Source organism: Mustelus asterias, chromosome 6 (assembly GCF_964213995.1).
Source record: "Mustelus asterias chromosome 6, sMusAst1.hap1.1, whole genome shotgun sequence".
In the NCBI taxonomy this organism is placed as follows: domain Eukaryota; kingdom Metazoa; phylum Chordata; class Chondrichthyes; order Carcharhiniformes; family Triakidae; genus Mustelus; species Mustelus asterias.
In genome coordinates, this window is record NC_135806.1 from 93753843 (window position 1) to 93898021 (window position 144179).

Below are 144179 nucleotides of genomic sequence, written 5' to 3' on the forward strand. Positions count from 1 at the left end.
TTTTATATTGATGGCCTCTAGTTTTGCTCTTCCTCCAAAGAAAACATTCTCTCTGTATCCACTTCATAAAAACCTTTCAGAATTTAAAAAATCTATGATTTCTTAATTCCTTGATATGAATAACCACATATTTTTGGCATTATCCTTGTAAATCTTTTCTGCTGCCTCTCCAGTGCCTATACATCCTTTTTATAATATGATGAGCAGAACTACATGCAGTACTCCAAGTGTGTTCTAACCATGTCAGTGGCACCCTTCGCCAGTCTCCCACCCAGTTATGTGCTGGTGTGTACCACCACCCCCCCCCCCCCCCCCCCCCCGCCCCCCTGAGTTATGTTTCTGTCTGCACCCATTCCCAGCTCTCCCTGCCTCCCCTCCCCTGAGTTATGTGTCCATCTGCACCCATCCCCAGTCCCCCCTCCAGTTATGTGTCAATTTGCATGCATCATCGGTCTTCCCCAATCCCCACCATCAAGCCTTTGCATTCTAACACCTTCCACCACACCCTCAAATACTCTGCTTTACTGCTAGACTGGAATAGAGAGTCTTGGCTCTTAACCCCATTGGAGCTCCCACTGGCCTTGCTGTGCAGCCTGGCATTGAGTTGGAGCAGCCGTGAGCACAGCGCTTAGAGCAATTGGTAAACATACCTTGAAGTCACGAGTGAAGTGCAGGTTGCCAGGTGCACCTCACTCATATCCGCTGGTGAAGCCCGCCTGTCTAATTAGATGCTAGAGTGGTCTTTTGATTTGGAATGGGAGCTGATTTTGGCAAGCTGTCTTTTTAAAATGGTTTCTGACGTGGCACGGAGGCCTACCCAACCTCCCATGAAAGTTGGGAGTGAACAATCACAATCTGTTTTTACGTCAGCTGGAAACTGGTTTATGGACAACTTCCCATTCTGCCTACTATGATGCCTGCCACTGAAACCCCCACACTGAGTGTCAGTGAGCAGGTTGTTGTTGTGTAACTGCTGCTTCTTAGCACTGTTGATGATGTCCTCCATCACTTTGCTCAGGATCGAATGTAGACTGAAGGAATGGTAACTGGTCAGATTGGATTTGCCCTGCTTTTTATAATATGATGAGCAGAACTACATGCAGTACTCCAAGTGTGTTCTAACCATGTCAGTGGCACCCTTCGCCAGTCTCCCACCCAGTTATGTGCCGGTGTGTACCCTTCCCCAGTCCTACCCCCCCCCCCAGTTATGTTTCTGTCTGCACCCATCCCCAGCCCTCCCTGCCTCCCCTCCCCTGAGGGGGTAGGGCATATCTGGGCAATTTTACACATTACCAGGTAGAAGCCAGTGTTGTAGCTGTACTGGAACAGCTTGGCTAGGGGCACAGCAAATTCTGGAGCACAATTTTCAGTACTATTGCTGGAATGTTGTCGGGGCTCATAGTCTTTGCAGTGTCCAATGCCTCAAACCGTTTCTTGGTATCACCTGCAGTGAATCAAATTTGCTGAAGACTGACATCTGTGATACTGGGAACCTCTGGAGGAGACTGAGAAAGATCATTGATGCACTATCAATTAGGCAAAAGACTACTTGTGTGCCAATACAACTGTAGGCTTTTATTCATAACAGAATCAGGAGCACATCCCAACAGATAACCGACCCGAACTGAACAAGGGGGAGGAGACAGCCACCTTTATACTAGGTGACAAGGGGAGGAGCCGAGCCGGCAGGGGATGTGCCCAGGCATAACAAACACACAACGGTGGTCCATGTAGGACAAAGGCACAACTGAAGTCCACCACATTCACCCCTCCTTTAAAAAAAACAACACGGGGTGAAGCGGAAACAATATCACAAGTTCAGACGATCTAGTGGCTTGATCCGCCGTCGCGATCGTCGTAGTGCAGGTCGCAGAGTCGTCCGAGCAGGGAGCGATGTCAGCCCAGGCTCCACGCAGTGAGCGTCGAGAGAAGGCGCCAGGTGGTGTGAAGCGGACCGATCCGTCGTCCCGTCCAGTTGTCGGGTACTGCGTGGCGACGGCTCCGGCGACTCAAGCGAGCTGTACATAGGGGTGAGAGGAGTGAGCTGTGGCCCTGGTGGTGTATGGGGAACAGTGGGAACTGGAGCTGGGGGGTGTGGGGCCGCAATGGGCTCTGGGCGCACAATATGGGAGACTGGGACTGAAGGGGGGAGGGGCATAGCGGTCTCTGAGTGGACAACACCAGGGACAGTGGGGCGGAAGGACGTGGTGGCCTCAGGGGCACCCGCGGGTGCCAAGTCACGGACAGAGACCGTGTCCTCCCGCCCATCAGGGTACGCTACATAAGCGTAATGAGGATTAGCGTGGAGCAATTGGACCTCCTCGACCAAGGGATCTGCCTTATGGGTCCGGACATGCTTCCGAAGCAGAACGGGCCCCGGGGTCATCAGCCAATCTGGGAGCGAAGTACCCGAGGAGGACTTTCTGGGAAAAGAAAACATCTGCTCGTGAGGGGTTGTATTGGTCGTTGTACACAAGAGTGACCTAATTGAATGTAATGCGTCCGGGAGGACGTCTTGCCAACGGCTGACTGGAAGGCCCCTAGACCGTAGCGCTAATAGAACGGCCTTCCAGATGGTTGCGTTCTCCCGCTCTACTTGACCATTACCCCTGGGGTTATAGCTAGTGGTGCGGCTGGAGGCAATGCCTTTGGCGAGCAGGTACTGCCGCAGCCCGTCACTCATGAATGAGGACCCACGGTCGCTATGAATATAGGATGGAAAACCGAACAGGGTGAAGAGCGTGTTCAGGGTCCGAATCACCGTGGCCGAGGTCATGTCCGGGCAGGGGAAGGCAAAGGGAAACGTGAGTATTCATCAATGACATTCAGGGAATAAACATTGCGGTTAGAGGAGGGGAGGGGGCCTTTAAAATCAATGCTAAGGCGCTCAAACGCGGGAATGGCCTTTATAAGGTGCGCCCCACCTGGCCGGTAGAACTGCGGTTTGCACTCTGCGCAGACCCTGCATTGCCTGGTAATCATCCGGACTTCCTTGAGGGAGTAGGGCAGGTTACGGGCTTTGGCAAAGTGGAAAATTCTGGTGACACCTGGGTGACAGAGATCGTTATGGAGGGACTGTAGCTGGTCCAGTTGGGCGCTGGCACATGTTCCACGGGACAGGGCGTCTGGGGGCTCATTGAGCTTCCCAGGCCGGTACATGACATCATATCTGTAGGTGAAGAGCTCAATCCTCCACCGCAAGATCTTATCATTCTTAATCTTGCCCTTCTGCCTGGTGTTAAACAGGAAGGCAATGGACCGCTGGTCCGTAATTAAAGTGAACCGTTGGCCCGCAAGATAATGGCGCCAGTGCCGGATGGCTTCCACGATGGCCTGGGCCTCCTTCTCAACCGAGGAGTGTCCAATCTCAGGGCCTTGTAGGGTCCGGGAAAAGAAGGCCACCAGACGGCCCCTTTGGTTAAGGGTGGCGGCTAGGGCAAAGTCAGACGCATCACTTTCCACTTGGAATGGGATGGATTCATCCACAGCATGCATCGCGGCCTTCGCGATGTCTGCTTTGATGTTGTCGAAGGCCCAACGGGCCTCCTCCGCCAGGGGAAAAGAGGTCGATTTTAGGAGCGGACGGGCTTTATCCACGTAACGGGGAACCCACTGGGCATAATAGGAGAAGAAGCCCAGGCACCTCCTCAGTGCTTTGAGAGTAGTAGGGAGGGGAAGCTGCATAAGGGGACGCATACGGGCTGGGTCGGGACCAAGGACACCATTTTCTATCACGTACTCAAGGATGGCGAGGCAGCGTGTCCGAAAGACACACTTCGCCTCATTATATGTCAGGTTCAGGAGAGTGGCAGTACGGAGGAATTTTTGTAGGTTGGCATCATGGTCCTGCAGGTCATGGCCGCAGATGGTGACGTTATCCAGATATGGGAAAGTGGCCCGTAGCCCGTGCTGGTCCACCATTTGATCCATGGCCCGCTGGAAGACTGAGACCCCATTGGTGACACCAAAGGGGACTCGGAGGAACTGGTAGAGGCGACCGTCCACCTCAAAGGTAGTATATGAGCGATCCTCCAAGCGGATAGGGAACTGGTGGTAAGCCGATTTTAAATCAATCGTAGAGAAAACCCTATAGTGCACGATGCGGTTGACTATGTCCACGATGCGGGGAAGAGGATACGCATCTAGTTGCGTATACCTGTTTATGGTCTGGCTGTAGTCAATCACCATGCGGTGTTTCTCCCCTGATTTAACTACGACCACCTGCGCCCTCCAGGAGCTGGTGCTGGCCTGGATAATCCCTTCCTTGAGCAAACGTTGTACTTTGGACCGAATGAAGGCCCGGTCTTCCGCACTATAGCGTCTACTTTTGGTGGCTATAGGCCTGCAATCTGGGGTGAGATTATCGAATAAAGGGGGGGGGGGTAATCTTGAGGGTCGAGAGACTGCAAGTGGTGCGCGAGGGGCGCTGCAGTGATGGCGCCTTGCAGACAGAGAGCGGGGGATAAGGGCCATCATACTGCAGGGTGACGCTCCTATGATGGGTGAGGAAATCTAACCCCAGCAGTACAGCTGCGCAGAGTCGCGGCAGCACAAGGAGCCGAAAACGCTCGTAGACTGTGCCCTGTACCGTCAGCGTCACCCAACAGCACCCGAGGACCTCCACTGAGTGGGAATTCGAAGCCATGGAGATAGTCTGGCTCCAGGGCCGCACGGGAAGGGCATATTGACGCACTGTGCGAGGGTGTATAAAACTTTCTGTGCTCCCGCAGTCGAACAGGCAGTTTTCTGCATGGTCATTTACCTTGATCTCCATTATTGACTTGGAGAGTTGGTGAGGCTGCGACTGGTCCAGGCAAATCTATGCCACCGTCGAATCCAGGAAGAATCCATCTTCGTCCGCGTCTGATGACGTCACGGATAAAGCTTCCTGCTTGGCGCGTCTTGATGACAGCATCAAAGATGGCGACTCCCACACATCCGGTGACCACATCAAAGATGGCGACTCCCGCACTTCCAGTGACCGCATTGAAGATGGTGATTCGCGCGCAGCCGCCGCCTGCATTAAAGATGGCTGCATCCGCGGAACACATGTGGCGCCATGCGACTTCGGGATCGGCTTCGCCCGGCAGACTTTAGCGAAGTGGCCTAGCTTACCGCATCTGGAGCAGATCGCATCCTTCGCCGGGCAGCGACGCCGAGGGTGCTTGGATAGGCCACAAAAGTAACATTTGGGCCCCGCTGGAACAGCCGTCGCGGTGGAACCGTTGATGGAACGGGATGCGGGGTAGGCCCCGAGGTTGCGAGAGGCGCTTCTAGCGTTTCAGCCATCGTGGCCGCTTTCCGGAGATCCAGGCCATCCTGTTCAAGCAGACGCTGCCGAATGTAAGTAGACTCAACGCCCGCAACGTAGGCGTCCCGAATCAGGTCCCCCGTGTTCTGAGCTGCTGAAACAGCCTTACAGTTGCAAGCTCGAGCTAGGACCCGCAGGGCGCGCAGAAATTGGGCGCACGATTCTCCTGGCTGCTGCTTGCGGGTAGCTAGGAGATGTCTGGCGTAGACCACGTTAGGGCTCTTTCAAAACTGCCCTTTTAAGAGTTCTATAGCGTCCGCGTAAGTCGTAGCGTCCTGGAAGATACCGTAGACGGCTTCGCTTACCCGGGCGCGGAGCACTTGGAGCTTAGCGTCATCGGAGTCGACGGCCGCAGCGGCGTTGATGAATGCTTCAAAGCAGTCCAGCCAATGGTCAAACTTATCAGAGACTCCGACCTCTTGAGGGTCTAATGTTAACTTGTCGGGTTTTAGAAGCTGCTCCATGTCGGTCAAATGTTATGAATAAAATTGATGCGCTATCAATTAGGCAAAAGACTACTTGTGTGCCAATACAACTGTAGACTTTTATTCATAACAGAATCAGGAGCACATCCCAACAGGTAACCGACCTGGACTGAACAAGGGGGAGGAGACAGCCACCTTTATACTAGGTGACAAGGGGAGGAGCCGAGCCGGCAGGGGATGTGCCCAGGCATAACAAACACACAACGGTGGTCCATGTAGGACAAAGGCACAACTGAAGTCCACCACATTCACCCCTCCTTTAAAAAAAACAACACGGGGTGAAGCGGAAACAATATCACAAGTTCAGACGATCTAGTGGCTTGATCCGCCGTCGCGATCGTCGTAGTGCAGGTCGCAGAGTCGTCCGAGCAGGGAGCGATGTCAGCCCAGGCTCCACGCAGTGAGCGTCGAGAGAAGGCGCCAGGTGGTGTGAAGCGGACCGATCCGTCGTCCCGTCCAGTTGTCGGGTACTGCGTGGCGACGGCTCCGGCGACTCAAGCGAGCTGTACATAGGGGTGAGAGGAGTGAGCTGTGGCCCTGGTGGTGTATGGGGAACAGTGGGAACTGGAGCTGGGGGGTGTGGGGCCGCAATGGGCTCTGGGCGCACAATATGGGAGACTGGGACTGAAGGGGGGAGGGGCATAGCGGTCTCTGAGTGGACAACACCAGGGACAGTGGGGCGGAAGGACGTGGTGGCCTCAGGGGCACCCGCGGGTGCCAAGTCACGGACAGAGACCGTGTCCTCCCGCCCATCAGGGTACGCTACATAAGCGTAATGAGGATTAGCGTGGAGCAATTGGACCTCCTCGACCAAGGGATCTGCCTTATGGGTCCGGACATGCTTCCGAAGCAGAACGGGCCCCGGGGTCATCAGCCAATCTGGGAGCGAAGTACCCGAGGAGGACTTTCTGGGAAAAGAAAACATCTGCTCGTGAGGGGTTGTATTGGTCGTTGTACACAAGAGTGACCTAATTGAATGTAATGCGTCCGGGAGGACGTCTTGCCAACGGCTGACTGGAAGGCCCCTAGACCGTAGCGCTAATAGAACGGCCTTCCAGATGGTTGCGTTCTCCCGCTCTACTTGACCATTACCCCTGGGGTTATAGCTAGTGGTGCGGCTGGAGGCAATGCCTTTGGCGAGCAGGTACTGCCGCAGCCCGTCACTCATGAATGAGGACCCACGGTCGCTATGAATATAGGATGGAAAACCGAACAGGGTGAAGAGCGTGTTCAGGGTCCGAATCACCGTGGCCGAGGTCATGTCCGGGCAGGGGAAGGCAAAGGGAAACGTGAGTATTCATCAATGACATTCAGGGAATAAACATTGCGGTTAGAGGAGGGGAGGGGGCCTTTAAAATCAATGCTAAGGCGCTCAAACGCGGGAATGGCCTTTATAAGGTGCGCCCCACCTGGCCGGTAGAACTGCGGTTTGCACTCTGCGCAGACCCTGCATTGCCTGGTAATCATCCGGACTTCCTTGAGGGAGTAGGGCAGGTTACGGGCTTTGGCAAAGTGGAAAATTCTGGTGACACCTGGGTGACAGAGATCGTTATGGAGGGACTGTAGCTGGTCCAGTTGGGCGCTGGCACATGTTCCACGGGACAGGGCGTCTGGGGGCTCATTGAGCTTCCCAGGCCGGTACATGACATCATATCTGTAGGTGAAGAGCTCAATCCTCCACCGCAAGATCTTATCATTCTTAATCTTGCCCTTCTGCCTGGTGTTAAACAGGAAGGCAATGGACCGCTGGTCCGTAATTAAAGTGAACCGTTGGCCCGCAAGATAATGGCGCCAGTGCCGGATGGCTTCCACGATGGCCTGGGCCTCCTTCTCAACCGAGGAGTGTCCAATCTCAGGGCCTTGTAGGGTCCGGGAAAAGAAGGCCACCAGACGGCCCCTTTGGTTAAGGGTGGCGGCTAGGGCAAAGTCAGACGCATCACTTTCCACTTGGAATGGGATGGATTCATCCACAGCATGCATCGCGGCCTTCGCGATGTCTGCTTTGATGTTGTCGAAGGCCCAACGGGCCTCCTCCGCCAGGGGAAAAGAGGTCGATTTTAGGAGCGGACGGGCTTTATCCACGTAACGGGGAACCCACTGGGCATAATAGGAGAAGAAGCCCAGGCACCTCCTCAGTGCTTTGAGAGTAGTAGGGAGGGGAAGCTGCATAAGGGGACGCATACGGGCTGGGTCGGGACCAAGGACACCATTTTCTATCACGTACTCAAGGATGGCGAGGCAGCGTGTCCGAAAGACACACTTCGCCTCATTATATGTCAGGTTCAGGAGAGTGGCAGTACGGAGGAATTTTTGTAGGTTGGCATCATGGTCCTGCAGGTCATGGCCGCAGATGGTGACGTTATCCAGATATGGGAAAGTGGCCCGTAGCCCGTGCTGGTCCACCATTTGATCCATGGCCCGCTGGAAGACTGAGACCCCATTGGTGACACCAAAGGGGACTCGGAGGAACTGGTAGAGGCGACCGTCCACCTCAAAGGTAGTATATGAGCGATCCTCCAAGCGGATAGGGAACTGGTGGTAAGCCGATTTTAAATCAATCGTAGAGAAAACCCTATAGTGCACGATGCGGTTGACTATGTCCACGATGCGGGGAAGAGGATACGCATCTAGTTGCGTATACCTGTTTATGGTCTGGCTGTAGTCAATCACCATGCGGTGTTTCTCCCCTGATTTAACTACGACCACCTGCGCCCTCCAGGAGCTGGTGCTGGCCTGGATAATCCCTTCCTTGAGCAAACGTTGTACTTTGGACCGAATGAAGGCCCGGTCTTCCGCACTATAGCGTCTACTTTTGGTGGCTATAGGCCTGCAATCTGGGGTGAGATTATCGAATAAAGGGGGGGGGGGTAATCTTGAGGGTCGAGAGACTGCAAGTGGTGCGCGAGGGGCGCTGCAGTGATGGCGCCTTGCAGACAGAGAGCGGGGGATAAGGGCCATCATACTGCAGGGTGACGCTCCTATGATGGGTGAGGAAATCTAACCCCAGCAGTACAGCTGCGCAGAGTCGCGGCAGCACAAGGAGCCGAAAACGCTCGTAGACTGTGCCCTGTACCGTCAGCGTCACCCAACAGCACCCGAGGACCTCCACTGAGTGGGAATTCGAAGCCATGGAGATAGTCTGGCTCCAGGGCCGCACGGGAAGGGCATATTGACGCACTGTGCGAGGGTGTATAAAACTTTCTGTGCTCCCGCAGTCGAACAGGCAGTTTTCTGCATGGTCATTTACCTTGATCTCCATTATTGACTTGGAGAGTTGGTGAGGCTGCGACTGGTCCAGGCAAATCTATGCCACCGTCGAATCCAGGAAGAATCCATCTTCGTCCGCGTCTGATGACGTCACGGATAAAGCTTCCTGCTTGGCGCGTCTTGATGACAGCATCAAAGATGGCGACTCCCACACATCCGGTGACCACATCAAAGATGGCGACTCCCGCACTTCCAGTGACCGCATTGAAGATGGTGATTCGCGCGCAGCCGCCGCCTGCATTAAAGATGGCTGCATCCGCGGAACACATGTGGCGCCATGCGACTTCGGGATCGGCTTCGCCCGGCAGACTTTAGCGAAGTGGCCTAGCTTACCGCATCTGGAGCAGATCGCATCCTTCGCCGGGCAGCGACGCCGAGGGTGCTTGGATAGGCCACAAAAGTAACATTTGGGCCCCGCTGGAACAGCCGTCGCGGTGGAACCGTTGATGGAACGGGATGCGGGGTAGGCCCCGAGGTTGCGAGAGGCGCTTCTAGCGTTTCAGCCATCGTGGCCGCTTTCCGGAGATCCAGGCCATCCTGTTCAAGCAGACGCTGCCGAATGTAAGTAGACTCAACGCCCGCAACGTAGGCGTCCCGAATCAGGTCCCCCGTGTTCTGAGCTGCTGAAACAGCCTTACAGTTGCAAGCTCGAGCTAGGACCCGCAGGGCGCGCAGAAATTGGGCGCACGATTCTCCTGGCTGCTGCTTGCGGGTAGCTAGGAGATGTCTGGCGTAGACCACGTTAGGGCTCTTTCAAAACTGCCCTTTTAAGAGTTCTATAGCGTCCGCGTAAGTCGTAGCGTCCTGGAAGATACCGTAGACGGCTTCGCTTACCCGGGCGCGGAGCACTTGGAGCTTAGCGTCATCGGAGTCGACGGCCGCAGCGGCGTTGATGAATGCTTCAAAGCAGTCCAGCCAATGGTCAAACTTATCAGAGACTCCGACCTCTTGAGGGTCTAATGTTAACTTGTCGGGTTTTAGAAGCTGCTCCATGTCGGTCAAATGTTATGAATAAAATTGATGCGCTATCAATTAGGCAAAAGACTACTTGTGTGCCAATACAACTGTAGACTTTTATTCATAACAGAATCAGGAGCACATCCCAACAGGTAACCGACCTGGACTGAACAAGGGGGAGGAGACAGCCACCTTTATACTAGGTGACAAGGGAGGAGCCAAGCCGGCAGGGGATGTGTCCAGGCATAACAAACACACAACGGTGGTCCATGTAGGACAAAGGCACAACTGAAGTCCACCACAATCATCCACTCAAAATCTGGCTGACGATGATATCAAATGCTTCAGCCTTGTCTTTTACACTGTGATTGGCTACCCCATCATTGAGGATGGGGAGAATTCTGGAGCCTACTCCGCCATTCATGATTGGATGTGGCAGGACTGCAGGGCTTTGATTATGGGAATACCTAACTTGGTCTGTCACATGGTACTTCTACTGTTTGGCCTGCACGTAATCCCGTGTTGCAGTTTCACTTGATGGACACCTCACTTTAAAGTATGTGACTTCTGGCATGTTCTCCTGCACTCTTCATTGAACCATTTTGGTCCGAATTGGGTCAAGGGCAGGTGGGCTACCCAATGCCAATCTGTGCACTCCTTCCCCCGCTATAAAATTTCAGACAGGTCAAGGTGGGTGGGTAGAGGGTGGGAAGGCCATCTGTTAGATTTTATGTGATCCATGCCTTCAAACAGGCTGACGGGGAGTGTAAAATGCAGCACTTGATGTATTTGTGTTCTGGCCTGAGCTGCAGTTCATTATTACAAAACAGAGTTGTATTTAAGTAAGATATTGTACCAATTTTATAAAGAACCAAATTCTCTTCAGACCCACACTGTGAAAGTCCGTTTTTGTGAGAGAATAATTTACACATAAATTGTAGGATCTACTGAACAGGGGCCTGTCATCCAAGTTTACACCACGTCAAGGGTCAGCTTTCTGTATTTGTTTTATTTCAGACCCACTGAAATTTGAGTTCTGGGCTACCTAAGTGATCGTATATGCAGTAAATAAACCCAACTGCTTTACTGGAACCGAATATTGAAAATGTCACATTCCACTGTTACTGAATTGATGAATAATTCATCACTTCTGAAAAAGCTCAGTGAGATAATATGAGAGGCACTCAAGGACCTTGCATTAGAAAACAGGAGGTTAATTATTTCTACTAATTAAATCACTGGACAGATAGCATGAATAGATTCATTCTGAAGCACGCATAAGGTCTGAATAACTACCATCAAAAAATCTAATACTAACATTTTTGTGATGATATAATGTAGCATCAATAAACTGATGTATAACAGTCAACATCCTGAATAATCTCAGATAATTTGCTATTAAAATGTAAATATTCTGATAAATTATTCCAACTTCCATCCGTTCATCTAACATGAATTTCTAATGCCTGTGTCTGTTTTAATTTGTTCAGAATGCTTTTTTATTCTCCCATTTTCTCCTCTGCTTTTAATGCTCCAGTTCTGGAAACTTGATGCCCATCTTACACCTTCCCCAAGTATACATTTTCTTGAGTGAGTCAGCAAGTGCTGGCAAACTATAGAACTGATGACATTACAGCTGAGTCTGATTTTATCATGCAAACAATAGCCACACATGCACTTCCTATGGGAATTAAAAGTCATTAGTATAGCTAGGAACTGCTCTCTACCTTCCCTAGCTTGGGCACATTCTAGCCGATTGTAGCGCTTCCATCACTGCAATGTCTGACCTCTGCTTAAGGTGGCACAGTGGTTAGCACTGCTGCCTCACAGCGCCAGGGACCTGGGTTCAATTTAGGCCTCGGGTGGCTATCTGTGTGGAGTTTGCACATTCTCCCCATCTCTGCGTTGGTTTCCTCTGGGCGCTCCGGTTTCCTCCCACAGTCCAAAAATGTGCAGATTAGGTCGTTTGGCCATTCTCAATTGCCCCTTAATGCCAGGGGGACTGGCAAGGTAAATACGTGGGGTTACTGGTCTAATCTTCTGACCTTCCACAAATTTTGTGGAACTGTACCTTTTTCTTTCAATTTAATACTTTAACTTCCTTAGTTAGTCAGGGATGGTGAATCCTTCTCCTAGTTTTTCTTTCTAATGGGAATGTATCTTTGTTGAGTGTTGTGAAATATCTCCTTACATGTCTGCCAGTGCTTCTCTATTTAGTTACCCTTAAACCTAATTTCCCAGTTCACTTTAGCCAGCTCTGTCTTCATATCCTTATAATTTCCTTTATTTAAATTTTTTAAAAATGAGCCTAAGATCCACTCTTCTGTCCTTCAAATTGAAAGCAAAATTCGATCTTGTTATGATCCCTGCTGCCTAGGGCACCATTGCTATGAGATCATTGCCTCATAGCATATTAACAGGTCAAGAGTAGCCTGCTCTATAGAATGTGCTGCTCAAAGAAACTGTCATGAGAACGTTCTGTGAATTCATCTTCCAGACTAACTTTGCTGATCTGATTCACCCAATCTACATGTAGATTAAAATCACCCATGATTATTGTCATATTCGTCTCATACGCCACCAGTATTTCTTCCAATGCAAAAGTTTAAAAGTTTATTTATTAGTGTCATAAGTAGGCTTACATTAACACTGCAGTGAAGTTACTGTGAAAATTCCCTAGTCGCCACACTCCGGCGCCTGTTCGGGTACACTGAAGGAGAATTTAGCATGGCCAATCCACCTAACCTGCACATCTTTCAGACTGTGGAAGGAAAGTGGAGCACCAGGAGGAAAGCCACGCAGACGTGGGGAGAACATGCAGACTCCGCACAGACAGTGACCCGAGTCGGGAATCAAACACTGGTTCCTGTGGGGGTGCAGTGCTAACCACTGTGCCGCCCCCTAGTGTTCTAGTGCCCTGTCCTAGTGTAATTGCTATTACTAACTACTCCCACAAGTGACTTCTTACCATTGCTATTTCTTATCTCTAACCAAACTAATTCTACATCTTGATCTTAAGCACTAAGGGGCAGGCAATAAGGGAAAATGTGGAAGGCAGAGAAACCAAAGACAAAAATCAAAAAAGGCCACAGTACAGAGTTTAGAGACTGTGGATAACTCAGTGAATGGTTCCAGTAAGGCTAAAAGAAATAAAACACAGGGAGAGTGTACAAAACATGACGGGACAGATGGCCTGAGAAAACAGGGCAGAGAGCAATGTACCCAAGCTAGGGAGGATAGAGAGCAGTTCCTAGCTATACTAATGACTTTTAATTCCCATAGGAAGTGCATGTGTGGCTATTAAAGTGCATTTATTTCAATGCAAGAGGCCTGATGGGCAAGGCAGATGAACTCAGGACATGGATGGGTTCATGGGACTAGGATATTAAATTTATTACTGAAACATGGTTAAGGGAGGGACAGGGCTGGCAGCTCAATGTTGCAGTGTATAGATGCTATAGGAAAGATAGGACAAAAGGTAAGAGAGGAGGGGGCATTATGTTTTTGATTAGGGAGAACATCACGGCAGTACTAAGAGGGGATATATCCAAGGGTTCGCCCACTGAGTCTATTCTGAGAAGTAAGAAGAGAGAGATCACTTTGATAGGATTGTACTACAGGCCCCCAAATAGTCGGTGGAAAATTGAGGAGCAAATACGTAAGGAGATTACCTATAGCTGCAAGAAAAATAGGATGGTAATAGTAGGGGACTTTAACTTTCCCAACTTTGGGACAACCATAGTATTAGGGGCTTGGATGGAGAGAAATTTGTTGAGTGTATTCAGGAGGAATTTCGCATTCAGTATGTGGATGGCCTGACTAAAGAGGGGGCAAACACATGACCTCCTCTTGGGAAATAAAGAAGGGCAGGTGACAGAAGTGTTAGTGAGGGATCACTTTGGGACCAGTGACCATAGTTCCACTAGTTTTAAGATACTATGGAGAATGATAGGTCAGGCCCAAAAGCTAAAATTCTAAATTGGGGCAAGGCTAATTTTGATGGTATTAGACAGGAACTTTCAAAAGTTGATTGGGGGAGTCTGTTGGCAGGCAAAGGGACGTCTGGTAAGTGGGAAGCTTTCAAAAGTGTGTTAACTAGGGTTAGGGGTAAGCACATTCTTTTTAGAGTGACGAGGAAGGCTGATAGTAGTAGGGAGCCCTGGATGACTCAGGATATTGAGGCTTTGGTCAAAAAGAAGAAGGAGGCATATGACATGTAGAGGCAGCTGGGATCAAGTGGATCCCTTGAAGAATATAGAGGTTGTCAGGGTAGAGTTAAGAGAGAAATCAGAAGGTCAAAAAGGGGACATGAGATTGCTTTGGCAGATAAGGCAAAGGAGAATCCAAAGAGCTTCTACAAATACATAAAGGGCAAAAGAGTAACAAGGGAGAGAGTAGAGCCTCTTAAGGATCAACAAGGTCATCTATGTGCAGATCCACAAGAGATGGGTGCGATCATAAATGAATATTTCTCGTCAGTATTTACTGTTAAGAAAGGCATAGATGTTAGGGAACTTGTGGAAATTAATAGTGATGTTTTGAGGAGTATATGTATTACAGAGAAGGAGATGCTGGAAGTCTTAAAGCACATCAAGATAGATAAATCCCTGGGACCTGATGAAGTGTATCCCAGGGCATTGTGGGAGGCGAGGGAGGAAATTGCAGGTCCCTAGCAGAGATATTTGAATCATCAACAGCCACAGGTGAGGTGCCTGAGGATTGGAGGGTAGCAAATGTTGTGCCTTTGCTTAAGAAGGACTGGAGGGAAAAGCCTAGGAACTACAGACCAGTAAAGTCTGATGTCTGTAGTGGGTAAGTTGTTAGAAGGTGTTCTGAGAGACAGAATCTACAGACATTTAGAGAGGCAAGGACTGATTAGGGGCAGTCAGCATGGCTTGGTGAGTGGAAAATCATGTCTTACGAATTTTGTTGAGCGTTTTGATGGAGTAACCAAGAAGGTAGATGAGGGAAGTGCAGTTGATGTTGTCTACATGGACTTTAGCAAGGCCTTTGACAAAGTACCTCATGGTAGTTTGTTGCATAAGGTTAAATCTCATGGGATCTAGGGTGAGGTAGCCAATTGGACACAAAATTAGCTTGATGACAGAAAACAGAGGGTGGTTATAGAGGGTTGTTTTTCAAACTGGAGGCCTGTGATCAGCGGTGTGCCTCAGGGATCAGTGCTGGATCCACTGTTATTTGTTATTTATATTAATGATTTGGATGAGAATTTATGGGGCATGGTTAGTAAGTTTGCAGATGACGCCAAGATTGGTGGCATAGTGGACAGTGAAAAAGGTTATCTTGGATTGCAATGGGATCTTGATCAATTGAGCCAGTGGGCCGATGAATGGCAGATGGAGTTTAATTCAGATAAATGTGAGGTGATGCATATTGATAGATCAAACCGGGGCAGGACCTACTCAGTTAATGGTAGGGCATTCGGGAGAGTTATAGAACAAAGAGATCTCGGAGTACAGGTTCATAGCTCCTTGAAAGTGGAGTCACAGGTGGACAGAGTGGTGAAGAAGTCATTCGACATGCTTGGTTTCATTGGTCAGACCATTGAATACAGGAGTTGGAGTCTTGTTGAAGTTGTACAAGACAACCCACGTGTAAGATCCCATATGGAATACTGCGTACAGTTCTGGTCACCCTATTTTAGAAAGGATATTATTAAACTAGAAAGAGTGCAGAAAAGATTGACTAGGATGCTGCTGGGACTTGATAGTTTGAGTTATAAGGAGAGGCTGGATAGACTGGGACTTTTTTCCCTGGAGTGTAGGAACTGAGGGGTGATCTAATAGAAGTCTATAAAATAATGAGGGGCATAGATAAGGTAGATAGTCAACATCTTTTCCCAAAGGTCGGAGAGCCTAAAACTAAAGTGCAAAGGTTTAAGGTGAGAGGGGAGAGATACAAAAGGGTCCAGAGGGACAATTTTTTCACTCAGAGGGTGGTGAGTGTTTGGAAAAAGCTGCCAGAGGTAGGAGTAGAGGCGGATACAATTTTGTCTTTTAAAAATCATTTAGACAGTTACTTGGGTAGGATGGGTATAGAGGGATATGGGCCAAATGCGGGCAATTGGGACTATCTTCGTGGTTAAAAAAAAGGTGGCATGGATAACTTAGGTTGTAGGGCCTGTTTCCATGCTGTAAAACTTCTATGACTAAGGTCCATCTCTCACTATTGTACTGATGACATCCTTAATTATCAAAACCACCCCATTCATGCCCCTAATTTCCTGTTTTTCTGAGATGTCATCTATTCTTAAGTATTTAATCAAGTTCCTCGGGGTAGTATCTTCAGTTGCCTCATTAATGACCTTCACTCCATCATAAGATCAGAATGTGAAGTTTGCGGATGATTGCACAAAGCTCCGCACCATTCACAACTCCTCAGATACTGAAGCAGTCCAGGTCCAAATGCAGCTAGACCTGGACAATATCCAAGATTTGGCTGACAACTGGCAAGTAACATCCATGCCACACCAGCGCCAGAAAATGACCATCCCCAACAAGAGAGAATTTAACCTTTGTTCCTTGACATTCAATGGCACCACTATCACTTAATCCCTCACTATTGTTAGGATACCAGAGCAGAAACCCCAAAGTATGTTATGAAGTCTGACCAGATCCCATTATTCTTTCTATTGTGGCATTAGTATGAGGATAAAGTGTTTCACTCCAGGTGTGATTCTATTGACACACTAGGAAGCTTTTATCAAAACAAACTTTATTGAACAATACAGTTTAACACTATTGAATTAATTAGCTTAACTTTTACCAATAGAAGTACTTAAACCTGACAAGATACAATTCTTAACTGCTATCCTACCTCTATTAGTTCCAATTCAAGCAATATTCCTCTTACAGACTTAAACTCCTCTTCCAAATCAGTTCGCAAACCCCCAGGCTTACGTGCTTGTACTTTTAACAGTCCAGAGCCTTTTGAACACCTCTGGAGAGAGAGACAGAGAGACATCTATCTTTGGACAGCCCCAAACAGCAGCCTTCAGAGAAAGAGAGACAGACAGAAAGACACATCTTGCTTCTCTCAGGGCCAGACAGAAACTGACTTTTTTTTAAATAAAAAAGAACTGTGTGTTCTCTCAGCAAGCTTAATTCTACCCATTCACATGACCCTGCCTCTGAAAATCAATCTAATTAAAACCCGACTCTGAAACCCCAGGGGAAAAACCAAAATAAACAAAAATTAAAAGAAGCACATCTCTAGCTAAAATCAACCATCAGCCTGCATTCTCAGCATGTGAGCTGCCTGGTTTGCAGACAAATCGGCACCGTGTAAAACAGAGCTGAATTTTAAACATACGCCTCACATAATACATGATATAAATACATTTCTTAAAGGCACAGTATCATCACATTATCAACATCCTGGCCGTTACCACTGACCAGGATCTGAAGTGGACGAGTCATATAAACACTGTGGCTCAAAGGTCAGAGGCAATGAATCTCGCAGCAAGTAACTCACCTCCTGGCTCTCCAAACCTGTCCACCAACGCAAAGGTACAAGTCAGGATTGCGATGAAATTCTTTCCACTTGCCTGGATGAGTTCATATCTAACAACACTCAAAAACTCAACACCATCAAGGATAAAGCAACATACTTAATTGGAACCTCATTCACAAACATTCACTCTCCCCACCACTAGCACCAACTGGCAGCAGTGCGTACCATCTATGAGATGTACTGTAGAAACGTACTACACCTCCTTAGATAGTACCTTCCAAACCCATGACTCATCTATAAAAACAAAGGCAGCAGACATATGGGAACACCTCCACCTTGAAATTCCCCTCTAGGCCACTCCAAGCCATTCACCATCCCTGACTTGGAATTTTATTATCGTTCCTTCACTGTCGCTAGGTCAAAATCCTGGAATTCCCTCTCTAACAGCACTGTGGGTGTACCTACACCACATGGTCTGCAGCAATTCAAGAAGGCAGCTCACTACCAATCTCTCCACGATAAGAAGGGATGGGCAATAAATGCTGACCTGGCCAACAACTTTCAAATTCCAAGAATTAATTAGAAAAGAAAGAAATCCGTTCCTAGCCTTTCTCAGCTTGCAGTCAGGTCTCTGTAATGGCTGTCAGATCATACATATTTATTTCTATTTGAACTGACAATTCATCTGTTTTTTTCTGAATACCAGACTCATATAGATACTAAGCATTTAGTTCTGTCTTTTTACAATTTATGCAACCTCTACCCTTGTCTTGTAGTGCACTCTTAAGTTTGTATACTCGGTCCCGTCCTGTCATACCCACATTTTCATGATCGTTATTGCTACTTTGCTCCTCTGTCTTCTCCTCTCCCTTTGATTAATCACACTTTTCCTCACTTAGTCCCACACACCCACGAGTGACATTAGAGCCATCTCTACCACTCTAGTTATATGACTCACCAGAACACTGGTTCGAGCATAATTTTAAGTGTAGACCATCCCAACAGGTCCCTAATACTGATGCCAGTGCCCTATGAATCAAAACCCATTTCTCCTACACCAAACTTTGAAACACGCATTCATCTCCCTAAGCTTATTTACCCTGTGTCAATTTGCTCATGGTTCAGGTAATAATAGAGATGATTATGTTTGTGGCTCAGCTTTTTAATTTAGCCCCCAGTTGCTCATACACGCAAAGGTAGAGGATGATCTCAATTCTGTGCTCTGTGGGACCCTGGTTCAGCCAATTACTAACTCAAGGCTGGGCCAGCAGTCCCTATCAAGGACAGCTGCCCACCCCCAGGTGCTGTCAGCTAATGTTTTAAAAAATCATTTATGGGATGCCGGCATCACTGGTTAGACCAGCATTTATTGCTCATCCCTAATTGCCCTTGTAGATGGCAGTAAGCTGCCATCTTGAGCTGCTGCAGTCCAAGGGGTGTAGGTACACCCACAGTGCTGTTCGGGGGGGAGATCTAGGATTTTTGATCCAGTGGCAGTGAAGGAATGATGATATATTTTCAAGTCAGGGCGGTGTGATGTTTGTACCATTAAGCTTTTTTTAATTCATGCTGACAACCTTAGGTGATGTCATTGTTGGGAGGAGAAAAAATCTGTGGGCAGCTCAGGTGACGGATCATTTTCAGTTTCAGTTTTGAGCTGCAGGTTTAAGTTTTTAGTTTTAGAAGGGACAGCAAGCTAAAAGGAAGTTTTCCCTCTCTCCCTGTTGTTTTGAAAATTCTGTTGGTTATTTGAAAATAAGATCTTGTTTTCCTGAAGGGTGAAAACCTGCTGTTGTTGGGGGCTGGACCAGAGTCTGTCTGGTGTTTTGGGAAGCTGTCTTGTCTTCAAATTGTTTTGAGTCTCAAGAACATTTGACTGCAGAATTCAACTAATGGCCTTGGTACCAATATCACGTGAGTATTAGTCTGTGCTCTGTTAAACCTGTGAAAAGGGTTTTTTGTCTATGTGAGGTTTTGGTTTTGATTAGGACAGCTTATATATATTCATTAAGTGTTATACATTATCATGATTGTTTATTTCCTGTTTGTAATTGATAAAAGTTCTTGCTAATTTTCTTACTATACATGTCAACTATATTCTGAAATAAACTTTGTTTGATAAAAGCTCCCTAGTGGGTCACTTGAATCTTACCTGAAGTGAAACATCTCATGCTTATCCTACCCAAATTCAAAATGCAAAACTTATGATACAGGCGGGCTTCATTAAACACTTTGGAATTTCTAACTTGAACCATAACAGTGGTGAGTGACTTGAGGGAGAACTTCCAGGTGGTGTTCTTACCATCACCTGTCACAGACCCTGTCCAGCAGCTGTGTCCTTTAGGACCCAGACAGCTGGGCCTGTGGTAGTGCTACTGAGCCGCACTTGCTGATGGACCTTGAAGTCCCCTACCCAGAGTATATTCTTGCCACCCTCAGTGCTTCCTCCAAGTGGTGTTCGATATCGTGGAGTACTGATTCATCAACTGAGAGATGATGTGACATGATGATCAGCAGGAGGTTTCTTTGCCCATGTTTGACCTGGTACCATCAGACTTCATGTGTTCTCGAGTCAATGTTGAAGACTCTCATGGCATCTCCCTCCTGACTGTATACCACTGTGCTGCCACCTCTGCTGCGTCTGTCTTGCTGGTGGGACAGGACAGACCCAGGGATACTGATGGCTAATTGGGAGAACTGGTAGCTGCAGGAGCCTCAGCTGCAACACTGGAAACAGTGACTACTGTTGGTACAGTGTCTGGAAGAAGAGGACACCATGGGTGGGCAGTGTCTTTACAATCAACTTAGAGAGGTCTGGGTGCGCTACGCTGTGTCAGGCAAGCACTTGTGTGTGGGGGTGATGTTGGTGAGGGCAAGTGGTGTCAGTCACCAGGGGACCCTTGGTGACCAGGAGGCCAATGAGTTCCTAAATAGGAGGTGAGTACCAACACCCCTCCCCCATCGCCCGCTGCCACCAACACCCTCTCAAGCCCGCTAGCTGGCCATTTGGCTGGCAGTTTCACCACATGGCAGAGGGTCCCACACCGCTGGTAAAATGGCTGTGGTGGTGCGAAGAGGTTATAATTTAACCTTAAGTTGCTGAATGAGTTTCTGGGCAGGAAGGCTGTCCACCACCTTCCCTAGCACTGGCAATATGGCATGGCAGCAGGAAGCCAATGGACACCCCATCCATTGCCTTCCCTCACCATTCTATGGATCTCCCACCTCTAGTGTCCCCGATAAAATTTAGATCAAATTGACCTTTCTACATAAATCACAGAGCAACCAGTTGGAAAAGGCTTCGGAGAAGGAAAATTGCTGAAGCACAGAAATAGGAGAAGGATACGATAACTGGGGTGAGGAAAATAAACTAAAATAGGTGGATGAATAAAACAATTCAAAAATGGATGAAATATTTAACAGCATGTAGAGTGTATACACGTCAGTAAAACATGAATATGATGCCAGTTAGGAAAATGTAACTTTTTGTACATATTTGATTATCTGCTTTAGTGCGATTTAATCTGGGACAAGGTCTTGGCTGGAAAAGATTAACACTTAGGCTGGTTGTATCAATCTAAACAAGCCACCATCTATTTCTGTTTGCTTTGGTGAGATAATGTTGAAATTCCCATCTGTTCCTAATACTTCTTGGTATAGTCAGTATGAGAGCACATGATCAGATCAATGCTTTTGTACATATTCCTCTGCTTAAATGTGACAGCTGTAATAATACTTGGTGGAGACTAGGTGGTGTTTTGCGGTAGTTATACTCAACCCTGTACTTCTATTTGACTTCGGGCTCTAATCTGTAATCAGGGTCTCAATTGAACATTTAGCTCCCATGGGTTGTTAACTTTTGAAACTATTTTAATGAATGACGTAACATTGTCTGATTTCAAGAAGATATTAGATATAACTCTTGGGGCTAAAGGGATCAAAGGATATGGGAGGAAGGTGGGATCAGAATATTGAATTTGATGATCAACCATGATCAAGATCAATGACGGAGCAGGCTCGAAGGGCCGAATGGTCTACTCCTGTTTCTAGTTTCTACGTTTCTATGAATAGGATTATGACCTGGAGCAGCTACTTCCAGTTGATGGTTGGTTTGGTTCAAATTCTACATTACATGACACCAATTACATTTATTTTCAGACTATCAAACCTCATCCAGCGGTTGCTGCAGGACCACGGGTCTTAATCCTCATTCATTGTCATCAGCATCCATTCATCTATGAAAAATGATGGACACGCAGAAGACAAACCATTTCAAATGGGGTCGCCTCGTATGGCATATCTTTACTGGTGGCTGAAAAGGCCACTCCTTGAGAGGCAGGTTCTGCCAAAAGTGCCTCACATAAAGCCCCAGATGTTGTTGTGTCGTTGTTTTTTGGCATTGGCACCTGTCACCAAATTGTTGTAGCCACTGACCACTGTGGTGGCTCATGCCAGCCCACTGGAGGGGTTGCCATTTTCCTCTTTTGTCTGTTGGTGACTCCCAGGTGCAACGATTGAGGTTTAGGGCCTTCATGCCACAATTGCAAGCATCCTTGAAGTGGAACTTTGGGATTCCTACTGGTCATCTGGCTTTGGTTACCTCACCATACAAAATGGCCTTGGTGGTGTGACCATCTTCCATGCTTCCGATGTGTCTAAGCCAAGGACGCTGCCTCGTGTTTGATGAGCGCTAACAAACTTGGGATCTCTGTCTTTGAGAGGACTGCCCCTTTCATGATTTTGTCCTGCCAGGATGTACCCACAATGCACTGCATACAGTGAAGATTGTTGAGCTGCTTTTCTTGTTAGCTTTAAGTCGTCCATGTTTCACAGCCATACAGCAAAGTGCTAAGAACACAGGCCTTACAAACCATCAACTTTATAAATCATTGACGACGCTCCTGCTTGCTGCTTCTCCCACTCTTTCGGTGGAATTTTCCCATGCCACTCTCTGCGGGAATCGTAGCGGGTGGGACAGAAATTTCGGTGAACCATGAGGAGACCCATTGAACTTGGGTGGGAATTTCCAGTTTTGGGTGCATATGGCTGGAAAATCCCGCCCATTGTCTTCCTCCTATTTAGTCCTCCTGTTTAGTCTATTGTAGATTTAGTGGAAAAGACTAATTGTGATGATTAATCACCATCTCCATTTTCATTGTTTCATGTAATAAACAATGTGGAATATAGTCTCTGCAGACTCAGAGTAGATGATGTTAATGTAGAGATAATTGCAGTGGCGCATTGTGATAAGAAGAACGAGGAGAGACAATATAAAATAAATATGCTTTAAAAGAGAATGCAGGAACAGTTGGAGGTTAGGAGTTGGGGTGTATGGTGGTTGTACATGTATAAGTCTTTGAAGACAGGAGGACAAATTGAGGAGGTTGACAAAAGGGCATTGTAGAAATCATTCTGACTATGACTATGTCGGTATTCAGTAATGTTTGTAATAATTTATATACACAATTAGAATTGCAAGGGAACAGTTATTGGAAATTGAATATTTGATATAAATGAAATAATTTGGAAGATGAATGATATGCGCTGTGTTTAATCTTTCAATCTATATATTCCTTTCCTGCACTGTCGAACTTGTTTTTCACCTGAATCATTTTATTATAAGTCATCTGTGGTTTCCATGGATACTGCCTCCACAATCTAGATCAAATCCTGTGAGCAAGGCCGTTTAATTGAAAACAGAATGATGCCATCTGCTTTTCTTACTGGTCTAAATGTCTTTAGCACCCTGGCTGGAATATAATTCATTGAGATGAGAGGTATTAAATCAGCTGATATGACACAATCTTTCCGTGCTAAGTTAGCTTTAATATTGTGAATAAATAGTATGAGTTTGTATTTCATGACATGACCTGAAGAGGGCGTGTTATCTATTTTGCCAGCACATGAGGTTCAGCCACACAGTTGCCTGCAGTACCTGATCTATTAATCCTTAAAATACTGATCACAGCATTTGCTGCAATAGACATTCAAGTTTCCCATTTCTTTAGGAGAATATAGATTCAAAAGTAAATCCTAACTATGTTTACAATATTTATTTAAATATTTTTAAAATGTATGCTTACAAATGTAAGAAAACATTTAAAGAAGATAAAGCCTATTTTATACAATGGTCCATATTTTGCTTTCAGATTAACAGTTAGGCTACTTGTGTTCAACTTTATGCACAAATGGTACAGCAACTTTTAGCAAGGATAAAGGCAGAGTTAAACTCAAAAATCCAAAAGATCCTGTCTTAATTCTACCTTGTCTTCTTCTTGGGCACTTGCTTGGGATTGAGGATGACTTGTTTCCACTCTGTTTCTGAGATTGGTGCTAAGTCCAGTGTGTAAGCTGCAGACTCAGCCACATTTGGAGCAGGTGGTGCTGGAAGGGTTGGGTAGAAGGGTTGTTTGGAGATTTGTACATTCTCCCTGTGCCTCGACTGCACGTTCCCAATGAAGTCTCTTGATGTATTAGCTCCCTTTCTGGACGAGCCTTCGCCATTTTCTCGGTTGTAACCCAGGCATTCCCATGAGTCGGTATGGATATTGACCTCTTCAGAGATGCTTTGAGAACATCCCCTGATCTATTTCCATTGTGCTCCTGAGACTTTCCTGCTGTGACCAAGTTATAAGTAGTCCAGTTCTTTCAGGAATCTAGTGTCAGGCAAACAATTACATGTTTGACCGAGCTTGAGTTATTAACACCTCAAAGCTCGGCACATTGACTTGGGAGCGGACACTGCTGTTGAACAAGCTTTTTTGTCACTGGATTTGGATGATCTGTTGAAGACACCACTGGTGGGACTTCTCCAGTGTTTTGAGGTGATCACGGTAGGTTTTCAAGTTTCTGAAGCAAATAGAATTATGGGAATCATTGCTGCCCAGTAAATCCTGACCTTAGTCTCAAGTTTGAAATCCTGGCCCTCAAATACTCTATTCCTCAATCAGCTGAGGCCTGAACTGACACATTGGAGTTGATAATAAATGTTATTTATGTCTGCCTTCATCAAGTGGTGGTTTCCAAGATACAGAAAATAGTTCATCTTTTCCAAGGTCACACTGGTTTTAATCGAAGTGGGGAGGTGTTGGGTTGTAGGAGTGGAAGACTTATTTGGAATTAGATCTTCCTGTCCTATGTATGACAATGGGCAGAAAGACTCCACCACTGGGCCCAGTCCATCGCAATCTCTTTCATTCCAGCCCAGCTGTTGTCCCGCTCCTCTTTAAATGTATTTCATCAGTTCTTCTTTGGCCAGCCCAGCCTTCTTCCTCTGCTGGAGTTGAAATATGTGTCCTGGCAGCCTCAACCATGTCTCCATCATGATGTCTCACAGTTCCCTCTGACCAGTCCTCTGTATCTTCATTTGTGATTCTGCCTCCCCATGTAATGCCCAAAATCTTATGAAGGCAGCATTTGTGAAACATGTGACATTTTTGCTGTTCTCTTCCAAGCCTTGCTGGCTTAGTTTGTAGTTAGCATTACTATGGGCTTGTAGAGTGGCAGCTTCATGGCTGTTTTGATGATGTTGGGTGCCCAGACCTTTGGAACTGCTGAAAGACCCATTCTACTTTGCTGATTCTTGTGTGAATGCCAATCTCTATATCATTTTCTCAGGAGATGTAGCTTCCTAGCAAGGGAAAATGGTCAACGTCCTCAATGTTCTGTTGCCTGATGGTAATGGGACAACCTTGTTGCTGGTTGGAAGATTACCTTAGTTTTAGCAGAAGGCCCATTTTCCCATAGGCTTTGGAGAAGAAGATGGCAATGACTTGAAGTTCAATTTCTGAGTGATCCCATGTCATCTGCACTCTGAAGTTCTATGACTGTGGTTGGAGTGATTTGGATTGAAGGTGGCATAGATTGAATAGTTTTCTGTTCTATAGATTATCTCCATACCTGTGGATGTGCTGGATGTATTCTAGTGAGGAAAATGGAAAAGAGAGTTGGTGTAACAATATAGACGTATTTGACCCCAGTGTCAGCGTTACAAACAGCATTATTACCCTCTGTCTCATCACTGAAATGCATTGGGTGGCATGAAATTGTAAGATTAGTAGTGTAGCCACATTCTAAATTAGCCATAGTTAAGTCAAGTAATTCCAAGACTAATTAGCTTTTTAATGAGCTGATAACTGATAATTACTGCCAATCAACGTCTCTGGAACTGGAAATTAACATTTGCAGATGTGGGACGGAACTCTCTCAAAAAATTCTAAGTGTCAAATTCGCAGGAAAACTGGAGTAAATCACGTTGGTTTTTTCAGTGGGAGCTCAGAGAAGAATCTCCCACACTCTGTACACTGCAAAGGCCACCAGTGTGAATATCATTACATTTCAGGGAGCAGGGCCTATTTCTGCTGGAGAGGCTGAAATCAGCGCGCTGGGCGGGCCACTGTGCATGCGCCGTTCTGTCAGTGCTGAGATCAGTGCATACCCAGTGCCCTGCCCTGATGGCCTACTGATTGCTGGCCAGCCCCGCGACCCCTGCAATGCCTGCTCCCCACCCCCCCAAGGCCCGATCGCTGGCCCCCCCGACCATTCCCAGGCGAGCCCCGACTCCTGGCTCCCAGCCTGCCACAATCTCCAGCCTCACCCCCCACCAACCATTAACCCCTCCGACAATCCCAACAGCCCCCGCACAGTGCTGCCCCCCCCCCCCCCCCGCAGCAAGCTGACCGCCACCTCCCGCCCTCCCGGCTGACCCCCTCAACTGCCCCCACCCCCCAGCTGGTCCTGATCGCTGGCTTCTCTCCTGCCCCCACTGATCCTGATTATAGAGTGATAGTGGGACCCCCCCCAATCCCCACCGATCACCCCCTTGGCTCTGCCCCATCAGGCTCCGCCCCCCAGGCCCTGCCCCCATATGCCCCGCCCACTTGGCACTGCCCTATGCCTGGTGGGAAGTGCCAAGGTGCCCCTTGGGTGTTGGCATTTTACTCCTTGTGCAGTGCCGGGGCCCAGTCTGGCACTGCCAAGGTGACAATGCCCAGCAGGCACCTGCCCCCACCGCCCGACCTCCTGCAGGGCCTGGATTGCCCCCCCTTCACTCCAGCACGTTGGGCTGCTAGCTCCCTGAAAGTGGGAGCTAGCGGCGTCTGCTCCGCATTGATTCCCGGTGCAGAGCAGACGCTGCCGGAAACCTGGCAGTGGGAGATGCAAGGGCAAACCCCGCGAATCATCTGCCATGAGATTCTCCCAGCCCGCTGTGCTGAATAATTAGCGCTCTGGGATGGGAGAATCACGGCCGTGGAGTCTCACTTCAACAAGTTTTAATTGCATTCAAGATTTGAAAACTGTAAGTTAAAGAAAATTAAAATTGTTTTTATTGAAATAATATATTCAGTATGATTTGCAACAAATCTCAGGATTCAGCACAGTCATCATTTCACATGTATACATGGAGAAGACCAGCAAAGATCAATGCAAATAATTCAAAGAATCAGACACCACAATCCCTGCCTTTACAGTCAGCACCTCCTCCAGTACAGATATTGAAAGGATGTCATAGATCATAGAATCATAGAATCCCTACAGCGCAGAAGGAGGCCATTTGGCCCATTGAGTCTGCACTGACCACAATCCCACCAGACCCTATTCCTGGTCCCCCTGACACTACGGGGCAGTTTACCATGGTCAATCTACCTAACCCGCACATTGTTGAACTGTGGGAGGAAATTGGAGCACCCAGAGGAAACCCACGCAGGCACGAGAAGAATGTGCAAACTCCACACAGACAGTGACCCGAGCTGGGAATCGAACCCGGGTCCCTGGCGCTGTGAGGCAGCAGTGCTAACCACTGTGCCACTGTGCTGTCCTTCACCTGGAAGGGGTAATGTGTGCATGACCATTGTGCTAATTAGCAGCAAGAATGAATCCAAGAGATTTCCAATCAGTGCAAGTGAATATATATTACAAGTGCCTAAACTATATATGATAACCCGTGAAACCAGTGCTCATTCAAAACTTCTTAACTTTTCTAACTTTATTGCTTCGTCTGGGTGCATTCCCAAGTTACTTGCATCTGCATCTGAAGTGCTGTAACGTGCAAGGAGAGGGGGCTATACTGGACCTAGTACTGGGGAATGAGCCCGGTCAGGTCTTCAAAGTTTCGGTAGGGGAACATGTGGCAAATAGTGACCACAATTCTGTTAGCTTTAGGATAGTGATAGAAAAGGATGAGTGGTGTCCCAAGGGTAAGGTGTTGGATTGGGGGAAGGCTAACTTTAATGGGATTAGGCAGAAATTGGCAGCTGTTGATTGGGAGAGGCTGTTTGAGGGTAAATCCACATCTGGCATGTGGGAGTCTTTTAAGGAACAGTTGTTAGGGCTACAGGACAGGCATGTGCCTGTAAAAAAGAAGGATAGGAAGGGTAGGATTAGAGAACCGTGGATAACCAGGGAAATTGAGGTATAGGTCAAAAAGAAAAGAGTGGCGTACGTTAGGTCCAGGCAGCTAAAAACGGAGGGAGCTCTGGAGGAGTACAAAGAAAGTAGGAAAGAACTCAAACGAGGAATTAGAAGGGCAAAAAGGGGTCACGAAATGTCCTTGGCAGACAGGATTAAGGAGAATCCCAAGGCATTTTATTCATACGTTAGGAACAAAAGGGTTGTCAGGGAAAAAATCGGACCTCTCAGGGACAAAAGTGGGGAATTATGCTTAGAGCCCAAAGAAGTAGGGGAGATCCTAAATGAATACTTTGTGTCAGTATTCACAAAGGAGAGGGATGTGTTGACTGGGAGTGTCTCGGAGGGGAGTGTTGACCCGTTAGAGAAAATCTCCATTACAAGGGAGGAAGTGTTAGGTTTTTTAGGGAATATAAAGACTGACAAATCCCCAGGGCCTGATGGAATCTATCCTCGGCTACTCAGGGAGACGAGAGATGAAATCGCTGGGCCTCTGACGCAAATCTTTGTCTCATCATTGGACACAGGTGAGGTCAGTAAGAGTTTTAACAACACCAGGTTAAAGTCCAACAGGTTTATTTGGTAGCAAAACTTGGTATTTGCTACCAAATAAACCTGTTGGACTTTAACCTGGTGTTGTTAAAACTCTTACTGTGTTCACCCCAGTCCAACGCCGGCATCTCCACATCACAGGTGAGGTCCCAGAGGACTGGAGGATAGCTAATATGGTCCCGTTATTTAAGAAGGGTAGGAAGGATAACCCTGGAAATTATAGGCCGGTGAGTTTGACGTCCATGGTCGGGAAGTTGTTGGAGAGGATTCTTAGAAATAGGATGTATGCGCATTTAGAAAGGAATAAACTCATTAACGATAGTCAGCATGGTTTTGTGAGAGGGAGGTCATGCCTCACTAACCTGGTGGAGTTTTTTGAAGAAGTGGCTAGAATGGTTGACGAGGGAAGGGCCGTGGATGTCGTCTATATGGACTTTAGTAAAGCGTTTGACAAAGTCCCTCATGGTAGGTTGGTGCAAAAGGTTGGATCCCATGGGAAAAAGGGGGAGGTGGCTAGATGGGTGGAGAACTGGCTTGGTCACAGAAGACAGAGGGTGGTAGTGGAAGGGTCTTTTTCTGGCTGGATGCCTGTGACTAGTGGTGTTCCGCAGGGCTCTGTATTGGGACCTCTGCTGTTCGTGATTTATATAAACGATCTGGAAGAAGGTGTAACTGGGGTGATCAGTAAGTTTGCGGACGACACGAAAATGGCTGGATTTGCAGATAGTGAGGAACATTGTCAGAGGCTACAGAAGGATATAGATAGGCTGGAAATTTGGGCAAAGAAATGGCAGATGGAGTTCAATCCAGATAAATGTGAAGTGATGCATTTTGGTAGAACTAACGTAGGGGGGAGCTATACGATAAATGGCAGAACCATAAAGGGTGTAGATACGCAGAGGGACCTGGGTGTGCAAGTCCACAGATCCTTGAAGGTGACGTCACAGGTGGAGAAGGTAGTGAATAAGGCATATGGCATGCTTGCCTTTATAGGACGGGGCATAGAGTATAAAAGTTGGGGTCTGATGTTGCAGTTGTATAGAACGTTGGTTCGGCCGCATTTGGAATACTGCGCCCAGTTCTGGTCGCCACACTACCAGAAGGACGTGGAGGCTTTAGAGAGAGTGCAGAGGAGGTTTACCAGGATGTTGCCTGGTATGGAAGGGCTTAGTTATGAGGAGAGATTGGGTAAACTGGGGTTGTTCTCACTGGAAAGACGGAGGATGAGGGGTGACCTAATAGAGGTGTATAAAATTATGAAAGGCATAGATAGGGTGAACGGTGGGAAGCTTTTTCCCAGATCGGTGGTGACGTTCACCAGGGGTCATAGGTTCAAGGTGAGGGGGGGGAGGTTTACCACGGATATCAGAAGGACGTATTTTACACAGAGGGTGGTGGGGACCTGGAATGCGCTGCCGGGCAAGGTGGTGGAGGTGGACACACTGGGAACATTTAAGACTTATCTAGATAGCCACATGAACGGAGTGGGAATGGAGGGATACAAAAGAAAGGTCTAGTTTGGACCAGGGAGCGGCGTGGGCTTGGAGGACCGAAGGGCCTGTTCCTGTGCTGTATTGTTCTTTGTTCTTTGTTCTTTGATCAGGTGCTAGAAGATGGGATTAAAGTGAGCGACTAGTTTCTTTAGCTTCAGGAATAGCAGAACCATCCCGCACAGAACTTGCAGAGTGTTGCATCCTCCAAACAAATCTCCCAGCATTGGAGCATTGATTGACAGGTACCAATGTCCATTTCAGATTTCAGGAAGGAAATTTGTCACAATATCTTGCTGTAATGTTTGCCTGGCTGTCGTCTAGCTAAAGATTTATTTTAAAAAAGCAAAGAAACTGAGCTGATTTTGAACTTAGCTGTTTCTGGAATGCAATTGATCTTTCAGGGTCTGCATATGAAAAGCACATGCAAAGAAAGGAAATACATTCGTGAATATATTTCCTATAATTTCTACTTTTGCCATGCTAAATGCAAGGGACACCGATTCAAACACCCTGTTCACTGCCATGGCAACACTAGTCTCCAGTGTTACTATAGCAGCATGCAAGGCCCTTTCAATTCTTATCAGTAGCAATGCCTGTTTAGAGAAAATGATTACACAAACTGAGGAGGTAGGCAATTTTTAAAAAAGTTGATTTTACCGGCAACTCAGAGACTTCTGGCATTCTGCGACAGGTCTTTGAGACCTTCTTGGACTCTATCTGAACTCCCCTCAGAGACTAAATGTTAGGGGCAACCAGATCACCTCAGAGGCAAGAACATGGTCCAATCCTTCTCCTCTATATCACCCTCACAGGCTCCCGTGCATCTTATTCATTTAATATTCACCTCCTCCTTGATTCCTTTTAAACAGTGTATTGATTTCAAACTCTTCACCCTAGCTTACAAACCATTCTATGGCGTCACACCTCTATGATCTTCTCCAGCTTTACATCTCCACTCACAATTTTATTCCTCCAAACTTGGGGAGGCTCTATGGGCCCGATTTTGCCATCACGTTGTGCCTATTTTTGGGCATGAAAATTTGGTAAAGTCAGGCATCAGGTGAGTGGCGCGATCTGCGCCCACCTCCGCGCTGGTTCCCCTTCACTAAGGCCGGAAAATGGCCGTGATCAGGACCGCGCCCGAAACAGGCGCAACAGCCATTTAAATGCATTTGCATGCATTTAAATTACGTTAATGGGCTGCACACTCAACCTTACCGGCACTTCCCCCTTTACCACTGCGTTCGCCCATCCAGAATCGGCGCAAAACAGACATATTCCATAAAAGTCCGATTCGGTTGCTCCAGTTAGTGAAACCCCCTTCCCCCCCACTAATCTCAGGCAGAGTGGCAGCAGACCCACCTTTCCCACCCCCCCCCCACCCCCCCACTACTCTGCCTGAGATCAGTAGGAGGGGGTCCTCAGCCACTCTGCATGAGATCAGTGGAGGGGTAGGGGGGGGGGTCCGCTGCCACTTTGCCTGAGATTGGTGGAGGGGAATGGGAGCTATGATCGGTCTGGGTGATGGGGGATAAGGGGATCAGTAATATTGTGGGGGTGGGTTAGTAAGTGCCGAATGTCTGACGGCTCTCTACTTGAGATCGATGGGGAGGTGGGGGGAGGAGGGGTGGTGGAAGGTGGGTCCGCTGCCACTCTGTCTGAGATCAGTGAGGGGGAAGGTGGGTCCACTGCCACTCTGTCTGTGATCAGTGAGCAGGAGGGGGGTTTGCTGCCACTCTGCCAGAGATCAGTGGAGGGGAAGGGGGGTCCACGGCCACTCTGTCTTAGATCAGTGAGAGGGAGGGGTGGTCCGCTGCCACTCTGCCTGAGATCAGTGGAGAGGTAGGGGGGTCCGCTGCCACTCTGCCAGAGATCAATGGAGGGCAAGGGGGGGGTCCACTGCCACCCTGCCTGAGATTGGTGGGGGGGAAGGGGGAGTCCGCTGCCACTTTGCCTGATTTTGGTGGGGGGGAATGGGGGCTGTGATTGGTCTGGGTGGTGGAGGATAAGGGGATCAGTAATATTGTGGGGGTGGGGCAATGTCTGTGGAGGCCAGGGGGAGGCATTATCCAGCCCAGGAGGGATGTGGCAAGGGAGCGGTATTCTATGATTTGTTTTCTGCGAATGCGCAGTTGGAGGCGCCGATTGGAGCTGCGGGATTTCGGGCGTGTTAAGCCCCACCCACAGGCTTGTGCAGCCCGATTCAGAATCGCTGATATTTTTTCAGGCAGAATGTGTATGGGGGCGCCTCAGAATGGGTCTAAAAGTCGGATCTGAAACACTCCCAGTTTCAAGTCCGCCCAGCATTTAGAATCAAAATGGTAAAATCAGGCTCCATGACTGCCTTCTCTGTGCTTGACCAGTTTCATGTTATAGAACATAGAACAGTACAGCACAGTACAAGCCCTTTGGTCCTCGATGTTGTGCCGAGCTTTGTCCGAAACCAAGATCAAGCTATCCCACTCCCTTTCATTCTGGTGTGCTCCATGTGCCTATCCAATAACTGTTTGAAAGTTCCTAAAGTGTCCAACCCCAAAATCACAGCAGGCAGTCCATTCCACACCCCAGCCACTCTCTGAATAAAGAATCTACCTCGGACATCCCTCCTATATCTCCCACCATGAACCTTATATTTATGCCCCCTAGTAACAGCTACATCCACCCGAGGAAATAGTCTCTGAACATCCACTCTATCTATCCCCCTCATCATCTTATAAACCTCTATTAAGTCTCCCCTCATCCTCCTCCGCTCTAAAGAGAAAAACCTCAGCTCCCTCAACCTTTCCTCATAAGGCCTACCCTCCAAACCAGGCAGCATCCTGGTAAATGTCCTCTGCACTCTCTCCAATGCTTCCACATGCTTCTTATAGTGAGGTGACCAGAACTGCACACAATATTCCAAATGTGGTCTCACCAAGGTCCTGTACAGTTGCAGCATAACCCCACGGCTCTTAAACTCAAACCCCCTGTTAATAAACGCTAACACACTATAGGCCTTCTTCACGGCTCGATCCACTTGAGTGGCAACTTTCAGAGATCTGTGGATATGAACCCCAAGGTCTCTCTGTTCCTCCACATTCCTCAGAACCCTGCCGTTGACCCTGTAATCCGCATTCAAATTTGTCCTACCAAAATGAATCACCTCGCACTTATCAGGGTTAAACTCCATCTGCCATTTTTCGGCCCAGCTCTGCATCCTATCAATGTCTCTTTGCAGCCTACAACTGCCCTCCACCTCATCCACTACTCCACCAATCTTGGTGTCATCAGCAAATTTACTGACCCACCCTTCAGCCCCCTCCTCCAAGTCATTGATAAAAATCACAAATAGCAGAGGACCCAGCACTGATCCCTGTGGTACACTGCTGGTAACTGGTCTCCAGTCTGAAAATTTTCCATCCACCACCACCCTCTGTCTTCTATGAGATAGCCAGTTACGTATCCAATCAGCCAAATTTCCCTCTATCCCACACTTCCTTACTTTCTTCATGAGCCTACCATGGGGAACCTTATCAAACGCCTTACTAAAATCCATGTATATGACATAAACTGCTCTACCTTCATCTACATACTTAGTTACCTCCTCAAAGAATTCAATCAAATTTGTGAGGCAAGACTTACCCTTCACGAATCCGTGTTGACTATCCTGGATTAAGCTGCATCTTTCCAAATGGTCATAAATCCTATCCCTCAGGGCCTTTTCCATTAACTTACTGACCATTGAAGTAAGACTAACCGGCCTATAATTACCAGGGTCATTCCTATTTCCTTTCTTGAACAGAGGAACAACATTCATCACTCTCCAGTCCTCTGGCACAATCCCCGTGGAAAATGAGGACCCAAAGATCAAAGCCAAAGGCTCTGCAATCTCATCCCTTGCCTCCCAAAGAATCCTAGGATATATTCCATCTGGCCCAGGGGACTTATCGACCCTCAGGTGTTTCAAAATTGCTAATACACCTTCCCTCAGAACATCTACCTCCTCCAGCCTATCAGCCTGTATCCCACTCTCATCCTCAAAAACATGGACCCTCTCCTTGGTGAACACTGAAGAAAAGTATTCATTCATCACCTCTCCTATCTCTTCTGACTCCATACACAAGTTCCCACTACTATCCTTGACCGGCCCTAACCTCATTCTTTTATTTCTCACATAAGGGTAAAAAGCCTTGGGGTTTTCCTTGATCCGACCCACCAAGGACTTCTCATGCCCCCTCCTAAGCCCTTTTTTAGCTCATTCCTTGCTACCTTGTACCCCTCAAGCGACCCAACTGAACCTTGTTTTCTCATCCTTAGATACACTTCCTTTTTCCTCTTGACAAGACATTCAACCTCTTTTGTGAACCATGATTCCCTCACTCGGCCATTTCCTCCCTGCCTGACAGGGACATACCTATCAAGGACACGCAGTATTTGTTCCTTGATCAAGCTCCACTTTTCATTTGTGCCTTTCCCTGACAGTTTCTGTTCCCATCTTATGCTCCCTAATTCCTGCCTAATCGCGTCATAATTACCCCTCCCCCAATTATAAACCTTGCCCTGCCGTATGGCCCTATTGCAATAATGAAAGACACCGAATTGTTGTCACTATCTCCAAAGTGCTCTTCCACAAACAAATCTAACACTTGGCCCGGTTCATTACCCAGTACCAAGTCCAATGTAGCCCCACCTCTTGTCAGCCTATCCACATATTGTGTCAGGAAACCCTCCTGCACACACTGTACAAAAACTGCCCCATCCGAACTATTCGACCTATAAAGGTTCCAATCAATATTTGGAAAGTTAAAGTCACCCATGACAACTACCCTGTGACCTCCACACCTATCCATAATCTGCCTTGCAATTTCTTCCTCAACATCTCTATTCCTATTTGGGGACCTATAGAAAACTCCTAACAACGTGACCGCTCCTTTCCTATTTCTAACTTCAGCCCATATTACCTCAGTGTGCAGATTCCCCTCGAACTGCCTTTCTGCAGCCATTAAACTATCCTTGATTAACAATGCTACTCCTCCACCTCTTTTACCACCTTCCCACTCTTACTGAAACATCTATACCCCGGAACTTCCAACAACCATTCCTGTCCCTGTTCTAACCATGTCTCCGTAATGGCCACAACATCGTAGTCCCAAGTACCAATCCACGCTCCAAGTTCACCTACCTTATTCCGGATGCTCCTTGCATTGAAGTAGACATTCCGGATGCTCCTTGCATTGAAGTAGACCCTGTTCATCCTGTAATTCTTTGCTTAAGCACCTCCACCTTTCTGTATGTCTCCCTGCTATCAAATGCTTTTTACCCTGTGTTTCATCACCTCACCTGCATGTTTTCCCTTATAACTACTTATATATGATACCAATTTTCTGAAGCATCTTGGAATATTTCCACTGTCCTAAAGGTTATATATAAATTGAAGTTGTTGTTGTTGAATCTCTCAATCTGAGAGTTCACTGACAGTATAATGAGAAATTGATCATTGCCTCTTTAACATAGAATATATGGCACAGAAAAAGGTCATTAGGCCGGCCAGTCCATGGCAGCTTTGTGCTCCACATGAGCTTCCTCACATCTTTTCTGATCTAATTCTATCATTATAACCCTCCATTCCTTTCTTCCTCATATGGTTGTCTTGTTTCCCTTTAAATTGCATCTGTACTATTTGCTTCAATCACTCCCTGCGGTGGCACATGTTACGTTATGTGCTCAGTGTCTAGGTGGGGGTTTTGAGGATTGTTCCTCAAAGTAAGCTGCTTGAGTCTGGTAGTTTCTCAAAGCAATTACTCTACTTACAGCAAGTATTCACACAGATGCTGAAGCAGTGCATGTCCACATGCAGCAAGACCCGGACAATATCCAGGTTTGGGCTGACAAGTGGCCAACAACATTCAAGACGATTGCTCACCACCACCTTCTCAAGGGCAATTGGGATGGGCAATAAATGCTGGTCTAGCAGCCACCCATATCCCATAACTGAATTTATAAAAAATGGACCTCGACACTAGAGATTCTTCTCCTTCCAGATCTCTCAACCTTATCAGTCATGTGATCTGACATCATTATTTTGTCAGCATCACGTCTGCTTCTGGTGTTAACCCTTCACTCTGCAGCAATTTCCACATTTTCAACACTTTGTGAGTAAAGGAGTTTCTTATGAATTCTATATTGGATTTCTTGATGACCATCTTATTTATTGATGGTTCCTCGTTATGCTCTTCCCTACAAATGAAACATTCCCTCTCTAGCCACTCCACAAAGGGGCACAGGTTCAAGGTGAGAGGGAGAAAGTTTAAGGGATCTATGCGGGGCAGGTTTTTCACGCAGAGAGTGGTGGGAGCCTGAAACGTGCTGCTAGAGGAGGTGGTGGAAGCAGACACATTAGCAACATTTAAGAGACATCTGGATGGTTACATGAATAGGGAGGGAATAGAAGGATACGGACTGAGTAAGGGCAGGTTTTTTTTAGGTTAGTTAGGGCATCATGATTGGCACAGGCTTACAGGGCTGAAGGGCCTGCAGCTGTGCTGTACTTTTCTTTGTTCTATCAGAATAATTTTAGAGACTTCTATTAGGTCACCCTGCTCTGCCTTCATTTTTCAAGTGAATAGAGACACAGACTATCAATCCTTTCCTGTTACGTTGTTATGAAATTTGGAGGGTCTGCTAACTTTTAAAAGGAAACAAATTTCCTAAACAACCAACAGAAAGAACCAAAGGACAAGATTCATGTTCTGAGCCTTTTACTGTAACAAACAAACTAAAATCAACATCAACATAACTCGAACATTACTTAACAGGCAACAAATACATCGACCTAAAGATAAGATACTTTCACATTAACTAATGCAATCAAGATACATCTTACAACCCTTTTCATTGTGCATTGCACCTCTGGCAGATGTATTTGATTTAATTTCTTATTGTCACATGTATTGAGATACAGTGAAAAGTAGTGTTTCTTGCATGCTATACAGGAAAAGCATAATGCATATAGAGTACATGGGGAGAAAGAAAAGGGAGGTGCAGAATATAGTGTTACAGTCATAGCTAGGGTGTGGAGAAAGATCAACTGAATATAAGGTAGGTCCATTCAAAGGTCTGATGGCAGCAGGGAAGAAACTGTTCGAGTTGGTTGATTTAATTTGATTTATTATTGTCACATGTATTGCTATACAAATGAAAAGTATTGTTTCTTGCACGCTATACAGAAAAAGCAGACTATACAGAGGAGCCAGAGGTAGCGGTACATATTGGTACCGCTGATGTGGGAAGGAAGGGGGAAGGGGTCATGAAAAGAGAGTATAGGGAATTGGGGAGACAGCTGAGAAGGAGGAAAGCAAAGGTAGTAATCTCAGGATTGCTGCCTGTGCCACGGGAGGGTGAGGGCAGGAATGGAGTGAGGTGGAGGATGAATGTGTGGCTGAGGGACTGGTGCAGGGGGCAGGGATTCAGGTTCCTGGACCATTGGGACCTCTTTAGGAGTAGGTGTGACCTGTACACAAAAAACGGGTGGCACTTGAATCCCAGGGGGACCAATATTCTGGCGGGAAGGTTGGCTAAGGCTACTGGGGAGAGTTTAAACTAGATAGGTTGGGGGGAGGGGATCGAGACGAGGTGACTGGGAGCAAGGAAGTTAGCTCGCAAACAGAGAAGGGTTATAGACGGTGCAAGAGGGAGGATGGACGGGGGATAGAGAAGGGGAGAACTCAGACCAAAGGATTGAGATGTGTTTACTTTAATGGCAGGAATATAGTAAATAAAGGGGATGAGCTCAGAGTGTGGATCGATGCCTGGAAGTATGATGTGGTGGCCATTACGGAGACTTGGATGTCTCAGGGTCAGGACTGGATACTCCAGGTGCCGGGATTCAGATGTTTCAGGAAGGACAGGGAGGGAGGCAAGAGAGGGGTGGAGTGGCACTGCTGATCAGGAATAGTGTCACAGCTGTAGAGAAGGTGTATGCTGTGGAGGGATTGTCTACAGAGTCTCTGTGGGTGGAAGTTCGGAGTGGGAAGGGGTCGATCACTTTGCTGGGAGTTTTCTATAGGCCGCCCAATAGTGACAGGGAGGTGGAGGAGCAGATAGGGAAACAGATCCTGGAGAGTTGCAATAATAGCAGGGTTGTTGTGATGGGAGACTTTAATTTCCCAAACATAGATTGGAATATCCCTAGAGTAAGGAGATTGGATGGGGAGGAGTTTGTTAGGTGTGTTCAGGAGGGTTTCCTGACACAGCATGTGGACAAGCCTACAAGAGAAGAGGCTGTACTTGATCTGATACTGACCAATGAGCCTGGACAGGTGTCAGGTCTCTCAGTGGGAGAGCATCTTGGGGATAGCGATCATAACTCTATCTCTTTTATGCTTGCATTGGAAAAAGAGACGATCAGGCAAGCTAGAAAAGCGTTTCTATGGAGTAAGGGGAAATATGAAGACATAAGGCAGCAAATTAGAGGAGTAAATTGGAAGGAGGTATTCTCGGGGAAATGTACTGAAGAGAGGTGGCAGTTTTTCAAGGAATGTCTGTCTAGGGTTCTACAGGACAATGTTCCGAGCAGACAGGGAGGAGTTGGTAGGTTAAAGGAACCGTGGTGCATGAAAACTGTGCGGGACCTAGTCGAGAAGAAAAGGAAAGCGTACAAAAGGTTCAGAGAGCTTGGCGAAGATAGGGATCTAGATGAGCATACGGCTTGTAGGAAGGGACTAAAGAAGGAAATTAGGAGAGCCAGAAGGGGTCACGAGAAGGCCTTGGCAAGTAGAATTAAGGAAAACCCTAATGCGTTCTATAAATATGTGAAGAGTAAAAGGATGAGACGTGAAGGAATAGGGCCTATAAAAGGTGAAGGCGGGAAAATCAGTACGGAACCAGTAGAAATGGCAGAGGTGCTTAATGAGTATTTTGCCTCGGTTTTCACAGAGGAGAAGGACATGGGTGGATGTACTGTGGGCTTGCAGTGGACTGAAAAGATTGAGTATGTGGACTTTAACAAAGAGGTTGTGCTGGAAACTTTGAATGGCATCAAGATAGATAAGTCGCCGGGTCTGGATGGGATGTACCCCAGATTGCTGTGGGAGACGAGGGAAGAGATTGCAGAGCCTCTGGCGATGATCGTTGCATCGTCGATGGAGACGGGAGAGGTGCCGGAGGATTGGAGGATTGCGGATGTGGTTCCTATGTTCAAGAAGGGGAATAGGGATAGCCCAGGAAATTACCGACCGGTGAGTCTAACCTCAGTGGTTGGTAAGCTGATCGAGAAGATCCTGAGGGACAAGATTTATGAGCATTTAGAGAAGTTTAGTATGCTCAAGAATACTCAGCATGGCTTTGTCAAAGGCAGATCGTGCCTTACGAGCCTGGTGGAGTTCTTCGAAAATGTGACTAAACACATTGACGAAGGGAAAGTGGTAGATGTGGTTTATATGGATTTTAGCAAGGTGTTCGATAAGGTCCCCCATGCAAGGCTTCTCGAAAAAGTGAGCGGGCATGGGATCCAAGGGGCTGCTGACCTGTGGATCCAGAACTGGCTTGCCCAAAGGAGGCAGAGAGTGTGTATAGATGGGTCTTTTTCGAATTGGTGGTCGGTCACCAGTGGTGTGCCCCAGGGATCTGTTCTGGGACCCTTGCTGTTTCTCATTTTCATAAATGACCTGGATGAGGAAGTGGAGGGAGGGGTTGGTAAGTTTGCAGACGACACGAAGGTTGTAGGGGTTGTGGATAGTCTGGAGGGATGTCAGAAGTTACAGAGGGACATAGATAGGATGCAAGACTGGGCGGAGAAGTGGCAGATGGACTTCAACCCAGATAAATGCGTAGTGGTCCATTTTGGCAGGTCAAATGGGATGAAGGAGTACAATATTAAGGGAAAGACTCTTAGTACTGTCGAGGATCAGAAGGATCTTGGGGTCCAGGTCCATAGGACTCTAAAATTGGCCCTGCAGGTGGAGGAGGTGGTTAAGAAGGCGTATGGTGTGCTGGCCTTCATCAATCGAGGGATTGAGTTTAGGAGTCCGGGAATAATGATGCAGCTATATAAGACCCTCGTCAGACCCCACTTGGAGTACTGTGCTCAGTTCTGGTCGCCTCACTATAGGAAGGATGTGGAAAAGATTGAAAGGGTGCAGAGGAGATTTACAAGAATGTTGCCTGGATTGAGTGGCATGCCTTTTGAGCATAGGCTGAGGGAGCTCGGTCTTTTCTCCTTGCAGAGACGTAGGATGAGAGGGGACCTAATAGAGGTATATAAGATGTTGAGAGGCATAGATTGTGTGGAGTCTCAGAGGCTTTTTCCCAGGGTGGAAATGGCTGCTACGAGAGGACACAGGTTTAAGGTGCTGGGGGGTAGGTACAGGGGAAATGTTAGGGGGAAGTTTTTCACACAGAGGGTGGTGGGCGAGTGGAATCGGCTGCCGTCAGTGGTGGTGGAGGCGAACTCAATAGGGTCTTTTAAGAGACTCCTGGATGAGTACATGGGACTTAATAGAATGGAGGGTTATAGGTAGGCCTAAAAGGTAGGGATATGTTCAGCACAACTTGTGGGGCCGAAGGGCCTGTTTTGTGCTGTAGTTTTCTATGTTTCTATGTTTCTACATAGAGAATGTGGAGATGCCGGCGTTGGACTGGGGTGGGCGCAGTAAGAAGTCTCACAACACCAGGTCAAAGTCCAATAGGATTATTTGGAATCGTGAGCTTTCGGAGCATTGCTCCTTTATCAGGTGAGTGGAGAGGTAGGTTTCACAACACGGCATATATAGACAAAGACACAATTGCAAGATAATGGTTGGAATGTGAGTCTTTTCAGGTAATCAATTCTTTACAGATAAAGTGTTGGACTTTAACCTGGTGTTGTGAGGCTTCTTACTGTGCCCACCCCAGTCAAACACCGGCATCTCCACATCTGTAAAAATTAGTGAGAGTCGTAGCAGACATGCCAAATGTCCTTAACCTCCTGAGAAAATAGAGGCGTTTGTGGGTTTTATTAGCTACAGCATCGGCGTGGAGGGACCAGGACAGGTTGTTGGTGATCTGGACACCTAGAAACTTGAAGCTCTCGACCATTTCCATTTTGTCACTGTTAATGTCCTCCACTACGCTTCTTGAAGTTGGTGACTGGGTCCTTTGTTTTGCTGACATTGAGGGAGAGATTATTGTCATCGCACCAGTCCGCCAGATTCTCTATCTCTTTCCTGTACTCCGTCCTGTCATTGTTTAAGATCCGATCCACTATGGTGGTGTCATCAATAAACTTGAAAACCGTATTGGACAAGGAAAAGTCCAAAGTTACCCCAGCAGGCTCATTCATGCGCTCATCCAAATTTCTGTTCACTGCAGCGGGAACAGAGAATCCCAGCTGGGAGCGAGTTCAGAGAATCTGGTCCATGGTCTCCAGAATTTCATGTAAAGTGTGCCCTAATCAAGTTTCAATATAGGTTTAGCATAAGGTCCCTAGTAAGATAATTGATGCTGTATGTTCATTCCCCCCTTTTTTTAAATCTCCATTCAAATGCGAAATTGTAATTTTGGGCTATATTTAATCTAATCTAATTTAGCAATGTTTCATCAGAATACTTGATCTTTAGACCTAAAAAGGCTTATGACTGGTAAATGTAAAATTTGAAAGTGATGTTGCAGTTCTTTCACTCTGTCACTTACATTCCAACTGGGAGTTGCTCTTACAAAAAATGTATGAACGAGAACAAGCCTGATTAGGAGAAAATTGGTTTCTCCATTCTGCTCAAGTACAACAAATATTATATAAATCAGAGATGTATTTGTTTTATTTTCATATTATTATCATTTTCATGGAAGTATAAAGTTTATCTGAGCATCCTCTTTACTGATGATTAAGGATCCCAGCTTTGATAAGGCTGTTGCTGGCCCTGGATCTAACAATCCCAAACATATGACAATGTTGAACATGATAATCTGTAGAAATATTTCAATATACTTGAGAATTGGGCAGATGGGTGGCAGATGTAATTCAATACAATGAAACGCAAAGTGTTTTTATTTGTTTATTTTTTCACAGGATGTGGGCATCACTAGCTAGGCCAGCATGTATTGCCCATCCTTTGAGAAGGTGGTGGCTGTCTTCTTGAACCTCTGCAATCCATGTGGTGTAGGTACACCCACAGGGCTGTTAGGAAAGGAGTTCCAGGATTTTGTTCAGCAACAATGAAGGAATGGCAATATACTTCAAAATCAGGATGATGGCCGGAATTTTACCGCCACGCCCGCCCCGGAAACGGAGCAGGCGTGGCTTGCAGAACAGAATTCTCCGTTGGCCTTGGGCGGGATTTTATGAGCCTCGCCCGAGCAAGGTCATAAAATACTGGCCGATGTGTGATTTAGAGGGGAACTTCCAGATGGTTGTCTTCCCTTGTGTCTACTGCCATGTTTATCTAGGTGATAGAGGTTGTGAGTTTGGAAGGTGTTGTGGAAGGACCCTTGGTGAGTTCCTGCCATACATGGTACAGACTGCGGGCACTGCATTTGTGGTGGAGGATATGTATGTTTAAGGTGATGGATGTGGTGCCAAACAAATGGGCTGATTTGTCCTAGATGGTGTCAAGCTTCTTGAGTGTTGTTGGAGCTGCACCTAAACAGGCAAGTGGGATGTAATCCATCACACTCCTGACTTGTGCCTTGTGGATACTGGACAGGCTTTGGGGAGACAGAAGGGGAATTATTCTCTGCAGAATCCCTAGCCTCTCACCTGCTCTAGTAACCACAGTATAGAACATAGAAGAGTACAGCACAGAACAGGCCCTTTGGCCCACGATGTTGTGCCGAGCTTTATCTGAAACCAAGATCAAGCTATCCCACTCCCTATCATCCTGGTGTGCTCCATGTGCCTATCCAATAACCGCTTAAATGTTCCCAAAGTGTCTGACTCCACTATCACTGCAGGCAGTCCATTCCACACCCCAGCCACTCTCTGCGTAAAGAACCTACCTCTGATATCCTTCCTATATCTCCCACCATGAACCCTATAGTTATGCCCCCTTGTAATAGCTCCATCCACCCGAGGAAATAGTCTTTGAACGTTCACTCTATCTATCCCCTTCATCATTTTATAAGCCTCTATTAAGTCTCCCCTCAGCCTCCTCCACTCCAGAGAGAACAGCCCTAGCTCCCTCAACCTTTCCTCATAAGACCTACCCTCCAAACCAGGCAGCATCCTGGTAAATCTCCTCTGCACTCTTTCCAGCGCTTCCACATCCTTCTTATAGTGAGGTGACCAGAACTGCACACAATATTCCAAATGTGGTCTCAGCAAGGTCCTGTACAGTTGCAGCATAACCCCACGGCTCTTAAACTCAAACCCCCTGTTAATAAAAGCTAACACACTATAGGCCTTCTTCACAGCTCTATCCACTTAAGTGGCAAACTTTAGAGATCTGTGGATATGGACCCCATGATCTCTCTGTTCCTCCACAGTCTTCAGAACCCTACCTTTGACCCTGTAATCCACATTTAAATTAGTCCTACCAAAATGAATCACCTCACATTTATCCGGGTTAAACTCCATTTGCCATTTTTCAGCCCAGCTTTGCATCCTATCTAGGTCTCTTTGCAGCCTACAACAGCCCTCCACCTCATCCACTACTCCACCAATTTTGGTGTCATCAGCAAATTTACTGATCCACCCTTCAGCCCTCTCCTCTAAGTCATTAATAAAAATCACAAAGAGCAGAGGACCAAGCACTGATCCCTGCGGCACTCCGCTAGCAACCTGCCTCCAATCCGAAAATTTTCCATCCACCACCACCCTCTGTCTTCGATCAGACAGCCAGTTACCTATCCAATCGACCAACTTTCCCTCTATCCCACACCTCCTCACTTTCATCTTATGCCGACCATGGGGGACCTTATCAAACGCCTTACTAAAATCCATGTATATGACATCAACTGCCCTACCTTCATCAACACACTTAGTTACCTCCTCAAAAAATTCAATCAAATTTGTGAGGCACGACTTACCCTTCATGAATCCGTGCTGACTATCCCGGATTAATCCGCATCTTTCTAAATGGTCGTAAATCCCATCTCTAAGGACCTTTTCCATCAATTTACCAACCACCGAAGTAAGACTAACTGGTCTATAATTACCAGGGTCATTTCTATTCCCTATCTTAAACAGAGAAACAACATTCACCATTCTCCAGTCCTCTGGCACCATCCCCGTGGACAGTGAGGACCCAAAGATCAAAGCCAAAGGCTCTGCAATCTCATCCCTTGCCTGCCAAAGAATCCTAGGATATATTTCATCAGGCCCAGGGGACTTATCGACCTTCAGTTTATTCAAAACTGCCAGGACATCCTCCCTCCGAACATCTATTTCCTCCAGCCTATTAGTCTGTAACACCTTCTCTTCCTCAAAAACATGGCCCCTCTCCTTGGTGAACACTGAAGAAAAGTATTTATGTGGTTAGTCCAGCTGACTTTCTGGTCAATAGGAACCCCAAAGCTGTTGATAGTAGGAGATTCAGTGATGATAATGGCATTGAATTTCATGGGGAGATGGTTAGATTTTTTCTTGCTGGAGATGATCACATGTATTGTATGAATGTTATTCGTGACTTATTAGCCCAAGCCTGAATATTATCCAGGTCTGGCTGCACCTGGTGTTGAATATTGTGAAGTCATCAATGAATATCCCCACCTTATAAGGGGGGCGGGGAGGGGAGGGTCATTGATAAGGTAGCTGAAGATGGTTGGGCCGAGGGAACTCCTGCAATGATGCCCCGGGACTGAGGTGATTGACTCCCAGCTTTCTTTATGCTAGGTATGACTCCAACAAGTCATACCCCCCACCACCACAAATTCACATTGACTCCAGTCTTGCTAGGGCTCCTTGATGCCACACCCAGTCAAATGTTGCCTTGATCGTAAGAGCAGTCACTCTCACCTCATTTCTTGTGTTGTCAGGATTCAGAGCTTTTGCAGTATTCAGTGTTTTCAGCCATTTCTCCGGAGCGGAGAAGCTACGACATCTTCTCCAGAGCCTTCAACATGTCATTGATGAAGACGAACATCTTGCCAAGGCCATCCCCACACCCCCATTTCTTGCCTTCAAACAACCGCACAACCTCAAACAGACCATTGTCCGCAGCAAACCACCCCTTCAGGAGAACAGTGACCATGACACCACACAACCCTGTCACAGCAACCTCTGCAAGACGTGCCGGATCATCAACACGGATGCCATCATCCCACGTGAGAACACCATCCACCAGGAACACGGTACGTACTCTTGCAACTCGGCCAACGTTGTCTACCTGATACACTGCAGGAAAGGATGTCCCGAGGCATGGTACATTGGGGAGACCATGCAGACACTACGACAACGGATGAATGAACAGCACTCAACAATCACCAGGCAAGAGTGTTCTCTTCCTGTTGGGGAACACTTCAGCAGTCACGGGCATTCGGCCTCTGATCTTCGGGTAAGCGTTCTCCAAGGCAGCCTTCACGACACACGACAACACAGAGTCGCTGAGCAGAGACTGATAGCCAAGTTCCGCACACATGAGGACGGCCTCAACTGGGATCTTGGGTTCATGTCACACTATCTGTAACTCCCACGACTTGCCTGGGCTTGCAAAATCTCATTAATTGTTCTGTCTGGAGACAATGCACATCTCTTTAACCTGTGCTTAACGCTCTCTCCACTCACATTGTCTGTACCTTTAAGACTTGATTACCTGTATAGACTCGCATTCCAACCATTATTTTGTAAATTGAATTTGTGTCTTTATATGCCCTGTTTGTGGACAGAACTCCCACTTACCTGATGAAGGAGCAGCGCTCCGAAGGCTAGTGGCTTTTGCTACCAAATAAACCTGTTGGACTTTAACCTGGTGTTGTGAGATTTCTTACTGTGTTTACCCCAGTCCAACGCTGGTATCTCCACATCATGACCTCAGGAGGAGCCAGGATGAATCATCCACTTGGCACTTCTGGCTGAAGATGGTTACAAATGCTTCTGCTTTGTCTTTTGAAATGATGTGCTGGGCTTCTCTATCATTGAGAATGATGATATTAGTGGAGCCTCCTCCAGTTTGTTGTTTAATTGTCCACCACCGTTCTTGACTTCAAAAAGATATGGCAGGACAGCCGAGCTGGGTTCTGAACTGCTGGTTGAATGACTTAATTCTGTTTATTGCCTGCTGCTTATACTGTTCGCCATGCAAGTAGTCACCAGGTTTCACAAAATAATTAAGGGATGATTACTTTAATGGAAATAAATTAATATGCCTGGAAAATGACAAAGATCTGGAGGACCTGACTGACAATAAATTAAAGCAATTGCAGTAATGCTTGGCGCTAGTGAGTGAAGTAAGTCAGATGTTGGGCTGTATTCAAGGACATGATTGTGCCAAAGAGAATGGTAATGCTGTCACTTTACACATCATTAGTATGATTGCGTTTAGGATATTGTGCATAGTTCTGGTCTTCACAGCAGAAAAGAAATGTCACAGCAATTGAAAGGAGACAGAAGAGAGCAATGAGAATAGTTGAGAGGACAGAGGAATTGGATTATAAGGATAGACTATTGCTGAAATCCTGCTACCGTTTACACCGGCAGGATCTTACAGCCCCACCGACAGCACATCCCTGCCGCAGGTTCCCTGAGGGGTGCATGGGACAGCACAGTGGCACAGTGGTTAGCACTGCTGCCTCACAGTGCCAGGGACCCGGTTTCAATTCCAGCCTCAAGTGACTGTCTGTGTGCAGTTTGCACATTCTTCCCATGTCTGCATGGGTTTCGTCTGGGTGCTCAGTACAAAGATCTGCGGGTTAGGTTGATTGGCCATGTTAAATTGCCTCTCAGTGTCAGTGGGATTAGCAGGGTAAATATGTAGGTTTACGGGCATAGGGCCTGGGTAGGATTGTTGGTGCAGGCTCAATGAGCCGAATGGCCTCCTTCTACACTGCAGGGATTCTGTGGTTCAACTTGAAACCCCATTGACAATGGTGGGACCATAAGTTTCCATTGCCAGTGAGCGACTTGCCACCTCTTGCCACTGCAAAACATGCAGCAGAGGGGGAGGAAAATCTCACCTATATGAACTGCGCATGAACTAACTGGAAAAGAGTAGGACCATATTTTGCAGTTAGCAGTGAATAAATGGTGCTAACTGTTCTATAAACGTACATTGGCTTCTATAGGCTTTTGCACTGGAATTCACAATGATTAAAAGGTAGAAACTGCACATTGTGCTCTAAAGGGTATCTAAGACCTGTGTGAGGAGGGCAAACAACTATGTAACAGTTTAATCAATCGGGTTGAAGGATCTGTCTGTCTAAACCAGGAAGTAAGTTAGAATACTTTAATTTCTGCCAAATCGATTACAGAAAGCAAAATAAATAAATGTGAAAATAGATCATGAGAGGAAGTTAAAAGAGACATCAGTAAAAAGTTGAAAAAATTATACATATTTTTAATTTTACTAAATCTTCAACAAATTTCAAATCTCAAGGAATGGATACCACACTTCTAAAAGTTAATTTTCAATGTCAGAGAAACTATTTGGAAGTAATTAAGACATATCACAATGTTAAAACTTTACTTGCATTGAAATGGAGAAGCCTTAAATGTTTCTGCCAAATTTACACCGTTACAAACATTTCAGTATTTCAGAAAATCGAGATGCCAAGAATATACTGTCTTGGGAGATGGTATAAGTAGTTAATAAAAAACACTCAAATAGACATTAGACAGATAGTCTTCTCTCAGCAAATAACATTTTGGGATCTGGTAATTTAATAATTTAAGATATAATTTTGGGTAAGTGTAGCATGGAACAGGTGACATTTGATCTGTGATTTCCAAAGATTGTCACCACTGAAGTTTTCCTCAAGCCATGTGTGGGCGAGTTGTCATCTAATTGATGGAGATGGATTGCTATGTTGAATGATTCAACTACTAGAATATTAGAAGGTGAACTAGGTGGCCCTTGGCCTTTTATTTAATGAATAAATTCTTATGAAAAGCACCTGTCTCCCTGTTTAGGACAATGACATGCAGTGACAATAGCTAAAGTTGGAAGCTCTCTAGCCACGGTGATCATGTATGTGAATTTTGTGGTTTTTTTCCTCATTATATTAAGGCCTGGGGAACAGTGCCTTTATATCAGAGTTAGCTTACACTGAGATTAATCTTCAGCCACTGGCTATAAGAGTACCATGAAGTGCTTTTCTCTTCTGATCATCTCATTCTTGATGTTTGCCAGTGTCTTTTAACGCCCTTTTGATGCACTTTCCACTGTCCTGGCTGAATGAGCCAAAGATCTCAGTAAACAATTTGCAGGCTGGTTGCTAGGATAAAAGATTAAAGCTTCTCTTCCAACTGCTTCCTGTTTGCAAATAGTGTACGAAAAATGAATCTAATCCACACAATGCACTTATACTCAATTGCATGTTTTGCTGTAAGTGCATGTTTGCATACATTGCACCTAGATACTAATAGGCTGAGTTTTCTATTTGAAAGGAAGGCAAATTGAAAATACACTATAAAGATGTAAGATGGCGAAGGTAATGCCCGGAAACAACTGAAGAGTATTAGGTAGTGAGAAAATTCTGTGTAATGAGTAATGTTTGCTCTACATTAGCACTGCCCAATAAAACTAATCTACAATAACTCCATTTACGTTTCATTTTATCATATTGCTACGTATTTTATTGCCATTTTCCTCATTTCTGGCCTAGGAGTTAAAGATGTAGACACATATTTTCCATTTTATTTTCTCAATATGAATCTGCGTATATTAAATGGAGGTACTGAAAATTTTAGTTTTAAGTTTTTTTTAAACTTTTATTTATTAGTGTCACAAGTAAGTGTCCCTATCTAATGTGTCACATTAATACTGCAATGAAGTTACTGTGAAAATTCCCTAGCCGCCACACTCCGGCACCTGTTCAGATCTGCTGAGGGAGAATTTAGCACGGCCAATGCATCTAACCAGCACGTCTTTCAGACTGTGGGAGGAAACTGGAGCACCCAGAGAAAACCCATTCCATCATTAGTATATTCTGATGAGACCTAATGAATTTTCAAAAACTGGGCCAATGTATGAAAGTGTGAATACAGATCCATATATTAATATGTGCGTGGAAGAGATAGCAGAAAGTAGGAGCTGCTGTTACCATTTTAAAGAAAAAGTATGTGCAGATTACTGGCAAAAAATCTTCCTGGAGAAGGAAAATTAAATGCTGCTATCTAATCCTGAAGTGAAGAGGAAATGATCAGTCTGCAAATATCAATAAACACAACTGCTGAGTAACTGGGTGGAATATAATACAACTGTCAGTAAGCAAAGAAACCTGATGATTGATATGATAAAGCAGTGGTGTGATAAATATCATTTGGCGTATGTGGTGATCATCTTATTCCTACTTGATGGAAATGCGTGGAATTTACAACAGAAAAAAAAACAAGCCATTTGGTCCATAGTTACTTTCCACATTCAAATAGTTTGAATCATATTTACCCACTGATACAGATGCAGACAGCATTGCGGGAGCTGCAAAACCACAATCAGGGAAATTAGATGGCAGCATTAGATTTATGTGCTGCCACCTCTATTGGGACTGACATAGGCAGAGTGTGGTCTCACACCAGAAAAATGGGACAAACAAATTTTTAAGCCCTGTTTTTTTCAAGTCTTTCTTTAGATTGCATTTTCCCCATACTAGGCAGCATTCTAACTAATCAGCTTTGTGCCAGCTCTGAAATCCACAATATCATTTCTGTAGCGTGGAGCCCCAGGTTGCACATTCTAACTGATGTTTTATTACAATTTTAGAAAGACTCACGGTTACCTCTTGGGCTTTTATACTATACACCTTTTCTGATAAAACTTCAACTTCGAGTAACTTGCTTATCAACCCTGAGGAGCTACCTTTAAATCCTGTACCCTATACCCTGAGAATCTATTTCCATCAAAGTATACTTGCTGCTGCTTTATTTTTACCAATCAGATTATTAACCTGCCTTTACAGCTTCATTATCTTCTAAATGATTTGCTCGACCTTTTATACCAGCTGTTATCAACAAATAGTGATGTCATTCCATCCAAGCTATCATTCAAATCATTAATAAAGGGAACAGAGGTCAGTCATGATTGAACATGTGTACAACTGTGTACAAACAATTTTATAACATACAGACCATAAGTATAAGAGCAGAATTAGGCCATTTTGCCCATCAAGTCTGCTCTACAATTCAATCATGACTGATAAGTTTCCCACAGCCCCTTACATAGTTAGGACATTACAGAAAAAAAAATGATGATGAGTCAGGATTTTGTTTCATCGAAAAAAGATCCTAAGGAGAAGACTAGATGATTGTGGTTCCTAACACTTCAAATGTCAGAAGGCTGGGGAGAAGCCACAACAGGATTAAAGATTGAAGTGCCAGTGAAGGAAGACTCAACTAAGAAAAATCTCTCTGTGGTTTTTAAAAGAGAAAGTGTTTCCAATCAGAGAAGTGAGATTCCAGGCAGTATCCGACATATTTGAAAATTTTGGATGCTTTGCTGTATGGCTGGGATTGTTTGAAAAAAAATACAAGCCAACAGTCTTCAGGGTAAAAAGTGGAGTACAAGGAAGACAGTAAAAAATATATACTGAGCAGTCATGAGTTGTCAGTGCCTGCAGGAGAAATGTCGGGTCTTAGGATCCATTGAGCCTTTCAATTAAGAAAATTAGTTCCTATATAGAACATTTTCAATACTTTGCACAAGCAAACAAACTTGCAGATGAGTTGCTTGTACCGTCATTTCTCAGTACCATAGGAAGTAAAACTTTCAATTTTCTCTGAAGCTTGATTCATCCAGCAAAAACAGGGACTAAAACTTACGATGACTTGACAAACATCCTTGAAGAACATTACTGTCCAAAGCCATTGATCATCGTGGAACGGTGCAGGGTCCGCCGAAGGAATCAGGTGGAATGCAAAAGCATTGCTCCCGAAAGCGGGAGTTGGCCATTCGGTCCTTCGAATCCGCTCCGCCATTCATTTTGATCATGGCTGATCATCGAATTCAATATCCTGATCCTCCCTTTCCCCCCCCATATCCCTTTAGCCCCAAGAGCTATATCTAATTTCTTCTTAAGATCAGGCAATGTTTTGGCCTCAACTACTTTTTGTGGTAGTGAATTTCACACATTCATCACCTGCTGGGTGAAGAAATTTCTCCTCACTTCAGTTCTAAAAGGTTTACCTCTTATCCTCAAACTGTGACCCTTAGTTCTGGATTCCCCACCATTGGGAACATTCTTTCTGAATCTACCCTGTCTAACCCTGTTATAATTTTATAAGTTTCTATGAGATTCCCTCTCACTCTTCTAAACTCCAGTGAATATAATCCGAACTGATTTAGTCTCTCGGTCGACGTGGTGAATTCCTGCCAATGCCAGCGGGATTCTCCGGTCCCGCCAGCAGCGCGCCCCCACCCGCGGATTTCCCGCCGGCGTAGGGTGACGTCAGTGAGAATTCACATTGAGAGCAGCGGCACCAGAGAATCCAACCGCTAGCAAACAACACAGCACCTCCCACCAGCGGGAATCACGCGGCTGGGAGGTCGGAGAATTGGGCCTATGACTACCACCCACATGAAGCCATGGAGAGAAACAGGAAAATTGTGATTAAGTTAAATGCGGACAATGCATTGTGAAAGAGACAGAATGTCAGCCCTTCAGGATGGTGTACATACCTGGCAGAATCAAGCCAAACCCTGCAAGAATCGTGGTGAATCTAGGGTAGAAGCATCAAAAGAGAAGAGAAAGTTGAGAAGTTTCCTTGGCTTGTTTCAATATGTGAGCCCCTTCACACTGCATTTGTCAGAACAAACCAGCAGGAACTGATGAAAGAAAATGTCGAGTGCTCGTGGTCAGAGTCACATGACAGGAGATTCAATAAACTTAAAAAAAGAAATCTGTTAGGACACAAGTCTCTTATTCTACAACAGAAAGAAACCTGTCACTCTGTGAGTGGATGTTCTATAAATGGACCTGGAGCAGCTTTGGTACACGAGGGAAAGCCAATAGATTTTCCATGCAAAGTGTGAATCTTAGCTGAGACAAGATATCCTAACATGGAAGGAGAGTTTTTGGCAGTTATATATGGATGTGTGAAGTTCCATACATATCTCTATGTGAAATTGTTCAGAGTGGAGACAGATCATTGTCCACTTGGATAGCTCTATGAGAAGTGCCAGCAAAATTACAGAGATATTCGTCAGGCATTAAAGTTACAATTTCACTCTGAAATAGAAGCCAGGAAGAGAAATGGTGCTGGCAGATACCCTTTCTCAGTTATTGCCATAGGAGAAACATGAGAAAGAAGATCCAGGTATAAAGATTCATCACCTAGTGAATGTAACACCACCAAAACAGACTCAAATTAGAGATGAGATCAAAAGAGATGAAGAATTACAGATGCTCTCTCAGTAAGTGATCCAGGGATGGCCTGATAAAATATCGTAAACACAGCCAGCAATATGATGCTACTGGTCTATCAGAGATGGCGTTCTCCTAGCTGAATCCAGAAAAATCCAACACAAAATTATGCAAGAAGAACTTCTCCATAAGATACATAAAGGCCACATGGGAATGGAGAAGTGTAAGCTCAGAGCCAGAACAATTGGACACTGGATAGGGGTATACAAGGACCTTGGGGGCAATTCTCCCATCCTGCTGTGCTAAAGAATTAGCGCGGCGGGCCATGAGAATCGCATGTCGGCCAATTCCCGCGAGCGTTCGTACTGCGCTCGCGTCTCCCAGGCCCGGATCTCCAGCGGCGCCTGCGCAGTGTCAGAAATTGGCTGGGAGGCGGGGCTAGCATTTAAACAGCATTTAACATGGTATTTAAATGCTATTAGTGGGCCCGGGACTGAATTCCCCAGGCCCACTAGCATCTCCCACTCCACCAGGAATATTTCACTCCAGCGGGGTTCAGACCAGCTCCCCACTTTTGGGGAACTAGCAGCCTGACCCAGCTGCAGTGGAGGGGGGCAATCGGGGCTCTCCAGGGGGTTGGGCGGCATGGGGGTAGTGCCCCCTGGGCATGGGCACCCTGGCAGTACCAGCCTACGCCCCCTGGCACTGCCCAAAGGGGAAAGTGCCTATGCCCAGGGGGCACCTTGGCACTGCCCACTGGACATCGGGCAGTGCCAAGGGGGTGGCACCTATAGGAGAGGGACCTCATGGGGGTGGGGCTTAGGGGCAATCAGTGGGGGTGGGGATCTGGCAACCACTCTGCATGGGGATCGATGGGGGCAGGAGGGAGGTCAGTGATCAGGGCATGCTGGGAGGGCGGGGCCAGGACTGCTTGGGAGGGTGAATCTGTTTTTGGGGGTCTGGAGATCAGGGCGAGCTGGTGGGGTGCCTGCCTAGGTGGGGGGGGGGGGGATGTGGGGGGGTGGCGAGGTGGAGGGTATTGGTACAGCGGATGTGGGGGGATGCTGGAGACCAGGGTGGTTGAGGCTGGCCTGGGAATGGTCGGGGGGGGGGCACGATCGGGCCGTAGGGGAATTGGGGGGGCAGCACTGCGGGGGTTCTGGGCTGGCCAGCGATCGAGGGAGGCTGACAGTTTGAAGCTACTGTGCATGTGCAGAGTCCCGCTGGTTTCAGTCTCCCGAGCTGGAATAGGCTCCGTCCTCTGAAATTTAATAATATTCATGCTGGTGGCCTTTGCATTGCACAGAGTGTGAGAGATTCTAGTGTGAACTCCCACTGAAAAAAACAGCATGATTTACTTCAGTTGTACCGTGAACTTGGCACTTAGAACTTCTTTTGGAGAATCCTGGCCATGGTGTTTCCATGCAATGTATACCAGAAGTACATAAATACATAGCAGAAAGAGGAGATGACAGCTGCTGAAGTGTCACCCAAGACATTGTCAACTGTGGGAGCCAGTTTATTCACACACAATCAAGAATGGCCTCTCATTGTCACATACTGCTCAAAGTTTCCTTTTATCCAGAAGATGAAAGAATTGAGACTACAACAATGTCCTCTGCAGTACAAGTTTTTTTGATATTGATATTTGACAATGATGTCCAGTTCACATGCAGGGAATTTCAGGAATTTACTGAATAGTACAGGCCCAAAATTATCACCTCATCACCAGCTTCCCCACAAAGACATGGGTTTATAGAAAGATGTGGAGATGCTGGCGTTGGACTACTTTATAGAAAGACACATCCATGCGGTCAAAAGATTTCTTCTGAAATGCTGAGAGACAAAGAAAGATCCAAAGCTTGCTTTAGTGTGACTGTGATTCACACTTCTCAAAACTGACATGAAATCAGCTGAAGAGTTGCTGAATGGAAGGAAATATAAGACAGAGCTGCCAACCAAGATACTGCCTCCAAGTGACCAGGAGGAAGTGAGACAAGAACTCACTGAAGGACAGGAACAAGAAGGTCAGCACTTCAACAAACATCAAACATGCTAAATCTCTACCTGAGCTGTTGAAAGGATAAAATGTATAGGAGCCAATCATGAAAACCTGGAGTCTAGAAAACATGATTGCTGAAGCCAAGACATCAAGGTCAAACATGATTGAGATTAAACCAGTTAACAAACGAGAAGAAACAGTGTCCATGTTCGACCTACACCAGAGCTGGAAAAACTGAAAAGACCAGCAGCCACATCAAAAACATCAAAATCCAGAGAGACAACATTAACAACGTCACCAGAAATGACACAACATTCACAACAACAGACACGACTCCTGCAACACCAAGGACAGCACACACAACATCAGCTGTGCAGGCACACTATTTTACCACCTAAGCAATGCCATGAATAATATTTTAGAAAAGAATATGTACTATAAAATACTCCAAGAAGGGATTCAGTTCATTTCCAAAAGCTGGCCGATAATCTTCTTTAGTTTATAAAAGTTAATGACTGGAACAACTACATTGATGGGGGAATTACTTTCACAGAAAAAGGGATGTTATATATTGTTGCATTATTCACAAAGAGCTAGAGACTACTTCGGTAGAAACTAATCGTTGTGTACCTGTTCCAAGAGGCCACTTTTCACAATTGCCCTAGAGACTACTGTGTTGTGTAACAGTACCGGTTCAAACCAGTCCTTTTTTAGTACAAGGCAGCATGGCAAGTTAAAGATAAAGAGCTCTCATCTTTCTAAGCTTAAAAGTGATTATTAACATCTGGGGACCAGAAGATAAGAACACAGACTGCATCATCTTCCTTAACATTTAATGGCATTACCACTGCTGAGTCACCCACCATCACCATTCTAAGGGTCACCACTGACCAGCCACATAAATGCCATGGCCAATAGATCAGTTCAGAGGTAAGGTATTCTGTAGCGAATGTCTCACCTCTTGAATTCCCAACACCTCCCCACCACCTATAAAGCAGAAATTAGGAGTGTAATGGAATATTCTCCACCTACCTGAATGGGTGCAGATGCAACAACACTCAAAAGTTTGAAACCATCCATGACAAAACAGTTCACTTGATGGGCATTTCACCTAATATCCTAAACAATCAGCACTTACCAGTGGCAAACTGTGGTGGCATTACTGTACTATCAGAATGATGCACCAAGTGGTGAGAATGCTTAGCTTCCTGTTCCACTTTGCACCCTCATATATGAGACAGATAAATAACTTAGGATATTGAGTATGAGGTAAGACAGTGGCATAGCATAGGATACGTTTAACAATGCTCCAGCATTGGAGACCATTTTGTTCTCTGGCCATGATCCTTACCTTAGAAAGTAAAGAAACTGGGGATAAACATTTGAAAAGCAAAATAAAATTCAAGCTTTCAAATAAATTAAATTAAAGTTGCATTATATTTATGTGGCTGATGTTGTGTTCAGCAGATTGCCTGAAGTAAATGAGGTAAATCTCACAAGATCTTTATGCATGTGGCAATCAAAGAACAGCTTTACTCCTTTGTGTACTGAATTTTGTTTTTTGCAGCTTGTTAAAATGTGCGTATTTGTTGTTGCATAACAAAAATAATTTCCTTGCACTAGTTTCACAGTTATAGTCCATCAAGAGAGGGGGTGCCTCAGCCTCTGTATTAGTCAATGCTACATAATTCCCTCCAGGGAGTGAAAGCAGAGGCTTGAGGAAACTCAAAGGAAGTCAGTGCTGATCAGTGTTGCTCATCTCTTTCTAACTTCCAATTTGATTTGAGAACATATCTCCCACCACCAAATGATTCATGAGGTAAAGAAACCTAGAGGAGGTGAGAATTAATTTAAAATGGGAATAGATTCATAGATGTTTACAGCATGGAAACAGGCCCTTCGGCCCAACTTGTCCATGCCGCCCCTTTTTTTAACCCCTAAGCTAGTCCCAATTGCCTGCGTTTGGCCCATATCCCGCAATACCCATCTTATCCATGTAATGCAAAGAAAAAGCACATATCTAAGATAATACATATCTCTAAATGTTTTCTTCAACGATTGTTTTTCGATTTAAAACTAAAGCTCCTTGATATGCACTCTATCAGAAAAATCAAATTTCCATGATCTTTACCAAACTCTTGTGCACATAGAAACCAATTTGATGCTTGTCTGGTACACTCAGTATTTAAACATGAATATTGTCATTCCCTCTTTCCAGTCCGTGAGCTCACTATGGGTTAGTAATATGGTCTCTATGACTACTGTGCTAAAAACAGTGCTATGCGTACATCAGCTGCGACAGCAGTATCACATTTATGATTTCAATTTAGAAGGTATAGTGTAGAATGAGATTTTTCTGCTCTTTTGTGGGATGTGGGCATCACTGCTACACCATGTTGCTGGCTAGTCAATGTTAAACATTTCTTTTCTAGTTTGTATCACAGAACAAACAATTCAACCAAAATAATAAGCTTTTAAAGCCGTTTTATCTTCTGGAATTATATGTTCCACAAACATATGCACTGGATGAAATCTTGTTGAGCTGTCAGCAGTCTCACCTGCCTGTTGCCCCTTTTCGGGATGGCCTGCTGAACTACAAGTCAATAGGCTAGAGGCAGATCTTCCCCTGGGTTCAAGCCTCCAAGGGGGCAAATCTCACCTATCAAGTCAATCCTACTAGTCAATCAGACGCCAGCAGCTTTGTAACATAGGAGAAGGCGTAGGCCATTCGGCCCCTTGAGCTTGCTCTGCCATTTGATAAGAATATGGCTGATCTGTTTGTGTTTCAAGTTCTGCTTTCCCATCTACTCCTAATATTTTTTGATTCCCTTGCCTAACAAACATTGATCTACCACTGCGTTAAAAATATTTAGTGGCCCTGCCTTCTGAGGCAAGAGTTCCAAAGTCACACAACCCTCTGAGAGAAAATATTCTCCTCACCTCTGTCCTAAAAAGGCGACCCCTAATTTTAAAGCAGGACTCTTGAGTTCTGGACTTTCTGCATCCATAAGACTGTTCAGGACCTTCTATACTTCAACCAAATCACCCCTCACTCTTCTAAACTCCAATACAAACAAGCCCACTCCAACTAGTCTTTCCTCATTAAACAACCCACTCATTTCAGGTTTCAATCTACTAAACCTCCTCTGAACCACCTCCAAAGCATTTACATCCTTCCTTGGATAAGGAGGTCAAAACTGGTCTAACCAATGCCCTGTACAACTGTAGCATAACATCCATAATTCAATGTTCAATTCCTCTCGTAATAAAGGATATCATTCTGTTAGGTTTATTAGTTACCTGTTGTACCTACTTAATACCTTTTTGTGACTCATACACGAGAACACCTAGATCCCTCTGCACCGAAGAATTCTGCAGCTATTCTCTGTTTAAGTAACACTCTGCATTTTTATTCTTCCTGCCAAAGTGAAAAACTTCACATTTTTCCACATTATGCTCCATCTGCCAGATTTTTGCCCCCTCACTCAACCTATCTATATCCATCTGCAAACTCCATATGTACTCTAGACGACATACTTTACAACACATATTGGTGTCATCTGCCAATTGATCCAACGCACCTCACTCCCCTCATCTCAGTCATTGATATAAATTGCAAAACGTTGAGGCCCCAGCACAGGCCCCTGCGGGACTCCACCCATCACTCCCCTCAAATCAGGAAAAAGACCCATTTATGCACCCCTGTTTTCTGCCAGCCAGCCAATCTTCTATCAAGGCTAATATGTTACTCCTTATATCATGAGATTTTATTTTCACATGAACCTGTTTGCTGGATGGAGATTGCAGGGAAAGGGATGTAAGGGGGTGTCAACAAGGGCTCATTCCTCTATTTCCTGATGTCCATTTTCTTCATCAGGCACTGAGTATCTTTGATTGAGGGATGCCAAACCCAGTAGCTGACAAACTGTTTTAGCTGCCATGCACACTGTATGGTGCAGGCCCGCCTGCAGCTGGGATGCTACCATCTGCAGCAGGGTGAAGCACTTCAGTAGTTGTTAACTGGCTACTAAAGACTCTATGTGACAGTGGGGTGGGAATTTTGAGCATGGGTCTTCCTGCTCAGAATTTCATTCTGATGTGGCAGGAAGGAGGCAGGGTTCAGGTTACCACCATCCTGCCTAATTAAATGCCCTTCCCAACACCAAGGTCACCACCAAAGAGAGCAGGAGATTCTCCTCTCTGTCTTTTCCCCTTCCATTCCATTCTGCCACCCCTCAGTCCATCCTGATAATCTTCTCCCATTTCTGGTTCCTGTTAGGCTGTGTACTGAAAAGGCTCATCAGTAAACAGCTCGCAGGATACTACTAATACTGCTTTCATCCAGGAAGCAAACAACAGGAGATGGAGTGGTTTAATAGAGTCTCTTCATCTCTTCCTCCCTTGCTTCCTGTCTGATATCTTTACCTTCAGCTACACTACCGAAATCAGAAAGATTTCTGTACGTGGAAAATATACCTTGGGCCTGATTTTACCATCACCCGTTTTCGGGCACGAAAACTTGGTAAAGGCAGGCGTGAGGCGAGTAACGCGATCCACGCCCGCTTCCACGCCAGTTCCCCCTTTACCGAGGCCCAAAAATGGCTGCAATTGGGACCGTGTTCAAAACGTCGGATCTGAAATACTCCCAGTTTCAAGTCCGCCCAGCACTTAGAATGAAAAAGGTAAAATAGGGTCCCTTGTTGTGGCACAACCAATATTCCCTGGATTGGGGGTGGACAATTGATATTTTTTATCCACTGGTGATTAACACAAGCATAAAATATCTTTATATTTGGTGAAAATGGCATACAGTACCAGATACTTCTCACATATTAAAAATGTTTCTATTCTGGCTTGGAAATCAGCACATTTTGTCCGACGGTTGCTGATATTTTGGGAGTTCCAGGATTTTGACCCAATGAGGAAGGAGGAATGGCAATATATTTCCAATTTGAGGTGGTGTATGAACAGGACAGGCTTCCTAAACTGTGCTTACCTGCCCTGTCCTTCTAAATGGTTGAGGTATTTTGCTTGGGAAAAGCTGCCAAAGCTGTAAAGTACAATAATGAAATAAGGCCAAGGTTTTCTTCACTAGCATACAGGCGTAGGGAGCGTCCCATCCTGAACCTTTTGCCTGGAGGGGTAATTGGAAAGTTAAAGGCCAATTATCAGAGGCTTACAGGAATTTTCTGACTGGGAACAGACTAGTTGCCTGGAGGCGACCTTACAGTGGCTGAACAGAGGGTCAACACTCCAGGATGCTTTTGAGGCCTTCTCCATCTACTTGGCCACAGCCATCCTGTGAAGAGGTTTTCCTTCCATTAAATCAGCCCAGCAGTTGTGGCCATTTTAAAATTCATTGTTGTTAAAGTTGCTTGGAGGTGTCTCACGATGGAGCACCCCCTTTCTGCCTTACCTCCAATGGCAGGCTGCAGCTTTCTTACTGCTGTGGGGGTCTACTATTGGTCCTCCAGATTCTAGAAACAGCCCTTAATTGGACGGTGGGACTGTTCACTGGCCACTAATTGGCCATCAAGGGAAGAATCACTGCTGGTTGACTGCTCATGCCATAGAGTGTGATTGGGACCTGCATTAGACCACGATATTGACCCAAAATGAAGGATTCTGCCCATACATCAATATTGTTGAATTCATCCCATTGGAGGATAGACTGAAGTCCCATTCCCTTTCTTAGGTGGATGCAAAAGATCCTGTAATACAATTTTAAGAATTGCAGAGGAGTTCTCCTGATTTTCTGGTCAATTCCCATTTCCCTCCACCAATATGAAAACAGATTATTTGTCATTTGCCTGATTGCTGTTTGTGGAATCTTGCTTTGTACATATTGATGGCTGTGTTTCCCACATTACACCAATGACCACAATGCAAAGCAGTGCATTGACTTTTGCAATTTTGGACATTCCAACATTGTGAAAGGTACTCAATAAATGCCCATTCTTCTTAGCTTATATAATTCAAGATACTAACGATGCTTCCAAATCATTAGTTAGCTGGTTTAAATGAAGAATTTAGCCAATCATCATAAACAGAGTGAAATCAATAATAAAAAGTGAAGGATCAGAACTGAGAGTTACTATTAAGTAGTATAAATGATTTTAGGTTAGATTGCTGACAGACACTGTCAATGGGGAAGAAGCAGCATAAATAATGGTGTTGAGTCTGGAGTCAAGCTACCAGTGAATAAAATGTTAATATGTAAAAATAGGTCCAAGAATCCTGGCTCCATATCTCATGAACACTGAGCTGTCTGGGCAGAAATTGCAAAAATGATTAGTGACATTTATAATGTAGAAATAAATTTGAAATGACTATTACAAATAACTGAATAAAGCAAATGGGTTATAGATAGAATATGTTACATATATAGAATAATCCTGAACTGAAACTGTGGGGGATTCTAATGTACTTTACCTTCTGGGATGAGCAAATAGTGTAAATATTTGGTGTAGGCAACTGATTGAATTCAAAATTCTAACCTACATTTTCTAAACATTTAGTGATTATTTATTGCCACGCCTCAGAAAGTGCATCATATTCATGCCAGGTTCACACCACATAAAGGTAGCCTGCCCAATGTAAAGTCAGATTGCACCTCTTAGAGGCAAAGTACATTGTGCAGAGGAGCTGAAGACTAGAGGTAAGAACAGAAATAGTGCAACAAGCTAGATAGTCTGCATCCAGATTTTTGGATGCTTCATTGGAATCATTGATGCAGGAGATTAACAGAAGAGATATTCTCTTCCCTCAGGGTTCAGGAGGCCCTCTGGATATGTGTTGAGAAGGCAGTGGAATCAGGTGGCCTTGGGGGTCAATGGCAACAGTTTAGTTCTGAGAACCTGGGATGCGGTGTTGAGCTAATATGAACGGTTACAGTCAGTGAATGGATATTTACATGCCATATCCTACAACAGCATTGCTAGCCTCATATTCTGTTCAATTCACCAAACCCCTTCTCTTACCAGCAGCAGTCAACACCATCATCATCTTGTATCTCACATTGAAATTCTTCACCACACTCTCACACATTTGGTACTGCTGCAAACTGCACACTTCCACCTCCCATCTTGCATACTTTGCCAACTATTCAACTATGATATATCATTCAAACACATTGCAAACACTCACTGACACACTTCTCTATCCTTTGCAGGACATGGTAGCCTATAATAGGTATCCACAGCAGCTAACTGTTGTTGGTGATGGTGGTCGTGGTGGTGGGGGGGGGGGGGGGTGGTTTGGGGAAATGGGGGGCTGGTGCAGAAGGGATGGGGACAGAGGCAGTAGGGGTGGGGGTGGGGGTGGGGGGAGGGGGTGGTGGTCAGTATGCACTGCCTCCATGGAATGTCCTCTCTCAGGCTGGCACCACTTGTGCTCCTAGAAGAGTCACACCACTATAGCCTTGCTGTTGTCTGTTAACTCAGACTAGTGCTAATAACTTGAGGTGGCAGATCTGAAGCTGGACTTCTCGGTTCAGGTTGCTTGAGGGCATCCTGCAAGACCACTTGCAGTCTCCCCAACTGAACGTCAACAGCCTTTCATCAGCCGCTTCTTGCACCGCGTAGAAGAGGCATGAGGCAAAGACACCCACAATAGGGGTGCTAAGGAATTATACAAAGGTGATTGCTTGAATGTTCTAAATGATGTTGCATAAAGTGCGTATGGAATGGTTGTTCTCTGGTGACATTTTTTTCAGCATTGTGGCCAAGAGGACACTATGATGGCCGACCACAGAGATAAGGTAAGGAGTTGTCGAACAACAGGAATCTGGGGCATAACTCAGAGGAGCTGAGTCTGATGATAGTCTTGCAGATGGCCTGTCAGGAGTGTGAATATGCCTTCTCCCTCCCTCTTCTATCCCCTCAGGCTCACTAAATCCAAACTCTCAATATTTTTGTCGCACATCACTTCAAGACGAATCTAGTCCACAAAACATGCGCACAACGACAGATGATTTTAAATTCCTGGCATTTTTAATCAGTTTGATGATATTGGAAATGGGAATGGATTACCCGACACACTCCCAAGACAGTCGTTACAGATTGGATTTACTGTGTCAGGTTGCTTACTGTTGCATTTCCTCTTAATATATGAAATCATTCTCACTCAGTTACTGGCTTAATTGACCATGTAACTGAGTCAATTTCTAATATTTAAATTCCCCATTTTCTGCTGTTTAATGTAACAAGAAGTGCAGCATTGGTGGGGTTGTATCCATTAGTGCCTCATCTTGTGGGCAGAGAAATCCGATTTGTCCCAAGGCCAGAGCTTTTGCTATTCGATCTCAATTTAACCCTCCATCTATCTATCTAATCCGGATGAAGAGCGGCAATATGTTGCTGGCTGTCAGGGGAAAAAACTGCAAAAACTAACCGCAGATGGTGCTTTCTGGAAAATGATCTCTGGTTATTTGTGAAAATCTTCCCTGAATATGGATAGAAATGATATACTTCTAAAATATATATATTTTAAAAAGAAATAATACTTCAAATCGGAGCTATGTGTCATTTTATTAATAATGTCTGTGGAGCAAAATGTTAGGATTGTCTCTAAATGGCTGTCGAGCTATGTGGATTTCAGCAATGGACAGCTCCCGTTTAAGATGTGTCACAGCTCTTACACAATGAATTCCTCGGCCAGGCTTTTAACAATTCTCCCCCGGGAACATTTTGCTCGATATTGTAGAAGATACACTGGACTTGACGTCAGGCCGATGCTTTACGTAGCACTTGCTGCGTAAACACTGTTTCCCATTCAAGCTCAGAGGTTTTCCACTTCCATTTGGTCTGATAGCATCCAGCTCATTAAAAAGGCAGCCTCCTCACTTACTACAGCGGCAATCCAAGTGCGGGCAGCGTCTGCGATCATTCTGCGGCGTTCACTTCTCCAAATCTCTTTTTTGTTTAAATCCGCCTATATAATAATGAAAGAAATAGACTGTCTTTCCCTGCGATTTGCAGCTCTAACGCTGTTTGCAATTTGCTACATACCGAACATTGCCAATGGAGACAAACAATACGTTAATGAGTGGGCAGTGGAAGTGGTTGGAGGACCCGAGGTGGCGAAAGCTATTGCCGAGGAACTGGAATATAATTTCGTGGGGCAGGTAAGGACTCATTCTTTTGAACGTCTACCGGGAATCCCAGTTTCTTCAATCAGGAGTCACAAGTGAAGTATATCTGATAGCCGATGGTGCCTGTGTTCCAAATTCACCAGTGGAGGTAACTGATGTTATGGCATCGTGTGCGTCTACCGTCCATATGGAGAGAGTGTGAGAGATGAGAGTCCGAATTGCTTTCTCAGATATTTACTCTCACATTTTACCACGGAAACAGGCAGTTTATTTTTATTTTCCATTTCCTTCAGATAGACGGCAGATCACTTAGACAAAGTGTCCTGTACCTTTCTAGTGTAGGGAGTGGTAACGTTATACAGGAGATGACTATGCACAGATTAGTTTCAACACTTCAAAAGGCAACAATCTTGAGCAACAAGGCTGACCGCGCTCTGTACTTGGCCAACAGTAAGGTTGAATGGTTTTGTAGCCTGGTGTAGTGCAATGTCGAATTTAAGTTAAATAGATTATATATCACAATATGTGCACCTGTATTCATATATATAAATATCTTACGCATGTTCCATCTTTTCTGGTTTTAATTCATCTAATAGCGGATTCACTCTGACGTGTCCAGTCCCTTCTTGAGCTTGTGTTTTGAACCATGCTTGGAAACAGTTTCTGGCACGTATATAATAATTTCAGGAATCTAGCCCACGCTGTTCCAAATATGTATTCATGGGATATATGTGGAAATGAATAAATTAATAAAACGGTGTAGGATAAAACTCAACCTTTAACAGTAAACAGGAAGGAAAAAACAAGAAGGGGTACGGGGATAAAGGGCAGGCTAATATCGATATCAGAATAATCTCACAGAAGGTGCTTTCAGATGTATGTACCAGAAATTTGGGAAGTTTTGATCCCTTGTACTCAGTTATTAATCTCAATTATAGAAAAGTGTGTGGGTCAGAGCCCAGCTACATTCATATGCAGGACACAGGGAGAAGGGTTAAGAAAGGTATAATATCGTTCAGCATGCACCGAGGAGACTTCCGTTGAAGATATATGCTAGGAAATGCCAAGACTGGATGGTTCATATCATTTCCTCCACAGGGACCAAATCGCTTTAATAAATGCCAGTTGGAATTAATTGTGTAGACTGAGTTCATGGTGATTTGAAAGCGATGAATCTTAAGTACGTGAGGAAGGAATGTTACCCACTGTTCTCTAATGTGAAACCAACTATAGAATTCCCGATGCTAAGCAATTAGAAAGGGGAATAAATTTAAAACATACTGGGAATATACAGCCGGTTAGTCATCATTTGGAAGAGAAATGGCAGGTGGTGAAATTTCAGATATTCACCCTCAGCTACAGAAATCAGTATACAGTTAAAACCACATGTAATAGGAGTTCAAGATGTACTCGATCTAATTTACCAATGGGGTGACTAACAGATGTCAGAAATGTTATTAAATCAATGAATTAAGGCAAAACACTGCAGATGCTGGAATCGGAATCAAAAACAGAAAATGCTGGAAAATCTCAGCAGGTCTGACAGCATCTGTGGAGAGAGCATAGAGCCAACGTTTCAAGTCAGGATAATCCTTGTCAGAGCAATTCTTGGATTGTTGGGGGGAAACCAAAAGACTTTTAGTCCTGAATTGGATCTGGAACCAAATGAACTCCTGATGCATGAACAACATCAGCAAATAATAACGCTTCATGTTGAAGAGCAACCTTTTTTTGAAAAGAATTCCATAATATGATACTTTGGCATTTTGGATTCCTGAGTTTTCCAATCGGGTCGCTGGACCCTGTTGACCGGTGAATTTCCAATTTGTGCCAGATTTTGTGTGTGACCTCAATCTGATTTTTAGATACCTCAGCTGTCTACTATTACCTTAGAAAAAAACCTGACTCTCCGGCCAGAATTTTACCGTCCCTCCTGCCACGGGAATCGGAGTGGGCGAGGGGCAGGCCATGGACAGGTCCGTTCACCTCTGGTGGGATTTTGTGGTTTCGGGGCGAGTGAGGTCAGAAAATCTCCATCCCTCACATCTCAACGGGCGAGCACAACAGAAGGCGAACTTATTTCGAAGTGAGATCAAAAGAATTTCTGCTGTGTAAAGAGATCATTCAATTCTTCCATCCAATAGACATCCAATACGTGTTTAAACATTTATATATTGAGTTTTATTGTAATAGTTCATTAATGCCATTAAATTTTCCCTAAGCTACATTTGAAAAAATTTGGATTATTTGCAGGAAACATTCTTTAATTACTAGGAACAGAAGTTGCAATGGTAAACAACAATCTAGGGATTTTCAAGCACCAGTTTTGCATGGAAGTCTACATCTGTTGATCCAAAGTATGAATTGTGAGCCCCAGCTGAGCACAATTATTAAAACATATTAAAAATAATAGTTAAATGGTGTGTTGACCAGAGCTGAGTACAATCACTTGCAGTGCTGTAACCAGTTTACTATATAGTACAAACGTAACCTCCAAGCACTTATAAACCACAGTTCTGACCATAAATCCTGGTATTCCATTTGTTGTTTTAAAACTGCCTGCTACGTACCATCAATCTCAGGTCCCTTTGTAAGACTTTTTTTGTCCATTCACACCTATCTATTTTACATTTACAATATGCATATCGGTCATCAATTTGCAATATTATACATATATCAGTCACAAGAGAGCATGTGATTTTGAAATGTGGGCTTGGTTGTAAATTAATGGTCTACACAACAAAACCATAAAATGATTAACCATGATGTGGGAGAAACAAATACTGTAAATCAATACTCAGGCATACAACTTCAACACATTACCTTCAAGGGACTGAGCTCTGACAATTTGACTGTAAAGAGGAGGGTGGAATGAGGGTAAAACTAAAGAGAAATACTGCTGAGGATCATTAAATACTTTATAGAATATAGGAGTATGCAGGACAGTCAAATCTGAAAGATTTAATCAAACATAACCTTAAATGGACTAAAAGTGAATAATGCTTTAGAAATCAGTGCCATAAACAAATTAGACAGGGAGAAAGGAAGTCTTGCATTTGCAGTGCTTTTAAGAACCATCATATGTCTCAAAGTGCTCTACAGCTTGTTATGACCAGGTTAGGAGAGGGGAACTGACTCTGTCTTTACCCAACTCATGGTTGGTTATCACAGAGTTTGAATTTAAAAAGGAAGTGACATTGCCAATTCAACATATATACTGCCTGTCCACCATCTACAAGGCACAAATCAGGAGTGTGATGGAATACATGCTTGGATGAGTGCCAAAATCCTGGAACTCCCTCCCTAACAGCACTGTGGCTGTATGTACACCACATGGACTGCAATGGTTCAAGAATGATTCTAAGGTAATAGTAGACACCAACTTCTCAAGGGCAATTGAGGATGGACAATAAATGCTGGCCTAGCTAGTGACACTCAAAACATATGGAAGAATTTAGTGGAAACCAATATGCTTTCCGGAGGGAGAGATCCTACTTCTCAATCTCATTTACATTTTTAAGGGAGCCATGTTCCAAATGAACTTTGGACATCCTCCAAGGTAGTGTATTCAGATTTCCAGAAAAGGATTTCCAAAAATTCAATGTGCAAGTTTGAGACAATAGGTATTCTAAGTAAAACCTGAAATTGAATAAAAAATATAGGTGAAAGTGAGGAAAGTACCATGGGCAAACTGGAAAGTGATGTTGGAGGTTAATCTGAATGGAATATTCCAAGTCTGGTGCTGAACACCTTACTGTTTCCAAACTACATAACTAACCTGAATTTAGAAAGACAGCTAATTTATAGTTACACTGAACTGCAGGGGGAGAGGAGGAGGGACATTGAGTCTGATGTGGCATCCAATAACTGCAGTAAAACCCAAGTAAAACTACAATGGCTGGAATTATGGAAGTTGAATTCTTTCAGCTAAGTGAATTTGCATATTGGAAAAAGTGAAGAAAGCATAGCAGATGTTTTTGGACTATCTCAGTAAATTCCCATATGAAACATGACACCTAAAGCTGAACAGAGGAACATAGGAACAGGAGTAGGCAATTCACTCTTTTGACCCATTCAATGATATTATGGATGATCTACACCTCAATGTGACTAATATGCCATGCTCCATAATCAGTTGATCTTGGTCTTGTAAGTGTTGAAATATATTGTGTCGACAGCATACATTGCAGCCAGAATTCATCAGTGATGGATGTTTAGTCCAGTAGCTGAAATGCTGATCAAGTAGACTGCTATGATGTGAGTGATGCTGAGCTTCTTGAGTGTTGTAGAGGCTGACCTCATCCAGGCAAATGGTTAATAGGAATGCTAGTGTAAAATAAAGAATAATTTTGTTTGATCAGATAGAACCTTGGCTGGTATGAGTGATGTAAAGAATACTATAATTAATTTTCAACAACATGTACATTAAATACCCTATTCTGGCTCAAACAGATTTTGATCACTAAATAACTGCATTAGATAGTGGAGTGAGCAGTTAGGTTCATACCACCAACCATGAGTGATCTGGCTGCAGAACAATGTCTTGTTTCTTATTTCTGGTTAGAATCTATGATTAAAACCACAGCACATAATAACAAAAACAGGAAAGTAACTGCAAATTACTGCGGATGCTAGAATATGAAACAGAAACAGAAAATGCTGGAATTTTCTGATTAGACACATTAATGCCTTCCCAAATTTAATGAGTTCAACAATTTCAGATTGTGAACTCTCTTCACCCCATTTTTTCCTATCACTTTATTGTCATTTCTTCTATTGATTAATTTTTCAATCCCCTATTGTTATCCTGCTTTTCACCTTTTTTCACTTGCCATCATCTCCCCTCTCCCCACCCCACCCCACTAGGGTCATCTATTACCTGTCCTAGCTGGTCCTTTGTCACACTGCTTACCTTTTGTTCTGCCATTTACACATTCTGACCTGTGTGCCACCATCAGCACCCTTCTTAGCCATGATCATCACCATTTATATTCCTTTTGTCTTTTTGTCCACAAAATGGTTGCTCTGTTCTCTCTCCACAGATCTTCCAGCATTTTCTGTTTTTATAACAAAAACTGTCATGGCTGTGACTCAGAATTTAGCTTCTGAGAGCCTAAAAATATTCACTGACTGTCATCTATCGTTACTTTGGAGCTGTGTTTCAAGCTATTGCATTGTAAAACACTTTTTTGCTGTTAATGTTGAGGTTTCTCTCATCTGACTACCTCATTACAATTATCTTTATAGATGATAATAGATGATGATGTTACGGCTTCGATAGCCAGAAGCAAGGTTTCCAGATTAGTTGTTAGAGTTTGGATATTTTAGTGAACATTGATCCAGATCCAGCATTCTGAAATAAATAACACATGCCACGAGAGTGCAGAGAAAAGTTGGAAACTCAATTAAAAAAAAGAGATTAATACATACATGTAAGTAAATAAATAGTGCAAGTTACACGCATGGACTATACACTAACAAATTAGTGCATGTTTTTTGCCCATAATTTCTTATAGAGTTCTTAAACTAACTTGTTGTGGAGCTATTGAACAAGGTAAGTCACATCCTGAAGAACAAGGATAGAGAGAAAAGTGATTGAACCAGCAATTGCATTGCATTTCTGCAGGAAGCTGGTCAAGATGGTATTAACAAACGTCTGAGGTTGATTGTGCAAATTTTTAGAAGGAAACAATGCGATGGAGAGGTGGGAGAAAAAGACTTACTTATTGTGGAAAAGTATTTATTTTACAATCGTCCATCTTGCTGTGCTCCTATGTTTTTAATCATAAAATAAGTAGGAAATAAACATGGTATTTCACAATTAATCATTTTAGGATTACATATGTAAGGCACTGCACTTGTTTCTGCTTTCTTCAACAACTATTAAGTTGGCATTGCAACTTGGTTTCCATAATTTTGCTCTATTATCATGTTTAAGCTGCTGCTGACATTGAACCCACCCATCATTTATTGACATTATTCACGGATTTTCTGGTCCATACTTACTCCTGCCCTCCTCTCCATCACACACCTTTCCTGTTTGTTCTTGCACTGTTCATTTCAAACATCTTCCAGTTCTGATGAAAAGTCACTGACCTGAATCATTGGGCACAAAATTCATATGTTTAGCACTGCACCCAGCACATTGCATAGATCGCTTTGGTTTTCCTGGGCACAGTCTGCAACACTAGCCATTACCTGCGCAGCCTGGAAGATATTTTTCAAGGATATGGTGCCCTAAGGCTCTGCCCCTTTATTTTTGAAAATATGATTTTTCAATTTCAACTGACTGGAAGTTTTGCAATTGGAAGTGGTATTGAACTAACTACTTGAAAATGCAAGGCCACCTTCCAAGTAGAAAATGCAAAGCAAACAAATCCGCCTCAGGGGAGTGTGAAGAGAGAGACATTTCCAATAATTGAGAGACCCATCAAAACCCGTCACTGTTTTAGGAGGAGACATTAAAATGCAAAGTGCTAGATATTGAAACAATGGCTGCCACAAACAGACTCACCCAAAACCCCATGGTAATATAGAATGTGTGAAGTATTTCAGGCCAGACAGAAGCCACTGCAGATATATTGCAAGGAAGTTTTCAGCAGGGGAATCATGCTGAAAGCTGGTCTCTCTCTTGGCATTACCCAGATTAGAAGTCAGCTTTACCAGAAACCTATCAGTGACCCTCACTTCATTTTGCACAAGTTGAGATTTCTGGATATGACTCCTGGTATGCGTAACCAGCAACTTGGAGTCATAAGTGAGTTGAAGAGTTATGGAACACTACAATGGCCGGGATGCCATGTGTTGCATCGATTATTTCTGTCTGGATCTGAAAAGTAAGCCCAAGTTTCCATTGGTTTTCTTTCCAATGATATTACGCCACTGTGGTTTCTCCTGGTCCACCTGAATTCTGTAAGATCTCAGCTATGGAGATCTTTCTATTGTTATGCTTCTTTCTGTTGGTCTTGTATCCATTCTCTCTCCCCAAACTACAGGGGAGTCTTGTGCTCTGTGTTTGAAATTAAAGTTACAAACCTGTTTGTGTATCTGTTCCTCCTCATGCTCTTTCACTCTCTCATGGTCATTCAAGGTGATATGTGGTTCTAGTCTCTTACTATTAACAACATTTTGTAATGGTGATGTTCGATTACTAAGAAGGGCTAAGTTGAGATCTTTATTCTTCTTCATTAAGCCTTTGATGATTCAAACACCTCTCTCAGCTTCTCCATTCAATTGAAGATATTAAGGTGAATTAATCATGTGAATGAATCCATATTTCTTTCCAAATTTGCGCAATAATTAATGAGCAAATTGTGGGCACTACAATGGCCAGGATGCCATGTGTTGCATCGATTCTCTTCAGTCAGTGAATGACCGCTTCTGCTATGATGCTCTGCAATCTGTTCACTTCATTCCATCTGGAGTAGCATCAATGATAATCAGAAATACCTTGCCTTTAAGATCAAAGAGATCCATTTCCAGGCAGTCCCACAGCCTTGAAGAAAAAGTCAAGGGTGACAGGGGTTCTCTTTGCTCTTGGCTGCTCACTGCACACGTAAGGCAATTTGAAATAATGTCTGGCCACCAGATTGATTACTGGGCTCTTGCTCGACATTTTGCTATCCCTGAGTGACCTTGAAGAAAATTTTGAAATACCTCAAGCTGAAATGTTCTTGAAATGACTGTTCCATCATTAAAAGCTAAGAAGTCATCAATGTTTGTGAGGTCCTTTCTCTGTTTGAAGTATTGCTGTAGTATTGGGTTGTTAGGAGTGTAGTCTGCTCATCCTTCCAGAGAATTTTCCTTTATTTGCATATGTTCATTATCTTGCTGCTGTGCTTGTTTCATCTCTTGCAGCTTCTTTGTAGAAGCTGGTAGGTGTTTGGTATTGAGTGATCTCCTTGAGGAAAATTCAAATTCTCTATTTTGGTTTCTTCAACTGATATTCTTGATAGTGCATCTCCTATTGGTTGATACTTCCCTTGAACATACTCAGTTACTGAATCATACCTCTTTAGTCTCAGTCTGAAATGTTGAATTCTAGGTGGTGGCTTTGCAATCATCTTCATATTCAGAAGACTGACTAATGACGTATGGCTGGTTTCAATGTTAAACTGCAATCCCATCACATAGCCTAAGAACTTCTCGCATGCCAATGTCGTGCCCAGTGCTTCCTTCTCAACTTTAGCATATCTTTTTTCTGTGTCTGTGAGTGACCTTGAGGTCTGCAACTGGTTTGCATTTACTATCTCTTTGTACTTTGAATAAAACTGCACTGAAACTGTAGATGGTGCACCTATTGACACGATGGTCGGCAATTCTGGATCATTGTGCACTAAAGTTTCAGGAGAAATTAGACGATTTTTGGTCTCCTCAAAAGCATTTTGACGGTTCACATTACAGCACCGCTGTTAACCATATTTCAATTGCTCATTGGCTTCTGCCAAATGTGTTAGGAACTTACCTACTTGGTTGATCATTCCTGGGAATCTCCGTAGCTCTGTAATGTGCCTGGGTTGTGGAAACTCTCTAATTATCTTTATTTTCTATGAGTCAGCAGTTATTCCTGAGGCTTTCACAATGTGTCAGAAAAATGTAATCATGGATTTTGCAAATTCACATTTCACATTCAATGTCAAACCTGCATCCTGCAGAACTTTCAGGACTGCAATCTCTCCACAGTCATGTTGTTCCCTTGTGGAGCCGTGTATGGGTGTGCCATCGATAATATTACTCCTTCCATGCCTCCTAGGGTCTAAGACATTGTTCCCGAGAATATTTCTGGAGCAGACACAATTCCAAATGGTAAGCTATTAAAGTAATAATTACTGAACGAAGTTATATAAGTGGTCAGCAGTCTGGATTCTTTGCCCAGGAGCAACTGCCAAAAGCTGCATCTAATTTGGTGAACAGAGCTAATTTGGCAACACTCTGATCCACTGATGCCATTGGGTGAATCTCACATTCAGCTGAGTCAAATCCAAACAGATTCTAAGTGAGCCATTTGGCTTTAGGATCATGACCTTTAGGATCATGACCTTTCCAGAACACTAGTTTGTTGGTATGGTTACTGAAGGGATAAAGCCCTGTTGTAAAATGTCCTTAACTTCACCTTTGGCTTTGCCCAAGAGTGGGTGTGGGAACTTCTTCAGTGTGAGGAGGCATATTGATTTGGCATCAACTCTTAGGGTAACATTGTATTCAGTCTTCAGCTTTCCCAAGTCTGTAAATAATCTTGGAAATTCATTCGTCAATGTTCTACTGTACAGCTCATCAGTAACATCAACTTCATAGATCAGTTTCAATTCTAGTCATGCCATCCTACTTAGCAACAATAATTCTTGGTTATCCATGATGTATGGATGCGCAATGATTTCTCTATCCTTGCATTTTAATTTGCCAGAAGTTGTCTATAAATTTTAAGCGTAGTCCCATTTGGACCTTGTAGCTACATGATTGATGGCTGCAGCGTAATGTGCTTAAAACACTTTGATTTTGTCAGTTAAGACTGAACTATCCATGTTTACTTTTAAACTTCAACATGAATGCGCTAGTATTTTTTTTCTGTTGTACTTATTGTAGGAAAGTTATTTCCTTTCTCTGTGGTTCTTCCACTTCTTGTATGTTGGCATTAATATTTTTTTTGCATGCTGCATTTTATATTGGCAGATAATTTTAAAATGTCCTAACTTCCTACAGTTATGGAACTCTGCTCCCCCTGCTGGGCAATCTTTCCCGTTCTGTCGGTATTTGCAACCACACCGAGAGCATTTCAACTTGACAGTTGATGCACTTTTCCCCATTTTTGTTGTCTTTTTTGGTGTTCTTTCCCTCATCTGGCCTACAAATTAGCAGCCTCGCTCATTCATTTTCAAGGGACCTTACTTTCTTCAGCAATTGCTCCAACTGCATGGAGTAAGGTGCTGACTTGATCATGTTGTTCCTTTTTGTGCAAACCAGAAGTGGTTCAATACATGGAAAAACCCTGCACAGACAGTGACGCAAGCCGGGAATCAAACCCAAGTCCTTGGCACTGTGAGGCAGCAGTGTTAAACACTGTGCCACTGTGCTGCCCAGTGCTGCCCTAACAGAAGGCTGGGCAGAGATTTAGAAGTGGGGTTCAAAATTATAAGGAGTTTTGAAATAGTAAATAAGGAGAAACTGTTTCTACTGACAGGAGGGTCAGTAACCAAAGGACAAAGATTTAAGAAAAATTATAAATAATACAGCAGGAGTATGAGGAGCTTTTTTTTTTACACAAAATGTCATGTTCTGGAATGCACTCCTTGAAGCGGTGAATTGTGGAAACACATTCAATTGTAACTCTCAAGAGGAAATTGAATAAATACTTGAAAGGAATGTAATTAAGGGTCCATGGAGAAAGAGCATAAGAATGGAATTTATTGGATAGCTCTTCCAAAGGACTGGCACAGGGATGATGGGTCAAATGGCCTCTTTCTGTACTGTATGATTCTATGACTCACTTAGTCATATTAACGATTCAATGTATTTTCATTTTCACTAACAATCTATTCTGCAGAACCTTATCAAATGCATTCTAGAAGTCCATATTACCAATATCCATTGATATGGTCCTGCTTACTATCTAGTTACCTCCTCAATTAGATGCGACCTGATTAGGCTGACATGGTCTACAATTCACAAGTTCATGCTGATTTTGTTTGATAATTGTCCAAGTGCTGAGCCACACTGGGCAGAATTTTCTCAGTCAAGTAGAGGTGGGCTGGGCAAGTCTGGGGAACTGATGTTGAGCTGACACCCTGATGTCACCCCGTCTTCTGGCTTTCCTAGGAGTGGGATCCAAGTCCAGCAGAGAATCTACCCACAAACACACACCAGCCTGGAGAAGGGAACTCATCACAGTGAAACTAACCTGATAAGAGCAGTATAAAAGCTGAAACTGACAAGGCTGTGGTCAGCCATAGTGAAAGATTTGTGCTGACGGGAGCAATCCGTTCAGCCTAAAAATAACTATTCTTAGGGGACAACTTTGTGCAACTTCCACTTGACCAGTTCAGTTTCTGGTCAATAGTAATCCCCAGGATGTTGATAGTTGGTACAGATCATAAGTGAAATTGGGTTTTCTGTTAGCATGGGGCAAATCTTTACATTTAAACTATTAGCAACATTGAATATGTGAGACCATAAAGTGCCAAATGACAGTGCGATACCCAACAGCCAGTACTAGTGCCATCCTGATGACCCCCGGGGCTTCCGGTACCATCATGGTTAAGGTGTCTGCGTTCTCTGCCTCTTGTTGAAGTTGTGAGTGTAGAAAAGGCAGAGAGTTCTGAATGTGATAAGTAAACTCATTTTTGAAAATGGATGGTAAACATTTGAAGAGGATGACTGTGAGGAATGGGAGCAAGAGAGTAAAGGTTGAAGATGAGTATGAGTGTCATCTGTTGAGATAAGGATTTGAGGAGGAGACTGGAGAGAAAAGAATGACAAGATGTGTTGGTCAGAGGAGGGCTGTACTTGAGAAAGTTAGGGATCTGAGAGAGTGCTGACTCCATGGGTGGGATTTTACGGCCTTGCTCATCCTGATACCGTAAAATCCCGCCCGAGGTCAACGGACCTTTCTATGCTTTGCCCCTCGCCCGCTCCGATTCCTGTGGCAGGCAGGGTGGTAAAATTCTAGCCCAGATCTCCAACTGTAGGCTGCAGGACACTCATCTTGTCAGATTTCATGAGGTCATTAATCCTTTCCCTGCAATGGAACCAGATCCTCAATGTCACATTTCAATTGTTGACAGCCTCTGTGAATTGCAACCATGCCTTCATGGCGAGGCTGATTGGTCACCTCCTGCCATCTTCAAGGAAGAGAACATTTCTGTGTCATCATTGCATCAATATTCACTAATAGGGTGAAGTCTGTTCATCAGGTTTTAAAGTTTATTTCTTAGTGTCACAAGTAGGCTTACATTAACACTGCAATGAAGTTACTGTGAAAATTCCCTAGTCACCATACTCCGGCGCCTGTTCTGGTACACTGAGGAAGAATTTAGCATGGCCAATGCACCTAACCAACATGTCTTTCAGACTGTGGGAGGAAACCGGAGCACTCCGAGGAAACCCATGCAGACACAGGTAGAATGTGCAGACTCCGCACAGACAGCGACCCAAGCCAGGAATCGAACCCGGGTCCCTGGAGTTGTGAGGCAGCAGTGCTAACCAATGTGCGACATTTTCTCACCATACGACAGCTCATTGCTCCTTCATGCTGAATCAAATACTTCAATCACTACTCCCTACTAACTGAGTTAGGGCCCCTTCAAATAGAGATCCTTCATTGTTGCTTGAGCCATGCTGTCCTGCCTACCCAACTGAAAACATGACAGTGGGATAATTATTGAATTTGCTCTTGGGAAGTACAATAGTAAGGTGCGCAATTTAGTTGGTAGGGTTTCCAATCTGAAAATGGTCCCACCAATCCAACAGGGCTACAAGGATATTTTCCCACAGTTTCTGATGCGAGATTTCAGTAACATCCCCACAATATATGTTAGACTAACCAATCTGTAGTTATCAGGTTTCTTCCTTCCTTCTTGTATGATATAGTGGCATTTGAATCCAAAGACATAATCGAGAGATCTCAAAAGATATTGCAGTATAAAAAAACCCTTTATGACTAAAATGACATTTTGATGCTGGCATCTAATATAATACTTTTATTCATACTGAGCATTCTTTTCGATCTTTACCTGCTTAGATTGGAGCACTTCAAAACCACTACCTACTCAGACACAAAATTCATCCAAGGAGGTCTCGAAGGAGTGCTGATCACTTCACAAAAAGATTATTTGACGATGAACGGGTATGATTCATTTCCAAAAATATTAAATGGGACATGCTGGATGGTATTTTTGAACCTTTGCTTTAAGTTAAATTGATTAATTCTGAGTTTACAGGTAAACTCTGTGAATGATTTAATATTTCCTATTTTGCAATTATTTACCTTATAAGTATATCAAGCTAGTCTTTATCTTTACTTTTCCAAAGACTCCACAAAGATTTTGGCCTTCAGCGGGAATCTGATTAGGCTGTTTATTCACTCTTATAGAATATTCCATTGAAATCAATGGAATCGACCACTCTGTTAATGCAAGAGAGAGCATCCCAACCAGTGGCCATATTTTGGTCAGCTCAACAACAAGGAAAATGTAAAGTTATGGTGGGGAAAGGTTTGCAGTGCTGAGAAAATGTTTGGTCTATGTATTTCTGACATTAGCGCTGTGTGAATAACAATAAATAAGATTTTTTTTTTAACAAAATAAAAAATATTGCTTTACATGATTATGCCCTGTTTGTATTGCAATGATGTAACAGAAAATAAGCTGCAGTCTAGTCACTCCCATGTTATTTTTTATGTGTTGCATAACTATAAGGTGTCTTGGGCAGAACAACAGTATGAAAAGCAAAGAAGTAAGCGTTCTCCAGCAAGGGATTGCATGGACTGCATGGCAGAGAAAATGTTTAGCGATCCCATGTGGAATCAACAATGGTATCTGGTAAGTATGTGGATTTGTAACAGTAAAATAATGTGAATTTACAACCAATGGTAGCCAATGGATTAAAATTCCATTTGATTCACTTCTGGCATATGTCTGGAGTGTACATTGGGAAATTGCACCATGCCAACTAATGAATTTCCATCTATTAACTTTGATGGACACAGAATGATGGGCTGGGAGTTCACTTGATGACCAATCAGCACTCTTTTCTCATCAGGTATAAACTGGTATCCTTGTGAATTATCCTGATGAGTGCAAGACAAAAAGCTTCATCAACACATGTCTTTTTTCAGTAATACTCAAGTTCTGTACTACTGAATGACAATCTCTATTTCAGTGGTACCAATGCGCCATTGAACAATGATATCTTCCATTTTGGATTTTAAGCACATCGCATTTTCTCTGAAACGTAAACATCATTGTGAACATACGAGCAACTGAGCAAAGGGCTTGTGATTTTCAAATATATGCAGATGGCTGATGAGTTACCTTGCCACTGTAATGTACTTGAATAATTTAATGTTGTATGCTATTTCAACAATACATTTCACACCTCATCCCAAAGGGCAACTTGAGTGGACCAGTGCGATTCTCCAATTTGCAAATAATGATGTGTTTTTTCTGATTGTAACTGCTACTTTTGTGCCTATATGAAGGCTGTTTGATTGTGCCGTGGCTCTCTTCTAGAAACTGTGTTGAGTCTACAAACTCATTATTTGGTGTTAGTAAACCACTGAGTATAAAGAAAGATTTTTAAAAATTGCGGAGGTAGTTTCAAATGAGCTTTGGCTTTGTTTCCATGTTTCAGTGTGTTTTACTCAACAATGATTAACTTTTCATGAAATTAGGGTTTCAGTCCAATACATGATGTGATACCAATAACGTGTGAAGGTCTGAAAGAATGGAGACAAAAAGAGAACTGATTTCTTATTGAGTGTAAATAAGGTCTATAATATACTCCAATGGATAAGAAAAGGATCACATATTCCTTTGAATTGCTGCTGTAGTTCCTTCTAACAGCAGAGCAGAGGATGAGTCATGCCTGTTGGAGACAGGGGTATATTTGTACAAGATATGATTCACAGAGCTCTCATCAACCACCCACAGCTTTCAATTATTTAGCTAATAATTAATTGCTTGCTGCTCAAAGCTCTTATCTTCAAAGGAAAACTCATCTTTTAGACATGGCACTTGTTATTTAAAAAAAATGTATTCAAGCCCTTATTAGATTATATATATGCTTTCTTCTAAAGCAAGATACAAGGACTTCATCATCTCTCCCGAAACTGGACCTTCATGTTATCCCAGTGTGGAAAAAGGGAATAACAGGCAAAGGAATTGTACTTACTGTGCTTGATGATGGATTGGAATGGAATCACACGGATATTCAAGCAAATTATGTGAGTAACACTGAAAGGAATACTTTATGTTTTCCTATCTACATGATTAATCATAACTGTCCTGAAACTGAAATATGGATTCAGTAAGATTTTATGTAACTCCAGCTATTTATTGGTGATAAAAGATGACAAGGCTCAAGAGTTACTCTCTACAACATAGGTTGCAAAATTTCACTTTTACATTTTCTCTGGCACGATCCTGAGAACACATTTCACTGCATTCATTATGGAATATTAAGGACCAATCAGAAACTCCAAGGTACATTATGAAGTTAGCCTAGACCCCAGTGTTTTTTGACTTTGGCATTAGGGTAAGCATAAGATGTTTCGCTCCAGGTATGATTCTATTAGCCCAGTGGGAAGCTTTTATCAAAACAAACTTTATTTAATGACACAGTTAAAATATAACAAAAGGAATTAGCATAACATTTACTAATTGAAATATTTAAACATGCTAAGGTACAATTTTTAACAGCTAACTTTTTTGTTATTCATTTGTGGGACATGGGCATTGCTGGCTCGCCAGCATTTATTGCCCATCCCGAGTTGCCCTTGAGAAGGTAGTGGTGAGCTGTCTTCTTGAATTGCTGCAGTTCACATGCTGTGGGTTGGCCCACAATGCCGTTAGGGAGAGAATTCCAGGATTTTTACCCAGCGACTCTGAAGGAATAGCGCTATATTTCCAGATATCTCTATAGTTCCAATTTAAGCAATATCCCCACAGATATAAATCCTTCTTCAGAATCAGTTAGCACAAAAAAAAGCCTCGTGTGGATACTACGGCTGCGATTCTCCCATCTCGCTGCGCTAATTTTTAATGGGAGAATCACGTTGTGGGCAATGCGCAGAATTCGCCCATGCATTCCTGCCCGATAGCGTCTTCTCGCACCCAATTCCTGGCGGCGTCTGCTCCACGCTGGAAATCAGCAGGGAGGCGTGGAAGTAATTTAAATATTATTTTAAATGCATTTTAAATATGATTAACAGGCCAGGGACTGAAGTCTCCGGGCCCGCTTGCCTCCCCCCCTCCACCAGGAGTATTTCACTCCAACAGGAGTTACAGTAGCTCCCCACTTTTGGGCAGCTAGCAGCCCAACCCTGCTGGAGTGAAGGGGAGGCAAATGGGGCCCCCCGGAAGGTTGGGTGTTGGGGCGGGTGTCCCCTGGGCATTGGCACCCCAGCAGTGCCAGCTTGTGTCCCCTGGCACTACCCAAGGGACAAAGTGGCAACGTACAATGGAGATCGGTGCGGGCCAGGGGTGGGGGAGGGCGGTCGGGGCTGGGTCCGGAAATGGTTGGGGAGCCAGTGATTGGGACATGGGGGGCTCAGAGGGCAGGCGGGGATCATGGGGCTGGCCAGCAATCGAGCGGGCCACTGCACATGCACCGATCTGGCATACACAATCAGCATATGCGCAGTGGCCTGCTCAGCGTGCTAATTTCAGCCTCTCCAGTGGGGATAGGCCCCGCCCCCTAGTTTTTAATGATAAACATGCTGGTGGCCTCTGCAGTGCACAGCGTGTGGGAGATTCTTCTCTGAACACCCACTGAAAAAACCAACATTGATTACTTCAATTTTCACGCGAATTCAACAGTTACAATTTTTTTGGGAGAATTCCTGCCCACATTTTCAGCCTTTTACCTCCTCTGGACAGAGAGACAGAAAGACTTCTGACTCCCATTCAGCAGCCTCCAGAGAAAGATCTACCTTCAAACAGCAGAACTTCAGAGAAAGAGACCTATTTTCTGGCAGGTCCCAGTCTCCAATCTCCAGAGAGAGAAAGAAAGAGATAGAGAGCTACTTCTCTTGAAAGGTCCCAAGCTGCAAGTGAGCTTATTTTGTTCTGTGGAAGCTTACCCCAGCCCAGTCACATGAGTTTTCCTGTCAGTCAGCCTAATAAAGCCCCATTCTGAAAAATCCCATGAGAAACCACTAAAATAGCAACATTGCATTGGCCGAGATTAAAACAAACATTCCAATAATTAGGCTTCTGTTGTACCAACAGGGGCTACGGGTTATAGACAAAGTGGCACCAGTGAATAGAACTGACTGTTAAAAAAATTTCTGCACAAGAAATGTGACACAAACACAGTTCTTAGAGGCAAAGCATTATCACATCAATGACCTTAGAACTAGGATTTGGTTTATTATTGCAAAATTCATTTTAAAGATACCCTCGCTGGGGCCGTGAACCAAATTATGTCACTGGCCAGGGATGGGATGAATCTCAAAATGAGCTCTCCCGACGCAAATCTAACAAGATTCCCCATTTATAACTGGATTTGTGCCAATTCACATGGAGCTGGAGAATTGCCCCTATATCATTGATTGAACTGGACACTGTGCCTAACCAGGACATAAAATGCACTGCTATATGTTTCAGTCTACCTTTCTTTCAACAGGTGAATGTATTAATGCAGAAGGATAGGCATTGGCTCATTTTTCCTCTGCATAAATTATGATATCATTTTTAACAAGGGGGTCAAATTTTATATAATTGCCACTCTTTACCTTGTGAGCTTTCTTCCCTTTGGAGAATATGCTGTCCTTTGCAGCAACACTAATCTAGTCCAGATTACATGACAGTCCCAGTCAGCTCATGTGGTGATTTGGAAGGCAACCAGTAACTACATGTAGGAGAAGCAGAAATGAACTTGGGCCCATTTATATACACAGCAGGTCACTTGATTGCAACCCTCCATTCACTCCCTCCTCCACTGAGTGGCAGCAGTGTGTATCATCTACAAAATGCACTGCAGGAAGCCACCAAGCCTCCCCAAACAGCAACTTCCAAACCCATGACCATTACTGCAATAACTTGGTTCCAGTTATGAATGAACTATAAACCTTTATTTACAACAATATCTATTTACAGGGTGATGCAGATTCAATGCTTCTCGTCATGCCTCTAGGATCTAACTGAGCAAAAACCCATGCTCATAGGGTGATCTTATGCACTAGTTATCGATTGGCTGAGTGGGGGTCATATGACCCTCCAGAAGATCTCCCTTTAAAGGAGATAGCTATGGCACCATATCCCCTCTAAGTTCCTTAATATACAGAATGATAGTTAACTTATACATTTCCTCATAATTTACAACAATGAATATTTTTAATCAGTCCATCAAAAATGCAACCTCTCTGGTGGCTTCCACCTGCTCATAGAGTGTGCAACTCCACCAGCTGGGGTACTCGGATTGGGGTACTTTTGTAGAAACTTCCACACTGGGTCTCTGTTCTGGTACTGATGCTTCAACCTCCTCTTTTCCAGTCGGAACAATACTCTAGCCTGTCACACGTTGATTGGACATTTCACTTCTCAGGCAGCTAACAACACTTCTAGCTGAATCAGGCTGTAACACTGCCTCTCGGGATGACCGGGATGACACGTTCACATGTTTCTTCAAAATCCAGTCTTCTACACTCACTTCATAAGACAATGGTCGCAACAATTCCTGGAACCCAGCTTGGGCCACTTCCAAAATATTTCACATGAATTGGGTCATCTATTTCAAACGATCTTGCATCTTTACTCGAATCATGGTTCCTCTTTTAGTTGCACTGTCTTTCCTCTACCTCGCCGCAAAATTTGGGAAAACCAGGATTGGTCTGGTCTTTATACATTGATCCATCAATAGTTCTGCTGGAGATATACTGCTGGTCAAATTAAGGTGATCCTGCACACGAAGAAGAACCAATCTACTTTTGATAGAGAACTGGTTGGCAGACAGGAAGCAGAGAGTGGAAATAAATGGGTCATTTTCAGCATGGCAGGCAGTGACTAGTGAGGTACCACAGGATTCAGTGCTGGGACCCCAGCTAAGCACAATATACATTAATGATTTGGACGAAGGAATTGAATGCAATATCTCCAAATTTACAGATGACACTAAGCTGGGTGGCAGTGTATGCTGTGAGAAGGATGCCAAGAGGCTGCAGCGTGACTTGGACAGGCTGACTGAGTGGGCAAATACTTGGCAAATGCAATATAATGTGGATAAATGTGAGGTTATCCACTTTGGTGGCAGAAACAGGAAGGAAGATTATTATCTGAATGGTGACAATTTAGGAAAAGCAGAAGTGCAATGTGACCTGGGTGTCATGGTGGAACAGTCGCTGAAGGTTGGCATGCAGGTACAGCAGATGGTGAGGAAAGTTAATGACATGCTGGCCTTCATAGCAAAAGGATTTGAGTATTAAAGTAAGGATGTATTGCTGCAGTTACACAGGGCCTTGGTGAGGCCGCACCTTGAGTATTGTGTGCAGTTTTGGTCTCCTAGTCTGAGGAAGGACATTCTTGCTATTGAGGCAGTCCAGCAAAGGTTCACCAGACTGATTCCTGGAATGGCAGGACTGACATAAGAAGTGAGACTGGATCGACTGGGCTTGTACTCACTGAAACTTAGAAGAATAAGAGGTGATCTCATACATACATATAAAATCGTGATGGGACTGGACAGGCTAGATGTGGGAAGAATGTTCCCAATGTTGGAGAAGTGCAGAACTAGGGGGTCACAGACTAAGAATAAGGGGTAAGCCACTCACAACTGAGATGAGGAAGAACTTCTTCACTCGGAAAGTTATGAACCTCTGGAATTCTCTACCACAGAAAGCTGTTAGGGCCAGTTCATTAGATACGTTCAAGAGGGAGCTGGATGTTACCTTTTTGCTAAAGGGATCATGGGATATGGAGAGAAAGCAGGGGTGGGATACTGAAAGTGCATGATTAGCCATGATTATATTGAATGGTGGTACAGGCTCGAAGGGCTGAATGGCCTACTCCTGCACCTATTTTCTATGTTTCTATGTTTTACTTTTGTTTCCAAAGATTCGGTTAATTGTTTCTTTAAGCTGGCCTTGAAAGTCTGGACTGCCCACTCAGCCAATCCTTTGGATGAGGGATGATAGGGTTCAGTTCTGATGTGCTGTATCACTTTGAAATTCAGCGCTTGTAAAAGTCATTCTGCTATCTGGTACGAATATTTCAGGTACTCCACGGGACATAAAGCACTGGTGAAGCTTCTCGACTATGGCATGTGAGGTTGTGGATTTCACCTCAAATACCTCCATCTGTTTTGAGTGGGCATCTACCAATAATAGAAACATTGTGCCTAAAAATGGTCTGACATAATCCATGTGAACCCACACTCATAGCTGACCTGGCCATTCCCAAGGGTGCAGAGGAGCTGTAGCAGGTAACATCTGCTGCAACTGGCACTAATTGCAGTGCTTCCCTAATCTCTCAATATCAGCATCAATATCTGGCCGCCAAATATAGCTTTTGGCAAGCATCTTCACTTCTGACATACCCGGTTAGACATTATGCAACTCTGCAGGGAGCAATTCCTTTCCTGTCACAAGGACAACTACTCTTGTTCCCCATAGGATAATGCCATCTTCACAGCTTAGCTCATCTTTCCTAATATGGTATGGCTTCATGTCTTTGGAAATCATCTCATTTTGCCAACCTATTAATATTTTATGTCTTATCTTTGATAACAGTGGGTCTCTACTGGTCCAAAACTTTATTTGCTGTACTGACACTGGCAGTATTTAGAAAATTCATTACCATCACAATTTATTGTGGTACGGGGGGGAGGGGGGTGGGGGGATGGTGTTGTGGGGAAGGATCCATTCTGTGAGATTAAACTGCCCCAATCCCATATTAGCACTAACTTCTTGGATGGGTTAAAATGTACCAGTAGCCAAGATGAATGTAATACATATTTGACCTTATTAAATGCTTCTTTCTGTGGTGCTTTCCAGAACTATCTCTGGTGTTTCTTCAGTGACACATGCAAAGGAGACAATCGTGTTATAGATTTGGAAGGAAATACCCGTAATAATTAACCATCTCCAGGAATGGTTAAGCTCCAGGGGAGCTTTTCTAGGGGCCACTGTCTCCTTTATTACCCATTCTTTGTCCTCATGAGACCAGACATAATAGTCTTGGTCACTGACACAAGTTATATTAACTGATAGCTCGACTTTGGTCTGAAATAGTTTGGTTGGAATTCTCCAGTCGTTCATATCCCGCCACTGCCACCAGTGAGAATGGAGAATTTAGTGCACAGCCACATCTCCGATCACTAGGGCGGGACTGGAGAATCCCAACTGCTGGCGCGGTTGGAGAATCTGACCCTTTATTAATCACAAATAGATAGAAATATTTTTATTATCCAGAACCAACTTGGGTATCCTCACACAAGAGCCAACTGATTACACGATCTACTTGTAAATAGCTGTAAATTTTAATTAAATGCAATAGAACCAGTATAATTAATGTCACTTCTTGATATTGATTGTGTTTTTTAAATTACATTTCAACAATATAACTAATTGCATTGGTATGAAAGCTAATCACAATATCTTGATTAAAACAAGTCTCTCTTGACCAGGATTGCAAATATCCTTGATAACCTGAGTCAAACAAATGGAATATCAAAGTTTTAAAAACAATTCTTGTGACACTTAATGCTTTCATTTTCTGTTTTTATTTCGATAGGATCCAGAAGCAAGCTATGATTTTAATGATAATGACCCTGATCCATTCCCAAGATATGATCCAACTAATGAAAATAAGTAAGTTTACACCTGTAATAAAATTTAGCATTCACTGAAACATTGCGCAAACCGGGATCTAGTCTCATGTTTGAAAAATGCTAACTTTAAAGAAAAGGCCAATATTTCCTCTATCGCCATAACTTTGCTGAAAGTACAGCGTAAATTCTCTGCCACACTTCTGGTGAAATCATGGTGAAAACTCTGAGGAATTTCCGAGGGAATTTCTTTTGCTTATGACCTATGGGACATTGGATAGCACTGATGAAATTATGTACAGTTGTTGGCAATTGAAGTTAGCTAAAGTAAACTAAGTTTGGATCATTTGATCCCAGACCCAAGCTGTGTTCACATATCAAGTTGCCTATAACTTGGTGCTAATTGGCACAAGGATAATTAATATAGGAAACAGGAAGTCCACTCTTGGACAAAGGAGGATTCTGAGAAAGGCGGGCAATAAAAGACGCCCACCTTGGATTTCTACTGGAGTTCTAAAACTTCAGCAGCCCACTTGTAGAAATAAGGTAAACAGATAAAAGCTGCCGTTCCTTCAACATTTCTGCAAAAGATTTAATGGAAGATGAGGAGAATAGTGCTGAGATTCTCACCTTTGATTGGGTTAGTGTAGAAAGAGTTCTGGTTTTGATCATTATTTAGGAATACACAACACAAACACCGAGGAAAAATGTGACAGCATTAACTATTCCCCAAGACTCTGCATTTTACCTTGATAGTTAGCAAATGGCCAGTACTCAAAAACCTTATATGAACTTTCTGTTAAATTGCAAAAATATTTTAGAATTACTAAATCATTAACAGAGTAATTGTTTGTTTCCTCCCAATAGCCTGAGTGAACAAGATGCAATCAGCAAAAAATTGGCCTTTCCATTTTGCACTTGCACCGACATTTATTAAAAGAACTGACAAGTGAAAATTTACACCCATTAGCTTTTGCAGGGGGAATCTGCTCTAGATGTGCAGAGCCAAATCCTGTTAGGTTGGTCCAGAGCTGAAAGTACTTTGCTCTGCATATTTCATTTTGCAAGTAATCATATTCAAATTCACAACTGTGGGATGAGAGTTTCACCCAAATAATACAAATCTTGTTTGAACTCTTTCTTGTGCATGCCCTTTGGCAATTAAATTAATTTCTCAACTTCAGGCAGTTTGAATCTTGAGCCTGCTGTTTACAACATGATAATCACCAGGACAGTCTGCATGTCCTACCACTATTAGATAACAAAGGCATACATTTTCTTTCTGCTGCAACAGTAGTTGGTGCTCAATAGCATGGAACATTAAGTTTTGTATATTAGTCGATGCATTCTCTGGCGTCAAGGACATTCATATATTGTGGCCAGATGTTGGCACCATTTGCAGCGTAACTTGGGTGGTTCAGAGGAATTTTATCACAAAGCCTTGCCGCAGCGTAAGTTGGTCAGCTACACCATGTAAAGATTTGGGAAAATGGTCAAAATCAGCCTGTGTTACACTGTTGCAGTTCCCACACTGCAGATCAGGAAAGCTAAGATGTTCCTTGCGCCCAGCATTGCTAGTGCTCAAGACATGTTGAGGAATGTCATATTGGTGTGGCATCATACTTCTCTTGCACATAAGAGGGCCTGCTAAAACGATAAAGATACCAAAGTACAAAATAAGAGCAGAAGTCGTCCATTTAGTCCCTCGAGCCTGCTGTGCCCATTCTAAAAGATCATGGCTGGAATCGATGCCACATTTCCACCTATGCCTCTACCCTATACGTTTTTACTACCTTGTTAGTCAAGAATCTATCTCTGCCTTAAAAATATTCCATGTCCTAGGACTCTCTTCCGTTCTCTATTTAAGATCTTCCGTTCTCGAGGACTCGAAACGTCAGCTTTTTTCTCTCCTTACAGATGCTGGCAGACTTGCTGAGATTTTCCAGCGTTTTCTCTTTTGGTTTCAGATTCCAGCATCCGCAGTGATTTGCTTTTAAACAATGGGAGACTCCTTTACCATTATTTTCCTGTCCCGCCTGCCTTGGGAGTCGGAGCGGGCGAGGGGCGGACTATGGAAAAGTCCGTTGACCTCGGGCAGGATTTTCCGGTTTTGGGGCAAGTGTGTCCGGAAAATTCCTTATTCTTATTCTTAAACTGTGTCTTCTAGTTCTGGTCTGTCCCACAAGGGGAAACACCCTTTCAGAATTCACCTTGTCAAGTCCCCTCAGGATCTTAAATGTTTCAATAAGATTACTTCTCATTCTTCTGAATTTCAATGGATAAAGACCCTATCTGTCCAATCTTTCTGCATAAGGTAACTCTCTCATCCCTGGGATCAGTCATATGGACCTTTCTCTGGATGTATTCTCACCAATACCCTGTACAACTGTAGCAAAACAACCCTGCTTTTACATGACATTCCCTTTACAATAAATGACATTATTCTATTTGCCATGAGAAACAAGGATTCTGCACCATTCTGGGACTCCATCGGTGTAATTCTCATAGGTCACTTCATCGTATTTACCTCTGTGAGGAGGTATGATTTATTACCATTTCGGAAGAGGATTGCAGATTCCAGGAATGATTAAAGATTCCGGGAAGGAGTGTAGATTCCGAGGATGATTGATGATTCCACAAATTATTGCAGATTCAGAGACATGGTGGAGATGGAATTCCAATCTACCACACAACACTGGGAGGGTTGAGTTGATGAGAGAGAAACTAAATAACCATTTATCAAATGGTGTTGAAAAGCTTCTCTGCTATACCAGAGCCAAATAACACAAACAGAGACTTCCCATTCTTTTTCCTGTCTCCTCCATTGGTTTTCCTTGTTCCACACTTCCTCATATCCTATGTACAAACATTGCCATAATGTGAAGGTTACAGCTGCTGGTATATGTTTATTGAAATGAGTTTATTGTCTATATTGTGAATCTCCCAGCAATTAGGAACTGTGGACAGCAGCATATACTGTTGTCAGTTCTCAAAATTGAAATATGTTCAAGGATAGGGGCTTTGGAAAGTCTTCTCATGGCAGTCATACTTACATTACCTCTACAGGAGTTAATCTGCAATACTTTAAACAAGCGGGGATATGTATTAGTATGACTGTTTAACCCAGCTTTCAGTTGGACAGCAGAAAGGTAAACAATGTTTTATTTTTGGAGGCCGGTCCTTGCCAATCAGAAAATGTCCTCGGAGTTCTTGCCAACTGTATGCCCGCTACAAAGTACACAATACCAGAATAATCCTGGTATTATAAAATTTGATTATGCTGGATCATAACCAGAAGTGTCGCTTTATTTTTCATCCTTGACCATAATGTAAATATGTACTCATATATTATTATACCAGAGCTTACTTTGAACTATACATTGTACATGCGCAGCTTGCAAAAGAACTTGGCCACAACTTCTCCTTTGGATTTGACAAGTTCTAACCTGCTTCATTATTTTTTTAGGCATGGTACACGGTGTGCTGGGGAAATTGCAATGCAAGCCAATAACAAGAAATGTGGAGTCGGAGTGGCTTACAATTCAAAAGTTGGAGGTACAAGAGAGCTGAACATGAGCATTTCCAATTCAACCATGTGAATGTGGGAGAGACGTGTACTATATAACATACTAAAATGCAGAAGATATAATAGATTTGTCTTTTCTTGTTTTCTCACTTAAAATTAAGTCTTAGCAAGTGTTATATCTTTACTGACTGTGCAAGCTTATTCAAAAGTAGCTTGGTTTGAGAATAGATTTGTTATTAATAAGGATTCCTTTTGTGATCAAATTGAGTAACGCTTAGTTGTTTTTCTTTAGTTTTATTGAACCAATGGATTCTCTGGCCCTTAAACAGCAAATTTATTAACCAACAGCATCTAAACCAATTAACTGGTCATTTCTCTTGCTGTGGTTTGTGAGACCTTGCCATAAGGCAAATTGGTTGCTGTGTTTCCCGACCTTAAAACACTTCAAAATAATTATTTGGCTGTGGAGAGCTTTGGGATGTCTAAAGAACATGAAAGGCATTTGAGAAATGCAATTTTTTTATTTATTGAATTTCCACGATGAAGCTCTGTGTTGAATTTTAACAAAAGAATGTGGGCTTCGCTGGTCAGCATTTATTACCATCCCTAATTGCCCTGAGAAGGTGGCGGTGAGCTGCCTTCTTGAACCCCTGTAGTTCATGTGATAAAGGTACACGCACAGAACTGTTAGGGAGGGAGTTCCAGGATTTTGACCCAGTGATGGTGAAGGAATATTTTCAGGTCAGGATGGTGAGCAGTTTAGAGGGGAACTTCCAGGTGGTGGTGTTCCCATGTGTCTGCTGCACTTATTCTCGATGGTAGTGATTATGGGAATTGGAAAGTGCTGCCTAAGGAACCTTGGTGTGGTCATCTGGTAGATGGTACACACTACTGCCACAGTTCTTCGGTGATGGAGGAATTAAATGCTTGTGGATGGGATGCCAATAAAGCGGGTTGCTTTATCTTGAATAGCGTAAAGCTTAGTGGGTGTTGTTGGAGCTGCACTCATCCAGACAAGGGGAGAGTATTCCTTCACACTCCTGACTTGTGCCTTGCAGATGGTGAACAGGCTTTGGGGAGTCAGGAGGTGAGTTACTCGGTACAGAATTCTCAGCCTCTGACATGCTGTTGTAGCCACAGTATTTATATAGTTAGTCCAATTTTATTTCTGGCAAATGACAACCCCCAGGATGTTGATATTATGAACTAGTGGGTTGTGATTGTGTTTAAGGTTAAAATGCAAGAAATCTGAAACAGGAACAGAAACAGAAACGTGGGTGGCACGGTGGCACAGCAGTTAGCACTATTGTCTCACAGTGCCAGGGACCTGGGTTTGATTCCTGGCTTGGGTCACTGTCTGTGTGGAGTTTGCACATTCTCTCTGTGTCTGCGTGGGTTTCCTCCGGGTGCTCCGGTTTCCTCCCACAGTCTGAAAGAAGTGCTGGTTAGATGCATTGACCCGAATAGGCGCCGGAGTGTGGCGACTCGGGGAATTTCACAGTAACTTCATTGTAGTGTTAATGTCAGCCTTACTTGTGACTCATAAATAAACTTTAAACTGTCTTTAACTCATTCACTTCTAATGGGGGTGAGATGCGGGGCAGGCAACTAATCTACTCACATAAGACAATAAGACCATAAGAAATAGGAACAGGAGTAGGCAATTCCGCCCTTTGAGCCTGCTCCATTTAATAAGATCATGGCTTACCTAACACTCACAAAGTCCACTTTCCTGCCTTATCTCCGTTACCCTTAACTCCCCTACTGATTTAAAACTTATTGATCTCAGCCACGAAAATGTTCAAGCACTCAGCCTCCACAGCTTCCTGGGTAAAGAATTTCAAAGACTCATCAGAAATTCTTACTCAAATTCTATTTAAATGAGCACCCCCATATTCAGCGACTATGTCCTCTGCTCCTACACTCTCCCATGAGTGGAAACGTCCTCCCAACATTTACCCTATCTAACCCTCTAAGAATCCTATATGGTTCAATCATATAGAGTCATACAGTCATAGAGGTTTACAGCATGGAAACAGGCCCTTCAGCCCAACTTGTCCATGCTGCCCTTTTTTCTAAACCCCTAAGCTGGTCCCAATTGCTCGCATTTGGCCCATATCCCTCTATACACATCTTACCCATGTAACTGTCTAAATGCTTTTTAAAAGGCAAGATTGTACCCGCCTCTACTACTACATCTGGCAGCTTGTTCCAGACACTCACCACCCTCTGTGTGAAAAAATTGTCCCTCTGGACCCTTTTGTACCTCTCCCTTCTCAGCTTAAACCTATGCCTTCTAGTTTTAGACTCCCCTACCTTTGGGAAAAGATATTGACTATCTAGCTGATCTATGCCCCTCATTATTTTATAGACCTCTGTAAGATCGCCCCTCAGCCTCCTACGCTCCAGAGAAAAAAGTCCCAGTCTATCCAGCCTCTCCTTATAACTCAATCCATCAAGTCCATCATATCACCTCTCATTCTTCTGAACTGCAAGGAGTACCCAACCTGTTTAATCTTTCCCATATGGCAGTACCTCCATACCTGGGAACATCCTAGTAAACTTCCTCTGCACTGCCTCCAATGATAATATGATAATATACCTTTCCTTAAACAAGGGGCCAAACTATACACAGTATTCTAACTGTGTCCTCACTAGTACCTTGTACAGTTGCAGCAACACCTCTTTACTTTTATACTCTAGCCCCTTGAAATAGAAGCCAGCATTCCATTTACCTTCCCTATTACCTTCTGCACCTGTATGTCAGCTTTCTGTCATGTGAGAGAGACTAAAATGGTTAGGATTATATTCACTGGAGTTTAGAAGAGTGAGAGGGGATCTCATAGAAACTTATAAAATTCTAACAGGGTTAGACAGGGTAAATTCAGAAAGAATGTTGCCAATAGTGGGAGAGACCAGAACCAGGGGTCATAGTTTGAGGATAAGGGGTAAACCTTTTAGGACTGAGGTGAGGAGAAATGTCTTCACCCAGAGGGTGGTGAATGTGTGGAATTCACTACCACAGAATGTAGTTGAGGCCAAAACGTTGTCTGATTTCAAGAAGGTTAACGGGATAAAGAGATATGAGGGAAAGGGGGGATCAGGATATAATTTGATGATCAGCCATGATCAAAATGAATGGCGAAGCAGGCTAGAAGGGCCGAATGGCCTACTCCTGCTTCTAGTTTCTATGTTTCTATAAACATAACATACATCGGTACATTAACCTTGCTGAACAATTACCAAATTCATAAGTACTTTACTAGAAGAGAATGTTCTATTTGTAAGTTGTTCCATTACATTCTTACTTCAATTTTCCCCATGTCATGCACCCAGCTCCCAGGCCTCTGCTATTAAGCTGATTGCAGTGAATCACTTGGCAGTGTCCAGAGTGATAAGCTCTCCAATTTTCCTCCTTTCATGAAACCAAACACCTACCACCATATGGCTGAGAACAGGAACTTGCCACATTTGGCATTCTGGACACAAACTTATGATTACCAGTCTATTACACAGAATATTCAAATTTCAAAACTCTGTAGTACCACATAAACTCTTGAAGTATAAAATGTTAAAACATACTGATGGAACAAAAATTTATCTGATAATATAGTATAATGGAAACTCCTATAGGTTGAACATTGCTTGACTATTCTGCTCCTTAGTTCATGTCTTATTAGTAGTTGGTGGCTGGTGAATTTTCCACATTAACTGATGTTTTAATTAAAACCAAATTTCAGACTATTATCACTAGTCCTCTAATTTTGATGACTGCACTTTCCCGTAGGCATCAGAATGTTGGATGGCATTGTAACAGATGCAATTGAAGCTACTTCAATTGGGTTCAACCCACAGCATGTGGATATTTATAGTGCAAGCTGGGGTCCAAATGATGATGGAAAGACTGTGGAAGGTCCCGGTAGACTTGCACAAAAAGCATTTGAATATGGCATTCAAAAGGTAAGTCATCTTATACCAGTATAGGAATGCTAAAGGTTTTTCAATTGTCAGCCTTGGAGCGTGAAATAACTCCTCAGTGGCCAGTGTCCCTTCACCAGATTCCCTTTATTTACAAACTCAATTCCATTTCTAAGAGTGCTTCAGGTACAAAGTCAGAGTCTGGAGTGTCAGTAGCCCTGACACTCCTCAATATATATTCAGGTGAGATTCCCTGATTGGGATGGCAATTATTATCTCAATCAGGGAGCTCATATTCCAAGAGGCCAACTTCATGGGCCTCATTGAGGTCATTACAGTGCGATTCCTTAAAACTGAACAAGAATACCTATAATAGTTGAATGTTTGCTAATAAACCTGATGTGGAGTCATGATTGTCCACAAAGAGGGTAGAAATTTATATCACCTGTATTAATTCAGCTAGCCCATTTTATTAGGCTTTAAAGGCTTTTTTAAACAAATAAAATGTTTTAAACAATTTCAAAGCATTCATAGATGAAGGAGAGAACCTATGGAAAATGTAATGGAGATATTAAATAATTATGAGGAGGGACATGAGCTTCTTGGACGATATCCACTGGAGCATGGGAAGCTAAGAGGAGATTTAATGGTGGTTTCTAAAATTCTGAGGAGGTTTGAAAGTTTAAATATGAAAAGACTCGTTCCTTGGATTGAGATGTGTGGGGTCATCAATTTAAAATTGCCACAAAGTGAAAATTCTCCACAAAAAGGATTGTTCAATATGGAATGCTTTGTCAGGGAATGGTCGTGGTGGAGATTCTTCCACCACTGGCCTTGCATTTTCCAAGGGGAAATTGGGTATATATTTGAATTAAAGAAAGATGGAGGGCTATTGGGAAACAACAAGGTGTTTGGATTAATGTGAATTGCTGAAGTAAAGAAACAACACAGAGTTGATGGATCAAATGGCCCATCCCTTCAGCTAGTTCAATGATATCGTGTGCTTCTTTCTAATGATATTCATACTAAAATTATATATTTTCAGGGCAGAGGAGGAAAAGGGTCTGTTTTTGTCTGGGCATCTGGGAACGGTGGTCGTCAGGGCGACAACTGTGACTGTGATGGGTATACAGATAGCATCTATACAGTATCTATAAGCAGTGCGTCGCAGCAAGGGCTGTCTCCATGGTATGCTGAAAAATGTTCTTCAACCCTGGCTACAGCTTACAGCAGTGGAGACTACACAGATCAAAGAATTGTAAGTATCTGCCACAAGGGATTTACTGATCATTTGTTTTGTTGTCATTGAACTAAATCTGTATATGCATCAGGCTAGAACCACTCATTTGATTCACTCTGGTACTGGTCTGAAGTCTGTAGTTTACATTATGACAATTCTTAGGCAACATCATTAAGCTGAACATCACATGGGTAGAGTTTAATTGCCTTCCTCCACAATCCCCTGAAGCAAGTCTGAAGTTTAAAGATGGGGGTGGTGGGGGCAGGCAGGAGGGTGTGGGGTGGCAACCCTTCTGGGGGAAGTGCAGCAATGAAATGTTCCCATCGGAGCCAAGGGCGCTGATGGCAGGGTTCCCCCTGCCAATTAGGGACTTAATTCCCTCAGGGCTCCCGAAGATTGGGTCAAATGGGGTGCTGCTGTCTTTGATGGCCAACATTGGGCCTTGCCAACACTGCCCCTGTTAAATTCCATTTCCAGTTTCAATCAATCGCCATGGCAAGTTTCTGCTAATCGCTCTCACGTACTCTCTGGAGAGAAACACATTGATTTTCTCGCCGGAAACAACACTGTCATTTATCCCTCCAGAATGTGCTTTAGAATTAGTGTCCATTCAAGTTTTATAAATTTGTGAATATATTTCAGGAAATATATATTGTAAAATTATTTCGAATGCAGCATGAATTAGTAACATGTGACTACACACCTTACAAAGCAATGCTGATTATCTTGTTTCTTTTCATTTTCAGACAAGTGCTGATCTTCACAATGATTGCACTGAGACACACACTGGCACCTCAGCATCAGCCCCATTGGCTGCAGGAATTATTGCCCTTGCTCTGGAAGAAAAGTACGTCAGAGCAGAACAGTTACTTTGAATAATTATTTTTAAAAGCCACAGTTAATATTATGAAGGGGGTTCCAACAGAATATGGGGCGGAATTCTCCCAAGAAAATTCCAAGTGTTGCATTTGCGGGAAAACTGGAGCAATTCACGTTTTTTTTTCAGTGGGTATTCAGAGAAGAATCTACCACACTCCGTGCACTGCAGAGGCCACCAGCGTCTCATCCTGCCCGGAAGGCTGAAACCAGCGGGTCTCTGCGCATGCGCAATGGTCCCAAACTGTCAGCCTCCCGTTTGCTGCCCCGTATCCCCGCAGTGCTGCCCCCCCAACCCCCGCACGGACCGATCGTGGCCCCCCCATCCATCCCGAGCCCCACCCCGCCCAGACCGCCCCAAACTCTGCCCCCCCCCCTCCGCAGTGTCAATTCCCCCCACCCCACCACAGTGCAGACACCCCTGCAGGCAAACCCCGCCCCACCCCCTCAGCAGATACCCCCTCCACCAGCAGACCCTCCTCCCAAAACCTGTCCAATTGCTGGCCTCCCTCCTGCCCTCATCAGTCCCAATGGCAAAGTGGCAGCTGGACCCCCCCTACCCCCACTGATTGCCCCCTAGGCACCACTCCATCAGGCCCTGCCCCTAGGCCCCACCCCATTTGCCCTGCCTCCTTGGCATTCCCGATGCCCGATGGGCAGTGCCAAGGTGCCCCCTGGCATGGGCACTTTGCCCCTTGGGCAGTGCCAAGGGACACAGGCTGGCACTGCCAGGGTGCTCATGCTCCAGGGGCACCACCCCCCCACTGTCCGACCCCCTTGGGGGACCCGATTTCCCCCCTTCTCTCCAGTAGGGTCAGGCTGCTAGCTCCCTGAAAGTGGGGAGCTACTCTAAACTCCAGCGGGGTGGGAGAGGCTAGCGGGCCCAGAGAATTCAGTCTTGGGTCTGCTAATAGCATTTAAATGCTATTTAAAACATAATTTAAATGCTCGCCCCGCCACCCCGCCGATTTCTGGCACTGAGCAGACCGTGCGGGAAATCCGACACTGGGAGACACTAGCAGGGCGCGAACGCTTGTGGGAACCCCATTAAAAAATTAGCGCAGCGGGATGGGAGAATTACCCCCATGATTTTTGATCTATTCGATAGCTGTATGAAAAATGTATGGTGGGGACCATACATGATCCTGGCCGGTGAGGGCTTCCACCGTCAAGGTCGTTAAGGCAAGTGAACCTGGACGATAAGGTTCCTGGCTCACTAGTCATATTTAAATAAACTTATAAATATTTAAATAGTTGATTATGCTGGCAGATTGGGACCGGTAAGATCACGAGAGGCGAGAAACTGGATGCGATGTGATTGCACTGGGGAGGCCACGAAGGAGATTTACAACAATTTTGCCAAGTCTGCAGCATTTTATTCAAAGGGAAAGGTTGGATGGATGGACCACTTTCTTTGGAAACTGAGGGATGATTTAATAAAAGTGTAAAAATTATTTGGGGTCTAAATAGAGTAATTGAAATGTCCTATTCCTCTTATTCAGGGATATAGATATAAGGTAAGAGATAGGAGGTTTAAAAAGTATTTGAGGAAAAATATTTTCATGCTTAATTTATGACAGATATAGGGCATTTCTCAATGAAAATAGCATTGCACTTAAATCCACATCATTGTGCAATTTACATGATGGAATGAAGTATTAAAAAGAAATATATCTGAGCACAAATCCAAAGTCATTGTGATTCAGTGTGCTGATAAAACATGAAATTGGCACTTAGCTAGAACTTCATAATTCATAAAACTAATATTTTGTCATATTTCATGATAATTAATGTTGCCTATTTTATCTGGATTTAGAGTTTTCGTGTATAATAATCATTGTTTTCAAATTGTAATAAGATGAAATGCACTTGCCAATAGATTCGATGTGATATATTACATTGAATTTCACTAGACTGAATGACAGCAGGAAATCCTGAACCTTTAATCTGCTTTTATTTTCATCTGGATAATTATATCTGCAAAACCACTTTAACATCAGAATTTTACTAATTTGTGTGATGTTCAAAATAATGTATTGTATATTCACAATACCAAGGTAAAGGTGGGTCATCCTGACTTGAAACGTTAGCTCTATTCTCTCTCCACAGACATAGTCAGACCTGCTGAGATTTCCCAGGACTTTTTGTTTTTGTTTCAGATTCCAGCATCTGCAGTATTTTGCTTTTACCGAGATAAAGACCCTGCACATTTCATAGAATCATACAGTGCAGAAGAGGCCCCTCGGCCTATCGAGTCTGCATTGACATGCGAGAAACACCCATACTCCCACCTGCGAGCATTTGTCCCATAGCCTTGAATGTTATGATGTGCCAAGTGCTCAACCAGGTACTTTTAAAGGATGTGAGGCATCCTGCCTCCATCACCCTGCCAGGCAGCGCATTCCAGTCCGTTACCTACCACCCTCTGGGTAAAAAGGTTTTTCCTCACATCCACCCTAAACTTCCTGCCCCTCACCTTGAACCTATTTCCCCTCATAACTGACCTTCAACTAAGGAGAACAGCTGCTCCTTACCCACTCCGTCCATGTCTCTCATAATCTTGTACACCTTTTGTTTTCAAACTACAGATTGAGTAGTATGGCAACTTAGTTGTGCATTTACGAATAAAGTTTTTTAATTGAAACACTGAAAAAGTTTGAATTATAATCACAAAGCCCTTAATTAAATTGAGACTAAATACAGATACCAGCTAAATACAACGTATTGTTTGCTGTACATATCTAGACTGCAAGCCCCTAATGTAGCTAATTTTTAAAATACTTTTCCAATTCAATCAAATCAAGTCCAATTCAGAGTCTCAACAAGTTGAGACATTTCCGATCCAAGCTGACAAGACTCCTGTCTTGGGCCTGATCTACATGAGCCAAGCTGATTGGAGTAGGTGCAGACTCTCCTCCTCCAAGGCTTGATCTCATTTGCATCTTAGCCAAAAGGCCGAGATGTCGCTTTTAAAAATTGCTTCATATGAAAATGAAGCTTAAATGTAACCTACTGACCTCAACCAAGTGCAGCATCCTCTTCATACTACACTTGATCTTAGCCAAAAAGCCGAGAGGCGATGTAGCTAATGTAGATTCTAAACTTTCAGCACTTGATAAATTAAAACAAACATACTTCAAAAATACTATGTATTTTTACATACATCACTGGGTCTATATGGACACTATGATTTTTTTTGTATTTTTATTCCAATTCAATCAAATCAAGTCCAATTCAGAGTCTCAACAGGTTGAGACATTCCCGATCCAAGCTGACAAGACAGGGCTCTCACCTCCTGTCTTGGGCTTGATCTACATGATCCAAGCTGATTGGAGTAGGCATAGCTCCTCCTCCGACACTTGATCTCATTTGCATCTTAGCCAAAAGGCTGAGATGCCGCTTTTAAAAATTGCTTCAAATGAAGCTAAAATGTAACCTAATGACTTCAATCAAGTGTCGATACTACACTTGATCTTAGCCAATATGTTGTACATTATAAATTCTCTGATGGTTGCAAGTTCCATCCACATTGCTGTAGGGAGATACTGAGCAGAGGTTCAGCTCTGTCCCTCAGGTAGTAATCGTGTTGGAGGGTAGCTGTTATGAAACCAGCCAAGAATCTGCTGACAGTCTATACATATCATCTTTCTTCTGTTTCTCTTGCAAACTGATCCTCCCTCTACTGTAAAAAGCATAAAGTTATCTTCCTGTGCTTGTTAGAGAAAAAGAGAAAATCATGAAAGAGGATTGGGGTAAAGTCTAGCTCAGCATTGTGGATTTAGAGATTGGATAGAGTAGAGTCAGGATCACTAGGTCATAAGGAACAGCGAAGGAACACAGAGGGATTTTGAAGACTGGAATGGACACCTGAATCAGCAGTTACACTTCCAAAAATGAATTAATAGACCAGAAGTTGACGAGTTATAAATTGGTTGTTTCAACTATCTCACTACAGTAAATGACCGAATATCTAACTTAGCAATTTATGTTATTGTTCTTTCAACAGCCCAAATCTGACATGGAGGGAATTGCAACATTTAATTGTCTGGACCTCTGAATATGATCCACTGGCCAACAACCTAGGCTGGAAAAAGAATGGAGCTGGTCTAATGGTGAATAGTAGATTTGGGTTTGGCTTGCTGAATGCCAAAGCACTGGTTGATATGGCAGATCCCAGAACTTGGAAGGGAGTGCCAGAGAAGAAGCAATGCATTGTTAAAGATAACACTTTCCAATCCAGGTTAGCAATTACATTGTGAATTTTTTTGCCTTCCTTTCAGTTTAATGTCATGAAATATTAATAAGTATTCAAATGTTTTCATACATGGTTTTCAACCGCAGTGTTCACAGCACGGTGGCACAGTGGTTAGAACTGCTGCCTCACAGCGCCAGGGACCCCGGGTTCCAGCTTAGGTCACTGTTTGTGCGGAGTCTGCACATTCTCCCCGTGTCTGCATGGGTTTCTTCTGGGTGCTCCAGTTTCCTCCCACAGTCCGAAAGATGTGCTGGTTAGGTGCATTGGCCATGCTAAATTCTCCCTCAGTGTAACCGAACAGGTGCCGGAGTGTGGCGACTAAGGGATTTTCACAGTAACTTTCTTGCAGTGTTAATGTAAGCCTATTTGTGACTAATAATACATAAACTTTAAGCTTTTAAACAATGATTGTGATACGAGAGAGTTCAGATTATACAACCATTGTATATAACTCGAATCTTAGCAAAATGTGAAAAGAGATGGACTCACATGCTGTTCCAGATCACCTATTTCAGATCATTTTAGCCAGAGCTAAATTAGCGTTCTTCTTATTTGTTGTTCCAGAAGTGATTATAACCTAAAAGAAATGTTTTACTTTTAGTGATACTTGTTAATAGCCACCACAAGAGTAGGTTCAGCTATATAATCAATTATCCAACATTAAATATGATCAGTCATAGAAAATGTGACACAGTGGATTGGATGGAACATTGCTCATTCATCTCTCAAACCTCCATGTCATTCCAATCAAGAGTAATGATGTTGAATATCCCTCCTTGCTACTTGTTTGGATCCTAAAATAAATTAATCTGAACCTGTACCCAGTAAATGCAAGTCACAGCATCAAAACTGCTCATAATTCAAGAATAATTGATACCAAATTATTAATCTCAGTCAGAAAGGCTGTAAAATTGGCTAGTGTGGGAATGAAAAAATAAGCAGTGAGAATCATTTTTAAGATGCAATTTTTGTTGGATAAAGGATAAGTGAGTTACCTGAATTACTTTGCTTGTACTTTGGAACAAGTTATAAACTAGGAGCAGGAGCAGGTCTCTTGAACCTGCTCCACCATTCAATAAGATCATGGCTGATCTGATTGTAACCTCAACTCCACATTCCTGCCTAGCCCTGATAACCTTTCACCGCCCCCCCCCCCCTCCTTGTTAATCAAGAATCTCTCTATCTCAGCCTTAAAAATATTTAAAGATTCGGATTCCACTGCATTTTGAGGAAGAGAGTTTCATAGACTTAATAAAGGAAGATCTAAGAACATAAGAACTGGTAGCAGGAATAGGCTATATGACCCCTCAAGTCTGCTTTACATGTCAATAAAACCATAGCTGCACTTCTACAGCAACTCCATTTTCCCATCCTACACCCATATCGCCTAGTGTCCAAACATTTAGCAATCGCGATCTCAAATATACTCACTGATTGAACATACAGAGCTCTCAGAGGTAGAGAATTCCAAAGATTCACAATCCTCTCCATCATAAATCGCTGACCTTTTATCCTGAGACTATGGCCAGAATTTTACTGGCACGCCCGCCTGAGACGCGTAAGGCCAACGAAGAATGCCATTCTGCAAGCCTTCTACATGCCGGTAAAATCAGGGCCTTTGACTCTTTGTCAAAGAACAAAGAAGAAAAAAAAGTGCAGCACAGAAACAGGCCCTTCGTCACCCCCCGCCCCTCCTGCCCTCAAGCCCGTGCCAATCATGGTGCTCTAACTAAACTAAAAAAAAACCTTCTGCCCTTACTCGAACTGTATCCCTCTATTCCCTCCCTTATTATGTGCAGATGCCTCTTAAATGTTGCTAATGTGCCTGCTTCCACCACCTCCTCTGGCAACACATTCCAGGCACCCACTTCTCTCTGCATGAAAAATGTCCCCACACATCTCCCTTAAATGTTCCACCTCTCACCTTGAACCTGTGCTCCCTTGTAATTGACACTTCCACCCTGGGAACAAGTCTCTGATTATCCATCCTGTCTATGCCTCTCATAATTTTGTAGACCTCTGTCAGGTCTCCCCTCAGCCTCTGTCTTTCCAGTGAAAACAATCTTAGTTTATTCAGCCCCTCCTCATAGCTAACACCCTCATGAGCAGGCAACATCCTGATGAACCTTCTTTGCACTCTCTCCAAAACTTCCACGTCGTTCCAGTAGTGTGGTGACCAGAACTGCACGCAATACACCAAATGCGGCCTAACCAAGGTTTTATATAGCTGCAATATGATTTTCCAACACTTGTACTAAATGCCCTGGCCGATGAAGGCAAGCATGCCATATGTTTACTTAAATACCTTGGCCATCTGTATTACCACTTTTAGGGAACAGAGAGCCTACACACCCAGCCCTAGACTCTCTAGCCAGGGAAAACATCTACCCTATCAAGAACCTCACAGAATAATATGTAAATAGTTGCTGGGTAGTACAGAAATTGAGTAATGCTGAAAAGAGAGGCGAGATGTCAAAGCTTTTTGTCTTTGATTTCATTTTGATGAAACTGCTTATGGAAACATTGGTAGAGATTGCATCATCTCCACCAATCAGAGTCCTCTTGCCAACCAATTAACATCCTGTTCTCATAAAGTATGAAGTTGTTGCTTCCATCATGAGTAATGAATAGTGTTCACTAAATTGAATGAAGTGCTAGTAAATTGGTACTTTGCTTGGAAGGAGTGTTTGGAACCCAGGACAGTGAGAAAGGACAGGGTAAAATGGCAAGTGTTGCATCTCCAGTGTTTGCGTGGAAAGGGGAGTGGGTGTTGGGGATGATTGATGCATGGAACAGGAGGGAATGGCAAGGTGTGTTTTGTGGCAGTATCATGCTGGAAATGAAAGATGCAGCGAAGGATCATCCATTGAATGTGGAGGCTGGTGGAGTGGAAGATGAGGACAAAGGTTATAGCTCTCAGAGGAATGCGAAGGGTTGAAAGCTGAGTTTGTGAAATGGGATGGACACAGTTGAGTCGCTCTATTATCCACAGTGATGGAAAAGGAAGACATATTGGCAGTGCTGGTTGGAAAAGTGGCATTGTCAGAACCGGTGTGATATAGGTGGAAAAACTGGGAGAATGGAATAGATTCTTTGGAGGAAGCAAGTTGTGCAGAAGATTGGTCAAGTTAACTGTTGTCAGTGGACTTAAGGTGAGTATTGGCTTTCAGCCTATTCCCCGAAATGAAGATAGAAAATTCAAGTAAGGGAAAGGAAGTGTCAGAGATTATATAAAGCCAAGGGAAGAATGAGAATTGGAAGCAAGGTTGATTAAATTTTCCAGTTTCCGTAAAATCCCGCCCATAAGCGTTTCTACCACAACACCTTTCATTTGGAGTAAATTGGTGGAGACAAAGCATATTTCTTCAGTTTCAAAATTCTCCTCCCACTTGGACCCCTACATCTAACTTTTGTTTCCAATTTGAATGCTGAATGTGTTTTAAACCTACACATTTATAATCTTTGCCATTTCTACCAGGTCCAGTACCAGGAAGATGCCACCAATAAAGACATCTTCCCCTGTGGGGGGCACTGCCCACTAGGCATTAAGCCGTGCCAAGGGGTGGGGCCTAAGGGGAAGAGGCAGGGCCTTTAGAGAGGGGGCCAGGCCTGAAGGGGAGGCTGTGAATGTGAAGCTGCGCACCCTGCAATCGGGGATTGCCGGGGTGGCGAGCGACCGTGGTGAGATGGGGTGGCAATTGGCTGGGGGGGGGAGGTTGAACGGGGGCGGTGATTAACCAGGGGGGGGTGAATGGGGGCTGCGATTGGCCGGTGGGAGTGAACAGGGGCTGCAATCGGCTGGAGGGGTCCGCGATTGAGGGGTGGGAGGAATGTCAGATTCCCAGTGTACTGTGTACACTTTACACAGTGCACTAGAAGATCATGCGTAATGGCACCCTCTAGCAGTCAGCAGCCAGCTTCCCAGCATGAGTAGACTCTGTCCACTCCCCCTAGTGGCGTGAATCACACTTTGCCTCATATTTTTCTAAGTGGCATAAAATTTAATTTTTCTTTCACTGAGAAAATGGATGTGATTCTCTCTCATTTTCATGCTTTTTTTTGGTAAGATTGCACCCTAGATCTTTTCTGCTGAAAAGGGGCACAAATCTTAATAGCATGAGATTGACTGGATTTCAATATCATTAGGGAGTTCGGCACACACGTGGAGCAGCCTGTTATTGTACCTGGGTATATTGAATCATTGAAGATGGTGCAACAAGGAAAAACAGCTGGATAGAACTGAATATCAATAATAGAAGCTGGCTAACTTTCCATACATTTGATACCCCGTCTCCACTCATTTGCTGCTGAAACCATCATCCGTGCTTTTGTTGCCTCTAGGTTTGATCAATCCAGAGCACTCCCAGTTGATCTCTCACATTCTACCCTCCGTAATCTTGAGGTCATCCTGAACTCTGTTGTCGGTGTCTTAACTTGCAGTTGTTTCCTATCATCTCTGACCTTGGCTGACCTACATTAGCACAGTACAGAAACATCTCTTTCTTAGTTTTAAAACACTCTATGGCTATGTCTGTAATCTCCTCTAGCCCCATAACCCTCCAAGATAATTGCACTCCTCTGCTTCTGGCCTCTTATGCATTCTCAATTATAATTGCTCCAACTTTCAGGGTCATTACTTCAGTTGCTTGGGCCCCAAGCACTGGGATTCCCTCCGGACACCTCTCCACCTTCTTCAGTACACCCTGAAGACCTGGCTCTTTGAATGAGATTTTGTTTATCGAAGCTAATATCTCTTTATGAAGCTCAGTGTCATATTTTTTCTGTGAAGGGCCTTGTGATGTTTCATTACATTGTGGGTGCTAAATAAATATAAGTTGTTCTTATTATTGCTGTACATTGGTTAGAAAATTCTCCTTAGTGGGCCTGCATACCTCATCACTTAGTCCAGCCGATCCAAAATGTATCATGATCAATTGCAGGAAATATTTCCCAGTATTAACAAGGAAGAATAGATGCTCCTCTATTTGTTTCAATTTGCCACAAAATCCTGGGTCTCTTGTAGGTTTTAGAAAATAATAATTTAGATGGTGACCAAATGGTTCTGAAATTGTGCTCCTGTTAAGAGGTTGCCTATTTGTTCACATTTCTGCTCAAACTCATTTGCATATCGGCAAATTCTTCATGATCCAATGCATCAGGTAATATTTTAGAACATAGTTTTTTAAAATCTTTGCACGCTAAACTGTTCCTTGCTTTATTTAAGAGAAGGAACCTAGTGCAGTTTGATTAATACAGTTGAAAGCTGATGTTGTAATCAGATTAAAAGCAGAATACTGCAGATGCTGGAATCGGAAACAAAAACAGAAAATGCTGGAAGATCTCAGCAGGTCTGACTGATCGCCCCACAGATGCTGTCAGACCTGCTGAGATTTTCCAGCATTTTCTGTTTTGTTTTAATCAGATTGTTTTGAGCACCATCTTATGAGCCACCTCATTAACAGATACTGACTTACAAAAAATTATGATACGTTGGTGTACAGAAGTCAAAAAAGTTGTTTAAAGCTCTTAAAACATGCCGATTAGTGACTTTGCACCTAAAGACATTTTACTTCTACGAGCCTCCTGAAAAGCACACAAATAGACACAATTAGCAGAAACCCGCAATGATGAGATTCATTCAGCCTGGGGCTACAGCCTGTTTTATTGGCATGGCCAGTTTCCAGCCTAATGCTTTTTTAACCTAGAATCAAAGATTGCAGAAACTCAATTTGGACTGGACATAATTTGCACTTTTCCTCAAACTTTTGTGCTCATTTGGCCAATTTCAGGGCAAAAGCAGCATAGCTGAGTGGAACTCGGGGTTAGTATGTGAACTAACTATGAACACACACTAGCACAGTGGTTAACACTGCTGCCTCACAGTGTTAGGGACCTGAGTTCAATTCTGGCCTCGGGTCACTGTCTGTGTGGAGTTTCCACATTTTTCTCTGTGCTCACGTGTGTTTCCTTCTGGCGCTCAGGTTTCCTCCCACGCTCAAAAGATGTGTAGGTTAGGTTGACTGGCCATGATAACTTGCTCCTTAGTGTCAGGGGATTGGCAGGGTAAATACATAGGGTTACGGGGTAAGGGCCTGGACGGGATTGCTGTTAGTGTAGGCTTGATGGGCCAAATAGCCTCCTTTTGCACTGTAGGGATTTTATGACCCAATAAACTTATTCGAATGTGAGAGTCTTGCATATTTTCATAGCTTAAAATTGAGATATATTTTTGTATTGTAAATTCACTGTTTTGGAACTAAAAATGTGTGATGTTTTATGCCATGGATATCTAACAAATAATTTTATAAATCTTTCCCGGAATTCAAAGATTAATTAATTGGTTTCTTGGTTCAGTTGCTGAAAAGATGAAATATGCCCACAGACACCAAATGAGAGAAAGTGGCATTTTTTTTAATATCATGATGATGAAACTATATTATTTTTATTCATTAACTTACAATCATGTATTAAAAGTTTATTTATTTATTAGTCACAAGTAGGCTTACATTAACACTGTAATGAAATCACTGTGAAAATCCCCTAGCCATCACACTCCCTCACTTGTTCGGGAATAGAATGTATCCGTGATAGCTTCCTTGAGCAGTATGTAATGGAAGTTATGAGGGAGCAAGCCATCCTAGATCTGGTCCTGTGTAATGAGACAGGAATAATTAATGATCTTGCAGTTAGGGATCCTCTTGGAAGAAGAGATCACAGTATGGTTGAATTTAAAATACAGATGGAGCGTGAGAAGGTAAAATCCAATACCAGTGTCTTGTGCTTAAACAAAGGAGACTATAAAGGGATGAGGGAGGCGATGGCTAATATAGACTGGGAGCAAAACTTTATGGTGGGACAATTGAGGAACAGTGGAGGACTTTCAAAGCGATCTTTCACAGTGCTCAGCAAAAGTATATACCAGTGATAAGGAAGGACTATAGAAAAAGAGATAATCAGCCATGGATATCTAAGGAAATAAAGGAGGGTATCAAATTGAAAGAAAATGCATACAAAGTGGCAAAGATTAATGGAAACTAGAGGATTGGGAAATCTTCAAAGGTCAACAGAAAGCCATGAAAAAAACTATAAAGAAAAGTAAGATGGATTATGAGAGTAAACTAGCTCAGAATGTAAAAGCAGATAGCAAAAGTTTCTACAAATATATAAAACGAAAAAGAGTGGCTAAAGTAAACATTGGTCCTTTAGACGATGAGAAGGGGGATGTAATAACCGGAAATGAGAAAATGGCTGAGGCATTGAACAGATATTTTGTGTCGGTCTTCACAGTGGAAGACACAAATAACATGCCAAAAATTGATGACAGGAAGGCTATGGCAGGTGAGGACCTAGAAACTATCATTATCACAAAAGAAATAGTGTTGGGGAAGTTAATGGGGCTAAAGGTAGACAAGTCTCCTGGTCCTGATGGAATGAATCCCAGGGTACTAAAAGAGATGACGGGAGAAATAACAAATGCACTAGTGGTAATTTGCCAAAATTCACTGGACTCTGGGGTGCAGATTGGAAAACAGCAAATGTGATGCCACTGTTTAAAAAAGGAGGCAGACAAAAGGCGGATAACTATAGGCCGGTTAGCCTAGCTTCTGTAGTAGGGAAAATGCTTGAATCTATCATCAAGGAATAAATAGCGAGACATCTGGATATAAATTGTCCCATTGGTAATTTGCAGCATGGGTTCATGAAGGGAAGGTCATGTTTGACTAATTTGGTAGAATTCTTTGAGAACATTACGTGTGCAGTGGACAACGGGGAACCTGTGGATGTGGTGTAGCTGGATTTCCAGAAAGCATTTGACAAGGTGCTGCACCAAAGACTGCTACATAAGATAAAGGTGCACAGTGTTACGGGTAATGTATTAGCATGGATAGAAGATTGGTTAACTAACAGAAAGCAAAGAGTGGGGGTAAATGGGTGTTTTTCTGGTTGGCGATCAGTGACTAGTGGTGTGCCTCAGGGATCAGTGTTGGGACCACAATTGTTTATGATTTACATAGATGATTTGGAGTTGGAGACCAAGTGTAGTGTGTCAAAATTTGCAGATCACACTAAGATGAGTGGCAGAGCAAAGTGTGCAGAGAATGCAAAGTCTGCAAAGGGATATAGATAGTCTAAGTGAGTGGGTGAGGGTCTGGCAGATGGAGTACAATGTTGGTAAGTGTGAGTTCATCCATTTTGGTAGGAATAACAGCAAAATGGACTATTATTTAAATGGTAAAAAATTGCAGCATGCTGCTGTGCAGAGGGACCTGAGTGTCCTTGTGCAGGAATCTCAAGAAGTTGGTTGGCAGGTGCAGCAGGTAATTAAGAAGGTAAATGGAATTTTGTCCTTCATTGCTAGAGGGATGCAGTTTAAAAACAGCGAGGTTATGTTGCAGCTGTATAAGGTGCTGGTGAGGCCACACCTGGGGTCTGATTTTACCATTGCACCATGCCCGAAAACGGACGCACAAACGTCATAAAGTCGGGTGTGAGGCCATTAACGCAATCCGCGCCCGTGTCTGCGCAGACACCCATTTTACCGAGGCCCGAAAATGGTCGTGATCCAATTTGCGCTGAAACGGGGCGCAACGGCAATGTAAATGTATTTGTATGCATTTAAATTGAATTTTTGAACTGCCCGCCCAACTTTACCGGCATTTCCCCTTTACCATCGCGTTCACGCATCCAGATTCAGCGTGAAACAGACATGCTCGGCAAAGGTCTGTTTCCGGCGCTCCAGCTGCTGAAGAGGTAAGTTCAGAGCTTCCAACGGCTCTCTGACTCAGATCGGTGTTGGTGAGGGGAGGGAGGCAGGCCAGACCGTTCTCTGGTGAGGAGGGGTGTGGGAGAAGGGAGGCCCGATCATTTTCTGGTGGGGAGGGGGAGGCAGGTCAGGTTATCCCTGGTGGATGGGGCGGAGGGAGGAGGGAGGCCCGATCGTTGTCTGGTGGGGGGTGGGGGGAGCAGGGGAGGAGGGCAGATTGTTGTCTGGTGGGGGGAGGGAGGCAGGGCAGACCCGATCATTGTCTGGTGGGGGAGAAGGAGGAGGAGGCAGGTGAGATGTATCTCTGGTTGGGGGGGAGGAGGGAGGCCCGATCGTTGTCTGGTGGGGGGGGGGGGGGGGGGGGGGGGAGGAGGAGGGGGGGGGAGGGAGGAGGGGGGGAGGGAGGAGGGGGGCCCGATCGTTGTCTAGTGGTGGGGAGGGGAGGCTAGATGGATCTCTGGTGGGGGGGAAGGGGGGGGCAGAGGGTCGCGATCAGTCTGGGTAATGGGGGGGATGGGTGGATAAGGGGGGCAGTTATGTTGTGGGATTCAGCACTTAGAATGAAAATGGTAAAATCGGGCCCCTGGAGTACTGTGTACAGTTTTGGTCTCCGTACTTGAGGAAGGATATACTGGCACTGGAGGGGGTGCAGAGGAGATTCACTAGGTTGATTCCGGAGTTGAGAGGGTTGGCTTATGAGGAGAGACTGAGTAGACTGGGGCAGGGATAACCCGGATAATTATAGGCCAGTGAGCTTGAAGTCCGTGGTAGGGAAGTTGTTGGAGAGGATTCTTAGAGACAGGATGTATGTGCATTTAGAACGGAACAATCTCATTAGTGACAGACAGCATGGTTTTGTAAGAGGGAGGTCGTGCCTTACAAATTTGGTGGAGTTTTTTGAGGAAGTGACAAAAACGGTTGACAAAGGAAGGGCCGTGGATGTCGTCTATATGGATTTCAGTAAGGCATTTGACAAAGTCCCTCATGGCAGGTTGGTTAAGAAGGTTAAGGCTCATGGGATACAAGGAGAGGTGGCTAGATGGGTAGAAAACTGGCTTGGCCACAGGAGACAGAGGGTAGTGGTCGAAGGGTCTTTTTCTGGCTGGAGGTCTGTGACCAGTGGTGTTCCGCAGGGCTCTGTACTGGGACCTCTGCTATTTGTGATATATATAAATGATTTGGAAGAAGGTGTAACTGGTGTTATCAGCAAGTTTGCGGATGACACGAAGATGGCTGGACTTGCGGATAGCGATGAACATTGTCGGACAATACAGCAGGATATAGAAAGGCTGGAAAATTGGGCAGAGAAATGGCAGATTGAATTTAATTCAGATAAATGCGAAGTGATGCATTTTGGAAGAACTAATGTAGGGGGGGTTTATACAATAAATGGCAGAGCCATCAAGAGTATAGATACACAGAGGGACCTAGGTGTGCAAGTCCACAAATCCTTGAAGGTGGCCAGCACAGGTGGAGAAGGTGGTGAAGAAGGCATATGGTATGCTTGCCTTTATAGGACGGGGTATAGAGTATAAAAGCTGGGGTCTGATTTTGCAGCTGTATAGAATGCTGGTTAGGCCACATTTGGAGTACTGCGTCCAGTTCTGGTCACCGCACTACCAGAAGGACGTGGAGGCTTTAGAGAGAGTGCAGAGAAGGTTTACCAGGATGTTGCCTGGTATGCAGGGTCTTAGCTATGAGGAGAGATTGGGTAAACTAGGCTTGTTCTCCCTGGAAAGACGGAGAATGAGGGGAGACCTAATAGAGGTGTACAAAATTATGAAGGGTATAGATAGGGTGAACAGTGGGAAGCTTTTTCCCAGGTCGGAGGTGACGATCACGAGGGGTCACGGGCTCAAGCTGAGAGGGGCGAGGTAAAGCTCAGATATCAGAGGGATGTTTTTTCCACAGAGAGTGGTGGGGGCCTGGAATGCGCTGCCAAGTAGGGTGGTGGAGGCAGACACGCTGGCATAGTTTAAGACTTACCTGGATACTCACATGAGCAGCCTGGGAATGGAGGGATACATACGAATGGTCTAGTTGAACCAATGAGTGGCACAGGCTTGGAGGGCCGAAGGGTCTGTTTCCTGTGCTGTACTGTTCTTTGTTCTTTGTTCTATACCCATTGGCATTCAGAAGGATAAGGGGATATCTTATAGAAACATATAAGATTATAAAGGGAATAAATAAGATAGAAGCAGGGAAGTTGTTTCCACTGGCAGGTGAAACCCGAACTAGGGGACATAGCCTCAAAATAAGGGGAAGCAGATTTAGGACTGAGTTGAGGAGGAACTTCTTCACACAAAGGGTTGTGAATCTGTGGAATTCCCTGCCCAGTGAAGCAGTTGAGGCCACCTCATTGAATGTTTTTAAGGCAAGGATAGATAAAGTTTTGAATAGTAAAGGAATTAAGGGTTACGGTAAGCAGGCGGGTAAGTGGAGCTGAGTCCACAAAAATATCAGCCATGAATGGCGGAGCAGGCTCGAGGGGCCAGATGGCCTATTCCTGCTCCTAGTTCTTATGTTCTTACACCAGGACAACCTTTTTGACATGGCCAATGCATCTAAACAGCACATCTTTTGGACTGTGGGGGGAAACCGGTGCACCCGAGAAAACCCACGCAGACATGGGGAGAATGTGTGGACTCCACACAGACAGTGACGCAAGCTGGGAATAGAACCCTGGTCCCTGGTGCTGTGAGGCAACAGTGCTAACCACTGTGCCCCTATTAAGTTGCTATGATTCCAGAATTCAGTTTTAGAAAATGCTTCAGAGCAAATAAGTAATGGACATGCAATGGATCACGTCTGCTGATAATTGTCTTTGGTCAATCATTTAATACATTTTTGCAGGGCTTTGGAAGCTGGCGGAGAGATTACAATTGAAATCCCGACCAAAGGTTGTGAAGGGCAGGACAATAATATTAAAGCTTTGGAGCATGTTCAAATGGAGGCAACCATTGAATATACTCGGAGAGGAGATCTTCACATCACTCTCACATCTCCTGCAGGTAAGTCAGCCCTGAAAATCTTCCCTTTTAAGTACATAGCCAATTCCCCGTTGACAGTTTGGGGAGGTGGTGGCGTAATGGTATTGCCACCGGAATAATAATCCAGACACCAAGAGAAATGTTATGTAGACCTGGGTTCAAACCCCACCATGGTAGATGGTGAAATTTGAATTCAATAAAAATCTGGAATTAAAAGTCAAATGATGACCATGAAACCATTGTTGATTGTCCTAAAAATCCATTTGGTTCACTAATGTTCTTTAGGGAAGAAAATCTGTTGCCCTTACCTAGTCTAGCCTCTATGTGACTCCAGATCCACGGCAATGTGGTTGACTCTTAAATGTCCTCAGGGATGGGCAATAAATGCAGCCAGTGACGTCTGTATCCAATGAATAAAAATAAAAGTTCCTATTGAATCTGCATCTACCTTTCAGACAGTGCAGTCCAGATCATTGCAACTCACTGGGTAACTAATGTTTCCTCATCTGTTACAGTTTTGTGGCTGTCCAGTATCTGGTATGATACCTGGCCCCCGGCTCACACATCCTGACTCTTGTCAACAGTCTCTTCTGTGACAGATCATCAAACGCCCTCAGAAAATCCATGTAGACCACATTCAATGCATTGCCCTTGTCTACTCTTTCTCCTACTTCCTCAAATATTTCAATAAGATTGGTTAAAATGACCTTGCTTTTAGAAACCCAAGATGACTTTTTTATTACATTCTTTACCTTTGGATTTGCTGTCATCCAATCCTTCAGCAAAGGTTCTGATATACTTCCTACCGCTGGCATTAAACAAACTAGTCTGTAGTCTCTCGGGTATTTCAGTTTTCTTTTTTGAAGATAGGAATTACATTCACTGTCATCTGGTCCTCAGTCGTGGTTCTCTTTTCGACTGAATTTTAACAGAGGGATACTGGTGCATATACTATCTCATCTAGGGTTGCCAACCCTCCAGGATTGGCCTGGAATCTCCTGGAATTGAAGATCAATCTCCAAGACACTTCAGTGTACAATCCTGGAGAAAGGTCACAAGGACTTGAGAAATGATTTTTTTGTCATTTTCTTTCAGCTTTTCTCTTTACCAGATATAAAAATATTGAAAAAGTAGAAATAAGGCTGTTAGGCTGACAGCCAAGCATAATTCAATTGGTATTGAGTCTCATGCTTTTCAATTGATGTCGGAAGGCAGTACATCACAAAGATGGTTGTGTTGACAGACTAAATGGCTGGAGCATGGCAACAAGAAATGTGATGAAACCTCCAGCAACACATCAAATCTTTGGCAACCCTACTCTCATCCCAAGATTCTTTAAACATCTGTGGGTGCATTTCATCCAGATCCAGGGCTTTGCCTGCCTTCAATTTGGCTAGTTTGAGCAGTATTTCCTTTCTTTCTCGCTTAATTGTACTTAACTTAATTCTTCAGGACTTCTCCTCATTGTTCACCTCTTCGTTGAAAGCTGAGGAAAAGTATCTATCCAGTATAGAAGCGAAATACTGCAGATGCTGGAAATTTGACGAAAGGTCATTACCTTTCCAATGTCCCCCCAGTCAAGTCCTGGTCAGGATGGCCGTTCCAACTGGATGTCAATTGAGCCCTTAAGTGAGAGGCCAATTAACCACTTAAGGGCCTCGGCCCATGTTTGCTGGTCTTCTACCAACGTGCCATGTGGGCAAACTGCCATGTATACCCTGGCTCTCCTATCAGCAGCCAGGATGGTGATGATGGTGATGAGTGTGCCTCCAGCTTGGGCACCTAGCACCCATCAGAGGGCCCTGTTGGATGCAAGGACCGCCCATGTGAAAAGACACGCCCCATCCTTTAAGTTGACCTCCCTTCCTCCTTGTTGATGGCTGCCCAACTGAGGTGGACTGCAGTACCAGCTGTGACCACTTACTCCAGTGGCATTACAGGTGCTCTCAGAGGCAGAACATGAGCCCAGCAGGACCCAGAAAGCCTGACACTGAGCAGCTAGATGACTGATTGGCTTTTGACCATGCCAGAACATCAGGGAATGGCTGTGGCCACCAGCTGTCCAGCCAGTGGTTGAGCCTACCACTGTGACCATTAAATCCAGTTTATCAACTCTGCTTCTCCTTCCAGAGATACTACCTGGCTTGCTGAGTACTTAGAGCATTTTCTGTTCTAATATCAGTTCAGCATCCCTGCCATTTCGGCATCATCTTCTGTTCATTCCTTATTGCCTTATTCCTATAACAGAAAGCTGAATATTCACCTTGGGTTCAGAAAACAGGTGCTGGGATTGTTATAGATCTGGGGTGGAGGAGGTGGGGGAAGCAGTCACTGGCTGGTATGGGTGGGGGGGGGGTGGGGGGTGTGGGGGGGGGGGGCAATCAGAGGCCTTCTAGCTTCAGAGAAGCACCTGAGTATATTTAAAAGTAAGCAACTGAGTCAGTGCTTCAACAAGAAAGTGCTCTCTCAGCCACTTCTTAGCTGTAGCCCCATTCAGGCTGGTCAAGAAGACATGTAGGCCTGCCTGGAGCATAGGCACCTTGGTCTGTTATGGCCACCCTCCTCTAGGCTGTTAAATTGTTCCTCATCATGTTGGAAAGCTGGAAAATGGAGTCGGCCTCCATTACTGAACAAGGCTCTTAATGAGCCTAATTGTCTCTCTCTCTCGGGGCAGTGGGGAGAGTCAGGTGGCCTTGCCAAGTGCTGAATTCACACTGATCAAAATGGCTATGCCAGGGAAATGGATCAGGAAACTTGACACTGGCTGACCTCAGGACCCATCCACCTCCATTCCCACTCGATGGGGGCCAAAACCTACCCAGTGAGTCTCTAAATCCATTCTGTTTGTTTTGTTGAATGCAGGAACCAATACTGTGCTCTTGGCAGAACGCGAACGGGACTCCTCACCCAATGGTTTTAAGAACTGGGCCTTTATGTCGGTGCATACCTGGGGAGAGGATCCAGTGGGCACATGGTTGCTGAGAATTACTGATGTGGTGAGCATGGTCAATTGCTGCTATGATGAGTTTTTGTTAGAACACTGAACAGCTCTGTGGACTTTGATAACAGTATAGTGAGCTCAAAGAGAATAGAGGTGAAGAAATATTTTAAAACGCATAAGTACTGGACCCATCATTGAAGGTACAACATTCGGTCTCAGTGGTGTTACGTCCATTAGTTGATTAATCAATAAGAGATAGGTAATATAGACAATTTTAGATCTTTTATGCGTTGATATTTTAACTGGGGAATGTATATTGGAAATTTCCCTGTAATCTATTGTAACTTATTTTTGATAACCCTATAGGAATAGTGTTACTACTTGGGATATAGTATCCTTCCATGAATTTTCTATTAAGAAATTATTAAATTAAATATATCATACTAAATAACAGATATCAAAGAAGCAATCCAAAATTTTGCGATTTCACAATGTGAAAAAGTGTATATCAGAAATAAAGTGAAACACGTTGCACATGATTTTTTGAATGGTCAGAGAATTGTGTGTGTGCAGAGGTACCTGGATTTTCAGCATGTAGTCCCAGTGGGTGAGGTTCCCAATTAGGGAAAAATTACATATTAAAGACCAAACATGTCACCCAAATGTAAGACATCATGTAATATCTAAAAATGGCTACGTGACTTCAGACTAAGTGATTAAGTCTGAGGTCAAAGAACAAAGAACAAAGAACAGTACAGCACAGGAAACAGGCCCTTCGGCCCTCCAAGCCTGTGCCGCTCCTTGGTCCAACTAGACCAATCGTTTGTATCCCTCCAGTCCCAGGCTGCTCATGTGACTATCCAGGTAAGTCTTAAACGATGTCAGCATGCCTGCCTCCACCACCCTACTTGGCAGCGCATTCCAGGCCCCCACCACCCTCTGTGTAAAAAACGTCCCTCTGATGTCTGAGTTATACTTCGCCCCTCTCAGCTTGAGCCCATGACCCCTCGTGATCGTCACCTCCGACCTGGGAAGAAGCTTCCCACTGTTCACCCTATCTATACCCTTCATAATCTTGTATACCTCTATTAGATCTCCCCTCATTCTCCGTCTTTCCAAGGAGAACAACCCCAGTCTACCCAATCTCTCCTCATAGCTAAGACCCTCCATACCAGGCAACATCCTGGTAAACCTTCTCTGCACTCTCTCCAATGCCTCCACGTCCTTCTGGTAGTGCGGCGACCAGAACTGGACGCAGTACTCCAAATGTGGCCTAACCAGTGTTCTATACAGCTGCATCATCAGACTCCAACTTTTATACTCTATACCCCGTCCTATAAAGGCAAGCATACCATATGCCTTCTTCACCACCTTCTCCACCTGTGTTGCCACCTTCAAGGATTTGTGAACTTGCATGCCTAGGTCCCTCTGTGTTTCTATACTCCTGATGACTCTGCCATTTATTGTATAACTCCTCCCTACATTATTTCTTCCAAAATGCATCACTTCGCATTTATCCGGATTAAATTCCATCTGCCACCTCTCCGCCCAATTTTCCAGCCTATCTATATCCTGCTGTGTTGCCCGACAATGCTCTTCGCTATCCGCAATTCCAGCCATCTTCGTGTCATCCGCAAACTTGCTGATTACACCAGTTACACCTTCTTCCAAATCATTTATATATATAGGTCACATACCAATCGACTCAAGAACATCTTCTTTCCTGCTGCCATCAGACTTTTTGAATGGACCTACCTCGCACTAAGTTGATCTTTCTCTACACCCTAGCTATGACTGTAACACTACATTCTGCACTCTCTCCTTTCCTTCCCTATGAACGGTATGTTTTGTCTGTACAGAGTGCAAGAAACAAGACTTTTCACTGTATACTAATACATGTGACAGGAATAAATCAAATCAAAAAGAAAATTTGTTAACAAAAGTTGTGACATTATCTCTCACATTATCTTATTATGTTCCCTCACACCAAACCCATACCATTTATTCCTTTATTTAATCATTTTTGGGATGTGAGCAACAGTGGACAGGCCAGCACTAATTGCCCACCCCTTGCTCAATTTTCTTGGGGTTCTCGCAAATCTTTGTTCGAAGCAAATGAGTGAAAGAACACTCACGGAAATTCATTCCCAATGAAATGAGTGTACTGCACTTTATTGGCAATGTCAAATGGTAGCTTCATCAGTTATTCATAAAATAACAGAATATTCATGAAACCTCAATTTCTCTTTGCCATTCTTGTTTATTTAACATTTTCTTGAGTGCGATGGCAGGGTGGTTGGTGAGGGAGGTGGGTAGGGACATGGCCAGGAAACAGTATTCAATTTTAAGTGAAATTTCACATCTCTTATTTAAATATGATACTGATCTGAACGATGATAAGAACTTGTTTGATTGAACAGGACCTTTATCCTTCAATCTACAGGCCTATCAATGATAATCTAATATTGGTTATCGAACTTTACATTTCAGGGATTGATGGATGTGTGAGTATTTTTTATTAAAATGAAATGTTTCTTTAAAAAAAATCTCCATATTTATCTCCCAAGTCTGGAAGAATGGAAAACAGAGGGGAAATCATTGACTGGAAACTGATTTTACATGGTACCTCCACCAAACCTGAGCACATGCAGAAGCCTAGGGTGTACACTCCTTACAATGCTGTTCAGAATGACAGGAGAGGCGTGGAAACAATGGAGGAATTCATTGAGGTAAATAGCTCTTACTGAGGATTGAGAGGAGCCTGTTTACTACAGTACTTTTTAACCATGTTGGATTAAACATATTTGCAGGGAAGGTTCTGAAAGGTAAAGGTGATGCATCAAAGTCATGACGGATGTGAAAATTTAACTACTGAAATACGATGATAAAAGAATGTGTGTGTGGGAGGTGAGAGAACTGGAATAGCCCTTTCAAAGAGCTATCATAGGCATGATGCACCGAATGGTGTATGTCCGTGATTCTATTAAATATTTTAGTGTCACTTGATGAAAAATGAGTATTCAAACTACCAGAATTTCCGACAGGGAGTTCATTTCCTCTTCAAACTAAAAATATCAAACGACCCACCTGTACCACCTTCCGAGGCAGAATTTCAAGGTCACAAAACCCTCTGAAAGAGAAGAAGTCGCCTCATCTCTGTCCTAAAAGGACAACCTCTGATTTTAAAATGGTGCTCCCTGGATCTGGACTCACTCACAAGAGGAAACATTCTTTCCACGTCCACCTTGTCAATACTGTTCAGGATCTTATATACTTCAATCAAGTCACCCCTCACTCTTCTAAACTCCAGTAGAAACAAGCCCAATCTGTCTAACCTATCCTCATAAGACAACCTGCTCATTCCAGGTATCAATCTAGTAAAGATCCTCTGAACCATCTCCAATGCATTTAGTCACAGTAGCCAGGCCCAGGAACAGCAAAAGCGCGTGGAGTCCCATTGAATAGAAGTAACCACTGAAATTCTAATATTACATTAGATCTAACCATTTTTAACCATCAGTGTTAAAGTCATAATGATACAGTGAAGTCCTAGCAATCTAAGGATTAAAAACATACTGGCCTGAAGTACCTTTGCCACATATATCACTGCAATTGTAAACTAATTAAACACAGAATATAGGCGCTAGAGTTAAAGTTTTCCTTATGTCATGCACCTGAACATTGTATTTATACCACAGCTATAAGAAGGAATCTTCTGCCCTCACTGCTGGTGAGCTTAGAGGTGGGAAGGGCATGTAATTAGGTGGAATATTGGCATACCGGAACCCTGCTGTTCGCCTCCACCAGAATTTAGTTATGGGCGGGAAGGCCCATGGTTGATCCTCCCCCCACACCATCTGTTGCAGCCCTTAAGTGGCCAATTCATTTGAGGGCCTCATCCCACTACCACTGGTGTTAACCCAGTGGCAAATGGGGAGGCAGTGGCATAGTGGTATTGTCGTTGGACTAGTAATCCAAAGACCCAGGGTAATGCTCAGGGATCCGAGTTCGAATCTCACCACAGCAGGTGGTGAAATTTGAATTTGATAAAACTCTGGATTATTAAAGTCCATGAAGCCATTGTCTATTGTCATAAAAACCCATCTGGTTCACTAATGACCTTTAGGTAAGGAAATCTGCCGTCCTTACCTGGTCTGGCCTACACATGACTCCAGACCCACAGCAATGTGGCTGACTCTTAAATGCCCTAAAGGATTGACAATAATTACTGGCCCAGCCAGTGATCCCCACATCCCATGAACGAATTTTTAAAAAAACTAACATGATGAGGCCAACTTGTCACCTCTGGGTCAGGAGGGCTTTTGATCAAAGACACTCTCCAGGCAAGAGACCCCCGATGATTTAATAAGATTCTGCCCATATGATGTAAATACAGCTGATAATTAATCATAGAATCAATTAATCCCACCCAGGTTCTATCCCCATAACCCCGTACATTAACCCTGCTAATGCCCCTGACACTAAGGGGCAATTTATTATGGCCAATCCACCTAACCCGCACATCGTTGGACTGTGGGAGGAAACCGGAGCACCCAGAGGAAACACATGCAGACACGGGGAGAACATGCAAACTCCACACAGACAGTCACCCGAGGCTGGAATTGAACCCTGGTGCTGTGAGACAGCAGTGCTAACCACTGTGCTACTGTGCCGCCCATTAAAGGGAAATGTCAGTAGCAGAATCATTTGACCCTGATTCATTCACTAAGAATTAATGATAGTTGCCCATCCAATCAGAATCTTAATGCTATTTAGCTATTAATTTAAACTCTTTTCAAGCATTCCAGTTTAATGTGACAAACCAAGGACAGGAGTCAATTCAAATTCTCTTAACAATCTCTCCTTTATTTAACACTTTAGGTACCAAACTCAAATTTACAACAGTTGCAACACTTCATCTCTTTTACTAAACTTTAAATCTTAACTGAACTAAACTCTTTAACTGGAAACAGATACTCTCGTTCTTTAGCTGAAAACGTATATTCTAATTCTTGAACTGAAAACAGATATTCTAATTCTTTAATGGAAAACATATATTACCCAGTTTATAATGAAATGGCCAGGTCCGTTCCTGACATAGAATCTGTCTTCATGGTCTTTCTCTGAAGATGTTTTTCAGGGCACTCTTGCGACGGTTGATCTCTGAGTTAATGCTGGAGACAAAGTGTCTTTATCCTCAACTGTCCTAACTTTCCAGAAAGTTCAGTGACATTCAGCCAATGGTGTAACCAGAAACTGATCACATTGCCCGATCAGGCCAATGGAGTTACTCACAAAAAACTCCATAATGCTTAGTTCAAATGTCATGTTGGCCACACTGCCTTAACCCATATATGAACATGGCAGGAAAACTTGGCACCAAAGAGTCAGTGTTATCCAAACATTCTCCCATACGTGATCAATACAGGAAGTGTCAGGCCACAGTTCACAAACCAGACCACAGAAACAACAACTTTATGACTTACATCTGTTTTTAATTATAAGTTGACCAAAAATACCAGCATGCTTAACTCTTAGTTACAATTGCTCTTTCAAGCCAACATTGCCATTATTGTTGTTAAAATCATTGTTGTAGTCATTCTTTCTCCGTCCACAATAATCATGTAGCAATTTATAACTACTGTGTTCTGACTGAATACAATAGATTTACACTAGATTTTTTAAACAATCCTTCAGAATTATTTTATGAATTTGCTTCAGTTTGTGACACTTAACTCCGGCTGGATTTCATATAAATAATTTTCGTATGCATAGCCCATGACTTTCCATCTTTGGACTGTGGAGCAAGAGTAAAATTAATCTTGAATGAACAGTAATTGCTTGTTTTATCTCAGTTGAGCTGAATTAGTAGAAGCCCCTGAGAATCAAATGTGTGCTCAAGATATATAGCAGGACTTGAAGGTATTATTTAAGTTGGCACTCTCATGCAATATTAAGGGGTGCTAAATGGAAGCTGTACTCACCAGAAAAGGGGGATGTTAAACATCCAGTGAAACTATTTGAAGAATATACTCCTGTAAGTTTCTGTGTACTAAATAAATGATTCTGCCTATTGTTATACAAGTTGATCAAAGGAAGCGAGAGGAATTATTTTACATTGTTCATGTTGCTGTTACAGGGTGACATTTTCAGGAATGTTGTGCCAACAAGGCCATACACAAAAGTGAACACCAGCAAAGAAGGTGTGAACGTGGACAACACACAAGAAAGAGTAGCCTTGCATCCTGCTCAAAAAACACTTGACCAACAAAATCAAGATAACAACGCTCCCAACTTATTCCATAACAGTAGATCCCATGAGGATATGAAAGTACCTATTCAGAACTTCTATCAAGCCGCTGGAAAATTAAACAAACAGTCTGAGTTGAAAGACTTGGAGGACATCGAATTCAGTGAATACAGTGACCAGCTTTATGACACCAAACCTTATAAACATAGAGATGATCGATTGCTGCAAGCTTTATTAGAGATATTGGCAGAGAGCCAATAATTTTTAGGATGTGGGCAAGTTTATGTTAAATAGAGTATTGAGTTGTTTTGTCTATGTATTTCCGTGATTCTGTGTAAAGGAGTACCGTAAATGAATTTGACAAGAAATAATCTCAACAAAACATTTAAACTATATTTTCATTATTTATTTATAGTTGGTCTATAATTTTCGCAATATCTGTCAAGTACCATGTGATTATGTATGGTAGATTTTGCTTCATGATTCTAAAATGCAGGCTGTGGACCTGAACATAAATACTGAGACCACATACAGAGATTTGAAGTATGATACCAGTAAAATATAGTCTAGCAGAATCCAACCTGTCATTGGGATGTCATCAGTTAATTGTTTACAAACAATATTTTGCAGCAAATTTCATAGTTTTTTTTTGTTAATGAAGGATTTATTTTGTTAATGAAATGGACAAATAATTTAGCACTAGTTTCCCAAAATCGCAATGGTGCTTAATTGATTCATTGTTTGATGATGTGGAATGCTTGACAATCGAACACAATTTTACACAAAATATTTTATCATAAAAGCAAGCTTATTTTGCCTCGGCTATGATTATTGTTGTTTACAACATTAACCAAATAGTCATAGATCCAAGTCCCTGAGCAATTTGTTGTTCTCATTTACTATTGCTGGTAGAATTAATTTATATTCAACCATTCATTCAAAAAAGGAGTGCCTCGTTATCATGAAGTATTCAATCTCAGTGGAGGCAATACCCTCCCCTTCGCTGAGCCCAGGGGCTAACCAGAAGGAATATTAACAGCTTGACTGACCCTTATCATCCCAACTGATTGAGGCCACAAGCTACCTTTGGGAATGAGTGGAAACTAAGGAATAATTCACCAAAGAAAAGAAAATGGAGCCAGCAGTCTTATTCACTTTTTAAAATAAAAAGTGAGTGTGGAATATATTAGCTAGAGAATCTGACATACCGGTGATTAAGTGACTTTTTATAACATTCATAAATAATTCTGTAGCTCAGAAGTAATGGAGTTATTATTTGAGTTTCAAGTCATTTGCACATCAGATAAAAATCATTTTTACCTGTCAACATGTGGATTTCTATTTATAAAACAAATATTTTGACTTTTAAAGGTAAAATTTATTGGGGAATGGTTAGTTTAATAAACTTCATCGTTACACTTCTGGAAGTTGGGGTCAAATTCAACCTAAACCATTGGGATGAGAGTTTTTTAAATTCTCCTCTTTTCCTTCATAGATAAACGCAGTCCCCAATTACTGAGTTTGGGCAACTAGCATAAATTTCCATATTAACTCACATTAACTGAAATTATCCAAGCTATCTAATCTCAAGCAGATATAAAATGCAATGGCAATTGAAATGCTTCACTGCAGCAGTAGTGGAAGGGAGACATTTGAAGTTGATATTCAGAGACATTCTGGACCAAAGCAGAAGAGATAGACTCAATTTCCACTGCTACAGTATTTGGCCTTGAATGTTTGATGCTGACTCTGGAGACCAAGAGTGGAAAAATGTATCAAATTTCAACACCTTAATGAGTACATAATTCAATTTGCATTGTTTTTATTAAGTATCTTGAATGTCACCTTTAACCAGTCTGTGAGATATGAGATAAAATAATCAAACCACTGATTGAGAGGTGATTCCACTCAGTTTCCAGAAGAAATTGAGAAAAAAGAAAACCCAACCAAACCACGAGAACATTATTGCACCTATCAGGCTTTCTCAGTCTTGAAATATCCCTGTTTTCAATCAGTTTCTAGATTTCTAGATGTTTATTATTGATTCAGGAGTGTTCCTCTCAGTGATCAATGTCCTTTATTCAATTATGAAATCAAAGCAGCATTAGACATGCAACATCCTTAATACTTTAGCAAACTGATAGAGAAGGTGGTGGAATGTTATGGTTGGTGCTTATGGTTATTTGAAATAGTTTTGATAATAGCATTTATTGCACCTTCCCTGGCAGATCCCATCGTTGTCAATGGAGTTTCCTGTTCTATGCACCCCTCGCTATCGGGAGGTTACCGTCAGCAGGACCAGAACATCTCACCGGCAACTGGAAAATTCCAGCCATTGCATTTTTTTAAAAAGAGTCATGATATTATAAAACATAAATTATTTACAATACAAATATCACAAAATATGAATCCCTTCGGCAACCCTCAATGAGGTTGTACAGAAACCTTGAAGAACCTTTAAAAATTTAATAAAAGATAATTTGTTGACTTCTGTATGGAAACTTTCCATCTTTTGGGATTTATAATCAATATATAGCATCTGCCACGTAAAGGTGACTGGTTGAATTTGTGATCTCAGTTTAAAAATTATTATTTGTTCAGAAAGTCTTCATAATTACTCTGAACGCTTATTCAACACAACATTGACAAGGATAGTTCAGTGTATGACTGCTTCGGCAGATTAAGAGTGAGTTTTTTCAAATTAAATTCAAAACTAGTTCAATGTAAACTAAGGTTCCCTCTGGGTGCTCCGGTTTCCTCCCACAGTCCAAAGATGTGCGGGTCAGGTTGATTGGCCATGCTAAAATTGCTCCTTAGTGTCCTGAGATGTGTAGGTTAGAGGGATTAGTGGGTAAATATGTAGGGATATGGGGTAGGGCCTGGGTGGGATTGTGGTTGGTGCAGACTCGATGGGCCGAAGGGCCTCTTTCTGTACTGTAGGGCTTCTATGATTTCTATGAATGTGGGGTATGATGAATACATAACAACAGAAATAGACTATTCTGCCTATCAAGCCTCTTCTGCCTTTCATTGAGATAATTATCTTAAGTCAATCTGCCCGCTTTGACTCCATAACCTTTAATACCCTGATCTAACAACAATAAACATCACTCAATCGCAGTTTTGAAGTTTTCAATTGACATGGCCTCATAGACCTTTGGGGAGAGAGTTCCAGATTTCCTTGACTTTTACCTGAGCAAGTACCTCCTGGCATCAGCCCGAAGGGTCTAATGGAGACAGTGAAGGAGATCTCTTGTAGCTATATCTTCCTTCCTTACTTGTCGAATGAACTGTACATCCCATTGTTCCCTATTTGCTTTCTGTTTGTCCAGTTGAATTGTGTATGTCAATTTAAAAATCAGGAAAATATAATGTAGAGCCAATATTTTTGAACACCTCTGAATACTGCTGTCTTATGTAAATAAGGTCACAAACATTGTGCATCTTGTTATTGCCTTCTAATATTTCTTGTAGAATAGTCAAACAACTATTCAAAGAGGCACAGTTTTCATTCGGGGCAAACAATGATTACTGCTTTGTTCAAATAAAACTGTTTCCCTTTTTGTTCATTAGCCCATTTCTGCCATTAAATTTGCAAACATACTGGAGGCTGGGACCTTTACAATTGCACATATCATGCATCAAGAATACAGAGAAATTTTTATTGATCATATCTTGGGTTTTGCAGTATTTTCCAGAGGGTATTTTTGCATTTCTGGGATATGAGCATTTCTTGCAAGGCCACCATTTATCCCATTCCAATTCTCATCCCAATCCTAGTGGAGCACCAAGGCAGACTTTTGCCTGTTTCCATCACTTGTTTTTCCTGGAACAGCTGAGTAGTCTAATGCCAGGGGCATATGGCTTGAGGGGCATAACTCCACATCAAGCTTGGCTGACCAGGAGTCTCTCCTGCTCTTACCACTAGCCATTGGTGTGTTTGGAAGGATTTGCACATTGACACTCAACTCATTCGGCTGCTTTATGAACGTCCCTTCCTTGGTCATCCTGGGGTGAACCCAAACGCGCAGCTTCTGGCTGAGAGGCAGAGATGCTACCCACTGCGCCACAATACCTCTCTAGCATTTATTGTGCCTCCCTAATTGGCTTTGAGAAGGTGTTTGTGACCCACAATTAGGTATAAGCAGTAAGTACTGGCCTTGCTAGCATTGCTCAAATTCCAAGAACAAAGTAAAAAAAAGTTTTGCAGGTAGTAGGATAATGAAAAAAAACCTATTTTATTTAATTTGTGAGGCTTGTCACATAATGTTCTGAGAGACTTTTGTCCTCAGTGGGAGAATGAAGATCTTTTGATGCCACTTTTGCTTTAGCCAGAATAGATATAAAAATATATATTTATTAATACATTGAATATGACAAGGTTTTACATGAATTAGACATATTTTTCCAAAAATAATCAACTAACCACTATGTAAAATAAGCACAAAATGACATGGCGTCCTAGAGTTTTGTGGTTTTGATTAAGTTGCCCATTTAAAGAATACAGAATCTGACATGTAGGAGAACTGAACAGTATAACAGGTTTGAATCAGAATATCAAAACACTATGAAATAAACGCTAATGTTGGGGTAGTCATGCTGCTTCAGTTGTGTGGTCTACGTGCAATTATTTTTCCTTTCCTTTCATTGTATGTTTTTTACATGAGTTTTGTGTGACCTGAAAGCAATGGCTGAATGTCTTTGGCGGGAATTCTCCCGTCCCGCCTCCCACAGGAATTGTAGGGGGCGGAGGGGGGGGGGGGGGGGGGGTGGTGGTGCTGCGGACCATGCAAAGGTCCATTGACCTTGGGCGGGATTCTCCTGTATTTGGGTAAGTGCGGCCGGAGAATCCTACCCCTTATCTTTAAATAACTCGGTTCAAACCACTTTCACCTTGTTAATGGGGAACCAAAAGTGCCAAAATGTGTGTGCAAAAAGTGATGGTCGCTGAAAATTTAAAATAAAAGATGGCAGTAACAGATCAAAAGTTAAAGTGAACAGGTAAAATCTGAGGAAAGTGGCAATCAAAGAGATGGCAATAAGTGGCTCCACAGTATTACTGTACTTGCCTTTCTGCTGTCTGCATTTTCATGGTTTTACTTTATTCTGGATAGATATAAGTTTTGGAAAATGTTTCTGGAGAATTATTCACAAACCCATGTACATACTAATTCAGTGTAAATATTGCCCACTGATATATTCAAATAAGAATTATTTCATTATTGGTTAATAAACTAGAAGCAAGTATTTTAAATGACATTTGTAATCTTGGCTGGACAATATTAATGCTCATGTGTCTGAGGTGAGAGTTTTGTGAATCACATATTACTAAGGTGAATAAGATACTATCTTCATGTTTGAAATACCCAGCAGGTCTGGAAGCATCTGTAGAGAGAGAAACAGAGTTAATAGTTTGGGTTTTACCAAATGTATGGAAGTCCCATCATTGGGGTCATACGTGTATGTGTGACTGAATGAGCAGGTAAAAGGACTTGCTCAGTGATCTGCCCATCTGTTGCCTCCAGCAGGCAGGGGCACAGGTGGTGGACAGAAGGTGTGGTGGCAGATCGACGGAAGGTGATATTTTTAAAGACCAGTATCCAGCCTTCATACAGGCTGAACACGTATAGGGCTTTGGAAGGGATGCAGAACCACAGAGGTGGTGGAGAAATGGTTGGAGTCTGAGGAAGCGTGGCTTCACAATTCAGTGATACCTCCTTGGAGTTGCTCTTGCATGAGGTGAGAGAACAGTGCGAGGTGCTATTCCCAATGGACAGGAGGAGGAGGCCAGAAAGTTGAAAATAAAAGACAGGGGTGGAAGTGACCGAGGAAGTCTGCAGCCGTAAGGTCCTTGTATGAGTATGGGTACAGTACCAGAAGTGGTTCAGTGACCTTGTAAGGTCTGGCAAGGTGAACGATGTAGCCAACGGGCTATAGTCTAATTCAAAATGGCCAAGCAAAGAAAGGACACTACTATGGCCTGATGGGAAATATGGCTAACTTCAGGATGGAAAGTTTTAACTCCAGGCTGAGTATGTGGACTGCTCTGTTTACTTGCAACAAATGACTTTGGTTTTACAATGGGTGATAGATACAGCAGGGTACTGGACAATGGTTGTTTCCAAGGGAGAAGCGATAACAACACATCCTTGATAATAAATTTATTCTAATTGATCAAATGGAGCTTGAAGGCTGATTTTAAGCGCTAAGAAAACTTAGGACACTGCCCTAAGGTCAGGCAGTCTGTAGTAAACCAATTTGGATATGTCTATGGTAAGTGTGTACATGCAGAACTGTAGCAGCTAGTCTTAAAAGAAAAAATATTAGAGTTTTGAAGAGGGGAATCAGAGAAGAGAAGAACAGAAGAAGAAGAAAGGAACCTCAAGCTGTAAGCTTGATGAAGTCTGAGCCCCCTCCATGTCTGTCCAGAGTGAATGGATAGAGACACCTGATGCGCGATTGATTCACACGGGAGGCTAGGACGTACCCGGGAATAAAGGCTTTTATTCACAACAAGAATAGAGCACACTGCTTAACAATACTATCCCAGACTAAGGGCTACTAGGAAGTAGCAGTGATCTTTATACTCCTGTAAGAAGGCGGAGCCAAACGGAGTGTACCACAGAACAATGCTAACAGGTGGAACACCCCAACCCTAACCCCAACAGTAACAAGAGGAACATATGTACAAGTACCCATAGTGGTAACCATCTATGGTTCACCACATTCACCCCTCCTTTAAAAACAAAGGCCGGTGGGGTAAGGAGACAATACGAACTGTCCATATGTTCACAAGTTCAGCCGTATCGGAGGTCCGCACTGTCTCTGCGACCTCCGCAGCACTGGCTCCAGTGCCGGTTCTGGTGACCGTGGTGACGACCCTCTCTCCGAGGTGGTGTCCAGTGACTCCTGCAGTTCCTCACACGCCTGTGGACCTCGAGGTGGCGACAATCTCCTGGACTCAGGCAAGCTGTACACGGGAGTAAGAGGATTAAGTTGAGGTCCCGATGCTGCCCGTGCCGTGTCAGGAGGGGAGAGAATGGGCAAAGGAATCCTAACCAGGGTTGCAGGAGTGACGGGGATTTCCAGGTCCCCTGCAGGCGCCAGATCTCTGATAGAGACCGTGTCCTCTCGCCCGTCAGGATAGACATATTGAGGGTTGGCGTGGAGGAGATGGACCTGTTCAACCAAAGGGTCAGACTTGCGGGCCCTAACATGCCGCCGCAGGAGGACAGGTCCTGAGTACGTCAACCAAGGCGGCAGTGAGGTCGCAGAGGAAGACTTCCTAGGGAAGATAAACATCCGCTCATGTGGGGTAGCGTTGGTTGTCGTACACAGGAGGGACCGGATTGAATGGAGCGCATCAGAAAGTACCTCTTGCCAACGGGTGACTGGAAGACCCCTAGACCTTAACGCCAGTAAAACAGCCTTCCAGACTGTAGCGTTTTCTCTCTCGACCTGTCCATTATCCCTGGGGTTATAACTCGTAGTCCTACTTGAGGCAATTCCTTGAGAGAGCAGGTATTGCCTCAAGTCGTCGCTCATAAACGACGAACCCCTATCACTGTGATATAACTGGGGTAGCCGAACAGGGTAAAAAGACTCCGCAGGGCTTTGATGACCGTGGCAGAGGACATGTCAGAACAGGGGATGGCAAAAGGGAATCGGGAGTATTCGTCAACCACGTTGAGGAAATACACATTCCGATCTGTCGAAGGAAGGGGGCCCTTGAAGTCGACACTCAGTCGTTCAAAAGGGCAAGTGGCCTTAATGAGGTGTGCCCTGTCAGGCCGGTAGAAGTGCGGCTTGCACTCTGCACATACCTGGCAGCTTCGAGTTATCGACCTGACATCCTCTATGGAGTAGGGCAGATTCCGAGCCTTTACAAAATGGAAGAGCCGAGTGATCCTCGGATGGCAGAGATCATTGTGGAGGGTCTGTAACCGGTCCTCCTGCACACTGGCACATGTTCCACGTGACAGGGCATCTGAGGGCTCATTGAGCTTCCCCGGACAGTACATGATATCATAGTTGTAGGTGGAGAGTTCGATTCTCCACCTCAAGATTTTATCATTCTTAATTTTTCCCCTTAACATGTTGTTGAACATGAAGGCCACGGACCGCTGGTCCGTGAGCAGGGTAAACCATTTGCCAGCCAAATAATGGCGCCAATGCCGTACGGCCTCCACAATGGCCTGAGCCTCTTTCTCCACAGAGTGCCGAATTTCAGGGCCTTGGAGGGTGCGAGAGAAAAAGGCGACGGGCCTACCCGTCTGGTTAAGTGTGGCGGCCAGGGCAAAATCAGATGCATCACTCTCCACCTGAAAGGGGATGGACTCATCGACAGCGTGCATCGTGGCTTTCGCGATGTCGGCTTTTATCCCTTTAAAGGCTAGGCGAGCCTCTGCTGTCAGGGGAAAAGAGGTAGATTTTATGAGCGGACGGGCTTTGTCCGCGTAATTGGGAACCCACTGTGCATAGTACGAGAAGAAGCCTAAACATCTTCTCAGTGCTTTGATGCTAGTGGGTAGGGGAAGTTCAAGGAGGGGACGCATACGGTCTGGATCGGGGCCGAGGACCCCGTTTTCCACCACGTATCCGAGGATTGCTAGGCGGTGCTTGCTAAATACGCACTTCTCCTTGTTCTAGGTCAGGTTCAGGAGAGATGCAGTGCGTAAAAACTTCTGGAGGTTGGCGTCGTGGTCCTGCTGGTCATAGCCGCAGATAGTGACATTGTCCAGGTACGGGAAGGTAGCCCGTAGCCCGTTTTGGTCCACCATTCGGTCCATCTCACGCTGGAAGACCGATACCCCATTAGTGACGCCGAAAGGGACTCTTAAAAAGTGGTAGAGACGGCCATCCGCCTCAAAGGCCGTGTATTTGCGGTCCTCTGGGCGAATGGGGAGCTGGTGGTAGGCTGACTTCAAGTCGATGGTGGAGAACACCCGGTACTGCGCAATCTGGTTGACCATGTCAGATATGCGCGGGAGAGGGTACGCGTCCAGCTGCGTGTACCTATTAATGGTCTGACTATAGTCCATGACCATCCGGGGCTTGTCTCCAGTCTTGACCACCACGACTTGTGCTCTCCATGGGCTAGTGCTAGGTTGAATGACCCCTTCCCTGAGGAGCCGCTGAACCTCAGATCGAATAAAGATCCGATCCTCAGCACTGTAATGCCTGCTCTTAGTCGCGATGGGCTTGCAGCCTGGCACGAGATTTTTGAATAGGGAAGGCGGGGTAATTTTGAGTGTCGAGAGACTGCATGTGGAGCGCGCAGGACAATTTGGAGGCTGCTGTTCTCCCACTGAAAGTGGAGGGAGTGGCCCATCGTACTGCAGGGTCACACTCTGCAGGTGGACCATAAAGTCTAGCCCCAGGAGTACCGGAGCGCAAAGGTGCGGTAACACGAGGAGCCTGAAGTTCTCGTAAACTGTGCCCCGCACCGTTAAGGTTACCACACAGCTCCCAAGAACAATAACAGATCGGGACCTCGATGCCATGGAGATTGTCTGCCTGACAGTTTGCACACGGAGAGCACACCGTTTCACTGCATCCTGATGGATAAAGCTCTCCATGCTCCCACTGTCAAACAGGCAATGCGCCAAGTGCCTGTTTACCTCTATGTCCATCATGGACTTGTCGAGTCTGTGAGGCTTGGCCTGGTCCAGGATGATTGACGCCACTGTTGGATCCCGAGTGTAACTACAGGCAGCTGAGATAGCCGACGACGAGGACCCCTGCTGGTCTTCTGCGGCCAGTGTCGACCAAAATGGCTGCGCCCACGAATCGCACGTGGTCGATGATGTTGAAAACAGCGGCACCCGCAGGTCGTACGTGGCTTGCATCATCGTCATAGGAAATGGCGGCGCCCGTGAATCGCACGTGGCTGAAGACATCGTCAAGGCCGGAGACGAGGAGATGGATCCTGGGGAGTCACACGCAGCACTGCTGGGCTTGGAAGGGGTCTTTGCTCGGCACACTTTTGCATAGTGCCCTTTCTTCCCACAGGCGGAGCTAAACACCGTCCTGGCCGGACATCTCTGACGAGGGTGCTTCGCCAATCCGCAGAAATAGCACCGTGGGCCTCCAGAAGCTGCCGCAGCCGTCAGGTCTGAAGTTGAGAGCATTATCGCGCAGTTCCGAGGAGCCGCCGAGTACAGTTGAGGCGGTGGCTGTACTTGCCACGATGTTCCCACGTGGTCGGTGGGGTAGGTTTCAAGACTTCTGGAGGCCGTTTCCATTGCATCGGTCAATTCTACCGTCTTAACCAGGTCCAAGTTACCCTGCTCTAGCAGCCGCAGGCGAATATAGGATGAGCCAATTCCCGCCACGAACGCATCTCGGATAAGATTGTTGGTGTATTGAGTAGCCGACACCTCCTTGCAGTTGCAGGCTCTGGCTAGCTGTTGAAGTTCGCGCAGGTACTGTCCCGTAGTTTCGCCGGGCTGCCGCCGTCGAGTGGCTAATAGGTGACGAGCATGAATTTCGTTCGGCTGTTTATGGTACAGCTTCTTGAGTAATTCAATGGCCTCTTTGTAATTTTGGGAATCACAGATTGTTGCATACACAGTGTCGCTCACCCTGGCGTGGAGGACCCGCAATCTGTCGGCGTCGGACTGGACTGCTGTCGAGGTGTCGATGTAATCCTCGAAACACTTCAACCAATGGTCGAAAGTATTCGACGCTCCAGCGGCACGCGGATCCAAGGTTAGCCGATCGGGTTTCAGCATCTGCTCCATTTTTCTTCGAACAAAATTTTCGGTATTTTGTTGTGAATAAAATTGATGCACGATTGATTCACACGGGAGGCTAGGACGTACCCAGGAATAAAGGCTTTTATTCACAACAAGATTGGAGCACACTACTTAACAATACTATCCCAGACTACGGGCTACTAGGAAGTAGCAGTGACCTTTATACTCCTGTAAGAAGGCGGAGCCAAACGGAGTGTACCACAGAACAATGCTAACAGGTGGAACACCCCAACCCTAACCCCAACAGTAACAAGAGTAACATATGTACAAGTACCCATAGTGATAACCATCTATGGTTCACCACAACACCCCTACAGGCCCCTTAGATAAGCATAAATAGTTAAAATCTTTCTTTGTAAACTTATTAAACTAAATTTATAGGGGAATAGAAGCATTGACTTGTGATGCAGTATAAGAGAATCCGTTTTGTAGCAGTCATAAGTATTTAATGTTTTGTTACATTTTCCTAATAAAGACGTGATTTGATTTAAGGATTAAATTTTTGTGTTTATCTATTTACTGGGGCAACGGTATCGGTTAACAGTGGGATTCACAGTTGCAAGTTTGTAGACCTGCATGCGTTAGCTGACACCCATGAGATGTGAGGACAGGTGCAGTCAGCATGACCAAGGAGCAGGGTCCGGAGTCCACAGTGAGACACAGAGTTGTCTCACACCGGAGCCCCAAGTTTAGTCAGAGATGATTTCTGATGCTTGACGAGGCTGAATAGCCTTTTGCAGCAACCTTCTGAATGGCATGGTGCTGGACATGGAACGTGACACAAATTGATGAGCTCAGCTCAACTGTGAGATAAGAGTGACACTGTGCATGTCTGTCACTGCAGGAGAAGTGCACTCATAATGCCAGAGAGAGCAGGGATGAATGGGAGGTGGTGTGCACTTTATTGCTGTAATGATACCAATGGAGGAGGAGCTGATGATGCTAGGATAGATTGAAGCAGGGAAGGCTGTTGTCGAAGGTGGGGAGGGTGTAGAATCCATGGAGAGTGTGTAGAGTGGTGGATGTGAGTATGAAACATTCTGACAAGCCTTGATGAATACAGGAAGCTCCAGATCAAGGGCAGCAAACAGGGGCTGATTGAGAGCAAAACTTTTTAACATCGTTCCTTGAGTGTGTTGTCTCCCAAATCCATTTTGCAGACCTTTATTTTTGAATCCTGCCGACCAGGTTATTTCCACAGCTCTTATCTAAGCCACAAATGACATGCTGTATGATTATGCCAAAGGTAAACTTTCCCTCCTAGCCTAATCCTTGACAAGATCGACCACACCACCCTGCTCTAATACCGCTGTCCTCCAGCTGTGTGGGTTTGCTCTCACCTGCTTCCATTCTTATTGACCTAATCATAGCTGGAGAAGCAATTTCAATGGCTTCTCTTCCTACCCCTGCACCATTACCTCTGGAATCCTGAGGATCCATCCTCGCCCAGCCACGCCCCGCCACCCCTGACCCCATTTCTCATCTATATGCGGTCCTTCAGCAACATCACCCAGATGCACAGTGTTAGTTTTCACATGTACACTGATGACATCCAGTTTTACCTCACCAGCACCTCTCCTACACCCCACCTTTGCCAGTCTTAAGGCTGATTGTCCAACATCTGGTACTGGATGAGCAGAAATTTCCCCCGATTAAATATTGAGAAGAATGGCATCCAGAAGAGGATTAACAGTTAGTGGGGCCCTGTGCTCACCATTGAACCTATCAGCAGCAAATACAGGAGGGGTCAGTCTGTGATTGGCTGAATAGCTTCACTGCATTTTTTAGAGTAGTCAGTCAGTTGTGGCTGTGCCAGACATACTGGAATCTTTGCTTAATTTGACACTCAGAGACCTCGAGTTCTTTTGCCGATCTCTCATGGTCGGTTCTGGAGGAGGGAATTCCTTTCCGAGAGTTAACAAGAGGGAATATTTTGAAACTCATTAATTTTGCACCCCCCCCCCCTCCCCCCCATCATTCGTTTCATTATAAATCCACCCCTGTTGAAGCCATTGATTTTGCTCTTCCTCCAAACTCCATCTCCTAACTACTGACTCCATCCATCTCCCTAAGAGGGAGTCTGAGATTAAGGCAGTCTGTTTGCAACCTTGGCGTCTTATCAGAAGTTACATTTGTGGCATCACTATATATTTCCACCTCTGTAACATTACCAGACTTCAATGATGCCTCAGCTCATCTGCATCATGTCTTCATAAACTCAAGACTGGCCTATTCCAATGAACTCCTGGCTAGTCACTCACATTCCACCTTTCGTAAATCTTAGCACATCCAAAGCTAAGCTGCCAAGTCTTCACTTGCACTGAGTCCTCTTCCCTTATCACCTCCATACTCACGAAGCTACATTGGCTCCCGGTAAACCAAAGGCTTTATTTTAAAATATTCATCCTTGTTTTCAAATCCCTCCATGACCTCACCCTTCTCTGTCTCTGTAATCTTATCCAGCCCCACAACCCTATGAGATATCTGCACTTCATTAGTTCTGACCCCCTTGTGCCACTGTGTCACAATTGATGACCATACCTTCAGTTGTCCAGGTTTTTAGTTTGGGAATTCTCTTCCTATACCTCTCTCCTCCTTTGACCTTGCTTTGCTTCTTTAAGGCACCCCTGAAAACCTACTTCTTTGCCCAAGCTTTTGGTCATCTGATCTAATATCTTCTTACATAGCTCAGTATCATATTTTGTTTTATAATGCTACTGTGAAGCATCTTGGGGGGTTGTATTATGTTAAAAGTGCTATAAAAATATAAGTTGTTAGAATAGAATAGAATAGAATCTAGAATAGTGCAGAAGGAGTCCATTTAGCCCATTGAGTCTGCACCGACCACAATCCCACACAGACCCGCTCCCCTTAACACCATGTAGTTACCCTGCTAGTCCCACTGACACCATGGGGCAATTTACCATGGCCAATCAACCTAACCCGCACATCTTTGGACTGTGGGAGGAAACCCATGCGGACACGGGGAGAATGTGCAGATCCACATAGATAATGACCCAAGCAGGGAATCGAGCCTGGGGTCCCTGTGAAACAGCAGTACTAACCACTGTGCCACCATGCCACCCATGGCTGTTGGTATCACTCATGTCTCTCCCATTGGTCCACGAGTGGATGAGGGTCTAATGACGGCTCCAGGATCGGAAGAGACCTGAGGGAATGATATGTTACCTGAGGAAACATCAGTCCAATCCCTCCCCCCGCCCCAAACATCTACATTTGTCACAGCTTCCAGCTTCTCTGCCGTTTGGCCATTCACACCCTTTATTCTCTCTGTGGCCAGCCATTGGTAGTCTTTTCCCCTGGTTTCTGTGGCTATCATCTTTCATTCCCTCACCCTGCACTATGAATATCTCCCACTTTCTATGCCTTTTAGCTTTGACAAAGGGTCATCTGGACTTGAAACATCAGCTCTTTTCTCTCCTTACAGATGCTGCCAGACCTGCTGAGACTTTCCAGCGTTTTCTCTTTTGGTTTCAGATTCCAGCATCCGCAGTAATTTGCTTTTATCAGTCCAATCTACCCTCCACCAGTGTAGATTCTCTCATGGTGGTGGGCATTACCACCAGTTTAGAAAGGATGATTGTAGCTGGTGACTTTTGTAGAGACATACTTACTGTAGTGACGCTGTCGCACAGTGGTTAGCACAAGATTTTGAGAGGCATTTGGGAGTGAGTTCCAGAAAATACATTGAATAACTGAATGTTTTACCACTAATGATGAACAAAGGAGGATACAGCGAATGCCAGAGTTTGAGGACTGAAGGTATGTTCAGGAATATATTGTTGGAGGTAACTGTGAAGGTAAGGCATGACAAAGCCATGAAGTAACTTGAACATGTGGACAAGAAGTTTTAAATTCTGTAGGGAGACAGTGGATGTTTGGTAAGAAAAGGTACAGCTGATGACTGGGATTTAGTTCAGGGTCATTTGTGAGTGACAGAGTACTAACTATAATGGAGTTCCAGGATTATGACCCAGCGCCAATGAAGGAACGGCGATATATTTCCAAGTCAGAATGGTGGGTGGTTTGGAAGGAAGCCTCCAGGTGGTAGTGTTCCCATGTGTCTGTTGCCCTTGTCCTTCCGGATGGTAATGGTCATGTGTTTGGAAGGTACTGTCTAAGGAATCGTGATGAATCCCTGCAGTGCATCTTATGGATGGTAAACACTGCTATCACTGTGCATCGGTGGTGGGGGGAATGAATGTTTGTGAATGGGGTGCCAATCAAGTGAGCTGCTTTGTCCTGGATGGTGTCAAACCTTTTGAGGGTTGTTGGAGCTGCATCCATCCAGGCAAGTGAAGGGTATTCCATTACACTCCTGACTTGTGCCGTGTAGATCGTGGAGAGGCAGGAAATGAGTTGGTCAACACAAGACTTGCTCTTACAACCACAGTAATTATATGGCTGGTCTAGTACAATCTTTGATCAATGGATGTTGATAGTGGGGGATTCAGTGAAGGTAATGCCATTGAATGTCAAGGGGCGAAGGTTAAATTTTTTTTCGTTGGAGATTATCTGGCACAATTGTTACTTCAGGAAGTGCAGCAGGAAATGAGTGAGTGTTGACCCTCTGTAACCTGCAATAATTTTATGGAGCTGGGGTAGAAAACCTCTGCTCCTCTTGGATCTACATACAGTTTAAATGAAAGCAGGGAAACAAATTGGTTATAATACTGTAGTGGCTTTGTTTCTGGGCTCATAATTTAAAGATTTGAACTAATAATTCAATCATGGCTATTTGAAAATTTAAATTCAGCTGAAGAAAAACCTGGAACTAAATAAAAGCAGCTATCAGTAAAAGTGAAACTCGTTGTAGGAAATAGTTCACTAGTGTCTATTACAGGAGACCTATCATCCTTCTCTGCATGCTCTGACCTATGTGTGACTCCAGTCCTGCACCAATGTGGTTAACTCTCAACTGCCCTATGAAGTGATCTAGCAAACCACTGAGTTGTATTATATTGCTATCATCATAGTAACTATGAATTGGTAATGAATGTCGGCCTTGCCAGTGAAGCCTACATCCTGGGAATGAATATAAAAATAGTTTGCATAGCTTGCTCTTATTGGCCTTCAGTACACAGAGAGAGAGCAGTCAATGCATTTGTTCCTTGCAACGTGTTGATGAATTAGAATGAACAATGTTAATAAGAAGCTGAATGATGTGACAGCAAATGAAATATCTGTTTAATCTTTTTGAAACTTTACAAAATGCAAGAATTCAAATGGAAAATTCATCGTAAATATGAGAAATATTCTCAATGTTTTGTGATCTTTGCACTAGGAACAGTTAAAATGACTTAATGCTGTGACTACCTTTAATGTTCATTTTATGGTTATGTAATAAAAACACAGCAGGCTTTTATTAATTAAACAGTAAGCAATATTTACATTTATTGTTTTGATTAAATTGGCCATTTATTCAGAGAGAGAAACAGTAAATCTGCAATTCTTTGTTATTTTAATCTTTGGGAAGGGGGTAAATGTTGCCAAAACTTAATCATGTTTATATGTTTTGAAATTTGGATTAAGATCAAAGACTCGACCAGTTATCCCAATAAAAACTGAATGTTATCAATTAGACATGTTGTTGCAAGAACAGTGTTTAAATGAACTTCTGAGTCATCAGGATATGGAAACGTTTACCAAAGGAAACAGCTTCCTAGTCAGAGGGGACAATGTTGCATAAGGCAAAGGACACTGCAGCTCTTTCAGGGTAATCCCATTATAATGATGAGAAGTAGAGTGGAAGAGGTATTAGTTAGGTTAGGATGGGGAGAACTCAGGGGTGTTGCACTGAGTAAATTGCTCCTATAGAGAGCTGGCACAGATATGACTGGCCAAATGGCCTCCTTCTGTGCTGTAACAATTCTGTGATTCTGGGAAGTGATTTCTGATTTTTCACGATAGTTTCCAAAAGGTTCTCTTGGAGCCTAGCTTCAACAAGATCAGTGATATAGAAAGGGTTTGATTGGAGGAGGAAGGATGCCCCAGGCCAAGATGCCATTACCTTGATGTGACGGAATAATTCCGGCTGGTACATTAAGAGAGACCAGGAGTGTCAACTGTCAATGTGGTATCCATCTCGAAATCCAGGCCACTGAAGTGTTCTGGGCTTGAAAGACAGAAAATTTGGAGTCTTTTTAGCTTAGCTTCTGAGAGAGAGCCTGGACCCTCAGTAACCCAGCCTAAGATTTCCAGCTGGCTTAGGCAAGATGTGCCTGAAGTGGCATGGGCTGCCTGGTGCCCTACATATTGTGGGTGAGTTACAGGCAAGAGTGACACATGTGATTAAAACCTCACTCATCAGTTCACCTCTTATAGAGATAGATAGCTTCTTGATTGGTAAAGGAATCAAAGGTCATGGGGAAAAAACAGGAGAATGGGATTGAGAAACTTATCGACCATAATTGAATGGCTGAGCAGACTCGATGGGCTGAATGGCCGCATTCTACTCCTATATGTTATGGTCATTAGAGATAGGAAATGATGTGCTGCTTCTGCAGCATAAAAGGGCATCTCGTATTTTCTGGTCAACTTTTCTGGTTGCCAGGGAAGTGGCAAAATGACTCGTTTAATCTAACTCAGGCAAATTCAGCTGAGTGTCTTCCTGAGGGATGGTAGCTGTGCCCTGCAGAGTAATGGTGAAAATGTTTGTCAGAGCTAACCACTCATGGAAATGCTGAGAACAATAAAGGATCTTGCCACAAGCCACAAAGTGTTCAATAATTTCAATAGAATGCCAAGCAAGCAAACAGCCAGGATGTTTTTTAAAAAATATTAGTTCTTGGTGACACCAAGATTACCTTTATTGCTCATCCCTGGGATATGAGCATTGCTACAAGTTGCTGGCATTTGTTGTCCAAAACTAATCACTCTTGAGAGGGTGGTGATGAGCCACCTTGAGCTGCTGTAGTTTGTGTGGTGTAGGTACACTCCACAATGCTGTTTGGACTGAGGTTTTAGGTAATTGACCCCGTGACAGATAAGGAAATGATATACTTCCAAGTCAGGATGGCGCATTGCTTGGAGGGGAAGTTACAGGTGGTGGAGCTCCCATACGTCTGCTACCCATGTTCTTCTGAGCGATAGAGGTCAGGGATTTGGAAAGCGCTGTCAAACGAACCTTAGCACGTTGCTGCAGTGCATCTTATAGACAGAGCACACTGCAATCTGTGCAGGGTGATAGTGGTTCTCTTAAAATGGTGCAAGGTGGAGAAAGCTGGGATGTTTAAGTTTAAGTTTATTTATTAGTGTCATAAGTAGGCTTACATTAGCACCGCAATGAAGCTACTGTGAAAATCCCCTAGTCGCCACACTCCGGCACCTTGTTCAGGTACACTGAGGGAGAATTTAGCATGACCAATGCACCTAAACAGCACATCTTTTGGACTGCGGGAGGAAACCAGAGCACCCAGAGGAAACCCACACAGACACAGGGAGAACGTGCAAATTCCACACAGTGATCCAAGCCGGGAATCAAACCTGGGTCCCTGGCTCTGTGAGGCAGTAGTGCTAACTACTGTGCCACCCTGACGCCCATGTTGACCCAACAATAATGATGGGATAATTATGCAAATCCAGGCAGGATGATGTGTGATTTGGTTTGAAACTTACAGGTGGTGATTTTTTCTTGAACTCTTGTTGATTTTATTTTCTCATTCTTCATTAGTTTCGCAGAAAAATATTGAATATCCTGGGAAAATGCGCGAGTAATACAAACTGCAATGCTGATTATTTAAAACTGAAACATTTGAAAACATAGAGTGGAGATAAATCCCTTTAATTAATCTGCACAATAAACTAGCCAAGAATACATTTAATTTTGCACATAATTGCACTCGCCAAGAGAAATGAACACAATATATATTTGCCTGTAAAACACAGCACTTGGCCCCATCAAGAGATGAAGGGCATTGCTGAAGTAAAAAGACACAAAAAAATCTTTTACAGCAGCTGAAGAGCTACTACAAATACGCAACCTCCCACAAGAAGTTTTAAAATGTCAATCAATAAGCAAACAGGAGACAAGCGGTGACTCATATTTCTGAACATAAGTGGTGTGCGTTTGTACTGAAGGTCAAATATATCCCAGTTCCTTTTTTGTCCTTATTTTGTTTGCTTTATTAAAATAGGCTGCATTTTGTAAAACAGCACGACAATTCAATTTACCCTGCATTCACCATTCATGTTTTTCTTCTCCCCCTGCCCACCTCAGCGTATCATCTCCTTTACTGGGATATCTTTCCCGATGCTTGTCACTCCCAGATACTGTGCAAGCTGGCGTTGAATCATGTACTCTCCCCTGTTGTGAGTTTGGTGGTGGTGGTGACGGTGGAGGGGGGAGCATTTTATCAGGTGGGTGGGGGTGCTGTGTGGGGACTCTGCCACCTTCTTACCTCCATCCCAATTAAGTCTGCAGTGGGCCTTGTGGACAGCCTTCCACAGTTGTGTTCCTTAAGTGGCTAAATAATGTCCAATCAAGGGTCTCATCCTGTTGCTGCTGACATTCAACAAGGTGTCTTGCCATCTGGGAGTGCATAACAAGCAAAGCCGCTTGGTGTTGTTTGTGGGCTCCTGGTGGGTTCCCTCATTCAAAGGCACTCTGTGTCTAATCGGGGGTAAACACATCTAATCGGGGGGGCATGGCATCTGGAGAATTGCGGGCTTCTGCTGAGTACCAATCCCCTGCCCTTACTGCTGACCCCTCTTACCCACTCTCCATCTTTATCCCCCCCCCCTGCGATACCCCTCCAGCCATCACTCCCCTGTGTTCTGGGATCCAGTGACAATACTACGCCAGATGGGTGGCAACCACCACTTTCCCAATGGCACCGCCATTCAATAGACCTGCTAGCCTCTGATTGGCTGGCAGCTCTTGGCAGCCTGGACCACTGGCCCTGGAGTCTTTAATCCTGGGGGAAGGCCCGTCACGCCAGTCAAGTGCCTGAGTGGTACAAGATACATTGGGCCTTCCTGTAAAGAGGTGACATGGGGCTCTTGCTGGTTCTCCTGCCAGTGGGTGAGAGCCCCATTGCGTCCAAAAGATTCCGCTTGTGGTTTTAGTCCGAGAAATAACTTCAATTTTAATCATGCCTTCTTACTTCAGCCCTAGTCTTATTTTGATTATAATCTTTATTGGAAATGTGATCCTAGTGTTGATGACAAAATTTTCACCCACATTTTAGTCAATAGAAATAGCACTTGTACCTTGCTGCAAATAACAAATAGACTGGAATCTGTCAATGGAAATTCAAATGCTATAATAAAGGCCATCAGCATTAGAGCTTAGTCGTGGTTTGATGTCAAATGTGGCTTCCCTGCCATTACTTCAGAAGGCCTTCAAAAGAGAATTGACATATTGTAAAAGGAAAGCTTTGCAGGGCTATAGGGAAACAATGAAGAGTGAGACTAATTGGATAGCTCTTTCAAAGGTCCAGCACAGGTATGACGGTTTGAATGGCCTCCTGTGTGGTAAGATTCCATGGTTCAGCAGTATGTTTGTAATGCTTTCTTCCCCTCACCATTATTGAACAACAATATCGGATGTGACATTATTCATGTGCAATCTGAATTCTGGAGCTTAGTTGAATTGTGAAGCAATGGTGATCAGGATTGCCCTTTTTATAGGTCACTGTGGGGAGATTGTCTATTTATGTAAATCCCAGTAAATGTTATCTGCCTTGAGAAACTTGAGATGAAGGGGGCAGTTGTAGCAGCTTTTCAATTTCTAACTCCAATCAGGAGAATCCTGCAAGAAATGTCTGCTTTTCTTTCTCTTTGCTTTACATTTGTAATTCAAATTGACTTCAAATGCAGAGTTGTTATGGGTAAAATAGAAAGATAAATGTATTATTTGAATGCGGTGACGGTTCACTGCCATAGCTCCCAAGTTACTGAGTTAAGAGTACAGAGATACCAGCAGCACTATGTGTATGTTGCTACTGGGATATCTCTGGAGTTGTTATTACCTTGTTAATGAAATGGAAATGGAAATTCTACCTATTGTTAAAGGGATATTTTAATCAGATTCATTGAAATAAGCTATTCAGTGTTCTATACACTTCTGACTTAGACGCTTGATGCCAATGGAGTAGTATGACCCAACTTGGCAAAAGGTGCACTTCAGTCTTGCTTTGACCTTGTGGAATCTTGCATGAAATTTGGCTGCTGCATTTCCAAAATTATAATAGTGATTAAAGAAAAAGCGCTTCATTGGCTGAAAAGTGCTTAATAATATCCCGAAATTAATAAAGGAATTATTGAAATGCAACGTCTTTCTCTTTATCATCTGTATTGTCAGAAATGTCACCTTCTCAGTAATATTTAAATTAAAGCCTTGTACTAATATTCAGGCAGAGGTAAAAGATCCCACATTACAATTGAAAGGAGAGCGGACGTGTCCTGGTCATTCATATCCCTTCTGTTTTCTGCAAAAAAACAATGCATAGTCCTTTGGTTATGAAATGCTTTCAGACATCCTGAAGGCATATTGGCCCAGATTTGACAGTCTCTGGATAGTCAGAGACCAGATGTAGCCTCCAAGTTGGGAACCCTTGGAGATCTTAAAGCAAGTGACTCCATGGGAATTGCCTGTGAAGTTTGAACCAGTTTCCCCTGCTCCCCAGGACCCTTGAAAGTCTCCAATTCTGAGTTAGAGTCAGGGGCTTTGAGCAGTTTCGAGTTACCCAGGTAATGTTACATAAGTTTAAAAGCTCATTTTACTCCTAGGTAACTTCATAACTGACACCTCAATCACTCACAATGATTGTCCAGAAAAATCAGAGGAAGGGAAGTGGGTACTTTTTGTCTGATCAGGGTCAGAAGTGATTCCAACCTTGTTGGGAAGATTTAGGGCAATTGGTTCAAGTCATTCTTTCTTTTCAAAGACCTTTTGTTCCTCTTTAGACAATTTTGCTTGATCTGTTCCTTTAAAGTTGATACTGCCTTTGAGGCAAAACCAGTGCCCAGTTCTCTCCAACAGAGCTGGAAGAGGAATCTCAGTTCTGCCAAAACTTATAAGAAAATGCTCAGTTTTTTTGTGAAGTAGCAATCATCATCAGATTTCCACTCTGCTCACACTTCCCTGCGCCCACTCCAGAGACTTGGCTCCGAATTTCTGGTCGGGTCTTCTGAGCCCAGGTTCTTCCGAAATCCAGAGCACCCAGTCCCACAAAGACCTTCACTACAGTGCTAGAGCATTGCGGGAAGATGAACCACGTCCTTTTAATGGTAGTAGCGGCCGTATGATTGGCTTAAATGCGCAGTATAAATGTTAGTGAATGACTGGGTGGATGAATGAGTGAATCAGAAGGCTGGTAGGGTGGGAGGTGGATGAGCTAAGTCTGTAAATGGGTAGAGTGAGTGAGGTGAGTGAGTGAGGGAAATGATGGGGGTGGGGGTAGGGTGGCAGGTAGACAAGGTGGCAGATGGGTAGGGTAATAGGTGGGTAAAGTGGTAGATGGATGAGATGCTCGGTGGGTGAAATGGGTAGGTGGGTGAAGTGGGTAGGTGGGTCAAGTGGGTAGGTGTGTGAGTGGGTAGATGAGTGAGTGGGTAGGTGGATGAGTAGGTAGGTGGGTGAGTAGGTAGGTGGGTGAGTGGGTAGATGGGTGAGTGGGTAGATGGGTGAGTGGGTGAGTGGGTAGGTGGGTGAGTGGATAGGTGGGTGAGTGGATAGGTGGGTGAGGGGAGAGGTGTGTGAGTGGGTAGGTGTGTGAGTGGGTAAGTGTGTGAGTGGGTAAGTGGGTGCAGTGGGTACATAGAACATAGAAAGCCACAGCACAAACAGGCCCTTCGGCCCACAAGTTGCGCCGATCACATCCCCACCTCTAGGCCTATCTATAGCCCTCAATCCCATTAAATCCCATGTACTCATCCAGAAGTCTCTTAAAAGACCCCAACGAGTGTGCCTCCACCACCACCGACGTCAGCCGATTCCACTCACCCACCACCCTCTGAGTGAAAAACTTACCCCTGACATCTCCTCTGTACCTACCCCCCAGCACCTTAAACCTGTGTCCTCTCGTAGCAACCATTTCAGCCCTTGGAAATAGCCTCTGGGAGTCTACCCTATCCAGACCTCTCAACATCTTGTAAACCTCTATCAGGTCACCTCTCATCCTTCGTCTCTCCAGGGAGAAGAGACCAAGCTCCCTCAACCTATCCTCATAAGGCATGCCCCCCAATCCAGGCAACATCCTTGTAAATCTCCTCTGCACCCTTTCAATGGCTTCAACATCTTTCCTGTAATGAGGTGACCAGAACTGCGCGCAGTACTCCAAGTGGGGTCTAACCAGGGTCCTATAAAGCTGCAGCATTATCTCCCGACTCCTAAACTCAATCCCTCGATTAATGAAGGCCAGTACGCCGTACGCCTTCTTGACCGCATCCTCCACTTGCGAGGCCGATTTAAGAGTCCTATGGACCCGGACCCCAAGGTCCTTCTGATCCTCTACACTGCTAAGAATGGTACCCTTCATATTATACTGCTGCTTCATCCCATTGGATCTGCCAAAATGGATCACCACACACTTATCCGGGTTGAAGTCCATCTGCCACTTCTCCGCCCAGTCTTGCATTCTATCTATGTCTCGCTGCAACTTCTGACATCCCTCCAAACTATCCACAACACCACCTACCTTGGTGTCGTCAGCAAACTTACCAACCCATCCCTCCACTTCCTCATCCAGGTCATTTATAAAAATGACAAACAGCAAGGGTCCCAGAACAGATCCCTGGGGCACTCCACTGGTCACTGACCTCCATGCAGAGAAAGACCCCTCCACAGCCACTCTCTGCCTTCTGCAGGCAAGCCAGTTCTGGATCCACAAGGCAACAGCCCCTTGGATCCCATGCCCTCTCACTTTCTCAAGAAGTCTTGCATGGGGGACCTTATCGAACGCCTTGCTGAAGTCCATATAGACCACATCCACCGCTCTTCCTTCGTCAATGTGTTTGGTCACATTTTCAAAGAACTCAACCAGGCTCGTAAGGCACGACCTGCCCTTGACAAAGCCGTGCTGACTACTTTTGATCATACTAAACTTCTCTAGATGATCATAAATCCTGTCTCTCAGGATCCTCTCCATCAACTTACCAACCACTGAGGTTAGACTCACCGGTCGGTAATTTCCCGGGCTGTCCCTGTTCCCTTTCTTGAATATAGGGACCACATCTGCAATCCTCCAATCCTCCGGAACCTCTCCCGTCTCCATCGACGATGCAAAGATCATCGCCAAAGGCTCCGCAATCTCCTCCCTCGCCTCCCACAGTAACCTGGGGTACATCCCATCCGGTCCCGGCGACTTACCAACCTTGATGCCATTCAATAGTTCCAACACATCCTCTTTCTTTATGTCCACATGCTCGATCCTTTCTGTCCACCGCAAACCAGCAGTACAACCACCCAGATCCCTTTCCACCGTGAATACCGAGGTAAAGTATTCATTAAGCAGCTCCGCCATTTCTAACGGTTCCGCACAAACTGTTCCCCCTTCACCTTTTAAGGGTCCTATGCCTTCACATCTCATCCTTTTACTCTTGACATATTTGTAGAAAGCCTTGGGATTCTCCTTAATCTTACCCGCCAAGGCCTTCTCATGACCCCTTCTCGCTCTCCTAATTTCCTTCTTAAGCTCCTTCCTACATCCCGTATACTCCTCTAAATCCTTAACACCTCCTAGCTCTCTGAACCTTCTGTACGCCTCTCTTTTCTTATTCACCAGG

General features: G+C 44.0%; 1 protein-coding gene across 1 annotated transcript; it reads left to right on the forward strand.

The window, feature by feature from the left end:
- Positions 1-63289: 63289 nt before the first annotated feature.
- pcsk1 (proprotein convertase subtilisin/kexin type 1) lies at positions 63290-119934 on the forward strand. Its single transcript, XM_078215417.1, has 14 exons — positions 63290-63472; positions 76173-76277; positions 76849-76971; positions 78228-78374; positions 84880-84956; positions 88380-88468; positions 92227-92399; positions 93403-93615; positions 94344-94444; positions 98480-98713; positions 110346-110503; positions 113345-113478; positions 115991-116152; positions 119563-119934. The coding sequence occupies exons 1-14, from the start codon at positions 63290-63292 to the stop codon at positions 119932-119934; spliced, it is 2271 nt and encodes a 756-aa protein (XP_078071543.1).
- Positions 119935-144179: the final 24245 nt, after the last annotated feature.

What these genes read in the sequence shown, in the direction of transcription:
- pcsk1 (XM_078215417.1), top strand. Translation starts at nt 63,290, where the DNA reads ATGAAAGAAATAGACTGTCTTTCCCTGCGATTTGCAGCTCTAACGCTG. An exon ending in GGAATCAACAATGGTATCTG is followed by an intron (nt 76,972 to 78,227) that starts GTAAGTATGTGG and finishes TTTCTTCTAAAG; the next exon opens with CAAGATACAAGGACTTCATC. An exon ending in TTGAATATGGCATTCAAAAG is followed by an intron (nt 92,400 to 93,402) that starts GTAAGTCATCTT and finishes ATATATTTTCAG; the next exon opens with GGCAGAGGAGGAAAAGGGTC.